Source organism: Tachyglossus aculeatus, chromosome X1, assembly GCF_015852505.1.
Source record: "Tachyglossus aculeatus isolate mTacAcu1 chromosome X1, mTacAcu1.pri, whole genome shotgun sequence".
Classification (NCBI taxonomy): domain Eukaryota; kingdom Metazoa; phylum Chordata; class Mammalia; order Monotremata; family Tachyglossidae; genus Tachyglossus; species Tachyglossus aculeatus.
The window spans coordinates 98,074,098-98,218,276 of NC_052101.1; the positions used below are offsets into that span (position 1 = coordinate 98,074,098).

The 144,179-nt window shown below is 42.1% G+C and overlaps 1 protein-coding gene and 1 pseudogene across 1 annotated transcript; one reads left to right on the forward strand and one right to left on the reverse strand.

The window, feature by feature from the left end:
* Positions 1-21,722: 21,722 nt before the first annotated feature.
* LMCD1 (LIM and cysteine rich domains 1) lies at positions 21,723-113,974 on the reverse strand. Its single transcript, XM_038740178.1, has 6 exons — positions 113,815-113,974; positions 67,612-67,700; positions 57,017-57,272; positions 42,895-43,230; positions 28,420-28,635; positions 21,723-25,109 (listed from the first exon to the last, which is right to left on the reverse strand). The coding sequence occupies exons 1-6, from the start codon at positions 113,839-113,841 to the stop codon at positions 24,951-24,953; spliced, it is 1,083 nt and encodes a 360-aa protein (XP_038596106.1). The 5' UTR covers positions 113,842-113,974; the 3' UTR covers positions 21,723-24,950.
* A 9,099-nt stretch (positions 113,975-123,073) lies between these two features.
* LOC119949890 lies at positions 123,074-125,734 on the forward strand (annotated as a pseudogene).
* Positions 125,735-144,179: the final 18,445 nt, after the last annotated feature.

Here is a 144,179-nt window from a genome sequence, read left to right on the forward strand (position 1 = left end):
TAAAAGTTCCTGGCCTGCAGTCTCCTGGTAAGACCCAGAGCAGGGATCTCCTGGAAGGCCCCTCCATGGAAGCACAGGTGGAATGGGAGGGAGTATTGTTGTTGTTGTTGTTGTTGTTCTTCTTCTTATTATTATTATATTTGTTAAGCACTTACCGTGTGTCAAGCACTGTTTTCAATGCTGGGTAGATCCAAGATAATCAGGTTGGACTCCGTCCCTGTTCCATATAGGGCTCACAGTCCGAGGGAGTATAATGAGCCTTCACTTCCTTCAGGGCCAGCCTTTCCCAGGGGAATGTCAATGCCAGTATATGCTTTTTAGCATGCTGGCCTGGACCCAAGGAGATGGCCTCTTAGAAGGGCAATGGCTCACATTTTGTACATGTGGAGGGAAATTGGAGGCATGTGGTTCCACACTCAGAAAATGTGTTTTCATTCCACATTTTGGTTAGAGCATCATGACAGAATTGGGGAATGTTCATTCATTCATTCAATCATTCATTCATTCAATCATATTTATTGAGTGTTCACTGTGTGCAGAGCACTGTGATAAGTGCTTGGGAAAGTACAATACAACAATAAACAGTGACATTCCCTGCCCACAATGAGCTCACAGTTTTAAGACAATATGAGTCTTTCTGAATACAATGTAATGTTTGGTTGGAAGAAATGATTGTGGGCATGTGTGAAGCAACAGACACAGGGTGAGTGTTACAATGTGAATTTTCCACAAAGTGGGGTTCTTCAGGAACACAACTCCACATTATTGGAAAACTGAGTATTTTGCCTTTACCTTCACCAAAGGTGAAATTTAGATGGCCAGTGCTTGCAACATTTTTCTCGGTGAGTACCGTTTTCAGAGAACTTCAGAGAGTACCATTTTCAGTGGCAGAGAAAAGTTCAAGTCTGAGAGGGAGAGCATGGAGATTTTTCTTTCATCTGCCTTAATAACAACAATAATAATAATAATGATGGCATTTATTAAGCGCTTACTATGTGCAAAGCACTGTTCTAAGCACTGGGGAGGTTACAAGGTGATCAGGTTGTCCCACGTGGGGCTCACAGTCTTAATCCCCATTTTACAGATGAGGGAACTGAGGCCCAGAGAAGTGATGTGACTTGCCCAAAGTCACCCAGCTGACAAGTGGCGGAGCTGGGTTCAAACTCGTGACCTCTGACTCCAAAGCCCGGGCTCTTTCCACTGAGCCACGCTGCTTCTCCTAAGGGACAGATGCCTGCACCATCACAAGGTGACCAACAAAAATTGGTAAATGACATTCTCATTTCCTTCCCCCATCTTACCTCTAGCAATCAGGGGGGTTTCTCCAGGGGAGAAACAAGGAATACTATCGGGCATGGACTGGGATGTCTTCCAGGGGGAGGGGGCTAGTCTGTGAGCTCATTGTACACAGGGAATGTGTCTACCAACTCTGTTATATTGTAGTCTCCCAAACACTTAGTACTCTGCTCTGCACACAGTAAGCACTCAGTAAATACGATTAATGAAATACACAAAGTAGGCATGCTTCTGGATTTTCCTCAGGTTTGGAAGCTGGGACACAAGCACAGAGCTTAAGCATAACAGGACTGCAGTGTTTTTAAGGAGAGGCTAGCTGGAAAGAGCCAGGGATAAGTTCATCTGCATCTGACTTTTCCTGTATACTTTTTGTAGACAAGGTGTCCATATGCTGCCAACTGGTACTTCAATCAATCAATCAATCGTATTTATATATTGAGCGCTTACTATGTGTAGAGCACTGTACTAAGCGCTTGGGAAGTACAAATTGGCAACATATAGAGACAGTCCCTACCCAACAGTGGGCTCACAGTCTAAAAGTCTACTTCCCAAGCACTTAGTACAGTGCTCTGCACACAGTAAGCACTCAATAAATACGATTGAATGAATGAATGAATGAATATGCTAGCAGCTACCTCAGCTATGCAGGGGGGGAATGAGAACAGAAGCCTGGCTGATGTCAGAGGATCTGAAAGGGGCTGCTTGAGTGGTTTCTGGCTTTCCAGAAATGAAGGGGAGAATTTGATGAGTGCATTTCATAGTTACAGCACAGTTTTTACAAATTATTTTACAATTTCAACTTGGGAGAGGTGGGGTGATACTGTAAAGGTTTCCTTAACCAAAGAGGAAAATTTGGTAAGGGAAGCTAAGCAATCTGCCCTATGCCAAATGGATAACTGAGGGTTATGTTGGCACTACTTGGAGGCCCATGGAAAATAGGTGAGAGATAAGGTACCATTGATCTGTTCCCAAACCTTAGGAGTTCTACAGTGAAATCTTTGGCTAATCATGAAAATGGATCAAAACAACTTCATCAAATGGAAATAACTGTGAGGAATATGAATGCATATTTTGTTTCCATTTCAAATCAACTGGAATTTGCCAATGCTTAGGTAACAGTTTTATAATCAGCAAACTTTTTGTTGAGAAACAACTGCTTTTTAACAATAATAATAATAATGATGATATTTGTTAAGTACTTGCTATGTGCAAAGCACTGTTCTAAGCGCTGGGGTAGATAGAAGGTGATCAGGTTGTCCCACGTGGGGCTCGTAGTCTAAATACCAATTTTACAGATGTATAACTGAAGCCCAGAGAAGTTACGTGACTTGCCCAAAGTCACACAGCTGACAAATGGTGGAGCCAGGATTAGAACCTGTGACCTCTGACTCCCAAGCCTGGGCTCTTTCCACTGAGCCATGCTGCATCTCTAAAACAAATATTGTTTTTTTCTGCAAATAAATAACTATAGAGCTGTTACTAAAGACTGCATTGGTTTTTGTAAATTTTTTCACAGCCTGGAAGAAATAATGGGTTTCATTGCTACGTATATATTTTTTTTAATGTGTGTGGTTTTTTGAATTAGAAAAATGATTCAATTTTTGTGACTCAAGAAGTCAGGCTAAAGCTGGCTTATTCGGATAAAAACTAGAGTATGAAGCAACTGAGGTGTCTACATGAATGTATTTATGCAACACTGAAACAAAACCATAAATGGGGACTTGATTTTTTTGCCATCTGTTACTAGAATATATTGTGGTTAAATAATTTGATGAGCAGTTGTGTTGTCATTTCTTATAAAGCCAAAAAACTCAAAACTTTTTCATCTTTGTTTACCTAGGAAATAATATTCAAAAGATTCTCTGAGACAAACCCATTTAAATGTATTTTTAGAAGAAAAGGGATTTTTTTAAAGCGGTATTTGTTAAGCACTTAGCAGTGAGGCTTAATGGAAAGAGCACGGGCTTGGGAATCAGAGGATGTGAGTTCTAATCCCGGCTCCTCCACTTGTCTATTGTGTGATCTTGGGCAAGCCATTTAACTTTTCTGTGCCTGTTACCTCATCTGTAAAATGGGGATTAAGACTCTGAGCCCCAGGTGGGACAAAGTGATTACCTTGTATTTACCCCAGTCCCTAGAACAGAACTTGGCACATAGTAAGTGCTTAACAAATACCTTAATAATAATAATAATAATAATATGTGTCAAACACTGTTCTAAGCTCTGGGTAATAATAATAATAATGATAATGATGGTATCTGTTAAGCACTTACTATGAACCAAGCACTATTGGGGTAGATACATTGCACTGGGGTAGATACAAAGTAATTCATTCATTCATTCAATCATATTTATTGAGTGCTTACTGTGTGCAGAGCACTGTACTAAGCACTTGGGAAGTACAAGTTGGCAACATATAGAGACGGTCCCTACCCAACAACGGGCTCACAGTCTTAATCCCCATTTTACAGATGAGGTAACTGAGGCACAGAGAAGTTAAGTGACTTGCCCAAAGTCACACAGCTGACAAGTGGCAGATCCGGGATTAGAACTCATGACCTCTGACTCCCAAGCCCGTGCACTTTCCACTGAGCCAAGCTGCTTCTCTAGAAGGAGTGGGTAGATAGAAGTTATTTAGGTCAACACAGTATCTGTCCTGCATGGGGTTCACAGTCTAGTAGGAGGGAGAACAAGTACTTGATCCCCATTTTACAGTTGAAGAGACTGGGTCACAGTAAAGATTTGAAGATTTGTGGAGATTTAAGAAAACTGGATGTAATTTTACACCTTTGGTGTTTTAATTCAGCAAAACTCCTTTCCTAAGATTTGTAATGCCATTTTCTCACCCAGGGGAGTCCAGATTTTATCATTTGTATAAAATATGGGTTGGTCACCTTTATGGACCCTGATTGGCTTCGAGATGGCTGTCAGGCAGTGAATGATTGGCTGGGAGGGCTGGTCCACAGGAATGGAAAGCAGAGGAACCAGAAGGGATGTTTATTACCTAAGGTGCATTTGATTGGATTATGGGCATATCTGGGCAAACCTATCTGATTGCTATCCATCCAGTTGAAGGAGTTGATTTACAACCCACTGATGAGCCACGTCACCTGATTGATGCCTTCAGATGGGGTATGATTCATTTGGACATCTGCCAATCATCATATAATCATCAATCATCATATAATAATACTAATTAATTATGGCATTTGTTAAGCACTTACTATGTGCCAGGCACTGTACTAAGCTCTGGGGTAGATACAAGCAATGTGTTGGGGGGGGAGGTAGATGGGGCATTTCTAGGCAATTTCCCATAAGCCTCACAATGCTGCATCCGGGCTCTACATACCCCAATAAACCTCACAATGCTGTGTCTCAGCTCCTTGGGGCCAGGGTTGAGGGGAAGGGGAGGGCAGTCATGTCTGCTGCCATAACCCCAGGTCCGCATAGCCCCCATTCCTCAGGAAGACAGAGGGGAGGCATTGGGAGGGTACTGAATTGTTGCTAGAGGGGCAGAAGTGGGGGTCACTGAATACCCCACTTACCTCTTTGCTCCATCCCCTTGTCATTGGGCAGATGACAACACAGTTTAAATCACCAATCAATCAATCAATCCATTCAATCATATTTATTGAGCGCTTACTGTGTGCAGAGCACTGCCTGGGAGAGCACACTATAACACAGTTAGTAGACACTTCCCTGCCCACCTTGAGCTTACAGTCTAGAGGGGGAGAGATACATGAAAATAAATTAATTATAGATATGTACATAAGTGCTGTGGGGCTGAGGGAGGGGTGAATAAAGGATACAAATCCCAGTGCAAGGGTGATAAAGAAGGGAATGGGAGAAGAGGAAATGAGAACCTTGTCAGGGAAGGCGTCTGGGAGGACATGTTCCTCCACTTTGAAGGTGAGGAGAGTGATTGTTGGATATGAAGAGGGAGGGAGTTCCAGGCCAAAGGCAGGACGTGGGTGAGAGGTTAGCAGCAAGACAGACGAGATCGAGGTACAATCAGTCGGTTGGCATTAAAGGAGCGAAGTGCTTGGGCTGGGTTGTGTAGGAAAGCAGAGAGCTAAGGTAGGAGGGGGCAAGGTGTTTGAGTGCTTTAAAGCTGAGGAGTTTGGCTTAGAGATGGCTGTCAGGCAGTGAATGATTGGCCGGGAGGGCTGTAAGTAGTAAGGAGCTTCTGTTTGATGCGGAGGTGGATGGGCAACCACTGGAGGTTCTTGAGGAGTGGAGAAACATGGCCTAAACGTTTTTGTAGAAAAATGGTTCAGGCAGCAGAGTGAAGTATGGACTGGAGCGGGGAGAGACAGAAGGCAGGGAGCTCAGCAAGGAGGCTGATGAAGTAATCAAGGTGGGATAGGAAAGTGCTTGAGTTAGTACATTTGCAGTTTGGATAGAGAGGAAAGGGAAGGTTTTAGCGATGCTAGACACGACATAAGGTGTCCACTTATTGGGTCCTCTTGAAGGATTTCGCCTGATAAATGGGTCGTAGCTTAAAATGGGGCTAATCCTTCGTGGAACCTCTGAGTCACAGCAGGGCTGAGGTAAAGGAAAAGTGGGAAGAGGAATAGCAGCAGGGCAGAAGAGGGAGATGGGAAGGCAGGAGAGCTGGGACCTGAGAGCCTGAACAGGACAGCTATGGGAGAGAAGAGCAATAGAATCAGTCGCTGGGGTGTGAGTCTGGCTGTGAAGGAAGCAGTGTTGAGGCAGAGGTAGGACCAGGAGGGAATGTGTCTGTTTATTGTTGTATTGTACTCTCCCAAGTGGTTAGTACAGTGCTCTGCACACAGTAAGCACTCAAATGCAACTGAATAAATGAACAGGAGCACTAGCAAGAATACTGGCAGGGCGAAGGGCAGGAGCAGAGATCGGGCCAGAGGTTAGGTCAGGGACAGTCGGGCGCAGCCTGGGTATTCAACTAGTTTATTGTAATTCTTTGCCTTGTCACTTCTGTAGTATCTTTGAAATACAAAACTGGAAGGAGTTAATCAATAAATAGTATTTATTGAGTGCTTACTCTGTACAGAGTGCTGTATTTAAACCCTTGAGAACATAGAATTAGTAGACAGGATTCTTGCCCTCATAGAGCTAGTATTCTAGCAGGAAAGAAAGATTCTAAAATAAATTGCAGGTAGAGGGAAGCAACAGAGTTTGAAGATATGTACATAAGTACTGCCAGGAATGGGGTTGGGGTGAAGAAGTAGTGAGAGAAATAATGTGGGAAGATGCGATTATTAAAGCCCTCAAACACAGCCATCTCCTTCTAGGTAAATGAATACCAAAACTATCCAGGACAAGTAATTCCATTTTCAGTGATCTACAGGGACAGAGATTTGGTAACTTCTCCTGTAAGCCTTTCTCAGTAATCACCTGGACAAATAATTCTTCCTTCAGTTTAAGTGAATTCCTTCTTGCAGTAATAGAAATATATTTCTTCTTCTTCGTTCATCTGTGGAAATCAAGAGCATCCAGTGAGTTTCTGTCTTAGAGTAACTGTTTTCCTTCCCTTGAATCGTTACCACTTACCCTACTCTGGACTGTATTCCGTTTCGTCTGCTTCTTTTAAAATGTGGCCAAATCAGGACACAATACTCTTGCAGGGAAGCAGCATGGTTTAGTGGAGAGAGCATGGGCCTGGGAGTCAGAAGGTAAGGAGTTTTAATCCTGGCTGCACCACTTGTCTGCTGTGTGACCTTGGGCAAGTTACTTCATTTCTCTGTGCTTCAATTACCTCATCTGTAAAATGGGGATTGAGACTGTGAGTCCCAGGCGGGACAAGGAACTGTGTCCAACCAGATTATCTTGAATCTACCCCAGAGCTTGGAATATTGCCTGATACATAGTAAGCGCTTAACAAATACCATAATTATTATTAGTAAGGGTCTGCCCCCCTCCCAGGGTCACACCTGGAGAGTTTCCAGTACTCTACCAGTCACGATTACAGGAGGGAGAGTCAAGCCAAGGCATATTCAGAGAAGCAGCGTGGCTTAATGGAAAGAGCCTGGTTTTGGGAGTCAGAGGTTGTGGGTTCTAATCCCACCTTTGCCATTTGTCTGCTGTGTGCCTTGGGCAAGTCACTTAACTTCTCTGTGCCTAAGTTACCTCATCTGTAAAATGGGGATTAAGACTGTGGGCCCCAAGTGGGAAAACCTGATTACCTTGTATCTACCCCAGGGTTTAGAACAGTGCTTGGCACATAGTAAGCACTTAACAAATACCATAATTATTTCTAAACTGTGAGCCCGTTGTGGGCAGGGATTGTCTCTAATTTATTGCTGAATTGTACTTCCCAAGCGCTCAGTACAGTGCTCTGCACATAGTAAGTGCTCAAAAAATATGATTGAATGAATGAATATTCATTCCATTCCTAGCTTGGGCAGTGGCTAGCGAGGGGAAGGCAATCTGCTACAAGTCAAAACTCACCTGTGTCGGGCAGTGGTTGCAAGGGAGAGAGTCAAGGGCAGAGACTCAAGTTTACTGCACAGAAGGAGACAGTGGTAAACCACTTCCATATTTTTACCAAGAAAACTCTAGGGACACACTACCAGAACAAATGCAGATGGAGGTGGAGCGTTCCGGAAGAGCTGTGTCCATGATGTTTCTATGGATCGGACACGGCTCGACAGCATGACAACAACAACAAGGGTCTGCCCAATGCAGAATAGAGAGGAAAGATACCTAATTTACTACATCATTATACTTTCCCAATTTTGGAAACTCCCTCAGGGAACATTTGTTTGGGACTTTTGTCATAGGTGACATTGTTTCCAACAGAAACTCAGTACCATCAATTTTAAAGCACTCAATCAGCGCACTCCTCTCTTACCTCACCAATTTCCTGCTAAAACCTAGTCCACACCTTTGCTCCTGAAATGCCAACCTACTCTCTGTAGCTTGATTTCATCTATCTTTCCACCAACCCATTGCCCACATCCCATTGCTTGGAATTCCTTTCCCCAACCTGAACACAGACCATCACTCTCCCCACCTTCAAAACCTTATTAAAATTACATCTCCTCCAAGAGGCCTCCCCAAACAAAGTCCTAATTTCCCCTAATCCCTCTCCATTCTGTGTTGCCTATGCACTTGGATCAATACCCCTTGAACATTTGATATTCACTTTGCCCTCAGTCCAACAGCAGTTATGTACAGGTCACTTCTCTGTGCCTCAGTTACCTCATCTGTAAAATGGGGATTAAGACTGTGAGCCCAAAATGGGACAGGGACTGTGTCCAACCTGATTACCTTGTATCTACTGCAGTGCTTGGCACATAGTAAGCACTTAACAAATACCATCATTATTATTATTATCATTGCAGATCAGTCATTTATTTTTGTCTGCCTAGCCCTCTAGACTGTGAGTTCCTTGTGGTCAGGGACCGTGTCTACCAACTCTGTTGTACTATTTTCCCCCAAGTGCTTAGCACCGTTCACTGTTTGCTTCCTCTTGCCTCCCCATGTTTCACCATGGCTCCCTGCCTCCCTTTGTCTACCCCATCTCCCACCCAGCAAATGCTGCCACCACTACAGCCACTGATATGACCATATCAGCACCCAGGAGGAGGTTTATATTGGAACTGTACTAGGGAAGCCCCCTCATTTCCTACCCAGACCCAACTGGACTGCAAAGTTCTTACTATTCATTCATTCAATCGTATGTAATGAGCGCTTACTGTGTGCAGAGTACTGCCCTAAGCGCTTGGAAAGTATAATTCAGCAACGGATAGAGACAATCCCTACCCAACAATGGGCTCACAGTCTAGAAGGGGGAGACAGACGACAAAACAAAACAAGCAGACAGACAACAATACCATCAAAATGGATAAATAGAATTATAGATATATACATATCAATAAAATCGAGTAATAAATTTGTACAAATATACACAAGGGCTGTAGGGAGGGGAAGGGGCAAGAGCAGAGGGAGGGAGTAGGGATGATGGGGGGAGGAGGGGCAGAGGAAAAGGGGGGCTCAGTCTGGGAAGGCCTCCTGGAGGAAGTGAGCTCTCGGTAGGGCTTTGAAGAGGGGAAGAGAGCTAGTTTGGCAGATGTGAGGAGGGAGGGCATTCCAGCCCAGAGGTAGGACCTGGGCCAGGGGTTGACGGTGGGACAGACGAGAATGAGGCACAGTGAGGAGGTTAGCGGTAGAGGAGTGGAGTGTGCGGGCTCGGCTGTAGAAGGAGAGAAGGGAAGTGAGACAGGAGGGGGCAAGGTGATGGAGAGCTTTGAAGCCAATAGTGAGGAGTTTTTGCTTCATGCAAAGGTTGATAAGCAACCACTGGAGAGTTTTGAGGAGGGGAGTGACATGCCCAAAGCGTTTCTGTAGAACGGTAATCCAGGCAGCAGAGCGAAGTATGGATTGAAGTGGGGAGAGACAGGAGGATGGGAGATGAGAAAGGAGGCTGATGCACTAATCCAGTCGGGATATGATGAGAGATTGTATCAGCAAGGAAGCTATGCATGTTTTAAAACAAAAACCTATCAGGAATGGTTTCTGTCCCCAAAGTGGTCTGTGTTGGTGCCTCTGCTACCATTCTCTCCCTCTCTCACCCCCTCTTCCTCCACCAACCAATCACATACTGTCTGGGGGAAACAATCAGAGGAAGCGACTTATTGGGGGTTCAGTAGGATTCCTTTTTGCTTTCCTGCATCCTTGAATTTTACCAACGCACCTCTCATCCTTTGAAGAGCGCACACCTCTAAGAGGTCTTCGCCAACTAAGCTCTCACTTCCCCTCCCTTTCCTCCCTTCTGTCTCACCTATGTACAAAGATCTGTACTCTTTAAGCACTTGATATTCACCCCACCCTCAACCCCACAACATTCATGTACATATCCACAATTTATTTTAATGTCATCTCCCCTCTGGACTGTAAGCTCCTGGTGGGCAAAAAACATATCTACCAACTCTTTTGTAATTGTACTTTCCCAAGCATTTAGTGGAGTCCTCTGCCCATAGTAAGTGCTCAATAAATGCTGTTGATTGATTATTTCATTCTCCTCTGGCTCTTTTCAAATATGTTGCTTCCGTTTGGTTGGGATCTGTGGATTCTGGCTCCCACATCTGCTTAATCGTTGCCCTTCTGTATTCCCGAACCTTTGCTCGAAGCTTTGTCCTGCCTGCATTTCTTCATTCCCAGAAGAGACGATCACAATTTTCCCACAATCTCTTTCGATCAGAAAGAAACTAGAGCACAGCCCATAAGAAGTCTAGTAACCATAAACTGCTCAGTACACAGACAGGTACATTGCTTCTAACCATTTGCTTCTAACCATGTAGAGAAAACCTCTCCACCAATATATCAGACAAATAGCAGTAGCACACGTAACTGTTTTCTTTTGCATGCTGCACACACTTTTAGACTAGCAATTTTGAGGATTTAAAATCTGCTTTTGCTCCTCTGCTCCTTATCAGTTGAAGATTAGAGCTGTATCCAACTGGCAGTTGGAGCAAAAAGCATGTCCATATATGGGCAATGACTCGTTCCTCCCTTAGTGCCAATACTTTCATAAATCATATTTTATTAAAACCAGATAGATTGCCAGCATTAAGTATAATAGAATGAAATTGGACTGTTAGCAGACTGGATCACATTTCTATTTTAAACGTTTTGGGATTTGAAATCATGTTAAGTGCATCCTTCAAATGTACTGAAAATTTTCTAATAAAAAGTTACCCTCACCATAATTTTTCTCACCTGATAAAAAAGGAAAGGAAAACTCTGACAACTTTTTCAATGGGGACACTATTTTATTTAAGAATTTAGAAAACCTTTTCAAGATGTGTCAGCAGTTAAAACAATTAAAGAAAGATTAGTTCTTTAGTGTGGATCATCAGCCAAGCACAAGGGTGAATACTGTGTTTATTGGAGGGCTACTCACCTTTAGATTAGAAAGCTCTTGATTTATACAACTGCAATTGGCGTGGGTAATTAGTTTAATTCTAAAATAGTTAACTAGGTAAAAAAAATTGGTTTTATTGCAGAAGAGTTGTAGGTATTAGACTATGCATTCCTCAAAGACAAGAATGTAATCTTATTCTTTAGTCTTCCTTCTTTTCTGGTGGTGTTGGTTGGGCCTCTATAGATATCTGTCCTTTGTTTTTCCAAGATAAGGCTACTGACAGTAAAAGCCTATCTCTGCTTGCAAGTGTGGTTGACAAGAAAACGATGCATTACTGACACTCCCACATTGTTAAGCACACAAACACAGTAACTTGTTATGCTAATCCAGTTGTCTCTGCTTCTGAAATGGCCCCCTGGCACTGTGGTTTGAGCATAGCATCCCCTGGAAAGAGTAACTCCTCTCGTAATTGCTGCCTGCCAGGCTGGTCTATCTGCTGCCATAGTTTTGCAACTGTTACATCACATTGTTTGAAAGTGTGCTTCACTAAATCAATAAATTATATTTATTGAGTGCTTACTGCTTGCAGAGCACTATGTTAAATGTTTGGGACAGTATGGTATAACAGATTTGGTAGATATGCTCGTTGCCCACAAGAAGCTCATAGTTTATTGGGGAAGACAGACATTAAAATACATAAGTGCTGTGGGGTGAAAAAGGGTACAATCCAAGTACAAGTCACGCAGAAGGGAGAGGGAGTAAGGGAAATGAGAGCTTAACCAGAGAAGGCCACTTGGAGGAGATGTTAATTTATTAAGACTTTGAAGGTGGGGAGAGTGATCATTCGCTGGATATGAAGGGGGATGGAGTTCCAAACCAGAGGAAGGATGTGGGCAAGGGGTTGACAGGGAGATAGATGATATCGAGGTACAGTGAGTAGGTTGGCATTAGAGGAGTGAAGAGTATGTGCTGGGTTGTAGTAGGAAATCAGTGAGATATTATGAGCCCTGCTGTTCATCTAGTGGAGAAAATACACTGCTCTGACACTCAAGAGACTTGGGTTCTACTCCTGACTCAGTCTGCTGGGGCTAGGATATCAGTGGTGAAGGTTTCTGACCAAAGAACCACTTTAAGCATTCAGCGAGGTGGACAAGCCCAGCAGGAATCTTGATGAACAGCTGGTCAATTCATTAATTCATTTAATCGAATAGGTGGCAAGACCACAGTAGCTATCAAGTTGGGCTATGGCATTATGGCACCAAACTGGTGCTATGCTGTTGTCACTTTGACTTCCTGGGACATTTGACAATGTGCTGCTCCCCTGCCCCTCTATTCATTTGTGCTCCATCCCCTGGTGGGGACATAGCTTTTAGAGACAAGAGAATGTGAGTGGCACAATATTCAATTCCTTCAATCACTGGTATTTATTAAGTGCTTACTGTGTGCAGAGCACTATATTAAGCACTTGGGAGAGTACAATACAATAATGTAAGTAGACACAATCCCTGTCCTCTAGGAGTTTACAATCTAGCTTACGATGCAGGTTCTCAATCCTGAAATCTCAGAAACAAGGTTCATCCAAAGCTCTTAACAAGGAGACTCCATCAAATAGTCTATTCTATCCTCCCTTGCTGGTGTGTGCCCCTTTCAGAATGAATCTTGGTTCTCCTGCTGTTACCCATTCTGCCCAGTGAAGCTTTGCTGCTGTGAATATAATAATAATTGTGGTATTTGTTAAGTGCATACTAAGGACCATGCACTGTACTAAGCACTGTGGTGGTTACAGGCAAATTGGGTTGGAACACATGGGGCTCACAACCTCAATTGCCTCAGTGCTGTATTGCACAAAATAGGTGCTAAACAAATGGCCATATAGTTTGATGATATCATTTCAAAAATCATAGCCATGGACTAGTTGGATTAAAGAGTGTATTGTTTAGTTGCACTCTTCATTAAAGCCAAACTTAAATATCCTTGTAGATCTGCCAATCAGACAGTTGATAAACAGGTATTACTAGGTGTGCTTTAGTAGAAAGAGCACGGGCTTGGGAGCCTGAGGTCGTGGATTCTAATCCCGGCTCCACCACTTGTCTGCTGTGTGATTTTAGGCATGCCAATTGAATTCTCTGTGCCTCAGTTACCTCATCTGTAAAGTGGGGATTAAGACTGTGGGCCCCAAGTGGGACAACCTGATTACCTTGTATGTAATCAGGGCTTAGAACAGTGCTTGACACATAGTAAGTGCTTAACAAATACCATCATTATTATTATTATTATTACAAATTCTTTAACCTTAAATCAAATCCAATATGGCATAATTCACATGCTCAATGCTAGGTGAAAACATAGCACTTCCTTGCACTAAGTTGGCCAAGTATTCCACAAAAGGGCTCTGAGCCAAATCCAATGGCCTCTGCTCCATCCTAATCCTCCTAAACTTTTCAGCTGCCTTCAACACTGTGGCCATCCCCTTCTCATTCATTCATTCATTCAATCATATTTATTGAGTGCTTACTGTGTGCAGAGCACTGTACTAAACACTTGGAAAGTACAATTTGGCAACAGATAGAGACAATCCCTGCCCAACAACGGGCTCAAAGTCTACAAGGGGGAGACAGACAACAAAACAAAACAAGTAGACAGGCATCAATAGCATTAAAATAGATAAATAGAATTATAGATATATACACATCATTAATAAAATGTACAAATATACACAAGTGCTGTGGGGCAGGGAACAAGGTACAGTAGAGGGAAAGAGTAGGGGCGATGGGGAAGGGAGGAGGAGCAGAGGAAAAGGAGGGCTCAGTCTGGGAAGGCCTCCTGGAGGAGGTGAGCTCTCAGTAGGGCTTTGAAGGGGAGAAGAGAGCTAGTTTGGCGGATGTGAGGAAGGAGGGCATTGCAGGCCAGAGGTAGGACCTGGGCTAGGGGTTGATGGCGGGACAGGCAAGAACAAGGCACAGTGCGGAGGTTAGCGGCAGGGAAGCGGAGTGTGCAGGCTGGGCTGTAGAAGTAGAGAAGGGAGGTGAGGTAGGAGGGGGCAAGGTGATGGAGAGCTTTGAAGCCAATAGTGAGGAGTTTTTGCTTCATGCAAATGTTGATAGGCAACGACTGGAGATTTTTGAGGAGAGGGTTGACATGCCCAGAGCATTTCTGTAGAAAGATAATCTGGGAAGCAGAGTGAAGTATAGACTGAAGTGGGCAGAGACAGGAGGGTGGGAGATCAGAAAAGAAACATTATCCAATCTCTGCTTCACTGACACTGTTCTCCTGGTTCTCTTCCTATCTCACTGGGGGCTTCTCGCTTCTCTGTTCTCGCTGAGAAGCAGTGTGGCTTAGTGGAAAGAGCACGGGCTTTGGAGTCAAAAGGTCGTGGGTTCAAATCCCTGCTCCGCCACTTGTCAGCTGTGTGACTTTGGGCAAGTCACTTCACTTCTCTGGGCCTCAGTTCCCTCATCTGTAAAATGGGGATGAAGACTGTGTGCCCCACGTGGGACAACCTGATTACCTTGTATCTACCCCAGTGCTTAGAACAGTGCTTTGCACATAGTAAGTGCTTAACAAATACCAACATTATTATTATTATTATTATTCTCAGTCTCTTTTGCAGGTTCCTCCTCTGCCTCCCACCTTCTCACTGTGGGGGTCCCCCAAGGTTCAGCTCTAGGTCCCCTTCTGTTCTCCATCTACACCCACTCCCTTGGAGAACTCATTTGCTCACATGGCTTCAACTACCAGCTCTAGGCGGATGATTCCCAAATCTACATCTCCAGCCTTGATCTCTCTCCCCCTCTGCAGTCTTGTGTTTCCTCCAGCCTTTTCAAGACATCTCTACTTGGATATCCCATGGTCACCTCAAACGTAACATGTCTAAAACAGAACTCTTTATCTTCCCACCCAAACCCTGTTCTTCCCCTGACTTTCCCATCACTGTAGATGGCACCAACATCCTTACTATCTCAAAAGCCTGTAAGCTTGGCATTATCCTTGACTTCTCTCTCTCATTAACCCACATATTTAATCCATTACTATATCCTGTTAACCTTCACAACATTGCTAAAATCTGCTCTTTCCTCTCCATCCAAATTGCTATCACATTAGTCCAAGCATTTATCCTATTCCTCCTTGATTACTGTATCAGCCTCCTCACTGACCTCCCTGCCCCCTGTCTCTCCCCACTTCAGTCCGTATTTCATTCTGCTACCCAGATCATTTTCAACAAAAATGTTCAGGCCATGTTTCCCCACTCCTCAAGAACCTCCAGTGGTTGCCCATCCACCTCCTCATCAAACAGAGACTCCTTACCATTGGCTTTAATGTCCTCAATCACCTTGTTCCTTCCTACCACACTTGCTACTCTCCTACTACAACCCAGCCAGCACACTTCGCTCCTCTAATGCCAACCTACTTACTATACCTTGATTGTGTCTATCTCATTGCTGCCCTCTTGCCCATGTCCTGCCTCTGGCCTGAAACATCCTCCCTCTTCATATATGACAGGCAATTATTCTCCCCACCTTCACAGACTTATTGAAGACACACTTCTTCCAAAAGGCTTTCCCTGACTAAACCTTCCTTTCCTCTTCTCCCACTCCCTTATGCATTGCCCTAACTTGCTCCCTTTATTCATCCTCCCTCCCAACCCCACAACACTTATGTAAATATCTGTAATTTATTTATTTATTTATATTAACATATGTTTTCCCCTCTAGACTGTAAGAGAACTGTGGGCAGAGACTGTTTGTTATATTGTTATATTTTACTCTCCCAAGCCCTTAGTACAGTGCTCTGCACACAGTTTAGCCCTCAATGAATATGATTGACTGACTGACAGGAAGACAGGCTCAGAAGTCAATTGAAATCTTGAAGTGGGTAAGACCTGAATTACCTTAACATGGCTGTGCTGATAAAAAACAATTGCTTGAAAATTGAGCCTTATTTTCACTTTCACAGCTCACTGGATGATATTGGGCAAGATACCTTGTCATCATCATCCAACCTTCATTGTTATGATAACAGGGTTGCAAATGTCAAACACCCATGTGGCACTCTAATAGATCTTTATGAAATTCTAGAGTTTTAGGTAGATAGAGACAAGGCAGATTGACACATTTGATTATTGAAAATGTAATAGAATCTGATATGAATATCTGATTAACTTGCATTCATTCCAGCACATTTGCCATATTGTAAATGCTTTATAAATAGCATAATTCACTAACAAACACATACCAGAGTAAAACAAAGTATTAATCATCAATTAATAACTGATGCTGAAAACTTTTCCATGCAAGGGACAAATAAGTACTCTTACTTTCCTTCTAAGAAAACAGAGCACTTTCACATGTGTCACACATGTGAGATCAAGAGAGCCAGGCATTGTTAATCCCTATTTTGTAGAGAGGCAAGAGAGTGCAAATGACTTGCCCAAGGCTAATTAATCAATAAATACAGTCCCCTATAGACAGGAAGCTCATTGTGGGGAGGGAATCTGTCTGTTATATTGTTATATTGTACTCTCCCAAGAACTTAATATAGTGCTCTGCTTACAGTAAGTGCTCCATAAATTGGATTGATTAGAGCCATAACTAGACTCCAAGTCTCTGACTCCCAGTCCAGTTCTATACTTGCTGCCTCTATTTTTTTATCTTGGGAGACTTATTTAATCCTATCCTATTGAAACTATTTTGAAGATTAATGGAATTGATTCAATACTTGGGTTTGTTGGAATAAAAGTACTTCAGTAGTGGAAAATCAAGTCAATGCAAAACCTGCTGCTATTATCTCTGCAAGCTTGAATTCCCCCTGGATTTAGTCTAGGTACATGGTTCTTGTGTTTATATTCATTTTGAATGGATAATTGTATTTCATTGACAGAGTGGAGAAGGTCATACAACTCTGCAGATGTGCTATGCACACTATTGTTTGAAGCAGCTAGATTTATTCTGCATGGTGAAAAGTTTTAAATGTTTGAGCTAGTATTGTGAAAGATGAAGCTTAAATCTTTCCGTGGTAAGAAAACCAATTAGTAAGATTAAGGTTGCTCTATAGTTCTTAGTTCATTCTTCTTGGAAAATACTACAGGACCTTAGTAGAGGGCTGAAAACATAGCATTCAAATTTCATTCATTCATTCATTCAATCGTATTTATCGAGCGCTTACTGTGTGCAGAGCACTGTACTAAAAGCTTGGAAAGTACAATTCAGCAATAAAGAGAGACAATCCCTGCCCACACTGGGCTTTTTGAATTCTTATTTCTTTCAACTGCAGGGGTGAAGGTAAAGAAGTACCAATTTAATCTGATTTCTATTCCAAATACCCCAAGATGTAAAATATTAAAATTTAGTGGTCAACATTTTCATTTCAAATTGGATTTATGTTGATTTATCAATCGCTCTTAACTCTGCTACAGTCGACAAGTTGGGTAAGTGCATTGGTGTAATGAACTTATATCTCCTATGTCATGAGAGCAGCATGGCCTAGTGAAAAGAGCCTGGGCCTGGGAGTCAGAGGACCTGAGTTCTAATTCTGGTTCTACCACTTGCCTGCTGTGTGACCTTGGGCAAGTCACTTAACTTCACTGTGCCTCAATTCTCTCATCTGCAAAATAGGGCTTCAATAACTGTTCTCCCTCCTACTTAGTTTGTGAACCCCATGTGGGACCTGATTATCTTGTTTCTATGCCAACACTTAGCAGAATGCTTTGCACATGGTGTTTTATATATACCATTATTATTATTATTATTATTCCACTGTTGTCAACTGAATCACCATATATTTTGGAATGTGCTGTCTGGAAGGTTTGGTGAATTGGAAATATGTCACAAGCACTAGAGTTCCTTTATATGACTGGCACTTGGGTTCAGTTTTTGTTTATCCCGTGGTTGTGTCAACATTCTCACTCCTTTGTATAGGTCTTACTTTGAAACCACGATTTGGATATTGTTAAGCTTTGGATTGACACCCCAAAATAAGAAGGTTGTTTTAATTGTTCATTGTAAGACAATGGGTAGCTGTTGTGAACCTCCTCCATTACATTCGTTTGAATAATTTATAAATGCCTGCAAGGGGTTACGTCACAAGAGAAACACATAATAATAATGATGGTATTTGTTAGGCATTTACTATGTGCCAAACACTGTTCTAAGCACTGGGGTAGATACAAGGTAATCAGGTTGTTCTACATGGGGCTCACACTCTTAATCCCCATTTTAGAGATGAGGGAACTGAGGCACAGAGAAATTAAGTGACTTGCCCAAGGTCACACAGCAGACAAGCGGCGGAGCCGGGATTAGAGCCCATGACCTCTGACTCTCAAGTCCATGCTCTTTCCACTTAACCATGCTGCTTCTACGCAGCTACACGTGCTATGCAGACTCTGTTGTAGGGGCAGAAGTGAGAGTAAGCTGGAACAGACTGGAACGCTTAGTTGAGGGTTGAAAATATGGCATTCATGTTTGAATTGTTATTTCTTTCAGCAGCAGGGTGAATGTAAAGAGTACCAGTTTAATTTGATTTTCTGGTTCCAGTAAGTGCCGGATTGAGGGTTCATTCAATCAATCAATCATTCAATCGTATTTATTGAGCGCTTACTGTGTACAGAGCACTGTACTAAGTGCTTGGGAAGTACAAGTTGGCAACATATAGAGATGGTCCCTACCCAACAGAATCATCTGGAAATGCCAAATCTCACCTGGCCAGATTTTACACTAGCCCAGGAGGGGCACACAGAGCTGGGTGCAGTTGGGGAAAAGTGTGAGGTCCAGTTTGAGTACTGAACACTGACTGTGTCAGACTGTGTACCTAGTCTGACTGTGTACCTAGAACTAAAGTTGACACTTGGGAGAGTGATAATGATCCTCTCCCTGGGATCCTTGTCTCACACACCCCGGTCTCCACCTTCAGTTTTTTCAATGCCCGGGCATCAATTAGCACAGGCCAACAGCCCAGGGTGTCATTTCCTGAGGAGCACTTTGCTTATCATACATGTAGGTACAAGCTGCTTGCCAGCACCACCCAGAGTCGCTGGTATGTCTCTTCTCTCCCCAAGAGTGAAGATAACATCGCAGCATTGGATTCTCTCAAGAGACTCCCCCATGTTGGATGAGGAAGGTAGACAGTCATGGCGGGACTCCTCCCATGAGCCCCTCCTATCCACATTCCTTCACATTGAGCGACAATGTCCCTGAGGGTCCCACACAATAGGAACAGAGACAGCAAGCAGCACAGCTTTGGGCAGGGAGCCACCGTGAACAAAGCCATAATGTGGCTCTAATGGTCTACAGTCAAGGGTGGGTTGGGGTGATGGGAGGGACAGAGAAGCTGAGGTCATTGGGGAAGACAGTGACTTCATCATCAATCGTATTTATTTATTGAGCGCTTACTGTGTGCAGAGCACTGTACTAAGCGCTTGGGAACTACAAGTTGGCAACATATAGAGACAGTCCCTACCCAACAGTGGGCTCACAGTCTAAAAGACTTGGGGTGACTTGGTGGCAGGTTGGGCTTATTCCACACTTCAGCTCTGCTGCCCCTCTTGTCTGACTCCCATTGGATAGTACATTCAAAGGGTGAGACAGAAACACATAGCTACCTCCCTTCTATCCGTTGCCTAATTGGACAGGGGTGATTTAAAAAAAAAATCTGCCTGGGGCGACAAAATATTTTGGACCAGCCCCACTGGGTGTAGCATTAAGAAAATTATTTTACTTTCACCCCAGTGTAGGGAATCATAAAAGGAAAAGCTAAAATAAAATCCCCAATTTTTGGAAACTGAGTCCATTGTCTACCCAAATAAAAAAGAAACCCAAAACATGTCAATCATTAATCTCTGAATTACATTTTTTTTAATCCCCCAAATCCCAACCCTACAGAGGGGCCAAACATTTCTCTAGCAAACAATGGCATTTTCTCCATGTAAACTGTGACTTGCCCTTTTCAAATCCAGTTTTTTTTTCATCCTTCATCACCAAAAAGATACCTATGGATGTTTGGAGTTGGAAAAAGGCAAATTTCAACCTGACACTCGGGCTGGACATGTAGGTCAGATTTTGAAGGGATTATATGATTTTTATGATCTCCCAATCCTTTAGCTTCATGAGTTCAAAATGCATTTCTTTAAGGGTTATACTGACAGTTACTCATAAAACATTCCCAGGGTTTTGAAGCTGTGTCTAAATTCTGGTACACTTTCCCCCACTCATTTTCCCTTCATTTAAGGTGATTTTAAACAATCGGGCTGAAAAATGGGCAACTGCGGATAGCCCATGGCCATTGGCGGGAGGGGGAAGGCACTGAAAGTGGGGGTGTTTGGACATAGATGGGAACACATAGTGGCCATCTCAACAGCATGATTTACTCACTTTTACCTTGTGTCTAGGCTAAAAATAGCTCTCCCTGTACTGGGGAGAGGAGTGAAATTATTTTCTGGGTGGCCTACAAGGACCCTAAATCCACCTGAGCCTTAAACTGAAATCACCTTCCCTTTCAACACCCTCACTACTTCTTTTACATTCCCCTGTATTCTGCATAGCTTGATCTTCACATCCCACCTCACCTCTTTGGTATACCCTCTCATCACACCAATCACACTCTCTCACACACACATAATACCTCCCCCCACCCCACATAAACACAAACAGAAATACTCATGCTCGAATACATGTTCTGTGACTGAGGAGGCAATGTTGGTTTTCCTTAGTTCTTTTTTCTGCTTTAAATTCTGCTCCTTCAGTTCTTCTTGGTCTCTTCCCCTGCCTGCTTTAGGTTTCCCTGACTGTTGGCTTTCCACTGTTTTTCCATCCTGGTTTACCTTTGAACTTGGCTCAATCAAACAATCATATTTATTGAGTGTTTACTGTGTGCCGAGCACTATACTGAGTTCTTGGGTGAGTACAATATAACCCAGTTGGTAGACTCATTCCATGCCCATAACAAGCTTACAGTTTAGAGGAGAGGGAAGCTTGCAGTCTAGGCTCCTCTGTCTTTCCCCACTCTTTGCCAATCCCCACATTTTGATCCTCAATTTTCCTTAGTTTGATTCCCTGCTAGGCTATTTTGTCTCTACCAGTCTACTCACCCAGCTTTGTTACTTAGAGTGGGTGGGTAGAGGACCCAGGTTTTTCATCTGGGTCTCTTCATTTGCCTAGCAATTTGATCTCTCCCTATCCTAAGAACTCTCTCCTCCCCCAACCCACCCCCACCATCCATCATACATTGCCTTTCATTGCCCTCCCAGTTTACCTGACTTCTTCACAGCCCCACAGCCCTCTCAGGTGGTCGGTCCATTCATACTGAGTGGAAATATTGAGTGCATTTTGGAGAGACAAACTCAAAGCATATCGATCAGGTAAACTACAGTGAGTGAGGGCATGGGAATAATGTGCTAGGAATTCCTCTAGTATTGATCACTGTGGCACCTAGAGGCTTTGACAAGGAGATTGTTTTAGCAGGAATACAAGTAAGTGGTAGAAGAGGAGGACGAACCTGAATGTTGAAAGAAGCCAGGTTCATTAAGTACACACAATGCTTTGAGAATGACCAAAAGAGGGATTTATTCAATTCCAAATTTGCCATATGATGATGTACTTACAAAATGAAAGGAATTCCAATCCCTCAAACAAATGTCAATGTGAAATAACTGAAATACTGATGTTTTTATTTAATAAATCGAAGAGTACAATAAAATGAGCACAGAAGTCTAAGGCTACTCTCTCTGAAAATCTAGTATGATGATAATTGGAGTAGAAACCAGTCTTGTATCTAATGACAAACTGAAAATAATGCACAGAAAGAAGTACAGTGATATAGTAGAAGATTTGAAATGCTCTTTTCCAAAATCATCAGTTGCATTAAGATATTCACATTCCTCCTTTTCAAAATACAGGAGTGTCCTATATTTATCCACATTGACATGTCCAAATTTTCTTTACATTTAATGTTGAGAAAATAGTATACATATTCTGCATTTTTCTACTCATTTACTTTAAAATATGCTTTAGAGATTTCTGTAGAACAAGCCAGAGTTGGAAGGTTTCTTAAAGTGGATTAACTCCTAATCCTTTGGTGAAATACTGGAAAATCCCATATTTCATCGACCACACCATATTCAAAGGGGCATTGATGTCCCTCATGAATACTAGATAAGGGAATGCATGTGACATCATACATGTTACATTGGGCACACGGCCTAATGTGATGACGTGACAGAAGCCATTTTATGGAAGTATGCAGATTTCACGCTATCCTAAAGTATTTCTCAGGGAAGGGGGGTATCTCTAAACACGCCCACCTCCAGCTCAGACTCAACTTGCTGCAGTGCCTTTGTGTTCCCCTCCCAGGTCAGTATGAAGTCTGATGCAGTGTCCAAGCTGCATAATTCAGCAGCTGAGTCATGATAGAGGCAGGTTCAGTGCTGAAAATAACAAACTGGACATAAAGTTGTCCCATACCACTAAAGATCTGGACAAGGGACAGGCCAACTGAAACCCACAATGGTCATTAGAAAAGCAGACATCTGGCCACACTCACAGCAGTGTTGTTTCCAGTCCAACCTAGGCAAAGAAATAAGCCACCCACCGTTCTCTGAGCAAAACAAATCCTCCTCCAGAAAATTCACAGAGATGAACAAACCAGTTATATACTTCATCTGGGCTTTGCACAGTTAAGAATGCAGTGATTTATAGATTTGCCTTACACTAGCTTTATGGAAACCATACAGTTTTTAAAGCCCAAATGAAACATTATTCCCCAGAGCCTTCTCAGAGAATGTCTAATTGGGTTGCTGAATAGCAGAATCTGTTGCCTATTCCAATTACCTTATACCATTATGCCACAGTTGGTTTGAGTTTTTTTTGATGCCACACATGGTAATTCAGTGAGACACAAAACCCCTGTTCTCTAGCAACATTGTAAATCTACAGCTGGTATTACCAATCCTAACTAAACTCAGTAATCCACTCTAAAGTACTAAAGGAGTCTTGGTGTAAAGCAAGAACTACTCAATTTTGTGCAAAACACAAATCTAAAGCTTTGTTGTGAAAAGGTGTAAACTCTGAGTTCTCATTGTCTTGCACCTTCCTAGTTTGGGGTAGAGGTTCACTAAGAAAGGCTATTAAAGACTTTAAAAAGTATTCCAACTACACAGAATTAAGATGGTTTGAAAGTTATAATTTCTTCATGAGAATTCTATCATCCCAAATCCACACTCTACAGTCAGATAGGGTCTCTTAGAAAGAGATGGACTATGTTAGAATCTCACAGCTTTTATTACAGATAAGTACTCTACCCTGTACTTTTGTTGTTGCTATAAAATAGTCAACCCTTGATTATTCAGGGGCTAATTTATTATTATGATGGCAGCAGAGCCTCTGCTGCATGCTTTTGGCCATCGCTCAGTTCACTCTCCCAGTGACTAAAAAGAAGACAATAAAGGAGATGTTCTTCAAATGAGGCAATTTTGTAGCTCCAAGAACAAAGTATGGTCAGGGAGTTAGCTGAGACCATGGGTTGAAATCATATTTTAGGATTATCTGCATTTCACTTATCCATCCTGGATAATCCCTAGTTGTTCGTTTTGGGGAGTGTTTGTTTTTTGGTAGTTTTGGAGACAAGGGAGATGGTCAATACACGTATTCTCCAAAGGTGGGTAATTCATTCATTTATTCAATCATTTATTGAGCACTTACTGTGTGCAGAGCACTGAAGCAAGTACTTGGGAAAAGTACAATACAGCAATAAAGAGGGACAATCCCTGCCCACAATGAGCTCAAGAGGAAGTGACACTGGGGCAGAAGAGTGGGGCTAAAAGACTTACTTTTTATGCAATGGCAAGATATTTTCAGAATTGACTAATGGTCAGTAGAAGATAGTTTGTGAGATTGTAGTTGGATCCTCCAGTTCCAATCAATTTGATTATTTTAGTTTTATCAAGACCTCAGCTCCAGTGGATCAACTTCCAAAATTCAAAAAAGCCTGGTAATATCTACTCATTGCTAAGAATAATGCATTTGAGACCTAGAGGATCTTGAACTATGTCTCTAGTTTTTGGAGGAAATTCAATTGAGTCTGATTTCACAGGTGAAGTGGGTCTGGTTCTGTCAAGGAGTTTCTTTGTCCAAAAGACCCCCTTGCTAATGTTGGGGGTAGGAGCCCCATGTAGGACAGGGACTGTGTCTGAATGCATAACCATATATCTACCCCAAGGCTTAGCACATAATAAGTGCTTAACACATGCCATAATTCATGTTTACTCTACCTATATCTGCCTCGTTAGCAACCTGAAATTAATGTGGCTCTATAAAGCCATTTCTAAAGCCTAAGTGACCAAATGCTTTGTGTGCTTTTAACCAGAAAGAAGCTCATCATGACACAAATACACTTTAAAATTTAAATGTCATTTGAAAAGGAAGTAATAAATGGTAATTGGAATCCAAACCACCTACTGCTTGAGCTTCTGGGTTCACAAAAGCATTTCTACAAAATTTAGCTAATTGAATTTGCATTCCAGGAGCCTCCCTACCTGGTATACTATTGAGATTTGATTTAGTTCTTTTCCTGTTGACAAACAATAATCTTCTCTTCCCAATTTACTCAGAATAATGTGTTTTAGTTCCCTACCCTCTGATATCCTTTCCATTAAAGGGAACTTCACAGAGAAACTGATTTTCAATTTATTTGCTAATGACACACCAGATTCTAATTTGAACCCAACGTACATTGGTTCTCTTTGTTGGCCTTCCTCATCCTCATGAAATCCCAAGAATCCAGGCTTGATTCTAGGTGACGGGGGCTTCAGAGGGACAGCCTTTTAAGAACGCTTGGATTTACTGCAGGTTGGACACAGGAGTTTGCCTTTTTCCACAATATAAGCTCTGCCCGTCAGCAACAGCTCACAGCCCTCACAGACAAAGTGCTTCTTGTGCCAGGCCAGATCTTCAACTCGCTGATAGTCCTCAGAGAATATTATCTAGGGAACATAAAAACAAATGACTCAATTTCTGTCTGTCAGGCCCCTTAGAGAAATAAAACCCAGCTGAACAAGAAAAAAGTAAAGCATTTTGTCAGACTAGATACCAAACTTGCCAAGTAGATCAGACACTTTTTTCCAATGAACCTTTGCTGGACTTTGAGAAGAATCTATGTGTGTGTCGTGAGCCCCACCCCCTCACAGCAACCAGGACCTTCCTGGACCAGGGGAGCCTCAGTGACACATAGTAGAGTTCAAACCACACCTCTGATCACCAAGGTTACTACAGAAAGTTTTTTACTCAGCTTTACCAACGTGCAAGGGAGTGACACATACAGACACTAACTCACTCCACCACCCAAGGGTCCAATACCAGTCTGTGGTCAAAGGAGCCCATTCTGCCAATGCTTCTTCTTTCTGCTTCCAAATGCTGCTACCTTCTACTGCTTTCAAGTGCTGCTGCCCCAGTGCTTGCTTCTCTCTGCTTCTCACCATGCCTCTGTGCTGCTTCGGTGTGCCCTCTTTATCTGCCTTAGGTGTTGCAGCTGTGGCTGTACATGACAGTCATTGATTGGTCCAGGCCTTTTACCAGGTAGAACAGGGAAAGAAAGCCACACTTCCATCCATGCTCCGCCCCCAACAGACCCACAATCCCATGCCTCAAGTAGAGCCCATCAGTGGCTTCACAAAGTCTCTTCCTTGTTGTTGTTCGTGGGATCACAAACAATCACTAAAAAGGCAGCTTGTTGTGGGCTCACCACAGTATGTATCTGGTGAAGGTAAGCCCAGTATTTGGCATACATTGCTAGTTGACTCTTTAGCGCTTATGGTGATTAAAAACTCCAACAACAGGCCAACTTTACTTGCACTTCAACTATGCAGCTGCTTCATTTCCTTTGGTCCTACTTGAGAATGTCTTTCTTCACTTCTCTGTGCTTGTCTCTGACCAGTCCTTTTGTATCAATTGTCTTCAAAGTCTCCTTTCCCTTTCCTCAACCCCTAAACTTCTTTCTCTCACCTTCTCAGCGTTTTTGCTTGGCAGTCTTGTACCTCTTACTGTTTTGCCCATGTAAATGTCTGGAGGTGTCAACTCGGACTCAAGATTAACCTGGCTAAAGCTAAATTCCTCATCTCCTTAGATCAGTTTCCTGGCCACTTTCCTAATGGCTGAGCCCTTACTGCGTTGCTAGGATATGTTGGCAGAGAAACTGGGAAGCAAAGACAAGCATTTTTCAAGGGATTCCTGGCCCCACCTCAAGCCCCAACTGAGGTTAGGGTTCAGAGGGGTGAAATGGTGGAGGTAGCTTGGGAGCAAAATGGGAGCAGAGTGTTAGAAAATGGAGATGAAACATTATTTGGGATATCCAAAGCCTAAATTTATCATTCTGGTGACTTTCATTTAATAGTAATAATAAATAATGATGGCATTTGTTAAGTGCTTACTATGTGCAAAGCACTGTTCTAAGCACTGGGGGGATACAAGGTGATCAGGTTGTCCCACGTGGGGCTCATAGTCTTAATCCCCATTTTACAGATGAGGGAACTGAGGCACAGAGAAGGTAAGTGACTTGCCCAAAGTCACACCGCTGACAATTGGCAGAGTTGGGATTTGAACCCATGACCTTTGACTCCAAAGCCTGTGCTCTTTCCACTGCACCATGCTGCAGGCTCCTGTTGCTGCTAAGGAATTACAACTTTCTAGAGCTTATTTTATAAATTCATCATCATCATCGGTATTTATTGAGCACTAACTGTATGCAGAGCACTTTACTGAGTGCTTGGTAGAGTATAGTACTTGGTAGATATGTTCCCTGCCCACAACAAGCTTTCAGTCTTGAGGGAGGAGACAGGCATTCATACAAATAAATACTTTATAATACATAATTTATAGATATGTATACAATTGCTGTGGGGCTGAGGATGTGGCAAACATCAAATGTGCAAAGTGTATGGACAATGAAGAAGGGAGAGGGAGCCAGGAAAAGGAGGGCTTAATCAGGGAAGGCCTCTTGGAGGAGATGTGACCTTAATCAGGATTTGAAGGCGGAGAGAATGGGGGTCTGGTGATTATGGTGGTGGGGGGGGGGCAGAGTTCCAGGACAGAAGGAAGATGTGGGAAAGGCATAGGAGGCAAAATAGATGAAATCGGGCACAGTGAATATGCTGGTGCTACAGGAACAAGATATGTGGGCTGGGCTGTAGTAGATCAGAGAGGCAAGGTAGGAGTGGGTAAACTGAGTTAGTCCTTTAAAGTCGAGGTAAGACGTTTCTGTGATACAGATGTGGATGGGCAACCACTGGAGGTTCTTGAGGAGTGGGTTGACGGACTGAACTCTTGTATGGACTGGAGTGGGGAAAGACAGGAGGCAAGGGAGGTCAGCGAAGAGGCAATCAATCAATCAATCAATCAATCAATCGTATTTATTGAGCGCTTACTATGTGCAGAGCACTGTACTAAGCGCTTGGGAAGTACAAATTGGCAACACATAGAGACAGTCCCTACCCAACAATCAATCAATCAATCAATCAATCGTATTTATTGAGCGCTTACTATGTGCAGAGCACTGTACTAAGCGCTTGGGAAGTACAAATTGGCATCACATAGAGACAGTCCCTACCCAACAGTGGGCTCACAGTCTAAAAGGGGGAGACAGAGAACAGAACCAAACATACCAACAAAATAAAATAGGATAGAAATGTACAAGTAAAATAAATAAATAAATAAATAAATAGAGTAATAAATATGTACAACCATATATACATATATACAGGTGCTATGGGGAAGGGAAGGAGGTAAGATGGGGGGATGGAGAGGGGGACGAGGGGGAGAGGAAGGAAGGGGCTCAGTCTGGGAAGGCCTCCTGGAGGAGGTGAGCTCTCAGCAGGGCCTTGAAGGGAGGAAGAGAGGAAGAGGCAGGTTTGGTAATCAAAGTGGGATAGGATAAGTGCTGGGATTAGTCTAGTAGCAGTTTGGATGAAGAAGAAAGGGTGGATTTTAGCAATGTTGTGAAGATAGAATTCGTGGGGAAGGGTAAAAGTTTGAAATAGAACTGTGTGGATGACCATTTTCACAATCATGATTTTATTCCATAACACCATAAAACACTTAATCTTCAGAGATTTCTGAAGCCTCGATCTAATATAGGCACAAAAGTATAGCAAACAGAAAAAATATCCAGCAAAATATACCAGTTGCTTTTCATTACTTAAGGGATATTTATTCATCACAGATCTCACTTAATGGTAGTACCAATCTCTATGTAAACTAAGTCAGAGAAATGATCTTTAGCAGAAGAAATGAAGTACTCACCTCATCACAACCCGCACAACGCGGTCTCACACTCTCACAATAATGGCGTCCACAACAAATGGCGCCATTCTTCCAGAAGTAGATCAGGTCAACCAGCGGTTCCATGCACTTGGCACAGACAAAGCAGGCAGGGTGCCATTGCCTGTCATAGCCCACTCTGTCTGCATAAACAACTGGGCAGTCTGAGGGGGTGGCCTGCTTACAGTGCTCACAGTACTGTAACAGAGAGAAAAAACAGATGCAGGTGGTGAACACACTACTTTAAGTCATCACATCCAGTGAGGTATGCTTAGTCAATCCTTGATTTATCTGGATAGGATGATCCTGTTTGGGATTAAACAGGCCAGACATATCTCTCCTCCACCCTTCTTACTGCTGCCTTATTTTTAGTCACTCATGACTTGTTAGCATCTCTACTGGAGGGGGTTAAGATGTGGGGAGAGAGGTTGAAACTCCTATCAGCCTACCTTTTTCCCTGTTAATAGTTCTGGGAAAATGTTTGGCAGAGGAGGACATTATTCCCCACAGTTAGAATGTGGGATTTCAATGATCTGGGTTTTCCTACGCACGTCACCCCACCCCAAAAGCATATGGCAATGAAAAATATGAAGGTTATGACTTCATGTTTAAATGGAAATACCTAAAGAGAAAATCTTTTACCAGATTTTAGCACTATCCACTCCACCACAGAGGTATGTATGTATGCTTTTCCTGTCACACCGGTAGTGAGGCAAGTGAAAATTGAGAGCCAAAGAGGCTTTATCTCATGACACTGGGATGTAAGGAGGAAGTATGTTTCAAGTTGTTTGGGGACTGTTTGCAGTGGGAAAAGGGTCTCAAAATGTAATGAAAAAGAAGCAGCATGGCTTAGTGGAAAAAGCCCGGGCTTGGGAGTCAGAAGTCATGGGTTCTAATCCCGACTCTGCCACCTGTCTGCTGCGTGACCTTGGGCAAGTCACTTAACTTCTCTGTGCCTCAGTTACCTCATCTGTAAAATGGGGATGAAGACTGTGAGCCCCACGTGGGACAACCTGATTAACTTGTATCTACCCCAGTGCTTAGAACAGTGCTTGGCACATAGTATGCGCTTAACAACTACCAACATAATAATAATAAGAATAAGCAGCATGGCTTAGCGGAAAGGGCTAAGGAGTCAGAGGACCTGGGTTCTATTCCCAGTTTTCCCACTTGCCTGCTTTGTGACCTTAGGCAAGTTACTGAACTTCTCTGTGCTTCAGTTTCCTCATCTGTAAAATGGGGATTCAATGTGTGTTCTCCCTCCTACTTAGATTGTGAGCCCCCTATGGGACAGGGACTGTGTCCAACCTGATTAACTTGTATCTACCCCAGCTCTTAGAACAGTGCTTGACACATAGTAAAGGCTTAACAAATGCCATTATTATAATTATTATTATTATTATTATTAATGCAATAATAGGTAGGATGGTGAAAATATCACATTCATTGGGTCTGTTTTGAATCAGGGCCTTTAATAACTGACTTCTGTTTGAAGGGTTGCATTTCTGTGCTTTGTATTACACCTCAAGCATCAAAGAGAGATATCTTAGGTGATGTAAAATCTTTCCTCAGAATTAAAATCATGTTTTATTTAGCAATATTTCATATCAAAAATATCTGTGTATAATATGGTATTTGAAGATAAAATGTAATGATGGGCATTCCCCATTATACTCAGTTGATCTATTCAATAGACTGAAAGGATAAACATGTGACAAGTCTCAAATGTCATTTCACTATGAAATACAAGTTCTAGCTGGCTGTTGGCTGGTTTTAAAATTGTAATGGGCAAAATTTCCAGGTTTTTTACATTTTCAATAAATGGGGTTTTGTTTTGTTTTTCCTGAAAGTTTGTTTTCAAGTCTCTGGGTGGCTTAAAGTCAGCTCCAATTGCAAATTGACTTGAAGTTATATACAAAAGGAGTCATACTTTTTCAATTGAGTTTCTCTTGTGCCCTGTAAATCCAAGTTTTGTTACTTAATAGTACAAACAGACCCCAACTTATCACAGACACTCTGAATTTGGGAAAGTTAATAGTGCTCTGGTCCAGCAAAAGCCCAATTTAAAGCCCTTAAATAGCCAAATCACTGCTGACTGTGAGAGGGGAGGCAAATTAGTAAAGTGGGAAATTGGAGTGACCTAAAGCTCTATGGGGACTAGTGTTCCTGTAGCACAGTGGGAAGTTTAAGGTCCAGAATGGTTAAACCCAGTGATTTTCTGAATTTGTGCAAAAGCCCTGTTTTCCCTGAAGCAGATCAAAAGATATATTTCTGGTTGACAAGCTGCCTGCCTCATGCTTTCATTTTACCTCAGCCGAAATTGTTAAAATCATCCTCACAGATGTGCTCTTAGTTTCAACTTTCTCAATCATCAAAAAAGTACTTTATAAGTAGTGAGAGAAGATTTTTCCCTTCCTGGACTCTTTTGCTGAGGGCTATGTTTCTGCCAGTAGCCCTTGAAGCAAACATTCTGATTACCATTTTATAAAAGCAAGATGTCCTGAAAATCATGCTCTGTCAACATGTCAGAAATTCATTTATTTTCTTCTTGACAAGCTGTTTTTCATGTCCCTTTCCATCGTTTTAAATTTCTCTGAGTATTAGGATAGATCAGGCCTCAGATGGTCAGCAATTAAGAATTGAATTTTCATTTCAATACCTCTTTAGTTACTATTTTTGGCTAAGTAAAAAAATGCTTGAAAGCTCAGGTTCATACTCCATATTGTGCAATCAGGATCCATCTCTGAAAATGAACCAACAAGGGAAGTATTTGCCCAAAGCAGCATGGCCTAGTGGAATGAACATGAGTCTGGGAGTCAGAGGACCTGGGTTCTAATACTGGCTCTGCCAATTGCTTGTTGTGTGACACTGGGTAACTCACTTAACTTTTCTGTGCCTCAGTTTCCTCAACTGTAAAATGGATAATATTCAGTACTTGTTCTCCCTCCTATTTAAGATTGTGAGCCCCCATGCAGGGCAGGGACTGTGTCCAACCTAATTAACTTGTACCTACCCCAGTGCTTCGAACAGTGCTTGACACATAATAAGTGCTTAGCAAGTATAAAAAAACCCAAAGGAACATTTGTTTTCCACAGTTATTTCCTTTAATCAGTAAATAGGGAAGTCATCTTATGCCTAACATAGAAGTCACTGAAGAGATTTCCCATACTGACACTGACTTCTTTGGCTATGCCCCTGGGCCTATCTATTTTCATATTTTCAACTATTTTCATGGACCCAAATATTTTTCTAACTTTCACCAGCACATACTATGTACCAAGCACTGTGCTAAGCACTGGGTTGGATAAACTATAATCAGGTCAGACGCAGTTCCTGCAAAGAGAATTTCGTGTGGGACAGAAGGAAAAATGTCCTCGTAGTCCATATCTGCATTTTGGAGGGAAAGGAGAAGCACTGGTATTAAGCACTTCGAGAATTTCCCTCTCCCTTCCACAGTGCCTTCCTTTACCTCCCATTTCTGAAGTCAAGATGATTGAGCTCTTTAAGGCAGGCAATGGACTTTTCCCAATTTTCAATAAGGAACACAAATTCTTTGGAGGCAGCATGGCCTAGTGGAAAGATCATGAGATGGGAGTAAACAGATTTGGATTCGAATATTAGCTCTGCTACTATCCCATTGTGGGATCTTGGGCAAGTCACCTAACCTCTGAGGTCTCAGTTTTCACATCTGTAAAGTGGGGATAAAATACCTCCTTGCCCTACCTATTAGACTGTGAGTCCCATGTGGGACAGGGACTGTGTCTGACCAGTTACCCTTTATAATAATGATGGCATTTATAAAGTGCTTACTATGTGCAAAGCACTGTTGTAAGCACTGGGGAGGTTACAAGGTGATCAGGTTGTCCCACAGGGGGCTCACAGTCTTGATCCCCATTTCACAGATAAGGTAACTGAGGCACAGAGAAGTTAAGTGACTTGCCCAAAGTCACACAGCTGACAATTGGCGGAGCAAGGACTCCAAAGCCCGGACTCTTTCCACTGAGTCACGCTAATGGTTAGTACAGTTTTGGGCACATAGCAAGAGTCTAATAAATACCATTATTAAATAAGCTTATATTTGGAAGGTGCATTTAAGCTTTTAAGCTTTTTGATCATTTTTATTGGCTTCATTAGCACCAAGGAAGATAATGAACATTTTCTATTTTGTATGAATAAACTAGAAAAATGTTTACAATAACAGCCATTTAATATAAACTCAGGTAGGCCAAGATTGGCTACCAATAAAAAGGCTTCAACATCCTGGGTATGGGTAATTGCCCAGTAGGGTAGAACAGAAAATTATCAGAATCCGCAAAGCCATATCCTCTTACACCGTGTTTTATCCTTGAGTCCCTAACCCAGATACTGATTCTGACTCATCCAATATGCTTGTGAAATCCCACAATTGCAATATGTTAAATATTAACACTGGATCCTTGAATTCAAGTCCTGTTTTTTTTCCAATACAAATAATCACAACTTATTTATAAACACCATCTCCGTTTCCCTCTTATGGTGATTATTCCCTATCTTTGGCTCATATCAAAACATTTTAGAGAATTTGGTTTTTTTAAGTGTCCTTCCTGGCCCAACCAACACTTTTATTCCCCTCACATTTCCACGGAGCCACTAGTGACCCACTTCTCCCATGCAAATATTTCTTGGGAAAAAGGAATGATTCTATTATTTAACACAATGCTTTCTGTGCCATTTTTTCATGCTAGGAATTTCAACCCCCAGTAGTTCTATTCTTTGGAAAAAAAATGAAGTTTTGTGCAGTTGCATGTTTTGTGCTGCTGCTTAATTTGAGTTGAACTGCTGCAGGACTCTGACAAGCTGCTTGGAATTGAAGTTGATTTTGATGAACAGCTTTGTGGTATGGTCTACTTAAACATAGCTGGCTGGCTAAGGGTGCTTGGATGGAAGTGGGAGGAGAGACATTCCACTTGCCTAAAGGGGAACCACTTGGGTTAAAATAAGGGATGGAACTGGAGCCAGAATACCCATGGTGAATCTCCTTCCACTCCTCCTTCAGTGCTCTTCTAGTTGGAGCTTGGTGTGAAATTGGAGGGCAGGGACAGTAGATGACTATCCCACATAGTATCAGCAGGCTACAGTGCCATCATTTGACTGATTCAATAAGATTGTCCAAGATTGACATCTTGGAGTAATAAAAATAATCAACTGATGGGTATTTAGTAAGATGATTTAATGCCATTATTGTTTTGGGATTTTCTTTGTGTGAATTCATTCATTCAATTTTATTGAGCACTTACTGTGTGCAGAGCATCATACTAAGTGCTTGCAAAGTATAATTCGGCAACAGAGACAGTCCCTACCTGACAACGGGCTCCCAGTCTAAAAGGGGGAGACAGGCAACAAAACAAAACAAGTAGACAGGCATCAATAACATCTGACAGTGCAGAGAACCCAACCCCTCTACTTGTCTGGTCACGTTTGCGCCCATGCGTTAGGGCGTTCACAATAAGAAAACCCAAACATGAGCCATCATGGGCTCTTGTAGGTCGGATACCAGGTTTGTCTGGTGCCTTTCCCTTTACCCACTGGCTTTGTGGTGCAAGAGTATACTCAAAAAAGCAACTGGGCTTTATATTGATAGTCATCATGAATTCTGAGGTCAAAAAGGAGCTTTAAAAGTTGTATGTCGATGCTCGGTAAAAATTTGAAACAGAAGCCTATGCTAAAACAGGAAAAATGGAATTCACTAAAACAAGTCATATTTGTTATATTGTCATATTTGTCATATTTATAAAACAAATCATATAAAACAAATCATGTGAATGTCTGAGGTGGGTATGGCTAAAAATGCTGATGATACTTATGATTATATTTATTAAATACTTCCTATGTGCCAAGCACTATAGTAAGTATTGGAGTAGGTACAAGATAATCAGGTCAGAAGAAATCAAAATGATTGATTTCTGAGAAAATGATCCTTTAAGCCAGTTAGATTTCTTTTGCCTAATTTTAGTAGTCTGGTCATTAATACCTTGCCCACATATCCCAGGCATGTAAGGAGGAGGTAAAGGATGGTTTCAGTGGTGATGTGATTTTAAGCGGAATGAGCTGCCTAATAGGACTGGAACTGGGATGACTGCCTATCAACTCATAGGGCCCCTCAAAATTGCCATGGACCTAAGGGACCAGCAGGGAAGTCCAGAGCAGGACTAAGGGATCTACCAAGGAGTTACTTTTCTTGCTTCTAGGCTTGCAATAGCAGGCCCAGCAGTTCACCAGATGGCCAGGACTGCTAAATCTGATTCCTGACTAGAGTGCCCACTGATGGCCCTTGTGAATACTTGACAAGTTGACAAATATGACATCACATGCCTTAGGCTGGTCATGCCACAAATGGTGATGAGGTCGTATGTGCCATTTTGCAGAAATCCATTCAGGGCCATCCAAACCTAGAGCATTTATCTTGGGACTCCACTCAACTGCCCCCTGCAACTCCCCATGTCCCACCTCCAAACACAGACACACACATTTTTGCTCTAGAACGGTCCCCTTCCTCCTCCCGAGTCAAAGTCAACATGGGCGCTAGGTCTGAGCTTTGGAATTTGGCGGCACAATCCCAGATAGAAGGAGGTTGGGTGATTGGAAAAAAGTCCCAGACATATAGGCATCTGGTGCTGATTCTGTACCAGATAGGGGAAGGAACTACTGAAAACTGGACTGTCCAGTACAAAACAGGATGAGTGACTACCCTGTTAAGAGATGAGCCAGAGAGGCTCGAATGTTAGGTTCATTCTTCAAATTGGAGGAAAGCTTCTAGCGCAGTGGAGGCCAACCTGTCATTACATTGTCATTAGGGGAAGCAGCATGGCATAGTGGATAAAGCCCGGGCCTAGGAGTCAGAAGGTCATGGGTTCCAGTCCTGGGTCTGCCCCTTGTCTGCTGTGTGACCTTGGGCAAGTCACTCCACTTCTCTGGGCCTCAGTTACCTCATCTGGAAAATGGGGATTAAGACTGTGAGCCTCTCTTGGGACAACCTGACTACCTTGTATCTTTCCCAGTGCTTAGAACAGTGCTTGGCACATAGTAAGTACTTAACAAATACCATAATTATTATTATTATTATTATTATTATTATTATTACAATTGCTCACTTCAGAGGCAGAAGGTGAATGAGCTAGTTGAGGTTGAACTAGAGCAGTTAGCTAGGAATTCAGACATTCCACTGAAGTTGGCTTGGGAGAATGGTGATCCAGCTATGGGGCTGCATTCACAAAACTGACTGGCCTTGAAATCTGGCACTACTCAGTAAACCAATTTCCCAGCAAGAACTGTTAACATATGCAATGAGCACATTCCAGGTCTTCTTGCAATAACTGCTTGCTGTCCTTTGTATTTGATGATGGTGTCATTAATAATGAAAAGCCTTTCATAGATATGAATATAACTGCAAACTTCAAGGCCTAACCAGTCTTCCTTCCCCACTCACTCAATAATTTCTGAGTACCTTCTGTGTGCAGAGAACAGTACTAAGTGCCGTATTTGTGAAAATGCACAACTATCCTTTTGTTTGCAGCTGCAGCTGCCACTTATAGGCTTCAGCAAGAGTAAATATGTTGCAATTGCAGGATGATAGAGCTGGATTAGAGCTAAGGGAAGGCTTTTGAACATAAGGGTGGGTGAATTGGTTACACAGGAAAGCTATACATCTCCTTCTCTGGAGATCTGTAAATAGGATAGATTCTCATCTGTGTGTGAGAGTTTAGGTTCTCAAGGCAGGGAGATGGACAAGGCAGATTAAATGACCTCTTAAAGTCTGTTTCAGACTCATGAGTCTATAATTCTATGTATTTACATGGAAGGATCCTTTTCCAGTCTAAATAAGCCCTCCTCCTCCTCACCAAGATGACTTTTTATAAACAACTTTAATGAAACAACTTTTTTTAAACAACTCTGCTCCCAGCATGCCCTGTGCACCGCAGGCTGCCAGCGTGGACTTAAGGTGCTGCTGCTTACGCTCCGGGCCTACCCACCAGACAGCCACATGACTCCTCTAGATGCTTGCCATCCCCATTACAGTTCTCAGGGTCCTTAGCATTCCCCATTAACAGATCACCACATGCCTCCCCAGGATCCCACACCGGCCCTCTTCCACGTCATCAAGGAATCACCATCCTGACCTGCACCGCACCACCCCGGCAGCACAGAGAGAAGCAGCCTTGGCCTTGCGACACTTCCTCAGAACCTCGGGAAGGCTGGGGCAGCTGCTACTGGAGTGGTCACTGTGGCCACATTTGTGACTGACAACTCTGAGTCACAAGGAGCCTGAAGTTCTGTTCCTCTAGCCACAGCATCCTACTCATCTTTGGTTTTTGTCTTTATGTTGTCTTAAAGTTTTTTTTCATCTCTCCTTATTTGTTTGTCATCAGTTCCCCCTCTGTACTTTTAGATTGTCCTCCGAGGGACAGGGACCATATTTAATTCCCACCTGTGAACTTTTCCCCAGCATTTAGTACAGTGCTCTGAACACAGTAAGCTCTTAATAAATATTATTACTATTAAATCTTTCCTTTTGGATGCATTTACCCCTCTCAAAACTCATAATTTGTTTTCCTCAGTTTTAGGGGATGGGGAAAGGTTTTTTTGTTGTTGTTGTTTTAAGGTAAGTGGATTTTCTTTTCAAGATGGGAAACCAACACACTAAAGGTGGGGGGTTCCCCAAAGTCACCATCTATAAATTATTTATTTATATTGATGTCTGTATCCCCCTCCAGGCTGTAAGCTTGTTGTGGGCAGGGAGTATATCTACCAACTCTGTTGTATTATACTCTCCTAAGCGCTTAGTATAGTGCTCGTCACATAGTAAGTGCCCAATAAATAGCACTGACTGATTGCCCTGCACACAGTAAGCACTCAATAAATACCATTGACAATGATAAGGTTTCACTACGAGTTTCAAACTTTCTCTGAAATCCCAAATTCTGAAGACAAATTCGATTTCAATTATGCTACTACCAGGTGGGCCAAAAGCAGTCTTTTGAAAACTTGTTCTAGGACATAATTTTATGAGCAGTATATATGCTCTTAAATATGCCAGGCCAAAAAAGTTAATTGCGAGCTCAATTAAATTCATAAATGCAGCAGCTAAGAAAGCAAAGCATAGTTTCTCGGACTGGACCAAATGTTTATGAGCCCCTTTAACATTGTGCTAGCCTCCCCAAAATAAACCCATTCTTGTTTTACCATGAAGGTCACTTTAAGGTAGGACCCTTCTGGCAAGTATGTCACATGTTCCAGTGTTTTTTCTAAGTTCATGTTAACTATATTGTACTGTAAGGGCTTGTGCTTACCTCTGGTTTGACAGGCATTTTCAGGTCAATAAATTTAGATTTGAGAAGCAGCATGGTCTAATGGAAAGAGCATGGGGCTACGAGTCAGAAGAGTTGGGTTTTAATTCCGGCTCTGACACTTTCCTGTTGCATGACCTTTGGCAAATCACTGCACATCTGTGGACCTCAATTTTCTCTTCTATAAAATGGCGATGAAATAACTCCCTCCTACTTAGATCGTAAGCCCCATGTGGGACTGAGATTGTGTCTACTAATGAGAAGCAGTGTGGCTTAGGGGAAAGAGCCCGGGATTGGGAGTCAGAGGTCATGGGTTCTAATCCTGGCTCCACCACTTGTCTGCTGTGTGACACTAGGCAAGTCACTTAATTTCTCTGGGCCTCAGTTACCTCATCTAGCAAATGGGGATTAAAAGTGTGAGCCCCACATGGGACAACCTGATTACCCTGTATCTATCCCAGCACTTAGAACAGTGCTTGGCACATAGTAAATGCTTAAATACCATCCCTATCTTTATTATTATTATTACGTTTGCATCTGCCCCAGCTCTTAATAGTATGCTTGGCACATAGTGAGTGCTTAACAAATGCCACAGTTATTGCTATGGGATTTCTTTTTTGGAGGGCAGTGATGATAGCACTATCTGGAACGAAAGCCCAGGCTTCAAAAACCTATCATATTGGGTATCCTCCCAGTGTAGGCAGTGAGAGTATAATAAAACTGTCCTCTCTCCTGAGGATGTAATTTGAGTGCTGTGTATCTGCAATGACATTCATTCTCTTTGAAAGATGGGCTTTTTAAACAGGATTGTATAATTGCTTCTCATTAACTCCTGGGAAAGAAAGAAGACCTTCTTTTTGACTTTAGTGCCTGAGAGCACTGATTGAGCAGTCAGCAGCTTTTTTATTGGTTTGAAGTCCTAGATGAACTTCCCCAAAACATATTATAGGAATGGAAAAAAAAATCAGAGTTTCATTTAAGCTATTTTGGCACTTGTGTAAAGGGGAAATAAGCTATGCCCAAAGTGTTCTCTGAAAATATAATGAGAATGCTATTTAGGACAGCTTATCCCTGTGAATTACAGGATGAGGACAATACCACAAAATTCTTAATGAAGGTCTTCAGTTACGAGCAAATTCATTTGACAGTCTTGTCCAGATGACAAAAATGGGGAACTCCTCATTCCTCCATCTGACACCTTGAGGCAACTTGGTGAATGTGAGAGCTTTAAAAGAAATGGGAACATGTATGATCTGGTATGCTCTCCCCATTGCCTCTTCTGACATTTGTCTGCTGTGTGTCCTTGGGCAAGTCACTTCACTTTTTTGTGCCTCAGCTACCTCATGGAAATTGAGACTGTGAGCCCCTTGTGGGACAGGGATTGTGTCCAACCCAATTTGCTTGTATCCACCCCTGAGCTTAGTACAGTGAAATGCAGGATAACTCGTGAAAAAGAGTTATCAGGAAAGGGTTGAAGTTAAAGGTAACCATAAAACGTTCACTGCCCATGAAATGGGTTTAAAAGAAATTCTGAATGGGGCTGTAGATGCCTCTCCCCCCACCTTAAAATGAACCATAGTTTGTTTCCATCTCTGCTTTCTTTTTTCTTTTGTTAGTTTTTTTCTTTTGTGGGGCATTTGTTAATGCTCTTTTGAACTACTAACAATGACGGTGTTAAGAGGAAGAAGGGAAGGGTAGGAGGGGAGGTGGAGCAGAATGCAAAAAGTTCCAATGCAAGAATTGTTGGTTTGTCATTAGTGCCATAAGAATCAGTCAGTCAATGAATCAATGGAACATAAGATTATGATCAAGGTCATTATTGGGCCAAACTATTGGTCCATCCAGCCCAGTATTCAGTCTCTAACAGTGGCAACAGGATGCTTGGAAGAATTGTCCTTCTTGACATTCACCTCAGTGAATGTCAGTGGTAAGGAATATACCAGTGGTAAGGAATATATCATCTATCATTCCTAACTTATATTTCCTACATCCCTACCTTTCCCTCTAATAATCTGTTACAGAATTATCCAACCCCTGAATTCCATTGATATTTTCAGCCAGCACAACTTTTTGTGATAAACAATTCCACATAATAATAATTATGGTACTTGTTAAGTGCTTACTATTTGCCAAGCACTGTTCTAAGCACTGGGGTAGTTACAAGTTAATCAGGTGGGACACATAGAGTCCCTGTCCCATATAGTGCTCACACTCTTATCCCCATTTCACAGATGAGGTAACTGAGGCACAGAGAAGTTAAGCAACTTGCTCAAGGTCACACAGCAGACATGTGGCAGAGCTGGGATTAGAACCCAGGTCCTTCTGACTCCCAGGCCTGTCCTCTATCTACTAAGCCATGCTACTTCTCAGCTTATCACCCGCTGCCTGAGGATGTGCATCCTGTTCTTTGCTTAGAACTTTCCACCCCAACACATCAATAATAATAATAATGATGACAATAATAATAATAATGATAAAAATAACAGTGTGTTTGCCCATTCCACTCTCTTCATGATTCTGTAAATTTAAATCATATCTTATTTCAGCCTTTTGTCATTTCAGACTGTAGAGTCCTAACTAACCCTTTCAGTCTAGTCTCATTGGGAAACGTCTCCATTCCCCTGATAAACTTGGTTCAGTGATTTATTGATTGTTTCATTCATTCATACCATGCTAGGAGAATGGGATTAGAAAGAATAACAGACATAGTCCTTGAATTTGGGGAATTTACTATCTAATAATAATAATAATAATGGCATTTATTAAGTGCTTACTATGTGCAAAGCACTGTTCTAAGTGCTAGGGAGGTTACAAGGTGATCAGGTTGTCCCACGGGGGGCTCACAGTCTTAATCCTAATTTTACAGATCAGGTAACTGAGGCACAGAGAAGTTAAGTGACTTGCCCAAAGTCACACAGCTGACAATTATCGGAGCCGGGGTATGAGCCCATGACCTCTGACTCCAAAGCCCGTGCTCTTTCCACTGAGCCACGCTGCTTCTCATCTTTTAATGTCTTTTAATGACACTAAAATCTAAAAGTGAAGGGGATGGGCTTCTCTCTATCTTCCACAGCACTATTATTTCAAGAGTGGTATGAAGACTTTCCATGGAAGTCAGTTAACATGTACAAGCTTTGTTACAGAGGAAGCTATGGTGCTGAGGGAAAATGAAGCCATGAGGGACAATAGTCACCAGGCAACTGATTTTTTCAGAGCTTCCTTTGATGACCTGAGTGTAATCCATTCTCAGGCATGATTCTTTTTATTACTAGACAATTCTCTTTTCTCTTTGAAGAAAAACTCAGATACCTAACCTCTAGCTCAATACCTTTCAGTCAGTGACCCTAGAATTTCAATCAATCAATCTATCGGTGTTTATTGAGCACTTTCTGTGAGCACAGCACTCTACTAAATGCTTGGGAGAGTACCATGCAACAGAGTTGGTATACATTCCCTGCCAATAAGGAGCTTACTGTCTACAAGGAACTTACAGTCTACAAGGAATTTACAGCCTAATTTCCTGGGGTACTTCACAGCACATTAGGTATTGTTGTTCCAAGATCTTTAGGTAAACTCTTTAATGTTTGCTTATTCGATTAAGGAAGGATGGGAGTTTACTTGTTTGCTTTTGACAATTTTGGGTGTCAGGAATGTAAGTGGGGGTTAATGTCTGCTATGTCCCTATGAATGCCGTTTTAATTCTCCATTCTGGTTCTTCCTGCTCTATCCATTGTACCGGGGGTATAAGATGAAGGCCAAATATAACTTCTGTAGTTTTCTTAAAAACTGATTGAAGAGCATGGATAGGGCTTCCAAGAGTCACTTGCATCCAATGCATCATCTCAACATAATCTTTTTTATGGTATTTGCCGGGCACTGTATTAAGTACAGAAATGCTCTGGGCATGTCACTCCCCTCAAAAATCTCCAGTGGTTGCCTGTCAACCTACGACTCAAGCACAAACTCCTCACTCTCGGCTTCAAGATTCTCCATCACCTCACCCCCTCCTACCTCATCTCCCTTCTCTCCTTCTACAGCCCAGCCTGTACCCTCCGCTCCTCTGCCGAGAAGCAGCATGGCTCAGCGGCAAGAACATGGGCTTGGGAGTCAGAGGTCATGGGTTCTAATCCTGCTCTACCATATGTCTGCTGTATGACCTTGGGCAAGTCACTTAACTTCTCTGAGGCTCAGTTACCTCACCTATAAAATGGGGATTAAGACTGTGAGCCCCACATGGGACAATCTGATCACCTTGTATTCCCCCCCCACCCAGTGCTTAAAACAGTGCTTTGCACATAGTAAGCATTTAACAAATGCCCTAAAATAATAAATGATAAATAAATAACCTCCTCACTGTTTCTAGTTCTCTCCTGTCCCGTCGTCGACCCCCCGGCCCACGTTCTTCCCCTGGCCTGGAATGCCCTTCCTCCACACATCTGCCAAACTAGCTCTCTTCCTCCCTTCAAAGCCCATTGAGAGCTCACCTCCTCCAGGAGGCCTTCCCAGACTGAGCCCCCTTTTTCCTTTCCTCCTCCCCATCCCCCACCGCCCTACCTCCTTCCTCTCTCCACAGCACTTGCATATATTTGTACAGATTTATTACTCTACTTGTACATATTTACTACTCTATTTTATTAATGATGTGCATATAGCTATAATTCTATTTATTCTGATGGTGTTGACACCTGTCTACATTTTTTTGTTGTTGTCTGTCTCCTCCTTCTAGACTGTGAGACCATTGTTGGGTAGGGACCGCCTCTATATGTTGCCGACTTGTACTTCCCAAGCACTTAGTATAGTGCTCTGCACACAGTAAGCGCTCAATAAATGCAATTGAATGCATGAATGAATGAAATACTGCGGTCAATGCAAGATAATCAGGTTGGACACAGTCCATGTCCCACATGGGGCTCACAGTCTTAATCCTCATTTTGCAGATGAGGCAACTGAGGCACAGAGACATGTGACTCGCCCAAGGTCATACAACAGACAAGTGGTGGAACCAGGATTAGAACTCAGGCCCTCTGACTCTCAGGCCCTTGCTCTTTCCACTCCTCATAACCCTTGAGGAAGCCCATTGTCTTGAGAGACCCAAATGCCTGAATTAAAGCTTGGTAACGTAAAAGAGACTTACGTATTCAACTTCTTTCTGTGAGTCACTAGCATTCCCATTGGTGGTGGGCTCAGCAGCACCTGCTGCTTCATTCTTCTCCTGCTGCTTGCCCTCATCTTTAGGTAAGCCTCCTTGGCCAGGAAGTGCCACCTCTCCAACACCCAGGGCATCACTTTTATATTTCTTGACAAAATCCTCCATCAGTTTGAATTCGCTTTCTGAAAGGCCCCGACAGCGTGAAGGATCTTGGTCGTAAATTGGAAGCTGCCTCATTAGCTGCCGCCGGCGATTGTATGCCCCTTCGGTACCAGTAACGGGCTGCATTTCTTTAGGAATCAGTTCCATATAATGGATTGCCTAAAGACAAAGAACAGAGAGCACGTGACCATAACAAAAATCCACTTTATCCCAGTCTCACAAAGAAGTGCAAAAAAAAAAATTATCAGCTGGCAAATCCCCACCAGTTTATTCTTCCCACCAGAGGTACACATAGAATTAGGTAAAAGAAGTTGGCATGATCTGTCCAGCTCAAGTTGTTCTTTTCCTGGGTTGCTGGGTGAGGAACTATGGCAAGGCTGTATTAACCTAAATGAAGAAGTGAAGAAAACCAGGTCATATCATCTATAATGAATTTTCTTCCGTTATTATTCCAGTTGGAATTTCTTATCAAGGCCAGACTAGAGGCATGCCCAAGATTCTTTGAATGAAAAAGTACTTCTGTTAAATGGGAATTAGTATAGCAGAACCAAAATCAGCCTTAAATTAAATTTCAAGGTCTAGAAAAATTTATCAGAAGTAGTCCACCTTTCTCACATTAAAAAGAAACCCACGGCAGTAGGATAATTTTCAAGAAGGAAATTTTGTGAAAGAATTCTCTCAGCCAAAGCATGATCCAAATGAGTTACAATATTTATCGAGACTCACTGTGGGCAGGGAACGTGTCTGTCAACTCTGTTATGCTGTACTCTCCCAAGCATTTAATATAGTGCTTTGCACACAGTAAGTGCTCAATAAATATGATTGAGAAGATCAAAACTCATTCCTATATATCAGCTTCCTCAAATTCTATAATTATTCTACAATTTACATAAACATTTCTTTTAAGGGCACTGGCTTTGCAGCATAGATTTTTTATCTCAATTTGAAAATCATTTCCCTCTAATGGCAGCACTCCTAATTAAAACTCTGTCTAGTTTAAAATTATTCTTTGTAAAGTAAAGAAGTGCAGTTAAACCGCTCTTGTACACAAATAATTCTCCAGTTTACTGCTAAAAATATCACTGTCTAATATTTTTTAAGAACAGTGTTGACAAAACTGAAAATCAGCAGAATTTAGACATTGATTTGGAGTCAATGAAATTGGTGATCATTTGAATATTTGAATAGCACCTACACACTGCTGAAGTGATTTTAGTTTATAATTAACCTTAGCAGCAACAGAGCACCATCAAGCATCCACTGTGTTCAGTGAAGATGGCAGGGTAATACCAGTGGAATCACTGAGGACAGAACGTTTTCCCAATCAATCAGGCACCTCTTTATGTACCATGAAACAACCAGTTGGCGACTACTACTCCAAGGACCCCCTCATCATCCTGAGCTCTAAACTTTCTCCTGAGAGGGAGGGGCTAAGGATGATGGGTATTTCCCTGAGATGCAGATATCCGATCAATTGATTATCATTTTTTAATGGTATCGGTTAAGTATTATTTGCCAGGCACTGTACTAAGGTTGGACACAGTTCTTGTCCCACATGGGGTTCGCAGTCTTAGACCCCATTTTATAGATCAGGTAATTGAGGCCCAGAGAAGTGAAGTGACTTGCCCAAGGTCACAGAGCAGACAAGTGGCAGAGCCGGGATTAGAACCCAGGTTGGCAGACACAGCCCCTGCCCTCAAGGAGTTTACAATCTCTCCAACAGGAAGAGCACATGGTAACTTCTCCAAAAAAGATTAAACTGGTGTTCCAATCAGTAGTAGATGCTTCATGTGTTGGGAACACCATTTGTTGTAAGGAAAATCACTGTAATTTCTAACTCCTCAGTCACAGAATTTGATTCGTTTTAAGATCATTCAACAATATCCTTCAGATTGTCAGTGGCTTATTGCATTAAAGGCCTTGTCATCAACAACAGCATTTATTGAGCACCTACTAGATACAGGGCACTGAACTAAGAGCTAAGAACATAATGATATAATAATAATAATGATAGCATTTATTAAGCGCTTACTATGTGCAAAGCACTGTTCTAAGCGCTGGGGAGGTTACAAGGTGATCAGGTTGTCCCACTGGGGGCTCACAGTCTTAATCCCCATTTTACAGATGAGGGAACTGAGGCACAGAGAAGTTAAGTGACTTGCCCAAAGTCACACAGCTGACAGTTGGCGGAGCTGGGATTCGAACCCATGACCTCTGACTCCAAAGCCCGGGCTCTTTCCAGTGAGCCACGCTGCTTCTCTAATGATCATAGGTAAATGACACCATCTCTGTCCTTCAGGAGTTTACAACCTAAAGGATGTGACAAATCTACAAGCTGACCTGATTCATTCTTCACAGGCACAGGAAAGCCTCTGTTCTGTCTCTAGAATCTTAAATGAATTAATTTAGTCTATTGAGTCCTCTATTGCATGAGATATTGATCATGTTTTAGAATTAGTACTTCTTCACAGATGACTTTTAAGGGCCCAACTCATAGATTCCCACAATAAACCATGGGTTTGAGGCAAATTTAAGCAGCATGGCTTAGTGTAAAGAGCATAGGCCTGGGAGTCAGAGAACCTGGGTTCTAATTCCAGCTCTGCCCCTTGTCCACTGTATGACCTTGAGCAAGTCACTTAACTTCCCTGTGCCTCAATTACCTCATCTGTAAAATGGGGATTGAATCCTCCTCCTTCTGACCCTTAGCCCCACGTGGACTGAGTCCAACCTGATAATCTTGCATATTTCCCAGTGCTTGGCACATAGTAAGTGCTTAATGTCCATAAGAGGAAAAAAAAGAGATCATTTTCCTGTTTCAGAGTAGTTACTCTAGGGATAACTATAACCTCTCTCCTGGCTGTTAAAACAAAATCAGTCAAGAGACAAAAATATGTTTTCTTTGGAACCTAAACTTTCCAAGGGGTGTGGAATCACTATTTAGCCAAAGTTCATGATTTTTAAACTAAATCTCGATCAACTATTTGTTAAAGGCCTATTGGGAGCTAGGTTTTTTTTGTTACTGTTGCTATTATTTTTTTCTTTTACAAAAAATGGTCCCTAAATGACTTCACCATTTAAAGGAATGCAAAGACCTTATATGTATATGTATGTATATATGTATGTATATATATATATATAGTGAAATTTAATCAACTAATTAATCAATGGTATTTATTGAGTGCTTACTCTGTCCAGTGCACCATTCTAAGGAGCTTGGGAGAATAGAATATGACAAAAGTGGTAGATGTGATCCCTGTCCCAGGGAGCTTGCAATCTAGTGAATTATCTGGGTTAGACTGGTTATCAGGAGACAGATGCAGGGGCAAATGTACTAGGATAAGAACAGATGCAAGGGAATACGAACCAAATGATACTAACCAAAGACAGGTGTTGGAGTGGAGAGAAACAGCAATGGCATGAGTAAGAAAAAGAAAAAAAATAGCCACTACTGCAGTTGCAGCCTTTGAGGCCAAAAGATGGAGACAGTTGTACTCTTAACTGGTCCTCACCCTGCTGTTCCACTTCTTGCCTCCACCAGGAACCCAGAAAGAAGTAGAACAGCAGCAACAGGAAAGGGTAAGAGTATTATCTCCAGCCATTATAGCTGCCATCACCAACATTTTGGATGCCATGTTTAGGGTCCTTTTCTCACACTCCATCAGCCCTGACTCATGGGCTTTTGCACACCAGGTTCCCAGGGAGAAGGCAATGCCAAAAGTATAACCAATTATAATTTTAACAGTAATCCACCAGAAAGTCTAAGATATTCAGCTTCTTAAAAAAAAAAACCTTTTACCTGAATGCCAATCATGGGGTTTAGTGGTGTAAGTTTAAAGTCTTGGCCATTAAGTCTAAGGTAATAGTAGCAGTAATAATGGTACTTACTGGGCACCTTCAAGTGTAATGCACTGTGTTATAAGCTAGAGAAGTGTAAGAAAAACACAAGACACTCTGCCCACAAGAAGGTTTCACTTTAGTCAGGGATCAGAACCCAGGTCCTGACTTCCAAGTCCATGCTCTATTCTCTAGGCCACCTGGATTCTCAACCTCATCTCACCATTCCTGCTCACTACAGGTGTAGAGCTTGATCCAAAGCAGGAACAGCAGTCTTTGGCATAAGAAAGGAAAAACTGGCTAGGGGAGGGAATCTCAATTGCTCCTGTAAAGAATAGACCACCCAAGAGCATCATCTCCTACCCTCTGCTGAATCTGAGAATGGGCAAGTGTAACTTGAGTGGAGGATCAGATTGTCACAATGGAAAGGAACTATATCTTTCACATCTCCGGGCCACCAAAATATCATTTCACTTTTATTTCTTTCAACCTGCAGGTTGCAGGACCCCTACAGCCAAAGTAGTGGGCAAACCTGAGGCAATTCACATCATTATCAGTGAGTTTTTCAAAACACTTATATACACAGGGCACTGTGCAAGATTTGCCAATAAGCACAGCCCCTGCCTAGCAGGAAGTTGTAATCTAAATGATTAAATAATTACCTCAGTGCTCAATTTCACTTTTGCTGTGAAGACTGGGCAATTTTTCCAAGAACAGCACTGGGTTAGGGAACTCAGGTCAGGAAGAATCTTTAGCTTTCTCTTGTAACAAGCTATCAGCTGCTGAGCATTTGAGGAGGCATATTACTACCCATGTTACTATTTCTTGGTACTGGGCTTCTGATTAGATTGTGTAGGAATGGTGCTCAGCTCTCCAAACACTCTTTGGAAGCAGTCCAAACAGGAAAAGATTTTACTAGTCAACTTCTCATTTCCCATTGTATCTATCAGAGGTAATTTGATTGTCCCTTTGTTTCCCAGTGTCTTGGGCCATCTTGGCCTCTTCCAGGAATTACTTTGGAAAGGTCTGTTCTTGCATCAGAGATTTACTTGCTGGCCTACTGGCGTGGGCCATGAAAGGAAAGGGAGTTTCTGTGGTGGAGACCTCCTTTCTTATTGTGGATTGAAAAGCTAACTGGCAGCCAATTGGCTACTTGCCATTCAATTGAAAAGGCTGGCCATTTCCAGCTCCTGCTGACTTACTTCTAAATAGTCACTGTTCGCAGCTGGCTGGTTCACAAACAGGGAACTAGTGACCTGAACTGTGGAACAGACTACCTATGAGAGTAAATAACTGGCTGCTTGGAACTGGGCAGAAGTTTGTCAGTTAGTCACTTAACATGAGGTCATTGAGACCAACGTTTTGGACAGATGGTGTTAAATTGCACACTAGAAATCACAGTGGTCTGCGCATGCCTAAATGAAAGGATCTGCTGGTGGGGAGACCCCTGAGCCTCAGCCCCCTTTGCCACTTGCACCAGAACCTCTACTTTCCCCTCTCTGATTAGTGTGATGTTTGTAGCGGCACTGAGCCTCGGAACCGGGGGGCAGGAGTTCCGTTTGGGAACTGGGTGGTAGGATGACCTAGTGGACAGAGCATAGGCCCGGGAGTCAGAGGACCTGGGTTCTAGACTGTAAGCTCATTGTGGGCAGGGAATGTGTCTTTGTTGTTGTATTGTACTCTCCCAAGGGCTTAGTACAGTGTTTTGCACACAGTAAGCACTTAATAATAATAATAATAATAATAATAATAATAATAATAATGATGATGGCATTTATTAAACGCTTACTATATGCAAAGCAATAATCCTGGCTCTGCCACTTGCTGCTTTGTGACCTGTGGTAAGTCACTTCAATTCTCTACATCTCAGTTTCCTCATCAGTAAAATAGGGACTTCTTCCTACTTAGACTGTGTGCCCCATGTGAGGCAGGGAATGTGTTCGTCGTGGCTTTGTGGTTCTCTTGTGTCTCCCCCAAGGTTTAGTATACTATAGTGTTTGACACAAAGTAAACAGTTAGATACCCCCATTATTGGGAGCTGTGGCAGATGGGGGCTCCGTGCTGGAAATGAGAATCCGGAAATAAAAGCACCCAATATTGTAACCAAAGCAGACAGAGCACAGACCAGCTGATAAGGACTGTCCAGTATAAAACTGGGTGTCTGACACCTAAGCAGGGTCCATAAGGGCCTTAATCCATTCTAGACTGTGAGCCCATTGTTGGGTAGGGACCATCTCTATATGTTGCCGGCTTGTACTTCCCAAGTACTTAGTACAGTGCTCTGCACACAGTAAGCACTCAATAAATATGAATGAATGAATGAATGAATGAATAAGGACCCAGATTGGCATTGGCCCAATTGGCACAGCCCCAGATGCCTGGGGAACATCCTGGGAAAATTTTCTGTTGACATTTTGTCTCAGGAAGGCAAAGAAATGAAAGAAACAGTTTTGTCAGAGTGCTGTTCAGTCCCAGTGTAATGTTTCTTTCTTATCTATTCAGATCCTGAAGAGACCTTTAACACAACTGGTATTTACTTGACAGACATTGTCTTGAAAGAGAAGGAAGTTCTCTCTGATGTCTTTTGGTGTCCAGGCCCTAAGGTATAACCTACATTTTCTAAAGGAAAAAAACAAAAGACCTCCTGGGATTCTTTCTCTGAGAATAAAAGTGTGGTTGTCAAAAATTCTAGTGGTCCTCACTAGATCCAATGAGTTCAGTTCTCCCATATTTTGAAAAGTATATAACTTCAGCTCTGCAGGATAGTATGAGACAAATGAACACCCTCAAACTGCCTATGTCCCACACAGCCCTTATAATCCTAAATTTTCCTGGCGTACCAAATGTGGAATAAATTCAATTTTTCTTTTCCCCCAAGGCAAACGTCATCCACCAGTGCATATTGGAGTTACCCACGATTTAAGATTTGATCTCCTCCCACTTCCGGCTTCCTCCCATTAATGAAGGCCGGATGGGTGAGGAAGGGTGAGACCGTGAGAGAGCTGCCCTTATTGACAATGAAGTGAGGAAGGTTGGCCAAGACAGCAGAGAAAGTCAGGGTCTGCAGTGGAAGAGAAGCAGTGTGGCCTTGTGGAAAGCAAACAGGCCTGAGAGTCAGAGAACCTTGGTTCTAATTCTGGCTCCAGTACTTACCTGAGGCAAGTCATTTCACTTCTCTGTGCCTCAGTTTAATCGTCTGTAAAATGGGGATTCAATATCAGTTCTCTTCCACTATTAGACAAAGAGCCCCATGTGGGATAGGGACCGTGTCCAACCCGATTATCTTTTTCATCTATCCCATTGCTTAGTACTGTGCTTGGCACATAGAAAGATCTGTTGTTATAATTATCATTATTATTATTATTAGGATCTTTCACATCATATTCCAATCATATTCTCCTACTTCCAGTCTTATTCTTAGATTTGGACATGGATCCAGAGTCCACCAGTGCAAAATTCTTTCTTCATTCAGGTCTCTTAGTTACAGAAGAGACACTTGGTAGCCTTTCCCTGAATTCAGTCCACTGGCAAGTGACAATCTCAGCATTTGCAGATCCTTCATTTGTGACAATACAAATCTCCTACATCATGTAGGTGACATGTCCAGTCCCCCCATGCTCACCTATTCCAGATTAGTGGAAATGTATATCATTTGAACCCATGCTCTGAGGGTGAAGAGGGAGGAAGTGATAATTTCCTGGTTCCTAGGCTTGTCTAGCCTATACTATTATTTGCTATGCGTCCATTTATTTAGAGGGTTATATGGGTCAGTGTTAACCTAGAGCAGAACATGCATTGGTTAGAGAGGGCTTCTAAATTAGAGCTAGGGAAAATCAAAGGCAAACTCACAATGAGAGAATGAATGGAGGCTGACAGAAGAATTCCTCTAAACTTTATGGAGGAGGAGGGATACCAGTCTCCAGCCCCGGCCCTATGTTAATTGCAATCTATTACTTTCATTTTATCACCCTTTAGACTGTAAGCATCTCAATAGCGGGGACCATTCCTTTGACTTCGACTATATATTCCTAAAAGCTTAGTGCAATAATCTGTACAGAGAAAGGCACTCCTAAAAACAGTTGATGATAATGAGAGGGTTAAAATATTTCACTGGAGCCCCTTCAAAGGAATGAGATAAGACCAACACCCTCTTTAGTTCAGAACTACTGCAAATGATATAGCGTTTCATTTCTAGCATTTTGTTTCTCTGAAAAATAATAATTGCTTTCTTAAATTGCTTTCAATTGATTAGTTTGGGTCTACAGTATCTACAATTTTCACCACCCTGTTTTCTGGCTTTATCCCAAATAGATTTTTATGAACTGTTTTCTTTAGTTTTCAGTGAGAGTTGACTGCCCATTTTATAATTTTCCCAGGTCTGAATCATGCCCTGACCTTCCTGCCATTCTTTGGAGCCATCCATTTCTGGAAAAGAATCCTATTTCAACATCACGCTCTCCATGATCTTTTCAGAAATAATATTTGCTACCTTTTTTCTTCTATCCAATTCTCCCCAACTAGTCTAGGTTCTTAGTGAACAATTCAGAGTGCTTCAAGTCACTCTCATGCTCCTATTACATTTCATTCTGTTTTATAGGAACATTTTTCCCTTCACTATACATCCTTTCAAGTGTTATTCCCATGAGTCGAAAACGCCACCCCATTTGGCATCACCTGCAAATGTGACGGTCATGCTCTTGATTCCTTCATCAAGTTAATCAATACTGTATATATTCCACATTTTAACTGAACAATTGGGATCTGAATTTCTTTGGCTCTAAAGCAGATAAACACCAACTCTAGCCTGGCTTCTTCTGCTTCCCTGGGAGATAGCAAGGTAATTCTTTTCCAAGAAGTTTTCCCACTGTGTGCAAGGACTCAGCCAGCTGGGAAATAAAAGGAGCAGCTGGAAGGAGAGGAGAGGCATGCACTAGTCTCTTCAGAGAAGCTAACGTTTGAATTGGAACCCGGAAAGCGGAAGTTCGGAACAGGGGAGGTTCCACCGTGGACTAAGCCTTCCTCTGTTTGTCTGATGCTGTCATTTTGCCAAATTCTGTATCTTAATATACTTCCATCTGGTACTTTGAATGTGCTGGATTGCATCCAATCATCAGCCATGGAGTGGAATGTGTTATCAGATTTGGGGAAGGGTTTCTTGCTTTAAAAAAAAACAAAACAAAAACAAATTTATCCTAATTGTATGGAATCCTTGCTAGCTTTGGCTTGGCTCAAAGTGTTCTGACAAAATCATAAAAACAGAGTTAAGTTCAACAATTTATGTAGTCTAGACTTTGTTTAGCTTCAGGGAATTAAAGAGCCAACCACAGAGCTCAACAACAAGAGTTCGTGTTTGCCGAAACTTGAGGAAGGGGCGTAGATGCTTTGGGATAATATTTGACAAGCAATGGTATTTCAAGTCACCAAAGAATCTACACTTAAAAATAACCCCAGCTAGAGATCTGGTATGAGGCCATCTATACTGTTCAAGGCTATTAGGTTTTTTTTGTTGTTGTTGTTTTTAAATAGGAGTTGCCTAGCTTTTGAAGCAACAAGAAAAATTCAAGGGTCTGAAATATCCTGTAGTCAAAGCCAATTAACTGAAATGATAAAATGTGACAGTCTCAATAAGAGTTTCATTTTAAGATTGACTCCAGAAGGCAGCCATTATGCAACAGTATTCGTATTACTGTTCTAGGGAAATAAGGCCTAGACCAGGCCTTGATGTGAAGTCACTAGCTCAGTGACTGGGGCTATTTCTGGGGACCTGTAGAAGGTCCCAAAGAATGGGAACGAACCTTTCGGTTCAGGAAATGGAAGTAACGTCCCAGTGCTCTTCTGTATCTATGTCAGCCTCAGGTCTGTGACTGTGGAGCTGATCAGATGCTGACACTTAAGCAGGCTTGGGAAATAGTTCTAGGTTCTGTTGGCCAATAAGAAAAGTGAGGGAAAGGGCATTAAATGGGAGAATGGTCAACTGGTAGGCAGTGGGGAAGATTACTTGGCGTGTGAGACGCAGCATAGCATAGTGGATACAGCACGGTCCTGGGAGTCAGAAAGTCATGGGATCTAATCCCAGCTCTGCCACTTGTCTGCTGTGTGACAGTCATTTGGGCAAGCCACTTCACTTCTCTGGGCCTCAGTTACCTCATCTGGAAAATGTGGATTGAGACTGTAAGCCCCACATGGGGCAGGGACTGTGTCCAACTTGATTTGCTTGTATACACCCCAGCGTTTAATACAGTGCCTGGCACTTAGTAAGTGCTTGAACCCATACCATCATTTATTTTTTGTTATGTGGAACAGGGACTGTGTCTGACCTGATTAATGCATATATACCCCAGTGTTTAGTTTAGCTCTTGACACATAGTAAGCACTTAACAAGTATCATCATTGCCAAAACCTGCCAGTCTTGCTCCACAAGATTGCCAAGATCTGCCCTTTCCTCTCCATCCAAACTGCAACCCTGCTCGTTCAATCTCTCATCCTATCCTGACTGGATTACTGCATCAGCCTCCTCTCTGATCTCCCATCCTCCTGCCTCTCCCCACTTCAATCCATACTTCACGCAGCTGCCCGGATCGTCTTTGTGCAGAAACGCTCTGGGCATGTTACTCCCCTCCTCAAAAATCTCCAGTGGCTACCAGTCAACCTATGCATCAGGCAGAAACTCCTCACCCTCGGCTTCAAGGTTCTCCATCACCTCGCCCCCTCCTACCTCACCTCCCTTCTCTCCTTCTCCAGCCCAGCCCACACCCTCTGCTCCTTTGCTGCCGCTAACCTCCTCACTGGGCCTCGTTCTCACCTATGCCGCCGTCGATTCCCGGCCCACGTCATCCCCCTGGCCTGGAATGCCCTCCCTCCGCACATCTGCCAAGCTAGCTCTCTTCCTCCCTTCAAAGCCCTACTGAGAGCTCACCTCCTCCAGGAGGCCTTCCCAGACTGAGCCCCCTCCTTCCTCTCCTCCTCCTCCCCCCAATCTCCCCCACCTTGCCTCCTTCCCCTCCCCACAGCACCTTTATATATGTATATATGTTTGTATGTATTTATTGCTTTATTAAATTATTTACTGTATTTGTACATATTTATTCTATTTATTTTATTTTGTTAATATGTTTTGTTTTGTTGTCTGTCTCCCCCTTCTAGACTGTGAGCCTGCTGTTGGGTAGGGACCGTCTCTATATGTTGCCAACTTGTACTTCCCAAGCGCTTAGTACAGTGCTCTGCACACAGTAAGTGCTCAATAAATATGATTGAATGAATGAATGAATTACTATTACTATTAGGCTGTAGAGCTGGCAGGCTCAATTGACAAGTGAGGATTCTGAGGACTCTGTTCTAACCTAAACTATGATATTCTATGTGCCCATTTCTTTAGAGGGTTATATAGGTCAGTGTTAAACTGGAGATGGATAGACATTGGTTGCACAGAGCTTCTGAATCAATTTGGGGCAAGCCTCTTGGGGATAGGACAAAGGCCTTCTCAGTTTTCAGAACCTCAGTACTGGGTAGCAAACGTCCATTTCTGAGTGCCCAAGATTCTATGCCCTAACAACTATCTCTCCTCTGCATGTCTTTACTTTGTACTTTGCACATAATAGGCACTCAAATAATGCAGCTGTAGCTATCATTGTAAATGTTATCAGTGTTCAAGTAATACTAGCAAGAAAGGATAGCAATGTCTTTGGTGAGGGTGGGGGAGCAATTTGGTTCTGAGGTGATTATATGCTAACTTTAGTGCCTATCTCTGTGGATTGAAATTGTTTTGCTTGCCATTAAAATAGTGTAAATATTCTTGGGCTTGGTTCAGAGGTGCAGATGAGCCTTAATGTTCTGGTCAAATCCCAAGGTAGTCTTCTCACCCATACTGTAAGACTTCTGCCTTAAACGTGATAGGTAATCAACCAATTCTTTGAACTATCCCCTCCAGGATCAAAGAAGGAGAAGGAGAACTATAAAGACAAATAGTTTCAAGGACCCCAACAAGCTAAGACCGGCAGAAAGTGATTGAGATTCAATATTTTTTGCATCTATTTAAAGTGTTAAATTGATTTCTTTTCCTTTTTCCATTAAACATTCTACCTGGAGCCTAGCTTCCAACTCTCTATTAACCTCTGTCAATGACCCATAAATCTTAAAAGTGCAGGGCAAAGCTCATCTTCGGGAATAAATTCCCAAAACATCGAGGCCATTGTGTGATTTAGGGCAGCAGGGCCACAGTTCCTAAGAGTCAATTCAGAGACCCTCTGTGCTGTGGGGTTAAAGAGGACATAGAAATGGTGCCTCATGGAAATTTAAGGCCAGTTTTTTGCTTTTAAAAGGAAAGTGAGAGGACTTAATTACTGCAGATTCAATTGCTGATTAGAAAAAGGTACACGGTGCTCTTTGGCCAGAAACAGAATGATGATTTCAACAGTTCAGAGAAAATACTTATTTTCCCTTAAATTTTTAAAATGCAAAAAGAATAGTGATGCCCACATTAGACCTCTATGTGGGCAAATGTTAGCTTTAGGACCAGATGAATTAAAACTATCATTTGCTTCACAAAGACACATTTAGGTAGTCTATTTTTCCATAACATATGCTGCCATTACTAATTTTGGATAGAACATGATGACAGAGTTAGGGAACGTTCTTCTGACAACACCCATGATGCTGGTTACAGCATGATGCAGCATTGGGAGAAATGACTGGGTGCATGTCCATGGCTTTGGACAAGAGCTGGGCACTACTGCAAAAATACAACCCCCATAATGTAACAGACCTGAGGGTACTAGTATGCCCAAGAAACACAATTTTTAGGTCTCGAAATAAATCATTTCAATGCCTCCCCTCCTGCCACACACACATCCCAAAAAATGGAAATGTGGAAGAAGTGTTTAGAAAGAGAGAGTCGTTGACTTTCCACAACATGCAGAATTGTGGCAGAAAATAGAAAAATCAGCAGTGAAGAAAGCGTGGGTATAAATCAACAGGTGAGAGTTTCTCGTAGATGACAATTCCAGAGAGACAGAGTGTACTTGCATATAAAGCAGATTGAACTTGGAGCACTTATTCTTTCAGACTTTGAGATCCAGATGGGGAAGGAGACATAGGTGGTTCTCTATTTACTGACTTACCCTCACCTCCAACAATTATAGTTTTGCCAACTTGCAAGTCCTCTACAGGACTAGAGTGAAGGGAAACGTTTTGAGGAAAACATTGCAAATAAATGTTTGGGGAGTTTATTTTTGTTTTGGGATTATTTCCCAATCACTGATTAAATTTTAATCAAAGATGCTGCTCCTCCAAGCTGTCACACACCGAATGGGTGTGTTTTGCTTGGCTGTGGTTTTCAGAAAATGCTAAAACTCTCAAGTTTGTTCTACAGGAGAAAGAAAAGATATTTGTTAACACTTCTACTTTCATAGACTTTCCAAAACATTAAACCAAAGGCTCCTTCTACTTTCAATGAAGCAGGGACTATTCGATAGTAGCCGAAGTACAAAATCAGCTCGTTTTTTTCCTCCCTTTCAGCCAAGGAGAGAGCCTCAGTTCCCATCCATATTCTTCTGTCCATCCATGCTTCAACCTGAGGGACTGGGAGAATCACTTCCCAGCTGCCAGCAACCCAAGTGACAGCAGGGGAAAAATGAAATGAATCTCTGCCCACTCCACAGTCAATGTAGGTGGGAGAGAAGCAGTAGAGGAGCTGGTCTGGCCATTGGCAGGATCACCAGCTTCTCCCTGCTCTGCTCTGGGACATGGGTCTTTTGAGGGGGCTAACCCACCCAAGAGCGCCTGGGTAAGACCATGCCAAGAAGGCAGGGCAAATGTGTTTGTGCACCCTACACAGTGGGTGGGTGACTCTTTCACATACACACACACACACATGCACACACACACATGAAGGTGTAGTGCTTATTTCAACACACCATAAGGAGCACCTACTCCTGACTCCTCACTTGGAGGGAGTAAAGGTTGGAGGAGAAAAACACGGGTCTGAATGTTCACCAGCCCATACCAAAGGGTTGGGGCCATTTACTACACTTGCAGTCAACAAAGTGACATTGGTAAGATGAGGGATGAGGGACTATTTCCAAGGCTGGAAAAGTCCTTGGGAGGGAACTCTTACCAGCTTCTGAGTCAATCCTGGTGGAGCCCACTCATAGGTTATTGTATCAAAGGTTGGGTCTTTCCCGGTGGCAATGGGATTGGTCATGATCATGCGATTCCTTTTGTAGATGCGGACGCCTTCGCCGCCTTTCACCCGGGCCGTGAGGGTTGAATATTTGGACTCGGCAAGCAAGCGGCCAATTTTCCGGTCATCTTCTACTTCAGAGCTCAGGCTGTGATCCTCCTGGCTGCATTTGCATGACTTGCATATTTTCCTGTGGAGTACAAGTGAGGTCATCCTTGGGATATAAGCAACCTCGGGTGGCATTTGATCTTTGGAGCGCTCTGAGTTTAACTTTAGTAACTTTAAAGGTTAGGACCAGACCAGATCAGATTGTGACCTGAGACAAAAGGCCTTTGTAACGAAAACTTGACTTGGGAAAAAAGACCATCCGATATTCCTTAGAAGAACAGTGTGAGGGTGTGCAACAGAAGACCAAGTTTTACTGCTATCCTTGATGAAATGTACAGTGTACACTGCCCAATTTTTTCTTCAAACCTGCTATGACAGGACAGTCTCATTCATTGAAGAAATACACAGAGGGATGATTCAGCCTCCTTGTGGGGCTTTGGGATGTCGGACTCTTTCAGCTTCTCTACTACGCTTTTGACAAGATACGGCTACGAAATTCCAGTTTGATGCCTGTGTACCACTTCCAAAGAAAAAGAAAAGGGTTAGATGCCTATAATCCCCAAAGGGAAATTGGACTGCATGGTCCAGAGCTTTGCCCCTTGGAAAAAGTAATTTAATGAAGTTAAAATATAATAAAAAAGTAGCCACCTATTTTAAACAGAAAGACTAGAATGTTACTGTTTGGAGTCTGGCTTGTCCGTTTAGGGAATTGGGCAACTGCCATTGTCCAGTAGGTGAATTTGGACTTTGCCCTTCAATCCTGCCAAGGTAGATGGATGAGGGTCCAAAGCTACAGAACTGTAAACATCTTAGGAGTTTCCTACGTCAGAGAAGCAGTTTGAAACCTGTAATTGCCATGAGAAAATTCTAAGCAATGTAAAGTTCACTGATATTTTTGATTTACCTTTCATATTAGACCAAGGACAAAGGAAGCAACTGCATTCTTATAAACATGAGGAATTACCAATTTGGAAGCTACTTAATTTTTAAACAATGATAGCACATTGGCATCATTCCAACAGGAAGATCTGCCCTCACAACAATTGGCCTGATGGAACACCTGTTCTCCTGGTAGCAATGTGCTCAGCCATTTTATTTTTCTAAAGCTCTTGCACATGTGTTCTCACAACATCCCCATGTGGTGTGGAGCCTGTAGCAGGTCTGCCTAGGTCAACTGTTACTCTTCCCCCCTCTCTCTTGGCTTTGTGAGATTAACTGCAGAATCACTGGAAGACAAAGCAGAAGAGGAGCGAACTTGTATTTGGAACAGCAGCCTCCAGTCATAAACTGCCACTTGGTCTTTTCCTCTGTCCTCCCATTTCCTCAAACCAGCCCAATGCTGTGGGGCTAGAAGCAACGTGGCTCAGTGGAAAGAGCCTGGGCTTGGGAGTCAGAGGTCGTGGGTTCTAATCCCGGCTCTGCCACTTGTCTGCTGTGTGACTTTGGGCAAGTCACTTCACTTCTCTGTGCCTCAGTTCCCTCATCTGGAAAATGGGGGTTAAGACTGTGAGCCCCGTGTGGGACAACCTGATTACCTTGTATCTACCCTGGTGCTTAGAATAGTGCTTGGCACATAGCAAGTGCTTAACAAATACCATCATTATTATTATTGTTATTATTTTAATCCTGGCCCTTCTCCTTTCTGTGTCCCTTTCCTCTCCTCCCCACCACCGATTTCCCAACTCCGCTTTCTCCTAGCACTCTCAAATCACCAGGAATGCAAAGAAAAACTGCAACCAATTATAAAACTCAGACTTAATCTTGTTTGAGTGTCCTTTTGTGTGCCTCACTTTTAATCTCAACCTCTGTGTATGGAAAACACATCTGAGTGTTTGAGCTAGTTATATATTGAATTTTAGTGCCTCAAGGGCAGGGGTGTTATCTTTTAGTCTAAACGTAAACTATGTCTAGTGTGGAACTGGCCCTTGGAGATGCTTAACATTCTTTTGATTCTACTGCATGAAGACTTTCAATAATACTTTGAATTCACAGAGTGCTTTTATTTCTTCCAAAGCCCTTTAATAATAATTTTGGTATTTGTTAAGCACTTACTATGTGCCAAGCACTGTACTAACGGCTGGGGTAGATACCAGATAATCAGGTCCCACATGAGGCTCACAGTCTAAATAGGAGAGGGAACAGATATTTAATCCCCATTTTGCAGATGAGGGAATTAATCAATGAATGGTATTAAGTGCTTACTATGTGCAGAGCACTGTTCTAAGCACTTGGGAGAGTATAAGAGAGTAAGCATACACATTCCCTGCCCATAATGAGCAGTCTAGAAGTCTAGCTGTCTAGTCTAGAAGACTGAGGCACAGAGAAGTTAAGTCATTTGCCCAAGGTCACACAGCAGGCAAATGGAGAAGCTAGGGTTAGAACCCAGTTCCTCAGACTCTCAGGCCCGTGCTCTTTCCATTAGACCACTCTGCTTCCCCCTTTACATCATTACCTCATTGTCTCCCCAGAACATCCCTGGGAGGTTTGGAGAGGCAGGTATTATTCCCATTTTACAGCTGAAGCCTAAAGAGATTAAGTAACGTGTTCAAGATTGCATAGCAGTACATTGGCAGAGCTGGAACTAACACCTAGATTTCCTCACTCCCAGCTCCATGCACTTTTTACTAAAATTCATGGCCTCTGGTGAAAGGTCTTCAGGAATGGCAGCACACACATTTTATATGACTTGGAACTATTACATAGATTTATGATTTTCATCTGAGCCAAAAGCACAGTGAATTTTAGGACTCAACAATAGAATGAGGTAGAATCCATTGTTGATATTTGAAGCTCTACAATGTTCTGCCAAAATTTTCAGTAAGAAATTGTCTGGCCCAAGGGTCTGGGGGTTTGGGAATGCAGTAAACATAGGAGGCATATGGCTTTGACTCTGGGTTTCTAGACAAATATAGGAGACTATACAATTTTATGGGCTGGAAGCTTTTAGAGAGTAGATCCTCAGGGTAATAAGCCAAAGGGGTTGGTGGATTGTCTCCTATTGTAATAATAATAATAATTATGGTATTTGTTAAGTGCTTATTATGTGTCAGGTACAGTACTAAGCACTGAGAAGATACAGGATCATCAGGTTGGACTCAGTCCCTGTCCCACATGGGGCTCACAGTCTCGATCCCCATTTTACAGATGAGGTAACTGAGACCCAGAGAAGTGAAGTGACTTGTCCAAGATCACACAGAAGACAAGAGGTGGAGCCAGGATTAGAACCCATGACCTTCTGGCTCCCAGGCCCGTGTTCTATCCAGGAGGCCATGTAAATGCCATTAACATAGCACAAAGGGGGCAGAAACAGATAGAGGTAAAATTTCTACATCTGGGCAGAAGTGATGTTCAGAGCCAACTAGAAATAATGTCTTGAGCAGCTTTTATGAAGACTGTAAGCTGTTTATGAGCAGGGAATGGCGTGAAGCAGAGTGGCTTAATGGAAGGAGTCCAGGCCTGGGAGTCAGAAGGTCATGGGTTCTAATCCCATCTCTGTCAGTTGTTCTGCTGTGTGACCTTGTACAAGTCACTTCACTTCTCTGGGTCTCAGTTACCTCATCTGTAAACTGGGGATTAATCCTCCTCCCTACAACTAGGACCATGAGCCCCATGTGGGACAAGGACTGTGACCAACCTGATTACCTTGTGTCTACCTCAGTGCTTAGAACAGTGCTTGATGCATAGTAAGTGCTTAAAATATTATTAATAATAATAACATGTCTACCATTCTATTGTACTCTCCCATGCCTTAGTTCTCTGAACACAGTAAGTGCTCAAAAAACACTATTGATTGATTGAATGCAATAGTTATTTCCCTGCCATCACAATTGCCCATGCAATTCATTCATTCATTCAATCGTATTTATTGAGTGCTTACTGTGTGCAGAGCACCGTACTAAGCACTTGGAAAGTACATGCAATATATGGCTATACTGAATTTATGTACTACACCTCAGTTCTGTATTGCCCATTCAATTGTAAACTCTTTGAGTTGACAGTTTTTCCCTCATCATCAGTACTGCCAGATGAGAGAAATACCTTAGCTATTTCTTGATTCTTAATTTGGGTAGTTATATTACTACTACTAATAGTAATAATGGCATTTATTAAGCACTTACTATATGCAAAGCACTGTTCTAAGCACTAGGGAGGTTACAAGGTGATCAGGTTGTCTCACAGTGGGCTTCACAGTCTTCATCCCCATTTTTCAGATGAGGTAACTGAGGGCACAGAGAAGTGAAGTGACTTGCCCAAAGTCACACAGCTGACAATTGGCAGAGCTGGGATTTGAACCCATGACCTCTGACTCCAAAGTCCATGCTCTTTACACTGAGCCACGCTGCTTCTCCATATTATTGGGATGTTGTATAGATGATTAAACATTTATAAAGAGCTATGTTAATATAAAGTATTCACTGGGCTTATCTCTGCATTAAAATGGCCATTCATTAAATGGGCAGACTGTCTTGTGCACATAAAATCCAGAGTTTAGCTTTTGCTTGAATTTCTCCTGAACAATACTGTACTGTAAATATAATTATGGTCTAGTTTCCAGAGGCAAGAAAAAAATGTTCTTCATCTCCAGTGGGGATTAAAATAACCACTTCAGGAAACTGAGCCTAGCTAAATTCAGTCATAACCCTGCAAATTTGCTGAAGCTATGATGGTGATACTGAAGAGTACCATTAAGAAGCGTTATTGGAATTTGATGATCGATATAAGTCTATCTACAGTGGAGATTTGAAAACTTAGACGTTTTTGAGGTATGAATAATTGCTGTTAGATCTTTTATTACTGTGTCTGTCCTTATCACAAATTTCCTCTACCTGCTTGATGTGGGAATAAGCATTGGTTCATGAAATGTTAGGCATATACTTTTAAAAAATTCAGATAATAAAATAATGCTTGTGAACAAAATATGTTCTGTTCTGCATTCTGCATGGTGGTGCGGTCTACATACCATGGGAAAGTCAGGAGAGGATAGAGTTTGGATGGGAAGATAAATAGTTCTGTGATGAGAGGTTATAGAATCCCATGTTACTTCACTTTGGCATTTTGTTTTCCTCTGTTTAGGGAATAATAATAATAATAGTAGTAATAATAATAATAATGATAGCATTTATTAAGCACTTACTATGTGCAAAGCACTGTTCTAAGCGCTGAGGAGGTTACAAGGTGATCAGGTTGTCCCACGGGGGGCTCACAGTCTTTATCCCCATTTTCCAGATGAGGGAACTGAGCCCCAGAGAAGTGAAGTGACTTGCCAAAGTCACACAGCTGACAAGTGGCGGGGCCGGGATTTGAACCCATGACCTCTGACTCCAAAGCCCGTGCTCTTTCCACTGAGCCACTCTGCTTCTCTAATTATCCTTTCTATCAGTTGGCCTCTTTTGGAAATGGGCCAAATTGACAGAAAGCTCTTCATATTCCAGTCTGAAAAGACAGACACATGAGTTGGCTTTTCTGCTTGGCCTCCTCTTTCTCTGCATTCTGGGCTCTGCAATTATAACTTGAAGAAAATCTCCCCCAGTGTATCTGACACACCCTGCAGGACTAAAGTTGATGCTATCTTGGCCAATTACAGCTGTAATGTTAGGCAGGACAGCTCAATCTAGAGGGAATTGAGTTGGGCTTTATCCATTTTTTAAATACACGATATGACTGTTCAGGCTGCTACAGTCTGGTGATTTGCCCTTCACCATTGTCTTCAAAATGTGGTTTGATGTGACAGTTTCTATTTCAAAATTTCTTGGAGTTACACAAGGGTAGCTAAATCATTTTAGCATGGGGGTCACGTGTGGCTCTGTCTCAGAAGGTGTGTCCTCAAGAGACACTCTGGGTCAGAATGTCTTTCTTTAAGCTCTTGTTTTCCTTTCCAACAAATTCTTCTCCTTTAATTTTCTCCTTGACCCTCTTCAATCTGGCTTCTGTCCCCTTCACTGCACGGAAACCGCCCTCTCAGAGGTCACCAATAATCTCCTTCTTGCCAAATCCAATGGCGTCTACTCCACCCTAACCTTCCTTTTTCTCTAAGCTGCTTTGCGACCACCCCCTTCTCCTAGAAACATTATCCACCCTGACTTCACTGACACTGTCCTCTCCTGGTTCTCCTCATTTTTCTTGCCGTTCAGTCTCAGTCTCTTTCGCAGGCTCCTACTCTTGCCTCTCACCCCCTAACTGTGGGGGTCCCTCAAGGTTCAGTTTTGGGTCCCCCTCTGTTCTCCATCTACTCCCACTCTCTTGGAGAACACATTCGCTCCCATGACTTCAACTACCACCTCTGTGCGGATGAAGACCAAATTTATATCTCCAGTCCTGAACTCTCTCCCTCTCTGCAGTCTTGCATTTCTTCCTGCCTTCAAGACATCTCTACTAGGCTGTCCTCCCATCACTTCAAGCCTAACATGTCCAAAACAGAACTCTTTATCTTCCCATCCAAACTCTGTCCTCTCCTGACTTTCCCATCTCTGTAGACCGCACCACCATCCTTCCTGTCTCACAAGCCCATAACCTTGGTGTTATCCTTGATTCCTCTCTCTCATTAAAACCACATATTCAATCCATCACTAAATCCTGTCGGTTCCAACTTCACAGCATTGGTACAATTTGCCCTTTCCTCTCCATCCAAACTGCGACCATGTTAATACAATCACTTAACCTACCCCGCCTTGATTACTGTATCAGTCTCCTCGCTGACCTCCCTGCCTCCTCTCTCTCCTGATTCCAGTCCATAATTCACTCTGCTGCCCAGATCATTTTTCTACAGAAACGATGAGGACACGTTTCCCCACTCAGGAGTTTCCAGTGGTTGCCCATACCAAACAAAACCTCGTCACCCTTGGCTTCAGAGCACTCAATCCCCTTACCCGCTTCTACCTCACCTCACTATTCTTCTTTTATAATCCAGCCCACATACTTTGTTCGTCTAATGCTAACCTTCTTACTGTTCCTCGATCCCCTCTATCTGGGCGCCGACTCCTCACCCACATCCTACCTCTGGCCTGGTATGCCCTCCTTCCTCAAATCCTACAGATAATTACTCTCCCTCCTTTCAAAGCCTTATTGAAGGCACATCTTCCCCAAAAGGCCTTCAATGCCCTCCTTTCTTCTTCTCCCACTCCCTTCGGTGTTGCCCCCTGACTTGCTCCCTTTATTCATCCTCCCTTCCAGCACCACAGCACTTATGTACCTATCTGTAATTTATTTATTTATTTCTATTAATGTCTATCTCCCCCTCTAGACTGTAAGCTAATTGTGGACAGGGAATGTTTCTACTTATTGTTGTACTGTACTCTCCCTAGAGCTTAGTAGAGTGCTCTGCACATAGTAAGCATTCAATAAATATGACTGACTGAATGAATGAATCTCCTTTTTGACTTACCCCTATTCACTATCTCAAAATGTCCACCTCATCTTCTGAACCACCCTTCCCATCTTCAAAGACTTATTCAGATCACATTTCCTCCAAGAGGCTGTCCCTGAGTAAGCCCTCATCTCCTCTACTCCCCTTTCCTTCACCTGTGCACTTGGATCTGTACCATTTAAGCACTTGATATTCACCCTATCTTGGGTCTCACAGCACTTATTCACATATCTGTAATTTATTTATGTTAATGTCTGTCTACCTCCTAGACTGTAAGCACCTTGTGGACAGGAAACATGTATATCAACTTTGTTGCAGTCTCCCAAGTGCTTAGTACAGTTCTTTGCATGCAGCATGCCCTCAAAAATATCATTAACTGATTGATTAATTCTGAAGAGCTCTCCTTTACTCAAGCTGATTCATAACAGGTCTCTACCCTATTCCCTTTTCCCCTTCACTTGTCTCCAGATCACTACTCATGATCTAGGTGTGTGCTAGCAATGCAAGGGGAGGGAATGAGCAATGATTACTGCTTTCATATTTTACACACACACACACACACACACACACACACACACACACACACACACACACACACACCCTTCTTCAGATAATATGGGGGTAAACAAAGCAGAGTCTGAAGAGGCATCAACTTCTCTAGGGGTTAGGAGGAACCTCTCCACTACAATTCCCCTAAAAATTATGTTCACCCTGTCCCAGAGGCCCTCCATAGTCCAGTAGCTTTGAATTCCAAGGGAAGGTGGCACAACATCAACCTAGCTCCACCCCATTGGCTCCAGCCTTGCCCCTCATGTCTACCATTTAGGTGGTGAATCATATTGCTGTTATGTTCCTCTTAAAACAGAGGACCCAGGGCACTCACCCATGAGGCAAGGTTGGTCCTACTCTCCACCCCTTTATGAAAAATAAAGAAGGGAAATATTTTAGTGCCAAAGGAATGCTCATTGCTTATGCAACATTTCCTAAAAAAACCCCCAAACCCCCCAAAACACAAATGGCATAAATAGTTCTGAAATATGAAATATGAATGATTTCTGTCACAAGCAGTACTGGTTTGGGAACTAGGCAAATGGTGTACTGAAACTCATGATAACACCGTAAGACTGATCATAGCACAAACCCCCCTGTGCTGTATTTTCCAAGCAGAAATAAATAAAGGGGTGCAACGGAAATCAGCCCTCTGATTTCATGAAAAGTGAATCCATTTACTTAAGCCAGATTCCTCACGCCACCTTTGTTTTTTGCCATGTGTCATGAAAAGAAAGAAAATCAACATTTTAAATTTAGTTCAATTGGACTTTTATTGCATTTTACTTTCTTTGAAACTCTTATATAAGTATATGTTTTTGGCCTTTGGGCGTGATGTCCGTGACCTCCCTCCGGGATGTGGGAGTTGCTATGGAAAGAATTAATGTTTGCTAAATACAAGAGTCAGTCATTCACACTCAACACACAGGCATAAGTACTGCAATCTGTAGTTTTGGAAAACGCATGGGTTTAATTTTGAAATTAGTTTAAAGTAAGACTAAACTTATAAGTATTTTAGAAATCCCATCCGGAGTAAGAGAAATGCAATTTTGTTTTTCTGTTAAGAGACGGCACAACTCAATAATACTGATGACATTTGTTAAGCGCTTCATATGTGCAAAGCACTAGCCAGGCTCTGACAGTCCCAGAGAATTAAGGAAATGAACAGTCCTTCTGGGCCTCCTACAGAACTGTAAGTGTGGTCTTCCTCTCCTGTTAGGATGTCTGATTAGCAGGGTGTTGTAGAATCAGCTGATGTACCTTTCACCTGACATTTGTGTGTGTGTGTGTGCGTGTGTGTGTGTGTATGTGTGTATGGTATTTGTTAAGCACTTACTATGTGCTTACTATGTGCGGGGCATAGTACCAAAAGCTGGAGTAGATTCAAGCTAGTCAGGATAGACGTAGTCCACGTCCCACCTGGGGCTCACTGTCTTAAGCCCCATTTTCCAGATGGGGTAACTGAGGCACAGAGAAGTGAAGTGACTTGCCCAAGGTCACACAACAGACAAGTGGCAGAGCCAGGATTAGAACCCAGGTCCTTCCGACTGCCAGGCCCATGCTGTATCCACTAGACCATGCTGCTTCTCATCTGAAGGCATTTCCAACTTTATTGCCTTGCTGGGCTGGTTTTGGCTACCACCAGGGGTGATTGCTGCTCCTGCAGATCTTGGGGTCCATGGTGTCACCAGGATCACGTGGGACCACTGCTCAGAGATCCCATGTGCCACACTGAAGGCAGAGGAGATTGGTAGGGGCCATGGAAAGGCCATGGAGAGCAGAAGCAAAAGAGAGGAAGTGCAAACCACTGTAGCCGCAGAAAAAGCAGCAACCCCTGGCACTCGGACTGGAAGCAGGTGTGCTCCGCTGAGTGGCCACCAATTGGCACACTTGCCCCACACACGAGGTGGGTTGAGGTTATGCAGTGATACCTCAGTAGCTGGCTTCCAAATCACCGGTGAGTTCACCCACTGATGGAAAGTGAAGGTTTCCTGTTTCCAACTCTTGGATCAGGAATCGACCATCTCGCCAAGAGTTCTCTCCATCTAAGGAAGCTCTCGCTTCAAAGATCTTTAAAGTCAGATACCAAAAGGACTGAGATTTTGGAGACACTAGACAGCAGTTGTCCCTCTGCGTTTTATGCTACAAATTATGGAACATATGGGACTCATTACTCATGTTTAGTAAGCACCCACAGAGTGCTGGATGCCAAGTAGCCATCAGAAAGATCTCCTCAGATTAAAATGATTCCCTGGGAGCAAGCTAGACAATCTGGGAGGATCATGATGAGCCCACTTCATTCTTCCTATGTCATCACATTCCAAAACATGTTTCAACAGGGCAAGACCTTATATTTCATGAGATACATTTTCAAAAAGCTGAAGTGCACTCAGCTTGTATTTGGTATAGTCCATATTAAGGCACTCTTTTTGAGTGTATCAAACGAGTTAGGCTGATGTAGCGAACAACCTAAGGCCAGAGGCCTTCCAGCTGTGATTGGTTTGGTTACCTCCATGAATGTGGTTCAAAGCCTGCACATATCCCCTTGCATCCCAAACAAGGTACACCTTTTCCCAGTTGTTGTTGGCTCAGGGACATCTGGAAAAAAAAAAAAAAGAGGTGTTTTCCTTTAAAACAGTTTCCACAGAGTTGGTTACTTTATTGATCCTTTTGAGAAATCTTGGTGGCCTGCATGGTTCAGAGGGTGTGAGAAGGCTCAATCATCAATAACCATCTACCAGGAACCCTGGAATAAGAGGATGGGTTTCTTAAGGGAATAGAGGGGGATTAATTCCCATTGCCACCATCACTGTTATTGGAAATCAGCAAGTGAATATTGAAACCAGGCAGGGGAAGAGTCCGTTAAAACCTGTCATAAAAACTGAATCTTCAAATCAATCGTCAGCTCATTATTTTTAGAATGATTGAAAATGCATGATTAAAGCAGAGTTATAATTACAAACGGATGCATGCTTTGCCATTTGTTTAAAGTTTCAAAGCAGCATGGCTTAGTGGAAAGATCATGGGCCTGGGAGTCAGAGGACCTGGGTTCAAAATAGGTGTCTGCTATGTGACCTTGGGCAAGTCATTTAACTTCTGGGCCTCAGTTTCCTCATCTGTAAAATTGGGGATTCAGTACCTGTTCTCCCATCTACTTAGAATGTGAGCCTTATGTGGAGCAGGAACTGTGTCCAACATGATTATGTTGGAAGTACCTGACTTTCCCATTACAGTACCACCATCCTTCCTGCCTCACAAACCCATAACCTTGGCATTATCCTCCACTCATCTTTCTCATTCAATCCAAATATTCAATCTGTCACCAAGTCTTGTCAGTGCAACCTTCACAACATTGTTAAAAATCTTCCCTTTCCTTTCCATCCAAACTGTTATCATGTTAATCCAGGGACTTCTCTTATCCTGCCTTGATTATTGCATCAGCCTCCTTGCTGATCTCCCGGCCTCCTGTCTCCTCCCACTTCAGTCCATACTTCACTCTGTTGCCCGGATCATTTTTCTACAAAAATGTTCAGTCCATTTTTCCCCACTCCACCAGAACCCCACTGGTTGCCCAACCACCTCTCTGTCAAAAAGAAACTCCTTGACATATACTTGAAAGCACTCAATTGCCTTGTCTCCTCCTACTTTACCTCCCAAATTTGCTACTACAACTTTCTAATAATAATGATGGCATTTATTAAGCGCTTACTATGTGCAAAGCACTGTTCTAAGCACTGGGGGAGATACAAGGTGATCAGATTGTCCCACAGGGGGCTCACAGTCTTCATTCCCATTTTACAGATGAGGGAACTGAGGCCCAGAGAAGTGAAGTGACTTGCCCAAAGTCACACAGCTGACAAGTGGCGGAGCCGGGATTTGAACCCATGACCTCTGACTCCAAAGCCCGGGCTCTTTCCATTGAGCCACACTGCTTCTCATGCCAACTTACTCACTGTGCTTCAGTCTTGTCTATCTCACCACCAACCCCTCCGTCACATCCTGCCTCTGGCCTAGAACTGCCTCCCTCTCCACACCCAACAGACCACCATTCTCCCCAGGTTCAAAGTCTTATTAAAAGCACATCTCCTTCAAGAGGCCTTACCCGACTAAGCCCTCATTTCCTTTTCTCCCACTACCTTCAGCATCACCCTTGCACTTGGATTTGCACCCTCCTTCTGCCCCACAGCACTGATTTATGTTAATGTCTTTCTCCTCTCTAGACTGTAAGCTCACTGTGAGCCGGAAACATGTCTACAAATTCTACCACGAGAAGCAGCATGGTCTAGTGGAAACAGCATGGGCTTGGGAGTCCGTGGACGTGGGTTCTAATCCCAGCTCCACCACTTGTCGCTGTGTGACCTTGGGCAAGTCGCTTAATTTTTCTGTGTCTCAGTTATCTCATCTATAAAATGAGGATTAAGAGTGTGAGCCCCATGTGGGACAACCTGATTACCCTGTATCTACTCCAGTGCTTAGAACAGTGCTTGGCACATAGTAAATACTTAACAAATACTATAATTATTATTATTATTAACTCTGTTGTATTGCACTCTCTCGAACTCTTACTATAGTGCTCTGCACACAGTAAGAACTCATAGTAAATACAATTGCAAGAAAAAAACTTTATAAAGCCAAGCCACTGATGAAAATTAAGATGCATTGGGATATACTACCCTCAAAAGTAGGGTTCATATTTCATACTTCTGATATTCCATAAATACTCAGCACACAACTCTACATATGTAAGCCCATTGTGGGCAGGGATTGTCTCTCTTCATTGCTGTATCGTACTTTCCAAGTGCTTAGTACAGTGCTCTGCACACATTAAGTGCTCAATAAATATGACTGAATGAATGAATGAACAGTCCCTTAAATAGTGTTGATGATGGGGACGATGATGATGATGATGATGATGTTGCATGAGTGTTCAATACAAGCCTATTTTCTGGGATCAGAAACTCCTGGGATTTAAACATGTGAATTGTGGTGTTTTCCATAATCTCTGGTACAAATGCTGTATTGATGATTTCCGTGGTAAGGATTGTGATTGAAGGAAAAAAGCAAATGTCTCTAAAAGGAAAGAAACAATATTTTGACAATCATGTAGCACATTCAACCAGTTCACTGGCAGGACTCTCAAAATAATAAATAATTTATTTGGTGCATGCATACTATCCAGAAGCTGACAGTATCCAAGTTTCAGTAAGGCAACAGCTACATGGATATCAAAGTAGAGCCATGGAGAAAATGATGATATTGTTTATTGGAAAACTCATCCAGAAATAATGTTTAAAATGAGATATTCTAGTCCATAAACTGTAGGTTTATCAAACGGCAACTGTCTCTAATGAAAGAATGTGAAGTATCTCACAGGGGCCAAGAATAGAATTACTTAAAAGGAACTATTCCTGAAAAATGATAACTTGGAATGAACATTTATACAAAGGCAACTCTGTAGTTTTTCCTAAGAAAATAAAATCCCTCAAATTGTTCTTATGCTTATGTGGAGTAAAATTCAGGGCATCTGATAGCATGTGAAGCACAATTATGTCAGGGACTGAAAACAAAAATATCTGTGTACACTGCTTATCCATAGAAGCTTATGTTGGAATCCTGTATTGGCTGAATATCTAGGGCCTGGTCCAACCCTAATGGAGGACCTATATCATTCATTCATTCATTCAATTGTATTTATTGAGCCCTTACTGTGTGCAGAGCACTGTATTAAGCACTTGGGAAGTCCAAGTCGGCAACATATAGAGATGGTCCCTACCCAACAATGGGCTCACAGTCTAGTCAACACCAACTCGCTCCTCGACCCCCTCCAGTCTGGCTTCCGTCCCCTACATTCCACAGAAACTGCCCTCTCAAAGGTCACCAATGACCTCCTGCTTGCCAAATCCAATGGCTCATACTCTATCCTAATCCTCCTCAACCTCTCAGCTGCCTTCAACACTGTGGCCCACCCCCTTCTCCTCAACACGCTATCCAACCTTGGCTTCACAGACTCCGTCCTCTCCTGGTTCTCCTCTTATCTCTCCAGTCGTTTATTCTCAGTCTCTTTTGCAGGCTCCTCCTCCCTGTCCCATCCCCTTACTGTGGGGGTTCTCCAAGGTTCAGTTCTTGGTCCCCTTCTGTTCTCGATCTATACTCACTCCCTTGGTGACCTCATTCAGTCCCTCAGCTTCAACTATCATCCCTACGCTGATGACACCCAAATCTACATCTCTGCCCCTGCTCTCTCCCCCTCCCTCCAGGCTCGCATCTCCTCCTGCCTTCAGGACATCTCCATCTAGATGTCTGCCTGCCACCTAAAACTCAACATGTCCGAGACTGAACTCCTTGTCTTCCCTCCCAAACCCTGTCTTCTCCCTGACTTTCCCATCACTGTTGACAGCACTACCATCCTTCCCGTCTCACAAGCCCGCAACCTTGGTGTCATCCTTGACTCCACTCTCTCATTCACCCCTCACATCCAAGCCGTCACCAAAACCTGCCAGTTTCAGCTCCGCAACATTGCCAAGATCGGCCCTTTCCTCTCCATCCAAACCGCTACCCTGCTCGTTCAAGCTCTCATCCTATCCCGTCTGGACTACTGCATCAGCCTTCTCTCTGATCTCCCATCCTCGTGTCTCTCCCCACTTCAATCCATACTTCATGCTGCTGCCCGTAATGTCTTTGTCCAGAAAAGCTCTGGGCATATTACTCCCCTCCTCAAAAATCTCCAGTGGCTACCAATCAATCTGCGCATCAGGCAGAAACTCCTCACCCTGGGCTTCAAGGCTCTCCATCACCACACCCCCTCCTACCTCACCTCCCTTCTCTCCTTCTACAGCCCAGCCCGCACCCTCAGCTCCTCTGCTGCTAATCTCCTCACCGTGCCTCGTTCTTGCCTGTCCTGCTGTCGACACCTGGCCCATGTCATCCCCCTGGCCTGGGATGCCCTCCTTCTGCCCATCCGCCAAGCTAGCTCTCTTCCTCCCTTCAAGGCCCTACTGAGAGCTCACCTCCTCCAGGAGGCCTTCCCAGAATGAGCCCCCTCCTTCCTCTTCCCCTCGTCCCCCTCTCCATCTCCCCTGTCTTACCTCCTTCCCTTCCCCACAGCACCTGTATATATGTATATATGTTTGTACCTATTTATTACTCTATTTATTCATTTATTTTACTTGTACATATCTATTCTATTTATTTTATTTTGTTAATATGTTTGGTTTTGTTCTCTGTCTACCCCTTCTAGACTGTGAGCTGTGTCCAAGCTAATTAACTTGTATCCACCTCAGGACTTAGAAAAGTGTTTGACACATAGTAAGCCCTTAACAAAATGAATTGGCATATAGGAACATTCTAATAGAATCAGAAGTAACTTAATAAAGATATTAGCATTTAATAAAGGATAATGAGGCTTGTTACATTGTAGTCTCCCAAGAGCCTAGTAAAGAGTTTTGCACACAACAAGTGCTCAAGCAATATGATTATTACTCTATTTATTTATTTATTTTATTTGTACATATTTATTCTAATAATTTTATGTTGTTAAAATGTTTTGTTTTGTTCTCTGTCTCCCCCTTCTAGACTGTGAGCCCACTGTTGGGTAGGGACCGTCTCTATATGTTGTGAACTTGTACTTCCCAAGTGCTTAGTACAGTGCTCTGCACACAGTACGTGCTCAATAAATACAATTGATTGATTGATTGATAGAAGGGGGAGACAGACAACAAAGCAAAACATGTAGACAGATGTCAAAGTCATCCTGTCCCAAAACCAGCCAATTGGGTAGGAGCTAATTTTGAGACAGTAAAGATCATCCAAGCATGGCTATATCCCTGTAACTTGCAGAGACCTGTTCCAGTAATCTGCTCAGAGACTTCTGTACCTGTGTGCTTGTCTGCACACACAAGGCCATGGGCCTCTCATTTACTCTGCAGTTCAACTTGGGAAATAGTCACTCTTGGCCTCTGGTGCTTTGGGCAGGGATACCCCAAAGAATAATGCTTTTTGAATTGGATGCATCCTATTTCTAAAATTCTTTCCAAATGCCTATATTGTCCAAAGAAAGTTAAGGCTCTATGAGACCTACTGACCTATATGACAATTGCTTATAAATGGAAACTTAAGAAATGTTTTAAATGGCAGAAAATGAAGTAATTCCATTTGCTTGCTTAATACCTCACAAGCCATCTCCAAGGAAGCCTAGCTCTGCCTTTGTCTACAAAATATGAAGGGTAGCCCTCTGGATTGCTAGCTCCAAACCATCACAGTGGCTAATAGACTCTCAGGCAACTTCTGACCTTATGGTAGGTTGCATGGTGGATATGTGCACAGTGCACATTCATTCTGACCTGTCCCCATGGCCAACATCACTTACTGGAACCCAGCCCCAGCAATGGAAAAACTCCTCGCTCTCCACTTCAAAGTTCTCCATCACCACGCCCTCTCCTACCTCACCTCCCTTCTCTACTTTTACAGCCAGCCTGCATACTGTGCTCCTCTGCAGCTAACCTCCTCACTGTGCCTCATTCTCGCCTGTCCCTCCACGACCCCTGACCCATGTCCTACCTCTGGTCTGGATTAATAATAATAATACTAATGGCATTTATTAAGCGCTTCCTATGAGCAAAGCACTGTTCTAAGCACTAGGGAGGATACAACATGATCAGGTTGTCCCATGAGGGGCTCACAGTCTTCATCCCCATTTTACAGATGAGGTAACTGAGGCACAGAGAAGTTAAGTGTCTTGCCCATAGTAACACAGCTGACATTTGGTGGAGTCGGTATTTGAACCCATGACCTCTGACTCCAAAGCCCGTGCTCTTTCCACTGAGTCACGCTGAATACCCTCCCTCCACACATCTGCCAAACTAGCTCTCTTCCTCCCTTCAAAGCCCTACTGAGAGCTCACCTCCTCCTGGAGGCCTTCCCAGACTGATCCCCTGTTTTTCCTCCCCTCCTCTTCACCTCCACATCACCCCCCCACCCTTCTCCCTTCCCCTCACCACAGCACTTGTGTATATTTGTACATATTTATTACTCTATTTTATTAATGATAAAATGATTAAATTAATGATTAATTAATAGCTATAATTCTATTTATTCCATTGGTATTGACACCTGTCTACTTGGTTTTCTTTGGGGTTTTTTTGTCTGTCTCCCCCTTCTAGACTGTGAGCCCGTTGTTGGGTAGGGACCGTCTCTATATGTTGCCCAATTGTCCTTCCCAAAAGCTTAGTACAGTGCTCTGCACACAGTAAGCTCTCAATAAATACGATTGAATGAATGCATGAATGAATGAATGAGAGATCAGAGGTCAGCTCCCTGGCAGGAGAGGGAGAAGGGGAGAGGGCGGGACAAAAGTTTTCTTTCTCCCCTGGGGCTGTTGACAGAGTAACTAGTATGCACATAAATTCCACATCTACTTTCCCAGATCCTTGGTTCCTATGCTAGGGAGCCTAGATCAAAGACTCTCCCTGAGGCTGCAGAAATGGTGGTTATAGGCATTTAGCACTCCATCATCCACATTTTCTCACCCTTCTTACGTCTCTTCCCCATCTCTTCACAACATTGATAACCTATTGTGTCTAGCTGACAAAATCGTCTTTGATAATGATGGGCGGGTCAGAAGCTTACTTTCTCCCATGGTTTAGGTCTTCTTAAATTTTAGTAAACCAGATTTTTAACAACAGGCAATTAAACTATGTTGAATTGGAGAAGCAGCGTGGCTCAGTGGAAAGAGCACGGGCTGTGGAGTCAGAGGTCATGGGTTCAAATCCCGACTCCTCCAATTGTCAGCTGTGTGACTTTGGGCAAGTCACTTAACTTCTCCGTGCCTCAGTTACCTCATATCTAAAATGGGAATTAAGACTGTAAGCCCCCCGTGGGACAACCTGATCGATCACCTTGTAACCTCCCCAATGCTTAGAACAGTGCTTTGCAGATAGTAAGCGCTTAATAAATGCCATTATTATGTTGAAAGAATCAAGGGGTGAATGCATTGCTGGCTCCTGCTGCTTAGACTGAAGGAAATTGTTTTTCATTTGATCGGTCCCCCAGGGGATCATAAAATGTAGCTACACTGTCAATAATGATGAAGTTACTGGCCCAAGACAACAATCACCAGTCAGCTCAGCAAACTGTAGTCCTATACATGTACCCGTGAGTAGCATCCCTACCTCTGGTTGCTTCTTAGGCCCAGAGGCCCATTTATGCGATCTGCATTCCCATCTTGTAATCACCCCAGTGCTTAGTACAGTGCCTGGCACATAGTAAGTGCTTAACAGACACCACAGTTATTATCATTATTATTACTATCATTATTATTATTATCTGGCTTGAAGTAGCCATCTTAACATCCTAACCTGCCATCCCAGGCCCTTATGACACTCTCCTTCACCCCTACCTATAACTCCACTTGGGTGTTGTGGATCAGTCAAGGTGCAGCACTAGTCTTGCTGACTCAAAAATGACAGCAGCAGTTGCCCTGGAGCTGTAACTCTCTCTCAAAGTTTGGAACAAATCCCACCTCTTAGAATAGTTTAAGAGGTACAGGAAGTGCTTGCAGAGTCCACAGGTAGTAGCAGGAGAAAAGAGTACGAGAGAGACGCTTATACGTCGTTTAATCTTAGAAATAAGTTTTGTTGTTTCAAAAACCGCTCTCTGGTTTTGTTACCAGTGAAAACACAGAACACGATACTGGCACTGAACTGAAAATGGAACGCAGTCTGGTGAGGGAAGATGTATGCTTAGATGCAGAATAGCTAAATGCATTTAGCAATTTAAGAATGACAGTGAATGCTACTCATGGCTGGGAGTGCTTTGTGCAGAAGTTTGACTTGTTCCTGAGAAGGAGTGGTCTAAATATAAAAGTGGAAGCTCCATTTGTTGCTATATTCCTAAATATGCAGGGAAAGAAGTTCAATCCATGAGTGGTATTTATTGAGTGCGTACTGGGTGCATAACACTGTACTATGCATTTGGGAGTGTACAGTACAAAAGGCATGATTCCTGTTCTCAAGGAGCTTACATTTTAGTTCACTTTTTAATAGCTTTAATCAATCAGATTCTGAAAAATAACTCTAAGCAAGATATTCCAAGATTCATGGCTACTGTTTACCAAAGGATATGAACAGGGAAGGAGTCTACTTTTGTGGGCACTATCAGGCAGAAGATGAAACTTTAGTAACTAAAAGTGCTAAAGCATTGGAGTCCAGGCTAAATTTTTAGAACTCTTATAGCATTTTCCTTAAAGATCAAATAGCACTTGGAATAAGAAATAAGGATATATGGAAATTAATGTGAACAATCTGGTATGATTGCACTTAATGGGAAACTACCATGGTCAAGCTGTATGAGAGAGCATGATAAAAATTTGGTCAAGAAAACAAAAGAATTCTGGGAGAATGTCAATTACATTAAATTGATTCATTCATTCAATCGTATTTATTGAGCACTTACTGTGTGCAGAGCACTGTACTAAGCGCTTGGGAAATACAAGTTGGCAATATATAGAGATAAGCCCTACCCAACAGCGGGCTCACCGTCTAGAAGGGGGAGACAGACAAAAAAACAAAACATTGATAAAATTGATAAAAATCATGGCCAGAGTCAAGTCCCAAGATATCCTGCATTTGGAAATATCTGTTAACGTTTGAAGGATACAATCATTTTGAATTTGTTTGTTATAGCAAAAAGGAATATAAGAACCAAAAAGAAGCCCAAATGAGAGCAGCACACTTAAGCAATTTACAGCATTTGAGCAATTTACTTTCACTAGGTTATGAATTCCTTGAAGGCAGGGATCAGGGCTATTCACTCTATTGTAGTCTTTCAAGTCCTTAGTACAGTGCTCTTCATGGACTAAGTACTACATAAATAACATTGGTAGATTGATTTCAGTCAGCAAGATAGCAGACAACTGTGGATTTGTTAAAGTCATGATAAAAGGAAACATATACAATCAAATGGGAACCTTCTAGATTAGAATAGTAAATGAATACTAATTGGAGAGTCTTTGCCAGCATGGATTCCCAAGTAAATATGTCACAACAGATTTACCACCATGTTCAGGAGAAAAAAAAATTATATTATATGCTGAAAATAATTGTCTAGCTAAGTAATATCACAATGAAATTTTATATTTTTATTTTTCCTTTCTTTTCTATCAGTAAGCAAGTTTTTTTTCCAGTTGTATCTATGCTTTTACTCTTGTTCCTATTGTGTGCTTAATAATTTAACTCTTCCATTAGATTGTAAATTTCTCTAAGGCCTGTACAACCTCTCTGAAGTCTACTGTATGTCCCCCATTGCCTAGAAAGGTGCAATACCAGAAGTAGGTGCTGGGTAAGTACTGATGATGATGATGATGATGAATTCAAAGATAATAAGGAAATTGTGCAATTTATCATTGTTAAGGGGGAAATAGTATGCAAATTGGGCACAGCATGATTAGTGCTTGGGCTTATTTGAAAAAAAGGAGTAGATAACTTGTCAGAGGAGTGTAGTATATTTGTTAAAGCTAGATGTCAAGATTTATGTGACAGTACAGGGAAGGTAGGCACAGTTATAAAATTAAGGTCAAGAAAGATTATATCCTGGAAATGTATGCTTAAAGAAATGCACCATTGACTTTGAAGGAAAAACTAAATGAGGAAATTAAATTAGAAATGCTAAAGGCAACAAAGAAAATGGACAGATCTACAGAAGGAGTAGAAAACATTTGCAACTCCCACCAACTGAGTAGAATAAAAACAGATGCAGAAAGCACAGTTGGACAAAACTAGGCCCAGGGAGGAGGAAAATGGCTCTTTTACAGTGGTGGAATACGCAGGGGTGGGGAAACTTGAGATTAATGATGGTAAACAAGGAAGAAAAAAATAGAGGCATCATAATTTCAGACCAGCTAGAGCAAAGAAACAAACTTTCACATGAATTGAAACTGTTTAAAGTATTCCAATTATTTGTTAATTTTAGAATATCAAATGTTAATATTTATTATAAAAGAGATTGTTAGGATTAGTATATCTTTTCAGAGGCCCAGAGTGAACTTGCCATCAGCAGCAGAAGGCAGTGTGAGAGAGAGTTTGTACATAGCTTAATCCCTTAAATAGGTGATTTGTTGTTTCAATAAACAGGCAATGGTACTGGTTTATTTATAGCTCAGTAGCACTCACTTCCCCTAGTTCCTTGCAGATTGGCATGAAAACCTTTCCGTATAATGAGTTAGTTTTTCAGAGGTAATTAGTCCTATTCACTTTAAGGATTAGGATATTTGCTGATGTGATTCAAACTTTGCACAAATGTTTTATAACCAGCCACAAAAAATGTAGGTGCTCCGTTTTCTCAAATAAAGCCAAATCATATTATTTTGCCTCGACTGATTTTCAGGTTATCATCCAAACTTCAGCAATTTCCCAATTGTTGCTAGCTATGGCAGACCAATGCTCTAGAGCTATCTAAAGATATCTGGAGAGAAGGGGTTATGTACTGGATATTGTAGGTTCAAACCTTCCACAGTTCAAACACATCAATTCCCAGTGGAGGATGCTCAAGGCATCTCTTTTTCTCTTGCTAAGTTACAAGCCTGCTTAACTGAAATCCAAATCAATATTTTGCACCTGGAGCACATTTCTGCATACAGCAATAACGTCTAATGAGTGGTGGAGTTAACTTTTGCTGGAAATTTCTCTGCTTAAAATCTGGGAGAAAAAAATCTCAGTGGATTTTTTTTTAAAGACAACAAATCATAATGAAATAGAAGAGTTATGTATTCACTTGCTTTCTCTAACTCCACCTAGTCCCCAGGCTGCTTGTAAATCATAACAGTGAGAGATGAGGTACAATACAACAGAATTTAATGAGAAACATTTGTGGGAATGCATAATACCCAGCTTTGGAAATCAGTGTACACTACTGATAGGATTGTGGTGATAGGGTCAGGTCTCATCAAGAGACAGGTGGGGATGAGGGCTCCTGGCTCTGTGTGAGGGCAAGACCTCTCAGAGACCACTGCATTACGGAGAACCATGGTCTCTGGTGACTGTAGGAAAGGAAAATGTGTTCCCTTTCAGCTCCATGGCTATTCTGGATTATGCCCATAGACAGCACTTTTTAAGAAAATGGAGCTTGGACAGGAGTAGTAGTGATGGGATAGTATTGAGTTCCCTTTGGGTGCAATGCACTGTACTAAATGCTTGAGTAACTGACCAGAAACATGCGACCTAGAGAGGCAGTGTAACCTAGTGGAAAGAGCTTGGTCCTGGGGGTTAGAGGACCTGATTTCAAATCCCGGCTCTGCCCCTTACCTGCTGTGTGACTTTGGGCAAGTCACTTAACTTATCTGGGCCTCAGTTTCCTCATCTGTAAAATAGTGATTCGATACCCGCTCTCCCTCCTACTTACCCTGTGAGCCCCAGAGGGGGCAGGGACCATGTCTGACCTAATTATCTTGTGTTTATCCCCGTGTTTAGTACGGTGCTTAATGAATTTGCCAATTATTGTTACCTATTCCCTGCCTGTAAAGAGTGCACACTTTGAAAGGGGAGACAGCTATTATTATTATTATTACTGATAATTACTAGGAGAAGCAGTGTGGCTCAGTGGAAAGAGCCTGGCCTTGGGAGTCAGAGGTCATGGGTTCGAATCCTGGCTCCTCCACTTGTCAGCTGTGTGACCTTGGGCAAGCCACTTAACTTCTCTGTGCCTCAGTTACCTCATCTGTAAAATGGGGATTAAGACTGTGAGCCCCACATGGGACAACCTGATCACCTTGTATCCCCCAGTGCTTAGAACAGTGCATGACACATAGTAAGCACTTAACAAATACAATTATTATTATTATTACTAGTAATAACTACTTTTGTTATTGTAATATTTGTTAAGGATCTATTCTGTTTCAAGCACTGTTCTAAGTGCTGGGGTAGATACAAGTTAATCAGATTCCACATAGGGCTCACAGGCTAAGTAGGAGGGTGAACAAGTATTGAATCCCCACTTTACAGATGACGAAACTGGGACAGAGATGTTGCGCTTAATTGATAGATAGCATCTGTTGGCTTGGTTTTGGGCTTGGGGTGACCCTGCAGGTGACAGGTGTTTCTTCCTAAATACCTGTAGGATTATGTAAGACACTGCACTGAGAGCAGTCCTTTTCAGACCCTGAGTAGATTTCCATGGCCTTGTGCTAGGCACCAGGCCAGTCAGGAATGTAGAGGAAATGCTGTTACTATCATAAAGGTGGGACTTGTAGGCAGGAAAGGGACATGAGTCACAAGGGATTATGAGCAGCATTGTGTATGTTTGGCTTTCTTCTCTGGCTTTTAACCTGACTGGCCCTGTTCAATCAATCAATTATGGCATTTGAAGCACTTACTGTGTGCAGAGCACTGTACTAAGCATTTGGGAGAGTACAATACAAAATAGTAGACAAACTTCCTGCTCCCAAAGATCTTACAGACTACAGGGGAGCTTAACTAGAAATAAACTTGTGCTTAATTGGGTTTAAAAGTAAAAGAAAACAAATATATACCAATGTTTTCAACCAGGTGGAAAATATCAGTGGAAAAAGTACACTAAGGTGAATATTTTTGCTCAGCATAAAAGGGAAAGGAAAAGAAACACTCCTTCCTTCTTTTTCTCATAAAATACCAGCCACTGAAAACTCAGTCTTTACACCCATATCCTTGAAGAAAGTGTTCACACTGAATATGGTGAGCATCAAACTTCCACCAGCCCTCCTCACAAGCAATGATCTAGGAAAATCACTTTGGGATTTCTGCTTTGTGGAGCCTTATAAATACAATGGCTTAGAAACAGTGACAATTTTCTAGCAACAGCCTTCGTTGATAAAAAAAACCATCAGCTAACAACAATAATTGGAGAGTTCTCTACTCATTATTGGGCATTATTTCACCCAGTAGTGATGGTGATGGAGTTTCCTACTGAGAACTATTGCTGAGTCTCAGTCCCAATAGTTCAAGAGGTCTTTCCTGACTAAGCCCTCCTTTCCTCTTCTCCCACTCCCTTCTGCATCTCTCTGACTTGCTCCCTTTATTCATCCTTCCTCCTAGGCCCCATTGCACGTATGTACATAACTCTCATTTATTTATTTATATTAATTATTAATTATTATTATATTTATATTAAGCTCCATGCCCCAACAGCTGGCCTTGGTGGCCACTGTGGTCTTTGTAGCCAACATTAGCCAGCTATTTTTCAAGATTCCTGCTGGATGTGCCCACCTTGGGGAACACCCTAGGTGATTCTTTGGTCAGAACCCTTCACCACTGATGTTATAGCCCCAGTCTGGACTAGATCCTAGACCATTACTCTTCCCACTGGACCAAGATAAAGATTGGTAGGGCCAATAATTATGGCATTGTTGTTGATCTCAGTTTTTCATTTGTATGTTTCATAGGGCGTACAGAATTCCTGGCCCTCTTTAAATAGGGTAAAGAGAATGAGTTATTTATAGAACTAGAACACTGTCCCAATATCATACCAAATTATGTCGCAAATGTTCTGCTGTCCAACATCTGTGCTAGTTGGCTGTCTTTTTCCAATCCTTATTCCCGAGGGAGATATTGTGTAATGACTGCATTGGAAAGAAATTCCAAATGTAGGTAGTGAAAGAATCTAAAAATAATATCAACTAACTATTCCACTCAAAGTAGATAGTAATGCGTGGGCCTGGAGCTTTACAGATCCATTTTTACAATGACAATTCATGTGTGTTTCCTCTAGGGTCAGTTGTTATGACTCCCTCCTGAGGAGGGAGCTGATTTTTTTTTTATCTCTACTGTACTCTCCCAAGCTCTTAGTATAGTGCTTTGCCCAGGGTTGTTCATTAAAGACTATTGATTGATTGAGGGAAATAAAATCTGTTCTAATGGAAAGGCCAATGGAGTCACAAATAGGCAGGGAATTCAGGCCAACTTCCCCACCCAAAGTCCTGCACTTCTTTAGCCCAAATTTGAGGAATAAATGAGTGGCCAGAACCCAGGTAATTGCTTAACCTTCCACTTCCCAATAGACTCTATAGAACTGATTCGGAGAACGTGTTCACTCATTCAATTCATTCAACCGTATTTATTGAGCTCTTACTGTGCGCAGAGCACTGTACTAAGTGCTTGGGAAGTACAAGTTGGCAACATATAGAGACGGTCCCTACCCAACAGCGGGTTCACATGTCTATCAACTGGTATATTGTACTCTCCCGAGCGCTTAGTGCAGGTCTCTACACACGGTTAGCACTCAGTGCTTAGAACAGTGCCTGGAATATAGTAAGCACTTAACAAATACCATAATTATTAATAAATATGATTGACTAATCATTTGAGCTTGGAAACTGTCTCATTTGGACCTGAAGCATGAAGGCTATCTGTGCAGCCATAGCTCAAAGTGACTATATTTTGGGGACCTTATATCTGGACAGGGGTGGAGACACTAGCATACCACTCACCCAGCTTCTGCGTACAGCACCACTGCCACCTGAGTTGTGGCAGTGGACCCCACTGGTAATTATACTGTGGGGGAATGGGATGCATTCTAGATGTTGCAGGGGTGCCCAATAATATTTCCAAGCGACTGCATGGGAAACCACCAGGAAATGATCAGTTCAACTGGATCGGTGAGAGGGGTGACTGCAGAGGAGGAGGAGAAAGAAAGAGGTGGCTAAGCAGCCTTTCCTTCATTTCCTGCTGTTGCCCCATGGTGGCAGTGACTGTTAGGATCCTCTCTGTTAATGTGGGGCTTTTAAGGTTCCCACCCAGAGGATTTTGGGGTGGTGAGAAGTAACCCCAGAATTAGTGACTGACCCACCAATGCTGGAGTTCTGGTCCCAGTTTCATAGTTCTCATTCTTTATGGTCTCACACACTCATCTCCTTAACCTGAGATGACTGACATTTGAAATGAGGTTGGAAGAATTCAAAAACCAAGCCTCTAAAGAGCATGTCTCATCATAAAGTTGAAAATAAATTGATATTTAAACAATGAAACAAATCTCACTGTGACCAATGACACACTGTAAATTGATTTCTGACCAAGTTCATTCTGATTCATTTTATGAGGAATGGTGAAAACTGAATTCCATACCCTCACTGAATTTTGAGCCTTAAAATACTTTCTAAACAGGGCAGAAGGAAAGGCTCACAGATTGAACTTCAAGGGTCAGGCAAATTGGCTCTTTCATTCTTTATCATCATTTAAAAGTAGTTACAGTCTACTTCTACTTATATAAAAGGGTAAAGGAAGGCATTTAGTCATTTTCAACTGTGGGCTGTCTGGAACAGACTGAACTTGATCTCTCCGAGTGCTCAAAGGATGCATTGACCCAAACCAGTCCAAATTCATCAGGGAAAGATGGAGTCCACTAGGGATGAAGGGAAGGCCAAACAGAAAGGTCACCAGAGTTTTTGGTGATAAGCAATTTATTAACAAATGGTATTCCTAACCCAAAGTACAAATGCTTACCCAGACTCACTGACACTACTCTCTGTAAGATTGGAGATAATAACATAAAAGGTAGAAACTTTATTTTAATGCTACCCTTTACAAGGACAAGTAATGATTTGTGACAATATTAACTGAAAAATGCAAATATCTGATTATGTATGCAGTTATTATTTGTTATTATCACACCTTTTGAAAATTATTGTGGTACCTTTCTCAGAGGAAGAAAGGTTGCATGGCCTAGTAAAGAGAAAATGGGACTGGGAGTCAGAAGTCTTGGCCTTTAGTCCCAGCTCAGTCACTTACTTGCTGTGTTACCTTGGGCAAGTCACTTAACCTCTGTTTGCTGCAGTTTCCTCATCTATAAAATGGAGATAAAATACTTTTCTCTCGCTCTTTTAGACTGTGAGCTCCATGTGTGACAGAGACTGTGTCTGATCAGCTTTGCATGTGTATTTGCCACAGCCTTTAGCACAGTGCTTGGCACAAATCAATCTTAAGTGTTTACTGAATGCAGAGCATTATATTAAGCACTTGAGAAAATACTTAGTACTAGGGATCCTTACTTATATGGAGCTTATAGTCTTCAAGGGAAGACAGACATTAAAGGAGAGTATTTTTTCATTGTTCTAACAAATATCAAAATGCTTAAGGTGTACACAGCTAAGTGCAAAGATGACCCAGAGGGGCAGGTGGGGTGGGGAATTAGGGGCTTAGTCTGGAAATTCCTCTTGGAGTAAATGTGATTTTAGGAGGGTTTTGAAGGTGGGGAGAGTGGCGGATGGTCAGATGTGAAGGGGGAGGGAGATCCAGGACAGAGGGAGAATGTGGGCAAGAGGTTGGTGGCGGGATATCTGAAATGAAGGTAAAGAGAGTAGGTTGGTGTTAGAGGAGTGGAGTATGCAGATTAGGTTGTAGTAGATCAGTGAGGATAGGTAGGAAGGAGAGGCCTGGCGTTGTGGATAGATCAATCCATCAATCAATCAGTCAATCAATCGTATTTATGGAGTGCTTACTGTGTGCAGAGCACTGTACTAAGTGCTTGGGAAGTACAAGTTGGCAACATATAGAGACAGTCCCTACCCAACAATTGGCTCACAGTCTAGAAGGAGGAGACAGAGAACAAAACCAAACATCTTAACAAAATAAAATAAATAGAATAGATATGTACAAGTAAAATAAATAAATAAATAGAGTAATAAATATGTACAAATATATATACATATATACAGGTGCTGTGGGGAAGGGAAGGAGGTAAGACTGGGGGGATGGAGAGGGGGGTGAGGGGGAGAGGAAGGAGGGGGCTCAGTATAGATAGATATGTCAGGATAGATCACGGGTCTGGGAATCAGAAGGTCATAGGTTCTAATTCCAGCTCCTCCACTTGTCTGCTGTGTGACCTTGGGCAAGTCACTTCACTTCTCTGGGCCTCATTTCCCTCATCTGTAAAATGGGGATTGAGACTGTGCGTCCCACATGGGACAGGGACTGTGTCCAAACCAATTTGCTTGAATCCACCCCAGCGCTTAGTACAGTGCCTGGCAAATAGTAAGCACTTAACAAATACCATTATTATTATTATTATTATTATTATCATCATCATCAGGAGTTTCTGTTTGATGCGGAGGTGGATGGGCAACCATTAAAATTTTTTGAGGAGTGGGGAGAAAGCACATTAAGCACAGAGTAAGTACATAATAAATACCATCATTATTATTATATTATTATGGATGGGGAGAAAATGGTGTTTATTCAAGAGTACCTCCAACAACTTGTACCTTGGCTTTCTACATTTTAAAAAGAAATGTTATTATAGTATCAGGCCAGATGGCCAAGTACGTCCCAAAGTGGAAATCAAACTCAAAGAAAATATGATCCATTGAACAAATACATAAGAGGGAGAGTATCTTAAAGGCAGAGTTTGGCAGGCCTAAATTACAAAGTGAACTTAGGCTTACGTAGGGGTTACCAACAAGAATGCAGTACAACACAATTAACTTCCAATTGAGCCATTTAGGTTCCTCATGGTTATTTAAACATTCTGACTATATATCAGTGAATACGTAACATAAGCCACAACTTACAATAAATTCTTTTTTTAAAAAAACCTTACTTTGATAAGTTCCTTAGGTAGTAAAGTGCCCACTATTATTCAGTGCTATGTACCCAGTAGATGCTCAATAAATCCTTGTTGCACAACTAAATTCCCTGATAGATTTTTGAGGCCCTTTTCAGCCACCAGTAGCAAAAGAGTTGGATGCATCTGATATGGCCACCTGCCCCTTAAAGAGGGACCTTTACCCCTTGTATGCTGATTGGGTGCATAGTTTCTTGTGATTTATTGTCTAACCACACGCTGAGCTGCAAGCTGCCAAGATGACAGAATTTAACGTAGGGTTGAGGAAGCCAGAAAAATCAAAGAAACAAATAAACAAAACAAAAAAAAAGCATGGTTAGGCCAACTATGCATCTGGCTAAATCACCTAGGATTTTCCCTAAAATCTGTCTGGATCTGGCAGGGTTGAGTCCAGTATTCATATTATAAAAAATTCCTTGTTTTTGAAACAGGCAGAGGAACCTGCTGGCCTAGGATGCTAAAGTGATTGTATTTAAGTTTTTTTTTAGTCTTACATTTAGTAGAGTAAAAGTATAATGATTTGGCTGGGATTAAATTATTAATTTATCCAATGAATGGGGAAAATTTTGAGGAAAATACCTCAAGAATTAATCTGTTCATTGGTCTAGGAATATGTGTGTTATGTAGAAATTCTGACATACACTCATAGTCTTCCTAGATGGTGCAAAATTAGAAAGAAAGAACAAAATTGACCACAGTTTGCTTCTATTGATAAGAATGGATGAAATGAAAGGAGAAACTGTTTTATGATCATCCTCCATTTTCTATAGCTACAAATTTGCAGGCTAAATGATTATTGAGATGCTTGATATGGTGTTAGAAGTAGTACATTTGGCTGCTAATTATATCTCCAAGGGGGCAAAAAGAATACAGTTTCTCTCCAAACTCAAAGGATTTTGGGGGTAATAAAGGGCTGGAATAAAGATCCCTTGTTGTATCTGTGCCTGTGAACAATGAACCCTGGGGTCAAGACTGGTTCGTGTCATCCTGAATCTGAAGACCTCTTAGGAGGCTTGGGTGGCCTGGATCATAGTTCCACATACACAAAGTTATCTAGAGCTTCCTGAATGGATCTGGACTCAAAAAGCCGCATCCTAAACCTCAGGGCATCAAATCAATGAGTCTGTCTGGGATAAGGGGATTTAAGTCCCTTGGGCCCATTCTCTTTTATGAACCAAAAACCACACAAGGGGCTATTTGAATCAAAAGTGTGCCTACCTCGTGAAAAACATTAATTGATCCCTAAATTATCTACTTTGAAAACACTTCCTGACATTTAATCCTTAATACGTATCTATTGGAAAAGTTAAATGTCCTCAACAATCAATGGTCAATCAATCAGTGGTATTGCTGAGCACTTACTACATGCAGAGCACTGTACTAAACACTTGGGAAAACACAATGGTTGGTAGACACATTCAAGGCTAATTGTTCAAATCAAATCATTATTCCACTGGAATGATGAGAAGCAGCGTAGCCTGGTGAGCCTGGGAGTCAGAAGGACCTGGGTTCTAATCCAGGCTCGGCCACTTGTTTGCTGGGTGACTTTGGGCAAGTCAGTTTACTTCTCTGTGCCTCAGTTACCTCATCTGTAAATTGGAGATTAAAACTGAACCTCATGTGGGACATGGACTGTGTCCAACTTGATTAGCTTATATCTACCATGCTGTGTAGTACAGTGCCTGGCACATAGTAAGCAGTTAACAAATACTACAAAAAAGAAAAAAAACAACAACAACTGGAAGTGATCTGGCAGTAGAGAGCTTCTTCCTTTGCTGTACAGGAAATCTGGGCCCTGGGGGTAAGGGCTAATGCCTGACTCTCCCAGGCCTGAGGCAGCACTGCTTTCTGGCAGAATGCTTGATCTTGGGCTGGAGTGGGAATGGAAATGACAGCAGCAGACCAGAGCTAGAAGCAGGACCACTTGCTAAACCAATAACAAATCTCTTCAGGCTGAGGACAAGTTAGAACTGAAACTCTGACCTACAGCAGTTGTATTCAAGACAGTGCTAATCACCATCAGATACAGCAGAATAAGTCACCTCCCCACTCTGTATCCCCAACTCCAGACTCACTACTCTCACACCACCTAGGTATTTAGGTACTCACAAACAGATGGAGCACTTGTGTACATATCTTTACATATTATTACTTCCTTTTATCTTTGATTTGCTTTAATAATAATGATGATGATGGCATTTATTAAGCACTTACTATGTGCAAAGCACTGTTCTAAGCACTGGGGTGGTTACAAGGTGATGATCAGGTTGTCCCACGGGGGGCTCACAGTCTTAATCCCCATTTTACAGATGAGGTAACAGGCACAGAGAAGTGAAGTGACTTGCCCAAAGTCACACAGCTGACAATTGGCGGAGCCGGTATTTGAACCCATGACCTCTGACTCCAAAGCTAATGCTCTTTCCACTGAGCCACGTTTTAGTGTCTGTCTCCCCCCCCCGCCATATAAATGATAGATCACGTTTAGTAACTCTTACACTCTCTCAAGTGCTTAGTACAGTGCTCTGCCAAGAGCACTCAATAAATACTGTTGATTAATTGGACTGGAAGTGCTGAGTAATATTTGAATTCATTCAATCATATTTCGACCCCAATTATCATAAAGCATGGCTTACAGAGATATTTAATATATAGAAATGTTTCACCCTGAAACCTCACATTTATCTCCAACTATCATTATCTAGCGTAAATGGATGGAATTAGAAACAGCCTGGTGATGCAATCAGTGGTAATTAATGAGAGCTGCCTGTGTGCAGACTGTTATATTAAGGGCTTGGAAGAGTAGGTAGATCTAGTTCCTGACTTCAAGGAGTATGTTTGAAACAATGGGGGATAGTACAATTCAATCTGCACTATAATTATGTCAGTATTTTTTTTTTAAGGCAGGGTGGTTCAAGTAAGATATAATCAATTCTCAATCTGTCAGAGACCGATTCTGAAGCTAGTGGATTTTACTGACAGTGTGGGGTAATAGAATGGGCATGGCTCTAAGGAGTCCCCAGACGTGGTTCTGCTGTCATGTGATCACAGGTAAATCACAACCTCTCTGAGACTACATTTTCTCCTTTAAAGTAAGGATAATACCTATCTCTCCTTGCCTACTTCATGGGAAGGTCGTGCATTCAAACTGAGATGTCATGTGAACACTTTGGAAGAGTAAAAACTTGAGATGTCAAAAAGCCAACATACTAGTTTTATAGGCCTCTTCTCTTCTGCTCTTTCCTTCTTATGCCATTTGCCTACTGACCGTTCATTAATAACAGAGCAGAGGCCAAACAAGGGGAAGGGGAAAAGCTTACGTTCAAATCAATTTTGTCTCTTGTTAACAGTGTTGATGTTTGTTTTATGGGTGAATGGTATTTGGGGATTATTGTGGTAATGATTAGTAGGAGAAGAATGTTGAAAGTTACCTGTGCTTCTAAAATACTATCTGCTGAATCTCTACTTTCAGAAATGCAACTAATGGATAGTGTTCCTCTCCTGGTATGCCTTCAGTTGCATGCTTTGCTGTTCTCATGTCAGCCTATTCACTGTGCCTCATTCTTCTCACCACCACACTCCTGCTCATGTCCTTCTATTTAGAACTCAGTCTCCTTTCACGTCCAACAAAGCATACACTCCCCATCTTCAAGGCCCTTCTGAAAGCACATTTTTTCCAGGATGCTTGATCTAATTAATTTTTCTCCCCATTTTACTACTTCAGTACATCCAGCACCTACGCATCTGTGTGCTTCCCCCCAGCCAATCCCAAAGCCTTGAAATATATCTTTATATTCCTTTCTTCTCCATGTCTGCAATCTATTTTGTCTGTCTCCCCTACTACTACTACTAATAACAATAATGATAGCATTTATTAAGCACTTACTATGTGCAAAGCACTGTTCTAAGCACTGGGGAGGTTACAAGGTGATCAGGTTGTCACATGGGGGGCTCACAGTTTTAATCCCCATTTTACAGATGAGGTAACTGAGGCACAGAGAAGTTAAAGACTTGCCCAAAGTCACACAGCTGATAATTGGTGGAGCCGGGGTTTGAACTCATGACCTCTGACTCCAAAGCCCGTGCTCTTTCCACTGAGTCATGCTGCTTCTACTAGACTTTAAGCTCCTTGAGAGCAGGGTTTCTTATCTTTACTGTAATTTCCCAAGTGCTTAGTACAGTGCTCTGAATAGAGCAAGTGATCAGTCAATTAATGGTATTTGTTCAGATCTTAGTGTGCAGAGCACTGTGCTTGGGAGCATATGATATGACAGGTGTTAGACACAATCACTTTTTGGCCAAAATCTGCACTGGAAAAGCATTGTGTCAACCTAATGTTAGGAAGACTTGTATTGTGATGAAGAAATTGGGAGCCACATACAGTTAATCTGCCACCCATCCTACTACAGGAACCCAGTCAAAAGCACCATTTTCTCTTGATTGGTAGAATGCATTGTGGCTTTTCCAGCCAAAAATTGGTATTTTTATGCCCAGAAAATGCACTTGAAAAAACGTGCTTGACCCATGGAGACATGACCCAAGACTTGGGTAAATCTGGGAAGTATGTTGATTCCTTTATTTTAAGTTCTGTTGGCATGGGGAAAATTTATTATGACTGGGGAGGAAAGGAAACCAGGCTGCTTTCCTGCCAGCTGATAGTTGGTGTTTATGTGTCATTGTATCCAAAGCAGTTCCATGAATCCTGTATATAAAAGACCCCTCGATTGAAAGAATAGAATCTAATTGAAATACTAATATTTTCCTTTGACACCAGTTCACTTGGAACCAAAGACGTTGTGAATTTGACAAATAAAGATTGGCAGAATCATCAGATTCATCAAAATCATCCTCATGTGTATAAGAACTGCCATCATTTCAAAACAATTTGGGCCATTATTTGATGGGCTTGTGGCTTCTTATAAGAGCCAGAGAGAGAGAGGCTCTTTCCTCCCTACAATTTTTCTTTTAAGGGGATCAGTTGAGACCGTTTCAACTCCCAGAATGTGATCATTGTTTTCATTAACTCTGAAAGGTATTAGAGAATAGCAGTTGACCAGCACTTTTCCTCTAAGAGCCAAATTTAGGCTTTCTCGAAGTTCCGAAAACTTGCTTTTATTTTTCAATTGGTCTTCATTCTTGGTTGCTTCTTCCTCTGCTAGTTCTTGCCAACTTTTCTTGGTGATAATAACTGTCTTTAAAACAAACTAGTGGAAACCCAAATCTTCTGGGAATCTTTTCTCAGGCGATTTTCTAGCCAATTTTGTAGATCTCTAATCAACCAAACGTTTAAGTTTCTAAGTCAACATGTTGTTAATTGAAAACAAACTATCTGCATATCAAGACATAATATCTTAAGGTTACTCTGGGGAATTACAAACTAATCTATTTCATGATTCAAATTGTTTTGCTCTTAATAGACTGGCTCTTGAGCATTAAATCTGCAACAAAGTTTTGCAACAGATATTTATTATACTTCCTCTGTCCTTGGGAATGTAAGACCAAATGTCTTGACCAAATGTAACGTGTTCAAGAAAGAAAGGAATGTATTTTTCTAATTCCATATCAGACTATTTCAAGGATAACAAACTTATTAAACCACATTCTGGCCATTAAATACCCTCAGTATAATGTGTTTGAGGGGTTTTTCCTTTTTGGTGCTTTCAAATAATTTAAGCGTTTTCTTATGAGAGGGCCATACATTATTAACATTAATGATTTTGTTAGTAAATTTTGGCTTTATGGATAACTTCCCAATTTTGGTGTTTGTTTACTTATTTTCTGAAAAGTTGGCTATTACAAGAGGCAATGACAGAAGGAAATAGAGGGGTAAATGAAGGTTGGTACCCTATTCAGAAAAAAGTACAATTCTGATTTTTTTCTACTCCCTTTTCTGCATTAATGGGTCTGTTGTAAAGGGCCAGAAGAATGTCCTCAGTATCTCTCCATGATTGTCTCTGTATTTGTGGTAGGCTGTGAGGTAAGGAAGTAGGTAGGAGATGAGGGGGAACCTCATTCAGCCTCCTTTCTGATCTCCCATCCTCCTATCTCTCCCCACTTCAGTCTATATTTCACTCTGCTTCCCAGATTATCTTTCTATAGAAACACTCTGGGCATGTCACTCCCCTCCTCAAAAATCTCCAGTGGTTGCCTATCAACCTTCACATGAAGCAAAAACACCTCAATATTGGTTTCAAAGCTCTCCATCACCTTGCCCCCTCCTACCTCACCTCCCTTCTCTCCCTCTACAGCCCAGCCTGCATACTCTGCTCCTCTGCCGCTAACCTCCTCACTGTGCCTTGTTCTTGCCTGTCCCGCTGTCAACCCCTGGCCCACATCCTACCTCTGGCCTGGAATGCCCTCCTGCCTCATATCTGCCGAACTAGCTCTCTTCCCCTCTTCAAAGCCCTACTGAAAGCTCACCTTCTCCAGGAGGCCTTCCCAAATTGAGCCCCCCCTTTCCTCTGATCCTCCTCCCTTCCCCATCACCCCTACTCCCTCCCTCTGTTCCACCCCTTCCCCTCCCTACAGCACTTGTGTATATTTGTATATATGTATTACTCTATTATGATGTGTATATACCTATAATTCTATTTATTTTGATGGTATTGATGCCTGTCTACTTGTTTTGTTTTGCTGTCTGTCTCCCCCTTCTATATTGTGAGGCTGTTGTTGGGTAGGGATTGTCTCTATCTGTTGCCCAATTGTACTTTCCAAGCACTTAATACTGTGCTCTGCACACAGTAAGTGTTCAATAAATACGACTGAATGAAATGAATGAATGAATCTACTAACAAATGCCAAGGATACTCTGGGATGTACATGCTGGGTTCTCATTGCCCTAGCCTTGACTGTGCCTGTGACTTGCTTTGTATGGACAGGAGACTGGTAAATACTAACTGTGGCTTAGTGTCTCAGAAAAAGAACAGCATCACATAGAGCCCGAGAAGTTTGTCCCCTGATTGCAGTGATGCTGTTGTAGTGTTCACTAGGCCTTTACCTAAGCATTGTCTTCATGCAGGTGGAGCATGTCTGGCTTTTGAATGTGAACCCTTCTTATAACTGTGGTTATAATATTGCTTAGTAATATGTAAATCTTTGTTTTGGATTACTTTTTCTGGGAACATTTGTGAGCAAAAAGAGTTCTATATCCAGACGTTGCATCTTCCAGGTTGGACAAGACTCCCTGAAATTGGGACAGTGACCTCCCAAAGGCCCTACTAAACGTGGCTCAGTGGAAAGAGCACGGGTTTGGGAGTCAGAGGTTGTGGGTTCTAATCCCGGCTCTGCCACCTGTCAGCTGTGTGACCTTGGGCAAGTCACTTAACTTTTTTGTGCCTCAGTTACCTCATCTGTAAAATGGGGGTGAAGACTTGGAGCCCCACGTGGGACAATCTGATGACCTTGTATCTACCCTAGTGTTTAGAACAGTGCTTGGCACATAGTAAGCATCTAACAAATGCCAACATTATTATTAAATCTTTGAAACTGTCCTAAAAGTATCAGGGCATTGGTTGCCTTTTAGCAGCACTGTCTCTGCTGCTTTCAACTATCTGATGCCACCTTATTCAACTTCTGCTGCCCATAGAACATCGTGCCCTAGTAGCAAGAGTGAGAGTGGGAATCACTTCCTGCTGTGTGATCTTACCTAAGTCACTTAACCTCTCTGGGACTCAGATTCCTCTCCTATAGAATGCAGATCAGATACCTGTGCTTCCTTCCTGAATGTATTTCAGTGCTTAGAACAGTGCTTTGCACATAGTAAGCGCTTAAATACCATCATTATTATTATACCTGTTGGTAAGCAACCTGATTATCCTGTATCTACCCAGTGCCTAGGGCTGTGCTTTGGCACATATTAAGTGCTTAATATAAATATTAATAAATAAAATTAAAGTTTACTGTCCACCCCCATACTCCTGATGCTTCCATCTGCCTCTTTGACTGTTTAAACAAATTAGATTTAAAAAGTGACAGGGGGATTGATGGATATGAGAAGTTTTTACATTAGAGACCTCTGTACATCTAAACAGAGGTTGACTGCTTTTATGAGAGTTGGACCTCTTTGATTCTGTTCTTGGCTCACTGGAAGAGATCTGTGTCTTAACATTCAGTGTACTATAATTTATCCAAGCATTGAACCAGGATGATAATAGTACAAAGGTTCTGGAGTTCAGTATAAAATGTAGAGCTCAAAAATTAAGCCAAGGAGACAAATCACAAATGAAAACATCTCTGTCCAATGACTATAGTTTCCAATCCTTCCTTATCGTTTCCTTTTGTGGAAATAAATGTTCTGAAGAATAACACACCTAAATGGTCACTGACCTCTGTGAATGGTGGTGCTTTTTCATCTTGTGGAGCACTTCTCTCATTGTATTGCACACACTAGGCTTTTCCTGTTTAATCTTGAATTTCTGCACTCTGCAATGCATGCATTCTGTCAAAGCAATTTTTAAAGTGGAGCCAGCCTGAGAAATTTGGCAGTGAATAGAGTGTTCTGTCACAAAAGACAGCTGGGCCTGAAGGGAACTTTGAAATTCCTATTTCTTGCCCTTAGCAAAGGGATAAGGAAGTGTTACGGAGGTGACATGTTGGAGATGGAAAATTAAATTTCTTCAAAATACTTCAGTAAATAACCAACCACAATCCCTTAACTATGAAACAGAACATACCAATACAAGGAAATAGTGAAGGCTAAACTCTAGTTGCAGGGTCAAATCAATCAATGGTATTTAAGCACTTTGTGCAGAATGCTGTACTAAGTGCTTGAGGGAGAACAATACAACAGTTCCAGTAGATATGTTACCTGATAACAAGGAGTTTATAGTCTAGGGAACTTTAAGGTTTCAGCCAGGATACCTAATAGTAATATTTCAGTCACCACCCAACTGGGCAAGAGCATGTCTAATGTGCCAGGAATGATATTTGTGTAGCAGAGGACTCACATATGCCCAAGAAGCTCCCTCCACATTACTTGGCATATTGAGATGTGGGAGGCCCATAACCAGGATCCTGATGAAAAGGCTAGAGTGTCCAGTATGGTCCTATTTTGGTCCAAGCCAATCGGGTCAGGATTAAGAGCAGTGAATTTTATAATAGTTATGGTATTTAAGTGCTTACATTGAACCAAGCACTGTAATATGGGCTAGGGTGGATTCAAGATAGTCGGGGCAGACACAGCTTCTGTCCCACATTGGGTTCACAGTCTAATTTCCCTAGCCCACCATGTCTTGTCTAAACTGCCAGCTGGAGACTCTAGGTTTCAATGACCCTTGTACATTTTCATCCTTTAAATGCCCATCGTGCCCTCCTTTGCGCTCAAGGAAGGCAACCAAGGTAGGTAAGTGTGGTTCGGAGATACTGGGAGGTAGTCTCTAGCCAGACATGCTCAGCCCAGATGCACAAATGAATATATGATAAGTCTGTCCCCAGGAAGCAGCTCATGACCACAACGTTGGCTTTGACATCAAAACCCTTGGCAGAGAGAGAGAGAGTGTCTGTGTGCGTACTTCCATCTGAAAGAAGAATACTTATGCATAAACAAGATTACTTTATAGCAGTGGATTCTTGTGAAAAAGAGCAACTGACAGGTGAGCCTGGTTATAGCAATTGTGAAAGGGGTTGCTCTTTGGGTCGTAACTTCAGGAAGATTTGGAGACCACAAGTAATATTTGAAAGCAGCAACAAGCACTGGAAGAGGCAAATGCATCAGGACTGCAAAGGACCCATGCAACTACAGTGGAATTAAGGTAGTCAGTCATGCCTATATCCTTCTAGCCTTAACACTAGCAAAGATAAGCTCTCACTGCCAGTGGTAATAATAATGATAATATTTATTGGAAGCTTACTATGGGCCCACTACTGTGCTAAACCCTGGGATAGATACAGGATTATCAGCTCAGACAGTCCCTGCCCTACATGGGGTTTACAGTCTGAGGGAGGGAGAACAGGTATATTTAATCCCTATTTTAAAGATACAGAAACTGGAGGCACAGAAGGGTAAGTGACTTGCCCAAAGTCTCACAGCAAGTAAGTATTGCAGTCAGGACTAGAACTCAGGTCTCCTGACTTCCTGGCCTATGTTCTTTCTGCTAGACCACACTGCCTCTCATTCTCTTTCCACAGAACTGTTTCTCGCACATACACACTTTATAATGCATGCATATTACATACATGACAAACTACACATTTATTTTGAGTGGCAACCTACCTTTGAAAAAATTGAGATTTTTGCACTTTTTATTGGAGCACAGTAGTGGCTACTGAGGTGTCTAGTGGATACAAAGTACAGGCAAAAGTGGAAAATTCATTCCCTTCATATTAGCAACACTTGTGCAGGATTACATACTTGCCTTATCATTTTCTAATAGGAAACCATGGCCCAAGCATGGCATGACAGTCCCTCTATAGGATGTCTTGTGAAATATGAACTCAATCAATTCTGAACCAGTGAAGATAACTGATCGGGTAATTCTCGAACAAATTGTAGAAAGGAATTCTTGGACCAAGTGGTTCCCACTAACAACTCTTATAAGCACTGAGGTATTTGGCTGGATCGTTTCGGTGAAATACTCTCTTCAACCCAGGGAGTCTTGACTTAACTGACACCTACTTAGAGCATGTGAGTAATTTTCCATAGAACCAATTATAAAGCAAAGAAAGGTGTTGAGATCTCAGGATCTTCTTTTAATAGGACTGCCAAGTTTCACTCTTCACTCTGACAGCATGACACAAAATGGGGCCTCTTTAATCCCTTACTCTTCTCAGAGCACATCCCTGGCAGATACATTTCTCCCAATAGTGATGGGTAAGTTCATGATAAAAAAGGGTCATTTGAAATTTTTCCACCAGTCTTAAGGCATACTCTGAAAGCCCAGTAAGGACTTTAAACCAAAAAGTAGTATCCAATCTGAAACTTGGATCTTAGGTAAATTTTGAAGTTGCTTTTCCAGAACAGTGTTCACAATTGCTTAATTCAGACTGGAGTGCCCAAAATACCCACAAGAAAATAATTGCTAATGCCCCATGTTTCCAGCACAACTGGAATTCAACATCATAGAGCTCTCTGGAGTCCTCTTTAGCCAAAATCTCAAGGCTATTCTGTGATATATAAATAAGCATATGTAACAATAGTGGCCCAATTTCAGACTCATCGATCTACCTCATACCATAGAAGCAACATGGCCTAGTGGAATGAGCACGGGCCTGGGGGTCAGAGGACTTGGGTTCTAAGCCTGACACTACCAATGGCTTGCTGTGTCACTTTGGGCAAGTCACTTAACTTCTCTGTGTCTTGCATCAACTGTAAAATAGGGATTCAATACTTGCTCTTCCTCCTGCTTAGACTGTGAGCCCCATGCAGGACAGGGATTATCTGACCTAATTAATTTATACCTATCTCAATGCTTAGAATAGTGTTTAACACATAGTAAACACTTAACACCTATGTGTTAAGTGTTAACACTAAACACCTGTATATATGTATATATGTTTGTACATATTTATTACTCTAGTTATTTATTTTACTTATACATATCTATTCTATTTTATTTTGTTAGTATGTTTGGTTTTGTTCTGTCTCCCCCTTTTAGACTGTGAGCCCACTGTTGGGTAGGGACTGTCTCTATATGTTGCCAACTTGTACTTCCCAAGCGCTTAGTACAGTGCTCTGCACACAGTAAGCGCTTAATAAATACGATTAACAAAATACAGTTAAAAAAAAATCATACCACATCCCATTGAGGAAGAGGGAAAAAGCCAAAAACCTTGCAATTATTTAACACTAGTGCAATTTCTTGCTTTCTCTGGGGGTTATGAAACAGACAGGGGCAGAAACAGGAGGAAAAGAGAGGGACACCCAAGTCAGTATCGAGGTCAGAATAGAAATTTCTGCAGCTGCTACCACTAATACCACTAATCTTTCACTAGCCCAAAACTAAAGGTGAGGCTTGGAAAGGTCAGTGGTGATAATGGCAGTAGCAACAGTTTTTATTCTTATCTGCTCCTGTGGCTGCTACTCGGATTTTGTTGGCATCAAATATCCATACATGTCAGGTTATGTATAGAAACCTGTACCCTGAAATTGAAGAGATTGAAACTGGTGCTCTGAGAGTCAAGAGGCATCTTTCTCCATTTTGGAGGGTTATAGCCTTGCAAACAGTTATAAAATACTTAAGTGTGTTAGAATTCTATTTAGATGGCAAACTACTTAAGGGCAGGGATTGTCTCTTTTACTCTATTATATATTTCAAAGCACTTAGTATAGTGCTCCGCACACAGAGGGTACTTAATATGGTTGATTGAAGGGGATAAAATATACTTTGGCTCCAACTGCATTTCTTGAGTCACCCCCCAGAGAGCGGATCAACCAACGCTGCTATAGTGTACTCTCTCAAGTGCCGTGCTCTACACACAGTATGCACTCAATAAATATGATTGATTTTTCTCCCCCAACTCCCCAAACCACATCTAGTTCCCAAAATACCCTTAGAGTTCACCTACTCATCTCTCCCAAAGGGGAAGTATTTTTTTTTTTTTTTGGTGGGGTCATAGATGTCCCATTTCCATCTGTCCAATTAGGATCAGAAATGCTTTAGAAAGAAGGAAGACAGTAATTGACATAGGGGAGAGAAAGGAATGAATGGGATATAGAGAAAAAAATTGCCTTATGTTCTAAAGATGAGACCCCATCTTATAAATCAAATAATTCATTTTTGCAAGTTTGTATTGCACAAAATATTGGATTGCTAGTCATAGGGGACTCATAAAACTTTCTGGCAGAAGGATGAAATCCACATACAGTGTCCCTCTAAACTACTTTGCCCCCAAATCAAATGTTTCTGTTAAAGCTGTGGTTAGAAACTCCTCGATACCAGGGCAAAAAAAGCTCTTAGAGATCTGATGGATACTATACCCTCTCCACCTCAGTCCCACCAGCCCACACCAGAGGTTTTGTGGCTCACTTGTGGGTCAGACAGAGGAGAGAATGGAGTAAATGGGAGAGGCAAAGCTGCTTGGCCATGTTCCTCAGTCTCTGCCTGGGTCCTCTTCCAATATTTAACCCCACCAACTCTGAATCCCCACACCCCACATTATCTCCCAGGCCCAGAGCAAGAAGTAACAGCTTTAAGGGAGAGGAAGTCAGGTGACTGCCTGGAGCCCCTAACCTGGGGGTATTGAACCTAGACTATAACTCAGACAGAAATTCTTTCTCACTTATTTAAAAAATAGTTCTTTAATGCTTTGGAAAGGGTAAAGTGAGTATGAAATAGAGACTGTCTGATCTACTCAGACAATCAAAATTAATATTAATAATAATAATAATTGTGGTATTTGAGTGCTTTCTATGTACTAAGCACTGGGGTAGGTAAAAGGCAATTGGGCAGGGAACAGTCACTGTCCCACATGGGGCTCACAGTCTTAATCCCCACTTTCCAAATGAACAAACTGAGACACAGAAAAGTGAATTGACTTGCCCAAAGTGACACAGCAGACAAATGGCAGACCTGGGATTAGAACCCAGGTCCTTCTGTCAGGCCCTGCCTCTTCTAAAGCTGCCAGTAGGACATAGGCTCAAGATGTGACCACATTTGTGTTCTTGTTTGACATTTAAACATGACAGATGTTATTGTGCCACCACAGCCACACTTGTCTCCTCTTTTGCATGAACATGAATCTCTGGGCCTGCAGAATACTTAGACCCCTTGTCTCTTCTTACCCCAAAATCCAACTGAGGAAAGAAAAGATGCCTGACTAACTTCCCATACTCCCTGCAGGAGAAGGAGCTGGGGGTGAAAAGAAAAAATCAAAGCGAGTAAATGTTTTAGGAATGCTGAAGTGACTGGGGGATGGCATCACCAGGAAGGTGGGAGATTTAAATCAGGGAAAGCCCCCTGGAATTGGTGGCTTTTTCCAAGATTTTTAAAGGAAGGGAGAGATGTGGTTTGGCAAAGCTGGGGGCAATAGATGGATGGGAAAGTGTTCAGGAAGGGAGGAAAGGCATGGGCAGTGGGCTTGAAGTTGGAAAGTAGAGAGTGAGGGATGGGAGATTTGTGTGAGAGGAGCAAAGAATGCGAGTTAGATTGGGGATGACATCAGATGGTGGGAAGCCATCTACTGTCACATCTACTAGATGTCGATACAACTTCAGGGAGAGGGAAAGTTGAACAAGTGCTTCAGCAGGAATATCACTGGGTAATATAAATCAGCCTTTGGCTCTCCACCTTAATAAGGAACTCTCTGATGACTGAGCAGGGAGAGCTGCTTTTGGAGCATAGCTAGTACGCACATGAACCTTGGTCTCTTCCTCTAGGTCCTTATGATGAGACCTTTAATGTCTTTTTTCCATATTATTGGCAGAGAGCCCTGGGGAGATTGTTTAATGTACCATATGCAATAGTCCAAGATTAAGAACGATCATCCCTGTGGCATTTCAGCATCAAAACCATGTGTTTCTCATTTTACTTTATTGCATGATGTCCTTTGCTCTAAAATATGGCATGGAGCAAGAAACATTTTAGGCTGAGCAATGATTTGAAATAGGAAATGTGCAAGGGGAATTTACTCTCAGGTTAAATTCTGGATTTTTTAAACTGAATTTTCACATTTTAGGCTCAGCTTCTTCCTCCTGCTCATCAACTGTTCCTGTTCAGGTTCTTTCCTCTAAACATGCATATGGTATTGGAACCAAAGGTGAGATATTGGAATTGCCTTCCCCATGGCGTATTTGAAATGGTGTGTTTTTTTGAGTTTTTGCAAGTACATGATGTACAGGATTGGGAAGAAATATGGTTTTATGGGCTGTCAACTCCAGGCTGAGGCTTATATGGGCTTTTTTTCCTTCAGATGCTCTCATTTCTCAATTTTAAAAATCGACTTGGTGCTAGATTTCCTCAAATCTAAAAGGAGGATGACTGTGACAGGAACTATGTTCTTAATATCTCATTTTACAGTTTTGTATTCCTAACATCCGACTGCTGTAGTTTCTCATCAAACCAGTCTAGCAGATCTTTCTGCCACTTTGGCCATTATGGTTATCAATCAATCTATTGTATTTATTGAGACCTTACTATGTGCCAAGAACTGTAGTAAGGGATTGGGAGAGTACAGTAGAGTTATATACAGTCTCTGCCTTCAAAGAGATAATAATCTAGTTAAAATAAAGTAGGAGTGGGGGAAGCAACTGAGTTTAAAGAAATATACATAAAGTGTTACCGGGGGTTGGGTGAGGCAGGTGTGAGTAAGTGTTTAGGTGATGTGGAAGTTTTAAAGTGGAGAGATGAGAGTAATCTGGGAAGGCATCCTGGATGAGATGTGATTTCAGAAGGGCTTTGGAGATGGGGAGAAGAGTGGTTTGCCAGATGTGAAAGGGGAGGGATTCCAGGTAGAAGAAATGGATTCATTCAATTGTATTTATTGAGTGCTTACTGTGTGCAGAACACTGTACTAAGCGCTTGGAAAGTACAATTCAGCAACAGAGACAGTCCCTGCCCACAGCGGGCTCACAGTCTAGATGAAATGGATGTGAAGCAGCCTGGTGTAGTGGATAGAGCACGGGCCTGAGAGTCAGAAGGTCATGGGTTCTAATCCCAGCTCTGCCACTTGTCTGCTGTGTGACCTTGGGCAAGTCACTTCACTTCTCTGGACCTCAGTTACCTCATCTATAAAATGGGGATTGAGACTGTGAGCTCCACCTGGAACAGGAACTGTGTCCAACCTGATTTGCTTATATCCACCCCAGTGCTTAGTACAGTACCTGGCGTGTAGTTAAGTGCTAAACAAATACCATGATTGTTATTAACATGTGAACAAGAGGTCAGAGGCAGGAGAGATTCATTCATTCAATCGTATTTATTGAGCGCTTACTGTGTGTAGAGCACTGTACTAAGCACTTGGGAAGTACAAGTTGGCAACAGAGACGGTTCCTACCCAACAACGGGCTCACAGTTTAGAAGGGGGAGACAGACAACAAAACAAAACATGTGGTCAGGTGTCAAGTCATCAGAATAAATAGAAGTAAAGCTAGATGCACATCACTGATAAAATAAATAGAATAGTAAATATGTACAAGTAGAATAAATAGAGTAAAAACTCTGTACAAACATATATACAAGTGCTGTGGGTAGGGGAAGGAGGTAGGGTGGGGGGGATGGGGAGTGGGAGAGGAAAAAGGGGGTTCAGTCTGGGGGAAAAAGGGGGCTCAGTCTGGGATGACATGGGGTGGAAGTGGTGAGTAGGTTGGCTTTATAGAAGTGAAGCATGTGAGAGAGTGAGAATGGCACTGCATAAACCAATTGCATGTCAAATCAATTCCTTGGTGCAGGTTCTTGGTCCTGAAGTCTCAAGATCAAGGCTTTGTGCTATTTGATGGGAGACTTCATCATGAGCATTTATTTTCATCATAATGGTTATGTCCCTCCTCTTTTCCTTCTACTTCCCCAACTTTCCCTCTAGTAACCCAGTGTGGATTGCTAATCCATGAATTTATCCATACCCCACTTTTACATCTGCTGATACTTTCACTTCACATAACTTCCTGCGAGAAGGAAGTCACTGTGGTAAGAAGTATTTCCTTTGTTTTGTTTGGAACCAAACAATATTCAAGCTTCAATTGTGCCCTGCTATTTTGCTACTATGGCATTTAGAGTACAACAATTCTTTGTTCTCCCTGTCTACACCCTTCATGATTTTGTAGACTTCAATCATATCCTCTCTCAGCTGGAGTCTTTAAAGACGGAAGAATCATAATTCTTTAGGCGTATCCTCAGAAGGAAGCTTCTCTATGCCCCTGATGTTAAAAAGAGAAGGGTCTGCAGCTGGTACGCTGACAGATCCTTTATTACTTGTTTATCAGAACATTTTCTTGAAGTTAAGGAGAGAAAGAAGGTGCTCAAAACAGGCTGTGTTTCCATGGGGGAAGTAGAATGGCAAGTTGAAAAGAGTCCTAGATTATGCCTGGGTTTTAATATCTCTCATGCTACTTGACATGTTAGCTAGCTAACTTTAGGAGGATTTGATTCAAGTTGTTTCTGCTGCAGTTCACTGCAGAAGGGCTGAAAAACATTCACTGAGGGTCAGGATACTTTTGTGGTGGATTGCATTTCCATGAGTCCCTCTCCATCAATGCAGGAGTTCACCTGATGGGAAATTTATATCCAGGGTTACTGTGGCCATTCCCTCTCCCCATCAAAATAATGGTGGCATTTGTTAAGCGCTTACTTCATCCCAAGTACTGTTCTAACCACTGATGGTGGGAGATACAAGATAAGCACAGGTCAGACCCAGTCCCTGTCCAATGTGGAGCTCACAATCAAAGGAGGAGGGAGAACAGCTACTGAGTCTCCATTTTGCAGATGAGGAAACCGAGGCTCAGTGAAGTGACTTGCCCAAGATCACTCCCAGGATGTGCTCTTTCCACTAGGTCGTGCTGCTTCTCATCTTACCACTAGCCTGCTTGGGGACTCTAGGGACTACGTGCATGGCAGATGATGTGTTGGGGAATTAGAAGAGCTGGATGTCCTGCCAGCGGGGTTTGGGGAGGGAGCTTGGCCCCTGCCTACCCCATTCAGTCTTCACTATAGTTAGTTTCTCCCATGCAAATTCAGCTGCCATGTAGAATTTTCTTCATTCCCAAAATGCACTTGGCTGGTGCAGATACCCTTCAGGGGTGGGGAGGAGGAGAAAGGAAATGTCTATCTGAAATTTGGAAGAAGGTGGGGCAATAAAAGAAAGGCACATCTCAGTTCATATCACCTTCCTAATAAGGGAATTGATCAAAGAAACGAGGCTGATCCCTCGGCCTCTTTAGGCAGTGGATTAGAATAGCTAGTAACAGTGATGCAAGCCTCATGATTCAGCACCTGGAAATGCCTGTTAGTCATACTGCCCAAATAGACAGTAACATCTTAAGGGCAGATCTCCTATTGGTTCCATAGTCCCCTCAGTCATTCAAGAACCCTCTGCTGTGTTCCAAACCTCCCCCTCTAGTACACGTCCACTTCTGTCCTGCTGATGTCATCACTGACATACCGTGTTTTCAGCTTTCTCAGGGAGAAAGCCGTGACATAGTCATGAGCAAATGATGTGTCCATCTAAGTTTAGTCTGCCTAAATCAGTTTATGATTCTCAAGTGGAATGTGAGTAATTAGGGATAGAAACCTGAGAGACAGCTCCGGGAGGGGGCAGGTCAGGCTGGCTTCAAGGCCCCGAGTGTCTAGGTCCAACTTGACTCCATCCCCAAAATGGGGCCCAAAAACCAGGTTGGGTCAACCTCAGAGGTGGCAGAGTGGGGGTGAGTGGATGGTCTCAAGCACTCAGGCACTTTAAGCTCCTCTAGACTGCAAGCTCACTGAGGGCAGGGAATGTGTCTGTTACACTGTTATAGTCTACCCTCCCAAACACTTAGTACAGTGCTCTGTGCACAGTAAGCACTCAATAATTGCAATTAACTGACTGAAAGCCTTGGAGGGGTTAAGAAATTGTCCTGGCTGAGTCCAAAGGCTGTTCTGCCAACCCCAGAGCCCCTGAGTTAAAAATAAGACTGTCAGCTATCCAGTATTCACCCAAGTAGCTAACGGGTCTGGGGCTAGTGTTTGGATCTGCCTTCTGAAAATCCACTAGCTTGGAAAATGCTTCATTTCTGCTTGAATTGCAAATGAGGGGTCACAAGTTGGAAAGCTGCATGGGCCTGGGAGTCAGAAGGACCTGGCTTCTAATCCTGGCTCCACCACCTGTCTGCTGTGTGACCTTGGGCAAGTCACTTCACTTCTCTGTACCTTTTACCTTGTCTGTAAAATGGGGAATAAGAATATGAGCCCCATGTGGGAAATGGACTGTGTCCAACCAGATTAGCTTGTATCTACCCCAGCATTCAGTACAGTGCCTGGCACATAGTGAGTGCATAGCAAATACCACAAAAAAAGAGGAAGATCTACAGGGTGGTGGGGGGAGGAGAATTGTTTCTATTTTCCCATCCCTCTCCAACTCCTGAGCTAATATTCCTGGGTGTCAAGAATGGGCTGGAGCTATCCTGGGAAGTGAGAGGAGGAGATCAAGACCCCCAACTACAGGATAATGGAATAATGCAGCACAGTACCCTGTGAAAATGAGTATGCCTGCTTAATGATAAATAAATGATATTTACATCTCACATGCAGGTACTTCAACACCTGGACCCACCTAGTTATTTGGCCATAATTTAAACACACTTTCAGATGTAACCTCTCCTTTAGATATATAATGGTTGGATACACCATAGCATTGGGTTTCTGGAGAGGGAAAATAGGATATATAACAGAAACAGGTGCCCTTGGAAAGGCAGAAGGGAGAGGTGAGGGGGGGAAAAAAAGGAGGAAAGAGGACATTTAACTGAAGATTTATATGGGAAGTCCTGAATACTTGACATCTTTAAAATTGACACACAGCGTAAGATGCAGCTGGTAACTAAATGCTTTACACTGGTTTAGAAAACAGCTCTCCATGAACGGCATCAATGCCTTGTCTTGCTTAGTATAATATTGTTAAATTCTAGGGAATAAAGTGGAGAAGCAGTGGGCATTTTGCTATTAAATGTTTCAAGTCAAGTGTGGAAAATGAGATTGGTTAAATAATAATGGTATTTTAAAATAATAATGGTATTTAACACTTACTATGTGTTAAGCACTGAGTTTGGATAAGTATGATATAATCAGATCAGACAGTCCCTGTCCCACATGGGGTTCACAGTCCAAGGGGAAGAGAAAACAGGTATTTAATCCCCACTTTATAGATGAGGAACCTGAGGCCCAGAGAAGTTAAGAAACTTGTCCAAGGTCACACAGCAGGCAATTGGTGGAGCAAGGATTAGAATCCAGGTCTCCTGGAACCCAGTCAGATGCATTTTCCATTAGACCACATTGCTTCCCGTCCAAACCTACTCTTCTATTCCCAGGGAACAGAAGCAGGATTTTTTTTCACACAAGAATCTCATGATTTGCTGAAAACCTCAAAATTGCAGTCCTGTGTCATACGATGGCCTTATCAGTCCAAATTGGATTTTATGGGCCCAGAACATGCTTCTATCTCCCTATTTGTATTATCACAGATGCATTTTCTTTTCAAAACATGTTTAGGAGAAACTCAATGTTATAAATCATAGAAATTCAATAAAAAATTCACTTGGACACTACACAGCTGCCTTTTATTCTATGGGGCTCACCATTAGGATCAGGCTTTGTCTGTTCTTTGGACAGTCTGATTTAAGAACTCTGTTCTTGGTTTACTGTGAAATTTCATTTTCTTTTAGTGTGAAAATAAGTAAGGGTTTTTATCCAGTTCTGTGATTGCTTCTGATTCAGATGTTATAGAGCAGGCTATAAGTCAGAATAATTAGGCACACAAACATATTCTGAAGGCAGAACATATTTTCCAGAGTCTCCTATCAGCAGGCTCCACTAGAATTTTCCCAGTGTGTGAAATCGCAGCGAGAGTCACAGATAATTCAAATGCATTGACATTGGGTAGTTTCTACTCTGGCTACTTTATAATTCAAAAGGGATTACTATCATCCTTAGGATATCGTTTTTTGATTTCTCACTGCTACAGTCCATTATCCAACCTATAAAGTGGCAGAGATAGCTCTAAAAGGCAAGGCATTTTCAAGCTGTTCTCATGGGAACAGGACCTCCTTTTTGTGGGAAATCAAATGCTTAGGACTAAGGGGGAAAAATAAGGCAACTAAGTGGGAAAGCAGAAAACAGGGACCATGTCTACCAACTCTATTGTATTGTACTGTCCCAAGTGCTTGGAACAGTGTCTCCACACAGTAAGCACTGGATAAATACCACTGATTGATTTGGTAGAACAAGGAGGCAGTCCAGTGATCCCTATTGGTATATGACCCTAAGCTCTCTTAGATGGTGAAATGCCATGATGGTGGAGATAAACTGCAGGGAGAGCCCCCAAACTGAGTGAGCCACTGAAAATAGGCAGATGAGCTTCAGAGCAGCAACGTGGCTTAATGGAAAGAGCACGGGCTTGGGAGTCAGCAGGCATGGGTTCTAATCCCGGCTCCGGCACTTGTCAGCTGTGTGACTTTGGGAAAGTCACTTAACTTCTCTGTGCCTGTTACCTTATTGTAAAATGGGGTTTAAGACTGTGAGCCCCACCTGGGATGAACTCATTACCTTGTATCTACTCAGCACTTAGAACAGTGCTTGTCACTTTTGGTAATTAACAAATACCATTATTATTATTATTATTATTATTATTATTATTATTATTATTATCATTATTATTATGTGCCAGGTAATGTACTCAGGAAAAATAATCCAAATTATGATGGGTAGAGAGGTATCAATTATGATGCTGGTGAGAGATCTGAGTCTTTGTTTATTCACCTTATAAATCAGGCCAACTCAATGCTGGGCATCATTAGGAAGAGAATTAAAAACACAAGTACAAAACAGACATTTGCCACTCTATAAAAGCAAAATGTGACAGCACCTAAAATGCTGTGTGCGGTTCTAGTCACCTGCACTTTAAGAAAGGATTGGAGAGACATGAGGAGGAAGTACTGAGAAGGGCAATCAGGATTGGGAACACTGTGAAGCTGCCTTAACAGAATAGCTTGAGATGGTATGAAGCAGCATGGCTTAGTGGAAAGAGCACAGGACTGGGAGTCAGAGGACCTGTGTTCTAATCCCAGCTCTGCCACTAGCCTGCTGTGTGACCTTGGGCAAGTCACCTAACTTCTCTGTACCTCAATTACCTCATCTGTAAAATGGGGATTAAGACTGTGAGCCTCACATGGGACAACATGATAACCTTGTAGCTGTCCCAGTGCTTAGAACAGTGATTGGCATATAGAAAGCACTTAACAAATACTATTATTATTATCATTATTATTATTATTATTACTATTAAAATGGGATTCAATCCCTCTTCTCCCTGTTACTTAGACTGTGGGTCTTCTTCTCCCTCTTAGACTGTGGGTCCTCATTATCTTGTATCTACCCCAGTGCTTAGTACTTCGCTTGACACACAGTAAGTGCTTAACAAATGTCATTGTTATTGTAGTTTGGAATTTTGAATCTGGAAATATTCAGGCTGAGAGGGAATGTGAGTCAAGTTTACAAAAGCTAATAAGGATGGGGATTGGGTGACTGTAGTCATTCAATTCCCAATACCAGAAAAACAGGGTTCTCATGCTCCTGGAGTTGGGTAAATTCAGAACAAACAAAAGGAACACCTCTTCACATGGCAAGTGGTAAACGTGGAATTTGTTCTGATAGGAAATTGTGTAGACAGAAGACATTGGGAACTTCACGAGACATTTGAATAAATTGATGGATGAGCGGTCTGTAGTGGGCTTCTGAGGAGCAGGGGGGTAGTTGGGGATGTGAGAAGGAACATTGTTAAGCATTAGAATTGGTTTCGAGGAGAGCAACCATCAGACAGTTCCTCCAAGCATTTTGGGGTCACTGTCATAAGGAACACTGGGCTGGATGGACCAATAGAATGGCTCTTGGGATTATGTTTTGTTCAGCTCTACACCATAGCCGAAACCCAAGGGGACATTTTGAGGTTTTCCAGGTTATAGGTTAGGGCTTGCTCCAAAATGGATTTCAATTTTATAGGGTGAAATTGACCTTTTTCCGTGGTCTGGAATTTCAAAATTTCCCTGTTCAAGAAAAGCATCCAGCCTCACCACCCTTAACAGTAATGCATATGCCCTTCCCCCATAGGACACAAAGCAGCAAGAAGCAACCCAACTGAGAGGAAAAAGCACAGGCCTGGGGATGAGGTGACCTGGCTTCTACTCTTGGATCCACCACTTGCCTCCTGTGTGACCTTAATTTCTCTGTGCCTCAGTTTCCTCATCTACAATGAGCTCCATGTAGGGCAGCCTGTATACACTGTTTCTACCCTAGTTCTTGGCACATAGAAGTGCTCAGTAAATAACACTATCACTGTTGTTACCTTGCAACTGAATACAGCAAAAAGGTGAGAGGCAGAAAGAGGTAGGAGAGGACATAGGTGGGCATGGCAAAAGTCAAGATCCTTGCCAGACCAGAATTTAGCAAACACTATCCTCAGAGGTGCAATTGGGTGAAGTAGCCCATGCTGAGGAAATGGCAGTGCACCTTCCTGCAAAATCCTCCACTCATTTTGAGCCAAATGGAAAATGTTCAGTATTTCAAACTGCAGTCCAATGTGCTGTCTTTTCAAGTGGCTACAATTGATTTTACTGTTCCGAAAAGCTGACCAACCCACCCTTTTGTCTTTGACAGGATTTTTTTATTTATTTGTCATTTGTTTCTTGTCTCTCCTCCTAAGGAGAGCTATGCAACATCACTTGACTAGCTGCTTGGGCTGCATTTAAGAAGTGCTATCCATGAGACAAATGCCATAAATAGCATGTTTCCCCAAGGAACAAAATTTCTCTTTTGCCTGTCTAATTCAATATCCTCATAGAGTGCCCCTTTAAATGAATCTGAAGGTGGAACTTTTTTTTTAAGTGAAGTGGGGATATGAAGTTTGGAATCAAACTCAGGACTGGAAAAGTTTGTCAATTACCTAACTTTATTTGGCATCAATTTTCTGAGTACTAACAGACTGACCTCTCTCTTAATTCAGGATTGTTTTAGACTGCTTGTTACATTAAAACTCTCTTCAAAGTGATTGGTAACATGTCAGGCAGAGTCTACACCAATTTCAGAGCCAAGAGACAGAATGTCAATTAACCGAGTAATTCAGGATGTGAATACAGCCCTTGAAGATGAATAAAAATAAAAGGGAGATTATTGCTGATTCTCTGTTTGACTTTGGGCTGTATAGAATCTTAAAATCATTGAGCTGGAAATAACTTGAAGGTCCAGCCCTCTGCTTCTAGACAGTTGATTGCTTAAGCCACCCAGGATTGGGAGAGAGCTGAGATAAATATTACTGCTATCTCAGAAATTACAGGCCTCCTTTCAGCCACATTTACTTCCTTGAATATGCATCTATATTAGAACAGTCAACCCTTCATTATTCAAAAGCCAACGATCTAATTTATGGATTATTCAGGCTCTTTGTTTCTCTTCCTCTTCTATCCTGCTTTCACTGCATATGAGGACCTCCACCAGAGGAAGGTAAAGGGAGAAGAAATGGAACTCAAATCAGTTAATTTCCTCTGGGAATCTAGCCCTGATCAAAGGTTTAGGCAGAAAAAGGGTTGAAGTTGATGGCTAAAATGACGGCTTTGTGATATCTGTGGGGTTCCACGACAGTTGAATGGAATTTGTCCGTGAACCGACTTGCGGGCAACATCAGGCTGTGGACAGCCAATCAGGAGAGGAGGTATTCCTGGCTAGGGGTGAGCCAATCAGAAGAGGAGCAGGTGGGGTGGGGGTGGGGATCAAGAAAAATTTTTTTCTCTGATGCAAGCCAAGTTTGGAAAGATGACCAAAAGCCTTTCATCTTCAAGCCTTTCTGATTGCAGACATAGTCATATGACAAAAATTATCTATTTAGAAATAGTGGCTGCAATGGATGTTGGTGCTTCAATTTTAGGAGATTCTTTCATAGGGAATTTGGTTCACTTTTGGCCTAGAGACTGCACCTACAGGCATCAGTCCAATGTCATAGTAATTAAACCATTTAGGGGACAGCTTAGAATGTTTTTAAGATTAAGGGAGCCAATGTCAATTCACTAGTAGTAGTGTTTATGTTGGATTGCTTGCCTGACCAGCATGCCAAAAAGCACAGCACAGGAATGAGAGGTGAAATCGGGGAAGACTGTATGTAAAACAGAAAGCTGGAGGAGGAAAATAGGAGACAAGATGGAAAAGCTAGGGAAGGACACCAGCTTTACCTTGATCTGACAACTGAGTACAAATTGTCATCTTGTCTCTATTTTATCTTTCCAAGAAGACCAAATTAAAAAAAATGAACAAAAAAGAGTTTTCAAGTACCTTAGAATGATCATGATGGAATGGGGATGGCTAAATATGCCAACGAGCAGATATTTTCCTATAGGGTGATTTTGTTCATTTCCAAATTTCCTACATGAATAAGTTCTGCTGAAATGCTGACATTTTTGAGAGCACAAAAATAAAATGATGTTGAAAGCCCAGTCTTTAAAGACCTCTCATTTTCCAGGAAGGGTTTTAGTCAGTGAGGGGTAAAGTGAGGGGTAAATTGGACTGGTAACACCACCTGCCAAAACCAAGAATATTTCCTCACACAGCCCCAATAAGAAGGTGTCGGGGGAGGGAGGTGAACCAATATGTGGGACACCAGTACTGGGTACTGCCTCCTTGGAGATATCAGAGGCAAGTGAAAGTCAAGACCTTTAGTGGAACTCACTGGCTCCTTTTAGCATCTGTTGATATTTAAATCTATAATATAGGCAGTACACAACAAGATATTCTGAGTTAAAACAAATGGGATTTACAACATTTCTGAGTTTGCTCCCTGTTTTGGTTTTCTTGACACATTGGTTCTGACTTTACACCCCCAGCACTAGCCTCTTTGGTACTAGTGGTGATGGCAGGAATCATGTCTACTAACCCTATCTTATTTTCCCAAGAACAGAATACAGTTCTCGGCACACAGTGGACATTTAATAAGGACCATTGATTGATTGATGCAGGCAATATTGGGGCAGTAGGGAAGGTGTGCCCAGGAGCGATGGAAAAATGGGAAAGTTCTAATGGGAATGGACGTGGGGGGGTGGTTTAAAGAGGACAGAAGGGGTGCAGAGCAGGAGAGGCTGGAAGTGGGGGTTACCCAATTACCAGGAATAGTCCACACATCCATTTTACTTCAGATGGAGCAAATAAACCAGCCACCCAACAGTGGAAACTCTCTGATTCCATATGAATACATTAATATAGCTCATGTATAAGTTGCCTGAATACTCAATGTGGGGTAGTTGTGGTAAAACTAGGGTATCCAACCCTGTTCAGGCACAAATCCCCCATTTATAAGAGTCTATGATAAGATTGGTTCTAATTTATAACATTTGGAATTAAGACAATTTTCAGGAACCCCAACTGTCATAAATCCAAGGATTGCCTGTACATGAATAAACAGTAAAGGCAAATGGTTGAAACAAAGAAGATTGCATGTGGATAAACAATTTCATGTTGGCTATGAATGTTTAGTTGTTAAAATAAATCAACAACATTCCATAGGATGTTCTCCCAGTTGAGACACATTGCTAAAATTTTCTTCTGTCGCACTATAAAAATCAAATACCACAAGTTGTAGTGTATGCATAAAGAGCTAATCCAGTCCAACTCATATACAGAGTCTTGCTCTGCTTTTTTAATGACTAGGCATGAGTTGTTCTTACTTTTACATTGTTTCAGCTTCAAAGCTGTTTGAAGGGATATTCATATTTCAAGGCATAGATATCTTTTTCAAAAGTCTTAGGGCACCCTGAAGCCAAACAGTGTGAAGTGCAACTGTTTCAAATGGAAATAAACCCAAACATCATGATAGTTGATGCAGAATTACACTTCACCAGTCTTGAATTCTGTAATGCCAACTCTCAGTTTTTTCTGCCTTTTGCTGTTTTGTCTCAAGCAGTATTCCATAAACACCACAAGTGGTTTTCAATTGTTCCAGTCCCAAGGTGTATGAAATAACCTTCCTTTCATTTCAACACCCCTGCATGCTTTTTCAAAACCTGTAATTGGATCTTCACAGAAAATAAACGCTTTGTAGGCCAAGGATGCTGGCAGACGTGTGACAAGGAGAAAATGTTCCTTCGTTAATCCGGATAGTCCACATCTCCCAAGCAAAGGCAAACAAAATCAAGCCTGCCCCTCTGCTGGCCTGCATGGGGCTGTGGTGTTTGGTTTCTAAACAGAACCCTCCTTCACTTCAGGCATTGACTATAAATCAGCTCTTGGTGTTACATAAATTTAATCATCTCAATTTCCAGAGGCTTTTGTGTTTAGCCTCTTTCCTTGACTGCATTTGGGGAGGAATTTTCATCTAACATACTGCTGGAAAAATGAACGAATTGTTTTTGCACCTCAGCAGGTAGTTTTAAAAATAGGATGTGCATGCATAATTTCATTTTGATACATTCTTAAATAGCTAGAAAAATAGAATGTAACCCATGGCATCCTTTAAACCAGATGACCTAAATCCATCTGAATTGCCTACCCACTATGAACGAACCATTAAATAATGTTGGGACCATGAAACCAACATCTCTCTCTCTCATTAACAGTCACCACCTAAAAGATTTGGCCTATATTGCTGGTTGACTGTGGCCAGTGTCCCAGAGTTGGTCCAAATTTTGAAGGATTGACTCATTGCAACTAGAAGATTTGGGTCATCTGAAGGCCAGTACACCGGGTTGCTCTAGAGTTTGAGGATTGACTAATCACAATTTTATTGTTTGGTCCCCCAGGCAACTGTGGATGTTTAAGGGAAGGTCCCTGCTGAAATATAGCCATATATCTTAAATTTTCTTTCAGTTCAGGACGTAAGCTCTCCCAGTAGCCCATTACAGGTAAGTTGCTGTGCTTTTGAGCTACAAGAGCAGCTGCAGCACTCTAACTCTTTTTTATTTACTGTGACCTGCAATTCTTTACACTGGCTTCTGGGCATCTGGCCAACACTTATGAGAGTGAAATGTGTAATCCCTGGGGAGAGAAATTAGTTCCCTTGTGTTTGAGTTCTGTCACTGCCAGTGCCAGCAACCAGAGAAGCAGTTTGGCAGCAGCTGAATTGTGTGGGGAGAAACCACAAGGATGAAGGCAAGAAGATTGCCTCCCTTGGGTAAAATACATTTTAGATGGGTTTTTTTAAACTACCTTTGTAAAAAAAAAAAAAAAAAAGAACTTGAAGTATAATAAAAAAAACAAGGTCAGGTTCATTCTTAATTAGCACGGCTAGTCAGGAAGGGTAACTTGCAACAGTTCAGAACTTGTTTCAAGCACAAGAATTTCACCAATGGACTTTGGGACATTCACTTAAAAGGTTTTCTCCCAAGATAGTTCATGATGAATTCATTACTGCTACAGTTTGTGTGACAGCAGTGGATTTAATGAGCTTCAGGGAAACTGAAATGCCTGGCACTTCGGAGAATTCCAGGTAAGCTCTAAGAAAAAGAAAGAGAGCAAAAGAAAGCAACAAGGTAAATAAAATCACAACTCACCTTCTGGACGGCTGGGTTCAGATCCATTACCAGCTTTGCCCTTTTCTTCTTTATTAATAGAAAATGTCAGGCTTTTCAGCACAATATATTGACAGCCCTGAGGGTTACAATGAGCACTTCTGACAGCAGTTGCTGAATGGCTTATGTTTGAGAGCTGCTAATACTCCAGTTCAAGTTCTGAGCTCTGTACACAACCAGCCTGTTTCATGCTGCTTTAATTGGAGAGTAGAACTCCCTCTAAAACATTGCCAGCCAATTGGGAGTGATTTCTAAACTTTTCTAGCCAATCCCAGTGAAGGGCTTTTTCCTTAGGTTCCTTCTATCTTTTTCGTCCCTGAGATTAGAAGGGGAGGGGTTGGGAGGAGAGTAGTGTCACCCTGACGTCAGCTCTGAAAGCCTAGCCAGCTGCTGAAGGTTTGATTCACATCTGTCCCACACCACCCGGAGCTGCTGTGGACAGAGACAGGAATTCACACTCTGGATCTTGATTGAATCACATTTTTCCCTACATTTTTCTCCACCCCTGCCTTTGCCTTTAAAGGGAGAGAGAGAAAGAGAGAAAGAAAAGCCACTGTTGTTTAGAAGCCAACTCATTCAGGGAATGAGAGATTATGTGATTGAACCAAAAAACCTTGGTATTTTTAGTGAGCTGAATCTGAAAATAAACTCTGAGCTGAACTCCCCTTCCCACCATTTATGACACATGGTATGGGGTGGTTGTAATCCTGGTATTGATTCAACGTCGACTCATATTTTCCAACCCAGGGAATATTTTCTTGTAATCAGAGGGATGCAGTGACATTCCATCTCTAGGGGTAATTTATGATTTGCTAGAATCAGACTGAGGGGCATGTAATTAAAATGTCTGTCAGGAAACAGAGACATCCTTTCGATAATGCCACCCTATAAGCCAATTGTGTGCTTCCAAAGCAGATTGATTGGCACCCTCATCCATTCATGGCAGATATAGAAGTCAATTTTAACCACATGAGAGGACTTTGGCCCTCAGAAGTTTTGAGAGATTTAGAAGGGAGAGTCGAAGAGGATGAAGAAAGGAAAGATTTAGAGAGGGAATATTTTTTTTTTCTTGGCTTTTTTTCAGGCTAGCTGCATAGTTCACAATGCTTGGGACTTTTGGATCAAATTCTTGTGCTGCTCTTTGGATCAGTGCTGATAATAATTATGACATTTTTTCAGTGCTTACTATGCGTCAAGCTCTGTACTAAGTGCTGGGGTAGATACAAGTTAATCCAGTTGGACAAAGTCATTAGCCCACATGGGGCTCCCAGTCTAGAGGAGAGGGAGAGCAGATATTTTAAAGATGAGGAAACTGAGGCACAAAGAAGCAAATTGATTTGCCCAAGGCCACAGAGCAGGTAAGTGGCAGAGTCTGATATAGAATCCAGATCCTCTGACTACCAGGTCTGTACTCTTTCCACTAGGACACTGCTTCTCAGTTGATGTCATTAGTAAAATAGTTTTCCTTTCATGTCCTATTTCAAAACTACAGGTAATATCTTCAGGGCTTTCAATGAGTGCCACTTATTCATGTCCCCAAATGATTGGACAGAATGTTACACACAATTTCTCCTGAGAGTATGGATCCTGCTAGCTTGCAGATTTTGCTCCTCCTTCCCTCCCAGATGGTCATTGCCTCAATTCAAAATTTAGTAATAGCACCAAGTTGAAAACTCACAGTAACCCAACCACAGGATCCAGTTACTTTTACTGTGAATCCAAAATATGTCACTTAGGTTCAGTGTGTATTTTATTTACCAAGATTGATTCTCCAAATGAAACCCCTTTGTGGCCAGTCTAGTACTAAACATGCCATTATATTTATAGACAACTATTCTTTGCACAGTTTCTTGAAAAGAAAAAAAAACCTCATGATTTAATTCTGAGAACTGCATTTACCCTTGCATATTTTACCATCTCTTCTTCATTTACAGTTATAATTGATTATGTCCATTTTGTCTCCCTTTTTTGAAATAGGAGATTATACAGAGTCATGGCCAAAGTGAATAAGTAGTTATTACATATCCAGCTCACCTAGGCATATATCTATCAACCACCTGAATGTCAACTCTTAGAACGTTAAGACTAGAAAATGTCTCACCTAGTACTGAGCAGGAGTGATGTGGAGATGAGGCAGAAAGAAGAGCAAACACTCTCAATTTCTGATGTCAAAAGCATGTGCTAGGTGTTGGCTCTGTCTGTTACATAGTTGTTTAGGGCAGGGACAGTTAGAGCTGTTGTGAGCAACAGTTATTCACTGTTTGAACACACATCCATGCACTAAGGTGGGGTGATATGAAATCCTTATACAAACAAACACTAGCCAAGATAAGCATTGACTGATGAGGATAACATCCCCATGAATATCCCTTTCAGTGGCAGGTCTTCAGAGGACGATAGAATCATGTGCAAGGGCACAGAGCCAAAAGCCACTGTAGTTTGGAGATGTTTTTGCTCAATAGAAGACAGTAGTAAAATGTATTTTCCACAAAACAAAGGGGAAAGAACCCAAATGAAGTCACTTTCTTTTGTGTCCTTAGCAACTCTTCATCCTCCCCATCCTACTAAATTGTAATTTGGATTTCCTTATCTTTTTAAAAGAGCTCAAAAATCAGCTGATATGGGTGTTTGTCTTTTAGAAAGAGCAGGGGAGTGATTGGTTATTGGCTTTGCTTTCCATCTATCCTCCTTTCTCATTTGGATCTCTTCTCCACAGGCTGGGCAGGGAGCAGAATTTTGAAGGAAATCATTTCCAGTCACTCAGCCCATTTTCTTATGCATCAACTTCCTCCATGCCTTCCTAAGTTGGTGCAGTCTCCTTATATACTCTTGGTACTTTTTGGGACAATGCAGAAATTCCCAGTTTCAAGTATCTTCAAGGACTAGAGTCCTTCAACATGGCTAGGTAGTCTTTGTTTTAGGGGGGTGCCTAGAAGAGTGATTTTTCAACCAGTTATGTGGGTGCTTCATCTCCCTTCAAATGGCACCACACTACAATTGGTGCTGTTTATAATGTGTGGGAGGGGGGAAAATGGAGTTTTCTCTAGAGGAAGGGTATGTGAGGAGACTATCATTTCAGTATTCGTGGGTGTCAGTGGATTTCAGTCAAAAAGGGAGAGGCTAGGGGTAGAAAAATCAAAAGAATGAAATCTCAACCCAAAACATTTCTCAACAATTCTTTCATCATTCCTCAGAAACCTCAGATGATTATCCAATTTCTTATGCATCAAGCAGAAACTCCTTACCATTGGCTACATGGCTCTCCCCCATCTTTGCCCAACATACATATCCGCTGTCCTTATCCACTCTTCACCAATTCACACTCTTCAATCCTCACGTACCCATCTTCTAATTGTACCCTGCTTTTCACTTTCCTGCCTCTGGTTCCTTGTTCACACTGTCTCCCCTGCCTGGAACTCGCTCCTGCACCAAAATCTATCAGACCACAGCTCTTTCCATTTTCAAAGCCTTCCTAAACACCCACCTCCTACAAGAAGCCTTCCCAGATTATTTCACAACACTTCCAGTTGTCAGACGTCACTCTTAGCACTTATAATAATAATTATGATATTTGTTAAGTCCTTACTATGTGCCAAGCACTGTTCTAAACCCTGGGGTGGATATAAGCAAATCAGGGTGGACGCAGTCCCTGCCCCATGTTGAGCTCACAATCCCCATTTTCCAGATGAGGTAATGAAGTCTAGAGAAGTGAAGTGACTTCCCCAAGTTTACACAGCAGACAAGTGGCAGAGCTGGGAACAGAACCCATGACCTTCTGACTTCCAGGCCCGTGCTTATATAATCATATCCATTCTCAGCACTTGTGTATATACTTATATTCAATTTCACAATAGATTATTTATTCACCCACTTCATCTAGAAGTACTCATCCTACTTGCTATATTTGTGCTCATATTTCTACCTCCTACTAAGTGATTTATATATGCCTACCTCCCCCATTACATTTTAAACCCCCTGAGGGCAGGGACTGTTTCATTTATTTTTGTTGTGGCCTCTCAACCACTTTGTACAATGCTCTGCAAGCAGTAGGCACTCAATAAATACCAGTGTTCAATTGATACAATAATTCTTTGGGCACTCCCATTCTATATCTCTTCTAGAGGAGATGTCTTACTTATTTTGAGGAGTAGGTGAATAAGCAGTGAACTTAGTAATGGTGTTTATCACCCACCCAAAAATTTTCTGTCCCTATGAAGTACATGAAAAGAAAGTCCCATTCCCATTCAGAGTTTATACAGACACAACTGTTTCTTTCCTGATTACCCTCAGGTTTGCCATTAAACGTATTTTCACTATGCGCTACTGATAGTACACTACTGAGGAATTCAGGAACATTCTTCTGACAATGCACATCTCCCTGGTTACAACACAGTGCAGTAGCTGAAGACAGAGGAAAGTATTTTGAACTTTTGTGCAAAACTGAACACGGTATACGTACTCTACAGTGCTGGTTTTCTATAACACAAGGTTCTTCATGAACTCAACTGACAGGATTTGGGAGAACTGACTGCATTGTTAAAATTCTCAAAAATTGTTTTTGGAAGTGGCACAATAAAACTCTGAAAAAGTGAATGTACAGAGCACTATTTCAACAAAATGTTATTGGTTCTTAACATCTCTTCCCTCCTCCCCTCTGGCCACATATTTCTTTAGGAACACTCAAGCCCTCTCTTTGTCCTTAGTCCTCCAAAGGAAAGCAGGCTTCAAACTTAATAAATTCTGTTCTATTATGAAATCAAAAAATCCTGACATAACTGTGAATATTTCCTGCTGTGAAAAATAGCAGAAAACCCGGTAACAGGTAGTGCAGAGAGGTGGTGAAAAGGAGGGGAAAATTTCCCATTTCCTGTTAGGATTTCAAATTATGGTCAGGGAAAGAGACAGGCAAAAAAAAAACAAAAACGCAAGGAAAGCAAGGTGAAACAGCACCAGTACATGAAGACACATATGCATGCCCCCACAGAGGAAACTTATACATATCTAGACAACTAATGAAACATACACACACAAACACACACACACACACACACACACAATAAAATACTTAGAGAAAAGCCAAAATCCACAAATACGGATATATAAACATGCATTTTAAGTATATATTTTCCTTACTTACCAATGCCATATTTTTACTTTTGAAAAAAGTTGAGACATTATCCCTTAATTTCCATTAATCCTAAATCCCATTAACTCAATGACACATAGAACAATCTTAATGTCGTGGTGTTCTCCAGGAACAAAATTTCAGGGTTTTAAAGAGATTTTACTCTACTTTCAAAAAATAAATGAAAAGCCCTTGAGAGATTTGGGCCTCTTTCTTTCTTTCTTTCTTTCTTTCTTTCTTTCTTTTTCTTTCTTTCTTTCTTTTTCTTTCTTTCTTTCTTTCTTTCTTTCTTTCTTTCTTTCTTTCTTTCTTTCTTTCTCTCTCTCTTTCATTCTTTCTCTCTCTCTTTCATTCTTTCTCTCTCTTTTTTACTTTTTCTTTCATTCATTCTTTCTCTCTCTTTTCTTTCTTTCCTTTTCCTTTCCTTTTCTTTCCTTTTCCTTTCCTTTTCTTTCCCTTTTTCTCTTTCTTTTCCTTTTCCTTTTCCCCCTTTCTTTTCTTTTCCTTTTCTTTTCCTTTCCTTTCTTTCCTTTTCTTTTCTCTCTCTCTCTCATTCTCTTGCCCTCTCTCACTCCCTCTCTGTAATATTTATTGAGTGCAGAATACTGTGTGCAGAATACTATACTAAGCACTTGGAAGAGTACAATGTAACAGAATTGGTAGAAGTTCTTTGCCTGCCATGAGCTTACAGTATAGAGGAGGATACAGACATTAATCTAAATAGGGATATGTACATAAGTGCTGTGGGGCTGAGGGACTAGTGAATAAATGGTGCAAAATCTAGCGCAAGGGTGATGCAGCAGGGAGTGGGAGAAGAGTAAATGAGTGCCTAGTCAGGGAAGGCCTCAAATTGGAGATGGGCCTTCAATAAGGCTTTGAATGAAGGCAGGGAGAATGATGGTCTGTAGGATATGAAGAAGGAGGATGTTCCAGGCCAGAGGCAGGACTTGGGTGAGAGGTCAAAAGTGAGCTAGATGAGATAGAGGTACAGTGAGGAGGTTGGCATTAGAGGTGCAAAGTTTGCAGGCTGGGTTGTAGTAGGAAATCATGGAGGTAAGGTAGGAGAGGGCAAGGTGATTGAATGCTTTAAAGTTTCAAACTGCACCTGGCGGCTTTGAATGTCTGTGTAGACCATTCATTCATTCAGTCGTATTTACTGAGTGCTTACTGTGTGCAGAGCACTGTACTAAGCACTTGGAAAGTACAATTCAGCAATAGAGACAATCCCTTCCCACAACGGGCAGGCAGGAATCCTCTGGTCAAGAATTCATTCAATTGTATTTATTGAGCGCTTACTGTGTGCAGAGCACTGTACTAAGCGCTTGGAAAGTACAAGTTGGCAACATATAGAGACAGTCCCTACCCAACAGTGGGCTCACAGTCTGGAAGGGGGAGACAGACAACAAAACAAAACATATTAACAAAATAAAATAAATAGAATAAATATGTACAAATAAAATAGAGTAATAAATACGTACAAACATATATACATATATACAGGTGCTGTGGGGAGGGGAAGGAGGTAAGGTGGAGAGGGGGAGGAGGGGGAGAGGAAGGAGGGGGCTCAGTCTGGGAAGGCCTCCTGGAGGAGGTGAGCTCTCAGTAGGGCTTTGAAGGGAGGAAGAGAGCTAGCTTGGCAGATGTGCGGAGGGAGGGCATTCCAGGCCGGGGGATGACATGGGCCAGGGATCGACGGTGGGACAGGCGAGAACGAGGCACAGTGAGGAGATTAGAGGCAGAGGAGCGGAGGGTGTGGGCTGGGCTGTAGAAGGAAAGAAGGGAGGTGAGGTAGGAGGGGGCGAGGTGATGGAGAACCTTGAAGCCAAGGGTGAGGAGTTTTTGCCTGATGTGTAGGTTGATTGGTAGCCACTGGAGATTTTTGAGGAGGGGAGTAACATGCCCAGAGCATTTCCACACAAAGACGATCTGGGCAGCGGTGTGAAGTATGGATTGAAGTGGGGAGAGACAGGAGGATGGGAGATCAGAAAGGAGGCTGATGCAGTAATCCAGTCGGGATAGGATGAGCGATTGAACGAGCAGGGTAGTGGTTTGGATGGAGAGGAAAGAGCAGATCTTGGCAATGTTGCGGAGGTGAGACCGGCAGGTTTTGGTGGCGGATCGGATGTGAGGGGTGAACGAGAGAGTGGAGTCGAGGATAACACCAAGGTTGCAGGCTGATGAGACGGGAAGGATGGAAGTGCCATCAACAGTGATGGGAAAGTCAGGGAGAGGGCAGGGTTTGGGAGGGAAGATAAGGAGTTCAGTCTTGGACATATATGGGGATTGCAGTTTATCCCTATATTTCTTCTTCATCCCCAATTAAGATCCCAAATTTGAACTGTGCTTTCCAGACCTGATGGTGGGTAGTAGTGCTCTGGGCATACATAGATCATGATCTACACTGCATTTTGCTTGGACATGTAGCAGACAATTGAGCTCATTCACTCAATCACCATTCGATTCCTACTTTTTAAGAGAACCTAAGACCCAGAGGCTAAGTGGTTTGCCAAAAGCCAGATAAAATTACTATAGTAAAAACTGCATTATACTGTTTTCCATTTTGTGCCATGTTCATTTTGATGTTTTCCACCCAAAGTTTCCTAAACACAGTTATGTGGTAAAATTTTCCCATATGTAACATTCAAATATTCAACATTCACAGTGTCCCATATGTTACACTGCCTCTTGGAAAAGATGAGGAAGTATTACTTGTTGAAGACCATCATCACGTTGAATTTATTCAGATAGTTCAAAGTGTCTGTGGTTATGCATACTGGCCTGCAATATTCAGAATTAGAAAATATAAATTTATGATGAGGGAAAAACTGAAAAAATGGCAGGAAACTACTAAAATACACTTGTATTTCCAAGATCTTTATCTTCTTCAGATGAGAGTGTCTTTCTCCAAGATTCTTAGCATGGAAAATTGCAATTAATGGACTATCAATTCATCTTGGAAATCAGTTACAAATGACTGTTGTGATGAATTGTCTTTTATCCAGATTTACAAATACCAAATTAATGCTACTCTTCGTAGCTTAATTGCTGCTACTCTACGGAGCTTCCAAGAAATTCCAGTTCCAATGATCGCTATAGAATTGCTTTGAAAAATGCAATCTGCATAGTGACCAGTCTTAAAACAAGTTCCCCAATTTATGGCCAGAGAGGTTATAGTAGAAAGACAATGATATGAACACCTGTTTTCTAATAACAATAATAATAATAATTGTAGACTGTAAGCTCGTTGTGGGCAGGGGCTGTGTCTAACAACTCTGTTCTGTTGTATTATCCCAGGGGCTTAGTACAGTAATCTGCATACAGGGAGCACTCAATAAATACAATGTATTGATTGGTATTCATTAAGCATTTACTATGTGCAAACACTGTACTAAGTGCTGGGGTTAGAGACAAGATAATCAGGTAAAGCACAGTCCCTGTCCCCCATGGGGCTCATACTCTAAGTAGGAGTAAGACCAGGTGTTGAATCTCCATTTCACTTTTGAGGAAACTGAGGCACAAAGAAGTTAAGTGACTTGGCCAAGGTCACACATCAGGCAAGTGACAGATTCAGAATTAGAACCCAGGTATTCTGAGTTCTATATTATTCAGTTACCCAAAGCTCTAGTAATCAGATCTAGCCCAAAACCCAATTACTGTGGGTAGCTGGTTTTCTATTACAGTGGTTTCTGCATCAGCTGTGGTAGAACTTATTTCATTTCATTTTCCTGCCCACATAGCTCCTGCAGGGAGAGAGTGAGCAGGTATCAAATATAAAGCATGGTCCATTTTTTAATCTTATTTTCAAGGATGAGCAGTGTTCGTTCCTTCTTTAAAGAATGGTTTGTGCAAAAGCAAATACTGAGACTATTCTAGAATCGTTAGGATGTTATGGGAAGAATTCCAAAGTCAGTATATCACAGAGCACTTCTCAATGATTACCATGTGCTACACTTGGTTAACAGCATATGAAGACACAGAGTCTTTCTGACTAAGCCCAGCAGTGTCTCTTTAGTAATCGTTTCTGGAAATGCACAGTGAGCTCACAAATGGGAAATTAAGGTACTCAGTTATCAGAAACCAAACAGCAAGAGATCTTGAGTTTCTTGATGAGTCACAATGTCAGGCAGGCAGTTGCCCTGCAGTGATGGCCTTAAAATGTTTTCTTCTGTGGTGCAGGATGAGGTCAGAAGCCATGAAAGAAACATCCCACATCACGATATAAGAAAAGAATATGATCGATCACTGTTAAAATCCTAAAGGGTAACTTTTTCTTTAATAGCTCTTTTTCCCTTCTGAAGGTGAAGATAAAGAGAATGTGCTTCTTAGATGGTCTGGGGTCCCGGGTGGCTGGGTAACATGATTAAGCAGCCTTCAAAATCACCCCCTCAAAATAATGCTGCACTTAATAAATAGTCCACTGAGAGAAATCTCACTTAGGGGGAGAATGCGGGGATGGGGAAGAGGGGTTGGAGAAAGTGTGGACAATCAGACTCAACTTTATTTGTTCTAAGTGTAACTTCTTTCAGGGATTGGGTCTGTAAGGTTGGAGTAATTTGCATAACTTACTTAATCAGAGGTTTATCTCTCTGCTCTCAGAAAGAAACTCAGCCATTTAGTGGGCTCCTGGGATTGAAGGAAGTCTTAAGTCTAAACTGTTTTTTCACCTTCAAATTGACTTGGGCATGTTTCCCTTTTTCTGATTCCAAAGTGTCAATCTACTAAATTAACTCGAATTTCCCCATAGTTTTAGGGATAAATAAACAAATTTGGCAGGATACTACTATCTCAACTGAGTTATGTAGCTGAAGTTATTGCAAAGACTTATCAGTCACCATGATATTTTAGCTTATGGCACAATATCCACGCACAACCTCATAGATCTTACCTCATGCAGAGAACTGGGCTCATTCTTATATCTTAAGGAAAAAGAGAAGCAGCATTGCGTAGTGGTTAGAGCCTGGGCCTGGGAGGTAGAAGGTCATAGGTTCTAATCATGGCTCAGCCACATATCTGCTGTGTGACCTTGGGCAAATCACTTAACTTCTCTGTGCCTCAGTTCCCTCATCAGTAAAATGGGGATTGAGACTGTGAGCCCCATGTGGGACAGGAACTGTGTCCAACCTGGTTTGCTTGTATCCACCCCAGCACTTAGTACAGTGCCTGGTGGCATAGTAAGCACTAAACAAATACCATTATTATTATTATTATTATATACTGAGCACTGTCCGTAGCACTGGGGTAGGTAGATACAAGAGGTATGTCTGTCAAGTCAGACACAGTCCTTATGCTACATGGTGCTCACAGTCTAAGGGCAGGAGGTAGAACAGGTATTTAATCTCCATTTAATAGATGAGGAAGTTGAGGCATAGAAAAGTTAAGTAACTTGCCCAAGTCACACAGTAGGTAAGCGGCAGAGGCAGGATTAGAACCTAGGTCCCCTGACTCCTAGACTCATGCTCTTCCCACTAGGCAACCCTGCCTAGTTCATAAGCTAACACCCATTAACAGATAATGGAGACTCACCTTTCATTGCCAAGTAGCACAAGTGTTTTCTCAAGGTCCTAGTGTCTGGAAAATCACCTTTTGGTATAAGAGGGAGTCTGGAGAGCTTTTAGTTAATTGTAACCTCATCCTCCAGACTATAGGCTTGTTGTGGGCAGGGAATGTGTCTACCACCTCTATTACAATTGTACTCTCCTAAGTAGTTGGTACAGTTCTGTAAACACAGTAGTAAGCACTCAGTAAATACAATTGATTGATTGATGGAGAAGAGCCCAAAGAGGATGTGTCTAGCTAATGAGGCTGGCCCTTAGGAGGTAAACTTCAATGTGTGACAACCTGGGAGATGGACAGTCAGTGTTAAGGAGTTTAAATCACTTTCTGGCTGCTCTCTGAATCATTGGCAGCCTGGCTGGGTCATGGCAGGTCCTAGACCTGTTTCAGACCCTGCCGCGCATTAGTCTGACCAACCCGATGCCCAGCCCTGGGTCCAAGAGGATGAATAGAGGACAGAGAGGAAGGCAAAGTGGTTGATTATGTGGCAAAGGGTATAAAGTTCAGGTATAAAGTTCGTTCCTGTTTAGGCTTTGAGGGGGGTTACACCCCACTTTTTCTGCATCTCCCAATATATGGCTTCAAATGAAGGACACAGTTTCAGGCATCAGTATTGCCTCTAAGTCTCAGGGGACTGCAGTACCTTGTGGACTTGGTCCAAGTCGACCCTACTCAGTCCGTTGATTTGACCCAGTATTTTAATGCAAAGCGCATGACAATCCAGCCCATGAAGGTAGACTACAGGATCCAGTTGGTAGAGGAAGGTGTGGATACCTTTGAGGCTAAAGTAAATGTTGAGGTTCAGTTAGGTTCAGAACTGGCCATTGCGGCAATTGAAAAAAATGGCAGCACTATTATAAACTCCTTCTATGATCTGATAAGTGTGGCAATTCTTTGTAAACCTGTTCCCTTTTGTGTGTGTGGAAAGTCTATTCCAAAGCACATGCTCCTCCATGAAGAGTTGGTTCCGTACTACACGGATATCAGGTTTTGGGATTACCTGGTGGATACAGCCAAGCTTCCTGAAGCCAGACATAACTAGCCAAAACATATGGCTACATTTTGCCAGGTATCACTAAGGATGAACTATTCAAAATGCTGAACACCTGCAAAGACCCAGGACAGATTTTCTTTGGCTTTGCTCCAGGTTGGGTGGTGAATATAGCCAAACAGAAAATCTTGAAGCCTACATATGAAAATCTGTTGATGCACTATAGCTCTTGAATCCTGGGCCCAGAGGATAGTTGTAGGAGTTCTGGAAACATTCAGGATATTTTTTGCTTCTTCTTCCCATTTAACCTGTTCTGAAATAGTATTAATTTCTTGCATAGTTGCTCTCTTTTTGCTTTTTCTAAGTGAAGAGGTAACACATTTAAGAAAATAATTTTCAGTAGTTTCAATGTATTTAAATAGACAGTCTCATCTATATGGTGGCCAACAGTTTGAGATTTACATGTTGTCAACACCCACTCTCTCCACTTTCTCTCCTCCAATTCTCTCTTGATCCCCTTCAATCTGGTTTCTTCCCTCTTCACTCCATGGAAACTGCCCTCTTTATGGTCACCAGTGACCTTCTTGACAAATGTGATAGCCTCTACTCCATCCTGATTCTAGACCTCTCAGCTGCCTTCGATGCTGTGGACCACCCTCTATACCTTGAAACAGTGTCCAACCTTGGCTTCACTAACAATGCCCTCTCCTGGTTTCCCTCCTATATCTTTGATTGCTCCTTCTCAGTCTCTTTTTCAGGCTCCTCCCCTGTCTCCCACCCTCTGACAATGGAAGTTCCTCATGACTCAGTTCTGGGTCCCTTTCTATTCCCCATCTACTTCTACTCCCTTGGAGAACTCATTTGCTCCCATTGCTTCAACTACCATCTATACACAGATAATTCCCAAATTTACCTCTCCAGCCCTGACCTCTCTCTTTCTCTACAGTCTACATTTCCTCCAACCTTCAGGACATCTCTACCTGGCTGTCATGCCAACACCTCAAACTAAACATGTCCCAATTCCTTACCTTCCCACCCAAACCCAGTCCTTCCCCTGACTTTCTCTTCAATGTGGACAATACCACTACCCTCCCTATCTCACAAGTCCATAACCTCGGCATTGTCCTCGACTTACCTCTCTCATACATACCACGTATTCCATCTGTCACTAAATCCTGTAAATTTGTTAATCCATGCATTCCTCCTAGCCCGTCTTGATTACTGCATCAGTCTCCTTGCTGATGCACTGCCTCCTGTCTCTTCCCACTTTAGTCCACACTTTGCTCTGCTGCCCAGGTCATTTTTCTAAAACAAAATTCAGTCTACTTCTCCCTACTCCTCAAGAACCTCCAGTAGTTGCCCATCCATCTCCAAATCAAACAGAAACTCCTTACCATTGACTTTAAGCACTCAATCAATTTGCCCCCTCCTACCTTACTGATCTCTTACTTGTTTCCTCTAGTTCCAGCTGGCTCAGTGTGCCTTGATCTCTACAAATCCTAAAGCAACCCCTTGCCTCTGCTCATCCTTTGGCCTGGAAATTCCCTTTCCTTCCTATATAGCAGACCTCCACTCTCCCCAACCATCAAAGCCCTACTAAAATCACATCTCCAAGAGGTCTTCCCAAACTAAGCTCTCATTTCCCCTACACCCTCTTCCTTCTATGTTGCTTATTCACTTGCACTTGGAGCCCCACCCATTAAGCACTTGATAATCACCTCACCCCCGCAGCACTTATGTACATAGCAGTAATTTCTTTATTTCTAGTAATGTTTGTCTCCCCCTCTAGACTGACAATAAATAAATAATTTCTGTTGTATGATATTCTCCCAAGTGCTTGGTACAGTGCTCTGAACACAGTAAACACTCAGTAAATACCACTGATGATGATGATGGCATTTGTTAAGCGCTTACTATGTGCAAAGCACTGTTCTAAGCACTGGGGGGGATACAAGGTGATCAGGTTGTCCCACTAATGGATTGATTCCAGTATTTAAATTTCCCATTTCCCCCAAATCAAAGTCATGAACCATTTGTTCTAGGGACCAATTCAGTTCTGTAATAATAATAATAATGATGATGATGGCATTTGTTAAGTGCTTACTATGTGCCAAGCACTGTTCTAAGTGCCGGGGGTGGGGGGGGGGATACAAGGTAATCAGGTTGTCCCACATGGGGCTCACAGTCTTAATCCCCATTTTACAGATGAGGTAACTGAGGCACAGAGAATTTAAGTGACTTGTCCAAAGTCACACAGTTGACTAGTGGCGGAGCCAGGATTAGAACCCATGACCTCTGACTCTGAAACCTGGGCTCTTTCCACTGAGCGATGCTGCTTCTGTACTATCTCCCCCACTTGGTCCAGGCAGGTGGTGGAGGGCTGAGGGAGGTGACCCCCATAGAGTGCTGAACCCAGAGCAATTACCCTTATATATGCTACCCTCAGGTCACCCCAGGGAGCCAAGATTCCTGATGAGAGGCTAATTGCTTCAGGGAAACCAGATGAAGGGTGATATTAGTGTGCCTGACTAAGGTCAAGGCCAGGCACTGGAAATTATTTTTGCCCATTTCAGAGATAATAAAGAACCTCTAGGTGTCACTTACAAGGCTATGGAGAAAGTCAATGTTTTAACGAAGTAAAAGTCTTAAAGAATCAAAATCTGAAGCAAATCAACCACCAAGAAGTAACGTTTTACTGCCTCTAGAAGGTGTTGCATTGGAAAACCTGATAAAGGCAAGCAATTTTATGTGAAGTAAAATTCCTCTTCTGCATCTCTCTCTTTCTGAGCCATTTTAGTTCAGGATTGATCTCAGTGGGATTTCGTTGTCACCATTGTGGAAGATAGAGACTCAGGCACCCAACCCTGAATGAGGGACTCTCAGGGATCTAAAGAACAGGAGGCATATGTTTGATTTTTAAAATTGGGCCAGCACTTTGAATGAAACTAAATTATCTTCTCAGAGAACGTAGTTAATCCCCACCCCTCAGTAATTCGTTCCTCCTGTTCAGATATTTTTCAATTAATTTGGATATTTTCATACATAATATACAAATGATTCATCAGGAGATCACTTAACTTTGAATGATTTGGGGCAGGGACAACTAAGGTACACTTAAGCTCTTAACTCTGTTGATTCAAATTTCCCATGGATGATATGTTGGATAGAATTGTTTAATTTAGAAAGTTTAGGAATTGTTAAGATGACACAGAGACATTAGCAATCATTTCAGGACAATTGGCATTGTTCAGGTTTCTTCTTTCAAACAAAGATTATAAGTCTTTAAGAATATAAACCTGAAGGGACAGAAGAGGCTTAAATAAAAATGCTTGGCCATCTGATCACTGGGGTTTGTCATGAATAAGAAGCAATGTGGCCCAGTGGATAAAGCATGGACCTCGGAACCAGAGGACCTGGTTCTAACATGATTCTGCCACTTGCCTCTGTGCCTCAGATTCTTCAACTACAAAATGAGAATTCTATACCAGATCTCTCTCCTACTTAGACTGTGTCCAAGCTTATATCTACCTCAGTACTTAGAAAAGTACTTGACCATATGTTTTAAAAAAGGAAGAATCCAATCACTGTTCATTGACCCTTTTGGATAATACCAGTGTTGCAATGTGCAGCTGAAACTAGCTATCACAAAATGTAATATTTTAGAATGATGTTGCAGTTCTGGGGATGTTTGACAATTTTCTGCTCCGTCTTTTCATGGAATAATTTTGAGGAGCCCTTTACTTAGGTAATGCTTCTCTGAAGATAAGTATATTTGCTAGGGGGAGAGCACTTGTCTAAATAACCTGGCCCACAAGTTATCTAAGGAGATACTATGGGCCAGTCAATAGAGCCATTATGTTCACAAATAGAATCAACTAGGGTCAGAGTCTCTTACTAAAAAAGGGTTAATGCTGAGTGGGCTTCAAGAGGAAAAAAGAGATCCAGGGGAATCACTTTACCTCAAGGGAGGCACAGTTGAGTCTAGGGGGCAGAAGAGGAGAATCAATCTATCAGTCATATTTCTTGAGCACTTACTGTGTGCAGAGCACTGTATTAAATGTTGGGGAGAGTACAACACAACAATATAACAGACACATTCTCTGTCCACTACAAGCTTACAGTCTGGCTAGTGGCTATTTGGGGGCCATAATAATAGTAATAATGATGATGGTATATGTTAAGTGCTTACCATGTGCCAAGTATTGTTCTAAGTGCTGGGGGTAGATACAAGGTAATCAGGTTTTCCCACATGGGGCTCACAGTCTTAATCCTCATTTTACAAATGAGGTAATGGAGGCACAGAGAAGTTAAGTGGCTTGCCCGAAGTCACACAGCAGACAGGTGGCAGAGCTTAGGTTCTAATTCCCCTCAGTGGAAAGAGCCCATGCATGGGAGTCAGAGGTCTTGGGTTCTAATCCCGGCTCTGCCACTTGTCAGCTGTGTGACTTTGGGCAAGTCACTTAACTTCTCTGTGCCTCAGTTACCTCATCTTTAAAATGGGGATGAAGACTGTGAGCCCCACGTGGGACAATTTGATTACCTTGTATCCCTGCCCAGCACTTAGAAGTAATTGGCATGTAGAAAGCGCTTAACAAATACCAACATTGTTATTATTATTATTATTCATTCCCAAGCCAGCGCTCTGCTCTTTCCGCTAGGCCAAGGAATCCCTAAGGAGGACAGATCTTGCCTCCCTCAGGTCCTCAGGGCAAGGGGGAGATGGAGCCAGTGGAGAATGTCAGAGGGTGTCATGTTGTGGCATTGAGCCAGCTTTAGTGACTGTGAATGGACTGCATTGCATCTCCTCCCCGACTCTCCATTGTCCCCACAATAAAGCCAGATTTATTGCAGTGGCACTATGAGCCATAGGCTTCTGGTGACTAGACTTTTCCCTGGTTCTGAATACTGCTCCAGAGAAGCAGTGTCATCTAGTGGAAAGAACACAGACCTGAGAGTCAAAGGTCCTGGGTTCTAATCCCAGCTCTGTCACTTGCCTACTGTGTGAGCTCAGTTTCCTGAAAAAAGGGGATTAAATGTATGTTCACCCTCCCACTTAGAAGCAGTGTGGGCTAGTGGATAGATCACAGGCCTGGGAGTCAGAAGGACCTGGATTCTGCAAAAGCTCCTCACTATCAGCTTCAAAGTTCTGCATCACCTTGCCCCCTCCTACCTCACCTCCCTTCTCTCCTTCTACAGCCCAGCCCGTACACTCCACTCCTCTGCGGCTAACCTCCTCACTGTGCCTCATTCTCACCTGTCCCACCATTGACCCCTGGCCCATGTCCTTCCCATGGCCTGGAATGCCCTCCCTCCTTGCAAATGCTGAACTAGCTCTCTTCCCCCCCTTCAAAGCCCTACTGAGAGCTCATCTCCTCCAGGAGGCTCTCCCAGACTGGACTCCCTTTTCCTCTGCTCCTCCTCCCCTCCCCATCACCCATACTCCCTCCCTCTGCTCTACCCCCTTCCCCTCCCCGCAGCACTTGTGTATATTTGTACATATTTATTATTCTATTTATTTTATTAATTATGTGTATATATCTATAATTCTATTTATCTATTTTGATGGCATTGATGATGATCTACTTGTTTTGTTTTGTTGTCTGTCTCTCCCTTGTAGATTGTGAGCCCATTGTTGGGAGGGATTGTCTCTATCTGTTGCCAAATTGTACTTTCCAAGCGCTTGGTACAGTGCACTGCACACAGTAAGTGCTCAATAAATACGAGTGAATGAATGAATGAATAATACCATCTCTGCCCCTTCATTCATTCAATATGGAGCTTTAGTTCATGGGACTTTAATTTAGCTATCCTACTCTTAAAAATCTACTGGGTTACCAATTCAGGTAGCCAAGAAATCCTTCCTCTTGCCTAACATAAATTGCTTTTGCTTCAGGATAACTCATCTCCAGTTTTCCCCTTCAGATTCACATTCAAATATTTGAAGATAATTTGCTAATTCACCCTCAGCCTTCTTTTCGCCAATAGGGGTTATTTTCTCTAGACTAACTCCTACTCCTTATCAGAGAAGCATTGTCTCCAGCTGACATTTTTAGAGAGGTGCTAAGTTTAACTTTGTGAGCCTGTGATTCCAGGGGTGGCCACTCACAGCAGATAATATAGGGGCTGTTATTGATTCTTGTGTAACTGAACATGGTTCAGAATTATTCTTCTCTGATAATAAAAGTTTGTATTTATACTGATGACATAATAACCCTCCAATAATTCTATTAGAAAGGTGCCAAACCATTCTATGGAATTCTGAGGTGGATTCTATAGTGAGTTCTAGATCTATTTTCTTGGAAGATGCATGCTAAGAGAACTCACTTTTTCAGTGGCCATGGACTATAGTAATTCATATTCATATACCTCTTGAAGAAAAACATCATTGAAACCAGAGATAGGAGTAAAACAGATTTTCTTACACTGGGTTGTCATGTTGCTGCATGAATATGAGAATAAACATATTTACATGCTAAGCTATTTCTACAGGCCTACCCTTCAGGGCCTCAATAAACTTGACTAATTTAACTACTTGTCAGCAAAGCCAGAAAAGGCAAAAGAAAACAAAGACAGCAATAATTTGAAGATGCAACATGTGCAGTGTCAAGCTAGATCAGTTATGACAGTCTTGGCAATTAAACCTGAACCATTTGATTGTTCAAAAGGGAGAATTTGTCTGCTGTGTCTTGGATAAGCTCAAAATGCATGTTCCCTGAATGAAAGTAGGAAGGCTATCCCAAGGAGCCTATGATCTAAGGTGAACCTCCTCACATCAGGTCTGAGCCTCATTCCAGTGCTCAGTGCTTAGAACAGTGCTTGACAGATAGTAAGAGCTTAATGAATGCATAATAATAACAATTATTATTATTATTATTATTATCATGATGGGGATCATGGTGAAACAAAGGCAACAAAGCAAATTGAGAGGTTCTTTCCTATTAAATCACCAGAGCAATCTATTAAAGCAAATAATTTGCCCTTAAAAGGAATGACACCCTTCATTCCAGAGGTTTGAGCTCAGTAAATCTCTCCTGGCAAAATTCAAAACAAAACAATCAAATACCCTGTGCAGGCCAGGTCATTTACCCTGTTTGCAATGGTGGGGTCTGTAGAATTAGTTTCAATACTGGAAAGGATCGGCTTTGGCACCAGATCAATCCTTAACTGTTGTATTTCTCCTAATATCTCTGTTTATCCCCCAAACACCTCTAGACGGTGAGCTTGTTGTGAGCAGGGAATGTGTCTGTTTGTTGTTCTATTTTACACTCCCAAGTGCTTAATACAGTGCTTTGCACACAGTAAGCACTCAATAAATGAATGAATGAATGAATGGATTTTGAGAACAAGCTTGGAAAAATGCAGGACGAGTAAATAAAAGTAAACATAGCAAAGAGCACAAGAGTAGGGTCAGGAGGCCTGGGTTCTAATCCTGCCTCTGCCATCTGCCTGCTGTGTGACTTTGGGAAAGTCACTTAGGTTCTGTGGGCCTCAGTTTCCTTATCTATAAAATGTGCTTTGTCCATAGTAAGTACTAGAAAAATGCGGATGAAATACCTGTTCCCCCACTCCTTAGACGGCGAGACCCTTGATGAACATGGACTGTACCTGTTTGCATTTATCAATCAATCAATCATATTTGTTGAGCACTTACTGTGTGCAGAGCACTGTACTAAGCGCTTGGGAAGTACAAGTTGGCAACATATAGAGACAGTCCCTACCCAACAGTGGGCTGCTCAGCTCACTGCTTGGTTCATATTAAGTGCTTAACAAATACCACAAATATTATTATTATGGGGTGATTCTCATGCACCCTGGTTTCCCCCAAATTCACCCATCCAGCGTCAGAGTCTGCCTGGGACCTGTTTTGTCAGTTAGTCAATCACATTTATTGAGAGCTTACTGTGTGCAGAGCACTGTACTAAGTTTTTGGGAGAGTACAGTATAACAATATAATAGACACATTCCCCACCCACAATGAGAGTACAGTCTAGAAGGAGAGACGGACATTAATATAAATAAATAAAATTACAGATGTGTACATAACTGCTGTGAGGCTGGAACAGGGGATGAATAACAGGAGCAAGTCAAGGTGGCACAGAAAGGAGTGGGAGAAGTGGAAAGGAGGGCTTAGCCAGGAAAGGCCTCTTGAAGGAGAAGTGCCTTCAATAAGGCTTTGAAGGTGGGGAGAGTCATTGTCTGTCAGATATGAAGAGGGAGGGTGTTCCAGGTCAGAGGGAAGATGAGATGCAGCATGGCTCAGTGGAAAGAGCCCGGGCTTTGGAGTCAGAGGTCATGGGTTCAAATTCCAACTCCACCAATTGTCAGCTCTGTGACTTTGGGCAAGTCACTTAACTTCTCTGGGCCTCAGTTACCTCATCTGTAAAATGGGGATGAAGACTGTGAGCCCCCCGTGGGACAACCTGATCACCTTGTTACCTCCCCAGCGCTTAGAACAGTGCTTTGCACATAGTAAACAATAAATGCCATCATTATTATTATTATTATTATTATTATTATGAAAGCAAGAGTTCGGCGGCAAGATAGACAAGATCGAGGTGCTGTGAGTAGGTTAATATTAGAAGAGTGAAACGTGCAGGCTGGGTTGTAGTAGGAGACTAGCGAGGTGAGATAGGAGGGGGCAAAATGATTCCCTGCTTTAAAGCTGATGGTAAGGAGTTTTCGTTTCATGCAGAGGTGGACGGGTAGCCACTGGAGGTTCTTGAGGAAAGGGGAAACATGGCCTGAACGTTTTGACACTGGGAAGGGATATCCACCCTTCAACTGCACCCCCAAGTGGGAAGATAGAAGCCTTTGAATTCTACACCTGCCATGATTTTTTTTCAAAACAAAAATTGAGCAAAACTATTCATGTGATATTAAAATAAATATGAAGTTTAGAGTCTGCTTAGCCCTTTCAGAATTATTCTCAGTTTGCTTCAATTTTCTTGCCTTATGATCCTTTCATTGTTCATCAGCAAAGAGTAAGTTAGCGAAGGAAGAAGTAGATCTCAATCCAGTCAGTTCTGTCATTTGGGTAGCTCTCTTAAATAACATTTGACCGAGGAGGAGGTTAAATGCCTTGTCCAAGGGCCAGGATAAGAGAAGGTTTGGCCTTGCCAGAGAGAAACCCTGTTTCTTGCTGGAGAAGACCCAATCTGTGCCATAGAAACCCTGGTCCTCACTAGAGGGCAGAGCCCTGCTTGAGCTGAAAACCCTAGGGTCCACATGAGCATAGTCCCTGGAATATTGCTCATATGAGTCTTGAAGGCCTCATGTAACATGTGGTGAAGTTGCCATCCAGGCTCCAGACTCACATGAACAACAGGTCAGATGCAACCATGCCAGGAATTCATTCTGATGCCAAATCATTTTACCTCAGTTTCCCCATTTGTTGTAAAACATTTTATTTCTGCAGATTTTGGGGGGCAAAATCCTCCTGCTCCATGGTCAATGAGCCATTCTCATGACCTGCTTGATCTTCAACACCTCTATGTCCTGCAGAGGAGGGGGATATTCTTAGTCACACAAAGCCTGCCAAAATATGTGTTGGCCCACAGGCTTTCTTTCTGGCCTAGTCTAATTTCTCTTAGGCCCAGAATCTGTGGGTCAGTGCAGATTTGCAGGGGTTTGCCATTCACATCCACCTACCTAACTGGCAAATTTAGGGTCTGGCCAGGGGCTACTAAAATCACCAGTACCAGTTTTGCTTCCAATTCCAGAACTTCCAGGCCCAGACTTTGGTCCCTTCAGGTTTATTTGTGACCTGATTATCTCATATCTACTCCAGCACTCAGTACAGAGCTTGGAACTTGGGAAGCACTTTTAAAATGCTACAATTATTCCTGTTAGTGGACCAGGGTTCTTTTTGGGAGCTAGTCTATGCCCCAAATCTCATTCTTTGGGGACAGTTTCTCCTAACTAGGTCTTATCCAGTATCAGCAGAAAGCCAATAAGGATCTGCATATCTGCTACCCTATGTTTACTGTCTTATCTGAACATATTACAACATTTGGGAATAAGCCAAAAGAAATAGAGACATGTCTGAAGCTGGCGACTTGCTTTTTAAGTCACTGATGTTTATAAGGCCTTAAAAGCTCTTCTCTTTCTCTTGTGTAGCATGAAAAGAAATCAACAGAATTACTGGCAAAAGAGCAACATCAACAAATCAGAGTATTCCCTGCTAGTTTCCTTCGTGCCGCATTTCTAAACCAACATCTATTGGAATCTTCTATAGATAATAAAGTCCATGAACAAAGTATCATATTTGAATGCCTGAAAAGATAACATAAAGCCTAGCATTAAATCAATCAAGGGCCTATTATTAAAATACTTGTGCAGATTTTGGGCTGCAGCAAAATGACCACTATTCATTATCCACTGGGCAAGAACTGTTGCTTGAAAAAAAATGTTTCCTACTCTGAAATGAGAAGGCTGTTCAGAGAAAGTTATTCACAAAATTATCTTAACCTTGCAAGGGTAATGGAATTTCAAGATTAATAAGAGTGTTCCTTTTTAAAGGATTTGTAATTCCTTAGAGTCATGAAGCCAGGCACATACAAGTACTATTACTAATAATAATCCTTCTTGGGATTTAAATAGCATCTTTCCTCTGCAGATTTCAAAGCACTTTCCCACATAGCATTTAATTTAGCTTCATAATACCTTCTTTGATTGAACTCCCCCAAAGGGAAAAAAAAAGCCATTCCCTGCCTTTGGATTTGGATAACTTCTGCAAGTGGTTATTAATCCTTTTTTAAATAAACAAAAGGAATACAAGGGCACAAATTTCTAACTGTGGATTTCCCGAATCAAAAGACAATATTAAGTTGGAGCAATGTTTTTTGAATATTACTTCTGAGAGTTTCACTCAGATGGCCCCACCATCCTGAACCATCGGAGCACCTGCAGAAGCAAAGGGAGAAAGAGGGAAAAAGTTTGAATGAAGAACTAAAACAACCCTTACAAGGACACAACAAACTTTCACAGTCACCAGTCCCTTTACACTAAAGAGACCCAACATTTTGCTGCATGGTCAAAAATTATTCAAGCTAATTGTTTTTATGATTTGTGAACTCCCTCCCATTCAAAAGAACTAAGGGGAGATGCTGAAGTCACTGAGAGAAATTGAAAATTTGACAGATGAGAATATCGTTGAAAGGCAGCAGGCCTAGCAGAATGAAGGAGAAATTACCTTTGGGTATTATGGAGAGGGAGGACCTCAATAGGCTAATGTTTCACACATGAATATCTGTAAGCTGGTAGGCATCTCAGGATGTCAGTCAGTCAGTGGTATTTATTGAGCACTTACTGTGTGCAGAGCACTATACTACCCTCTTGGGAGAGTACAATGTACAATATAGCAATATAACAGACACATTCCCTGCCCTCAATGAGCTTACAGTCTAGAGGGATGCTCCTCCTGGCCTTAAGAGTAATTAGAATTGATTTGCATATACATTTCTTTTTCAAAAAGAATCATTGTAACTTTGACTCCCTATTATGTTACGCAGTTAGTAGATAATTGTGGACTGCTGATAACAAGTTTCTCTAACTTTCTTCTTGGTAGGCAGATACCAAAACGATGAGATGAGTTTCTTCTCAAAAATATTCAAAAGTCAGGTCTTTTCTCCTCTCTTCTTTCTTCACTCTTCCCTTCTCCTTATTATTCCCCTTCCCCCCACCACACACACACACACACACACACACACACACACACCATCAGCGTTCCTGCATCAAATCCCTTCCTCCTTTCTTATTCCAGCCCAGCAGCCCCAGAAACCTTAAACTCTAATGGTCCTGTCAGTTAGAAGTTAGGCTGAGTGCTTCTTCCCTGCCTTTGGGAGATACTGTTCCCTCTGTTCTGAGTGGTAATCACCCACCGACCGCCAGGCACAATTTTGCACCTCTATAGTCATCAGGGATTGGTTAGACTACTTTCTTGAAAGGAGCCAAACATCCTAATTATGCATTTTCATCTTTTTTCACAGGAGTCTAACGCATTTCTGAAGGAGTCAAGCCCAATGAATAAAATGCCTCTAATGTCTTCATTTTACAGGTAGAGGTTCACATAAAAAACACTGAACATTATTTAAGAGGGCAGAGTGGAAATAATCCTCAATAACTTCACGTTATGATTTGGTCAATAAATCGTCATGAACCTGGAATGAGCCATTTGGTCACTGACAAGTAGGCATTTTTCCTCTTTCAGTGGGAAAATGCAAGAAATAGTTTAGTGAGGCTTTTCATGCTTCTCATTCCTATCACATAAATATCCAAAAACTTCCCTTCCTGAAAATGCCAGAAAGTTAAGACTGCTCAGGGATATTTCCCACTTGCAATTTCTGGGCATTTCCACAGTGGTTGATGTGCCTGTTGCTCTACCCTCAGTGATGGGCTTTGGAGTCAGAGTTCATGGGTTCAAATCCCGGCTCTGCCAACTGTCAGCTGTGTGACTTTGGGCAAGTCACTTAACTTCTCTGTGCCTCAGTTCCCTCATCTGTAAAATGGGGATTAAGACTGTGAGCCCCCTGTGGGACAACCTAATCACCTTGTAAATTCCCCAGCGCTTAGAACAGTGCTTTGCACATAGTAAGTGCTTAATAAATGCCATTATTATTATTATTATTATTATTATTATTATTATTATTATTAATGAAAATAGCATGCTCCGTGGCAACCCCAAATATATACAAGGAAGCTTTTAAAAGAAAACCTGTTTATCAAGAACCCGATCTTAATTGACCTTACTCTCCTCTTTCCCCTACACAGAGATTAGGGGTGGGTGATGGGAAAGAAGGGCAAGTAAGGATAGCTTGGGAGGCTTTACTGAGGGGAGAAATCCAGCCCCCTCCCTTCAACTACTGCTCAACATCTCTAGAGCACTGCTTAGCCCTAAAGAGCCTAAAGAGGGTGTCTGGTGGCCTGCTGGGATAGCATGATAGGAAAGGAAGGGACAGAAAAAAAAAAGAATTCTCCATGGAAATGAAAGCCCTTTAAAATAACTTTGAAGGAGGTGTCTTGTCAGCCATCAATCCATAGTGTTTACTGAGCACAGCTTGTGCGCAGAGCACTGTACTAAGCCTTTGGGATAGTACAATTCAATAGAGTTGGTAGACATAATCTCTGTTCACAAGGAGCATCTTGGCAAAGCTGTAGAGGAAGGGCAGGGGGAAAGTCAAGGACAATGGCTCAGAGGTGGGTGAGTTGAGGGCACAGGACAGTTAGGAGATTTTCTTGGGAAGAGTGAAGAGCACAAGTTGGATTTTTCTCTTCTATTCAGGAGTTCCTGGGAAGGACATGGCTTATTGAGAAGCATCTTAGCCTAGTTGAAAGAACACGGGTCTGGGGGTCAGAGGACCTGGGTTCTAATCCTAATTCTGCCAATAGCTTGCTGTGTGACCTTGGGCAAGTCACTTCTCTGCACCTCAGTTCTCCTGTTCTCCCTCCTACATAGACTTTAAGGCCCATGCAGGACAGGGGCTGTGTCCAACATAATAATAATAATTATAATAACAATGGTATTTGTTAAGCACTTACTATTTGCCAAAAACTGTTCTAAGCGCTGGGGTAGATACAAGGTAATCAAGTTGTCCCAAGTGGGGCTCACAGTCTTAATCCCCATTCTACAGGTGAGCTAACTGAGGCACAGAGAAGTTAAGTGGCTTGCCCAAAGTCACACAGCTGATAAGTGGAGGAGCCAAGGTCAGAACCCATGATCTCTGACTCCCAAGCCCATGCTCTTTCCATTAAACCACGCTGCTTCTCACTATCTACTCCACCACTTAGAACAGTGTTTGATGCATAGTAACAAATACCGGAAGAAGAAAAAGAGTTATCTTAAGAAAAAAAGAACAGTGGGGAGGAAATCACAGGACTGTACTCTACACCCAGGAGAGGGCACAGTGTGTTCCTGGCATGAAAAAGTTTGAGGGTGTTAGTGGAGGATAGAGAAGAAGAGTATTAGCAACGAGAGTCATACATTTTCAATTCATGGTGTTTTAATTGGGATTCACATAATCCCCAGTACTTACTGAATATAGAGGGAAATTGTGTTCTTCAGCACTTACATTTGGTGGGGCACAATTCTCTTTTGGCAGGGAGTGATGAGGAGGAATTCACATCATTCTTCTAGATGCTCTGAGCCATTGGCTGAATTATTATTCATGTGCTAGAAAATAGCTGGGAGCTGTGTCAGGGTTATTGTAGGGGAGCTGGAAATGATCAAACACTGTGTCTATTATTCTTCCTTTGAAGCTCATCTGCAGCTTCCCATAATCTTTAATGGGAGTTTTATGTGTATACCAAATGGATAGAAGTTCTCTAATTTGAACTGTTTCACTGATTCATGAGTGGGATTCTTGAAGAGTAATTTTGTCTGTTCACAACATGAGATGATCCATCTTCTTTTTTTTTCCAAGTGGATGGTTCTAGTTGTTTCCTTTTCAGTGTTCATACAGGGCTATCTGGCTAAGCCAGAGGGAGGATAATTAGCTGGTGAAGTGGGCAGCCCATGCATATCATTTAAGAGGAGCAAAGCCAAGGCTTTGTGTTTTAAAATTGCATATATTTCCCTCTTAGAGTGGGAGACTACCATCAATCACACTCATAAGGGAGAGAAACTTACAGGTGAACAAATAAATGATATTGCGGGATAAAAGATTTTGTGAGTATGAATGAATTCCAACAGCCTTATTCAGCATAGTCAAATTTCCCAGAAACTGGGACATATACTTCCTGAAGGACCCAAGTCTAAAAGGTCAGAGTGAGGTAGTGGGGGTCGGTGGGGAAGGGTGGAGGGAAGAGAGCTTAGTCAGGGAAAGCTTCCTGGAGGAGATATAGTTTCAGTAAGTCTTTGAAGATGAGAAGAGTGCTGGTCTGTTGGATATGCAGAGGGAGGAGGTTCCATGCAAGAGGGAGGTTATGAGCATGGGGTCGATGGTGGGTGAGGTGAGAGAGATGGACAGTTAGTACGTTGGCATTAGAGGAGCGAACTTTGTGGGCTGATTTCTAGTGGGAGAGGAGGGAGAATAAGTAGAGGGGAAAGAACTGATGGAATGCCTTCAAGTCTATAGTGAGGAGTTTCTGCTTGATGCGGAGATGGATTGGCAACCATTGGAGGTTTTTGAAGCCGAAGTCTAAATAAACCACTCCCCCTTGAATGATCTGAGGATGATCTCTTCCTTTTCCAGGTGAAGCGTTAAAAATATAGGAAGAGCTTCCTCCTGTGAAATAGAAGATTGCTAAGGACTTTCTGGTACCATCAGAAATAACAACCAGTAGGGCTGCCCTACCTGAAAAGTCTTGTCAAATTACCACATGGGGTTTGGTGGCAGTGAGGGGTCCACAGTGGGAGCAGTGGTGACCAATCAGTGTGGGAGAAGAGCAGACTAGCAGAGAGAGCCAGCATGGGATAGTTTGGAGCAGGGGTGGGGGTGGGGGAAGCAAGTGGGTCCTGGAGAGATCCTGCCACAGGGAGCTGGGAAGAGACCACCTCTCTCCATCTTTCCTGCCACTCCTTCCTCCAATTTTTCTGGGCCGGCTTACTGCCCAGGCTTTAGGCAGCACAGATGTTTGTTGGTTCATCAAAATCTGTTGCTACAAGTGCAGGCATTTTCTATAACCAACCAACAACCACGCAGCATTAATACAGTAAATAGAGGATATTTGTACATCATGACAGCACCTTAATGTATGCCCAGAAGAAGCCAAGTCGATGGTATTTTTCTTAAGCTACTTAATGAGGAGCTATTTGCTTTCAATTGCAGTATAAATGCTGGTATCTTTCTTTTTCCTTAGGGGTTTAGTGGTAATGTCCAAGACTGAACTCCTTGTCTTCCCTCCCAAACCCTGCCCTCTCCCTGACTTTCCCATCTCTGTTGATGGCACTACCATCCCTCCCGTCTCGCAAGCTCGCAACCTTGGTGTCATCCTCGACTCCGCTCACTCATTCACCCCTCACATCCAAACCGTCACCAAAACCTGCCAGTCTCAGCTCCGCAACATTGCCAAGATCCTCCCTTTCCTCTCCATCCATACCGCTACCCTGCTCGTTCAAGCTCTCATCCTATCCCGTCTGGACTACTGCATCAGCCTTCTCTCTGATCTCCCATCTCGTGTCTCTCCCCACTTCAATCCATACTTCATGCTGCTGCCCGGATTGTCTTTGTCCAGAAACGCTCTGGGCATGTTACTCCCCTCCTCAGAAATCTCCAGTGGCTACCAGTCAATCTGCGCATCAGGCAGAAACTCCTCACCCTGGGCTTCAAGGCTCTCCATCATCTCGCCCCCTCCTACCTCACCTCCCTTCTCTCCTTCTACAGCCCACCCCACACCCTCCGCTCCTCTGCCGCTAATCTCCTCACCATATCTCGTTCTCGCCTGTCCCGCCATCGACCCCCGGCCCATGTCATCCCCGGGCATGGAATGCCCTCCCTCTGCCCATCCGCCAAGCTAGCTCTCTTCTTCCCTTCAAGGCCCTACTGAGAGCTCACCTACTCCAGGAGGCCTTCCCAGACTGAGCCCCTTCCTTCCTCTCCCCCTTGTCACACTCTCCATCCCCCCCATCTTACTTCCTTTCCTTCCCCACAGCACCTGTATATATGTATATATGTTTGTACATATTTATTACTCTATTTATTTATTTATTTTACTTGTACATATCTATTCTATTTATTTTATTTTGTTAGTATGTTTGGTTTTGTTCTCTGTCTCCCCCTTTTAGACTGTGAGCCCACTGTTGGGTAGGGACTGTCTCTATATGTTGCCAACTTGTACTTCCCAAGCACTTAGTACAGTGCTCTGCACACAGTAAGCGCTCAATAAATACAATTGATGATGATGAGGTATAAATAATATATCAGTAAATGAGAGAGACCATTTGACTCTGTGAAACATTGGAAATATTTTTGAGTCCGCTACAATCTCGATGTGGGTGACAGTTGTGTTCATTAGGCCAGTCTTTTCTCACCCAGCTAGATTCTAATTCTTTCAGCTGATAAATCATTAGTATATTATTTTGTTTGTGCTCTGCCCTGTGATGTGGAAAGCACTAAGCGATGCACTTTCCATAGCCCAGGAAGGAGAGGAGTTTCTTCCTATGTTCCTGTTTCCTTTTCCTATCTGTTGTTCTCCCTTTCCTTCAGACTGTGAGTCCACATGGGATGATGACTGTTCCTGACCCAATTAGTCAGTGCTCAACAAATACTACTATAATCATCATCATCTTCAATGGTATGTATTGAGTACTTTTTGTGCATAGAGCATTGTACTAAGTGCATGGGAGGGAATAATACAACAGAGTTGGTAGACATGTTCCCTGCCCACAACAAGCTCACAGTCTAGATAATAAGATGATAGTATTATTATTATAATTATTACCTCTTTTGATAATCTTCCATCCATTCAAGTTTAATTCAGCTCTACTAGAGAATGATTGGGTGCTACATGACCTGTGTTTCCTGATTTTAAAATCCACCATTATGTGACATTAAATGTAACTTGATTTGTATAGCTCATTTTTTTGAAAGAAAATTGCTATTTTGGAACCAGTTTTGCCCTCTATAATAATAAATAATAACATAATGGTCTTTGTTAGAGCTTACTATGTGCCAAGCAATGTACTAAGCGTTGGGTGGATATGATTAGGTTGGACATTGTCCCTGTTCCACGTGGAGCTCATAGTCTGTTGGAGAACAGGTATTGAATCCCTATTTTACAGATGAGGAAACTGAGGCCCAGATAAGTTAAATGATTTGCCCAAGGTCACACAGCAAACAAGTGGCAGAGCCAGGATGAAAACCCAGGTTTTCTGACTCTAAGGTTTGCACTCTTTCCATTAGGGCACATTGCTTCTCTGGTATCCCAGGAGTCAGTTAGGACATGTCCTTGTATTGCTTTGCAGAAGTGCTGAAGAGATAAACTAGGCACCCTCTCTCACCTGGTCCCTCTGTGACCAACAGCTTTATGTTTCCCCACCATGTGTCCCTACTGCAAAAGCTCGGAGTTACTGGCAAAGTCACAGACAGTGGGCTACAGAGTAGCAGAATGGGGATATCAGGGAATATAGAGGCAAGAGAATGGGTTAATAATGAGGCCAACCTGGGAGGGGCAGCATTGGTAAGAGGAGAACAGAGAATGTATGTGGGAGTGAATCTTTGAAAGGCTTTGGAGAGAGACTAGGGGAGGAAAGGACTTATAAACACATGGAAAGAAAAGGTTCCAGGCCTTGTGAACCAGGAGCCAGAGAGAAGCACAGAGCTAATAGCTGGGCTGTTCTGCTTGTACTCTCCCCTGATTCTGAGGATTCCGAAACTCTTTAACATCTGGAGGAAAAAAAACCCTCAGTCTTATTTCCGACATGCTTCTAGATCTGACTGTAAATACAATCTTCCATCCACTTAGCAAGCTATGAATCACTAGAGAGCCACAATAAAAAGTCCTATCTTCTTTGTGGGAGGTTTCTGGATAGTGTTAGTGCTGAATAAATTATGCAGTTGGAGAGCCAATTCGTTCCATAAATTTACATCTAAAATAATTGTTTCTGAAGTGTTTTTTTAGACTGAGTTACAGCAGTTAAAAACTGTGTAATGCCTTGTGTCTTGCACCTCGTATAAAGTAAGAGGGTGAGATAAACTGAAACATGTTAGCTGAATCTCTGCTGGTGCACTAAACACTGTCAGA

Bases quoted from the DNA above. Each gene is read 5' to 3' on its own strand.
- LMCD1 (XM_038740178.1), bottom strand. From the start codon at position 113,841: ATGGATCTGAACCCAGCCGTCCAGAAG. The intron at 43,231-57,016 runs GTAAGAGTTCCC...CTTTGTCTTTAG, and splicing joins CAGGATTGACTCAGAAGCTG to GCAATCCATTATATGGAACT. The intron at 28,636-42,894 runs GTAAGTCTCTTT...TCTCTGTTACAG, and splicing joins CACAGAAAGAAGTTGAATAC to TACTGTGAGCACTGTAAGCA.